Raw genomic sequence first — 123,495 nt, forward strand, 5'->3', positions numbered from 1 at the left:
GTGATGCCCAACAGTTGGCAGCACTTGCGCATGAATAAAAGGCTGAATATTCACAAACGTGTACCTCAGGTTACCATTATGGAAAGAAGTATTTCTGCTGCAAATAAGACACAGTAAAAGTTAATGTATACAGTTGTGTCCAGAGGGTCTGAAAGCTTTAAACTAGCCATTTGTGTTACAGGCTCCTTGAGAATTCGATGCTTTTCAGGCGACACGAAACCAACTTTTTCCACGGTTCTACGAACCTCTGAAACGTTCGTGTACAGTTCTCTTGCCGATACGACATGGCTCTGGAGTCCATTGTTGTGTTTTCAAATGTCAACAGTAGGAGACCTGCTTTCAAATTCACGTTTGAAAAAGTTATAAATTCAGTAAATGGTCCCCCTCGCCTGCTTTGATTTTAATCTCACTTAAACGTTTAGATATACATATTCACAACTATACTGCCACAAGAAAAAAAGGAAAAAAAAAATTGTTGAATGAATAATTCGGTTGTCACGAAGTACGGCAACAGTGCAGCATGTAGGAGCGAGGTTCTTGCTATCTAGTTGTAACTATACCCTAGCCGTTCGCTTCCGTAGCACAGCGGTAACGTTACCGTCTACCACGCAAGGAGGCACGGGTTCGATTCCCGGCGGGGGATTGGGTGTTGTGTGTCATTCATATTCACTTTTATCATCATTGAGACGCATGTCGCCGAAGTGGCATCAACTAAAAAGACTTTCAATACGGCGGTCGAACCCCGAAGGGGATATCCCGATCAATAAATGCCATACGATAATTTCATTCCTCTGCTAGCCGCTCGGAAAGAGAATGCATAATATTGGTGGCTAGTGGAGGGGATGCGCAGAACGGCTGAAAATTGGGCCACGTTCGTACACGACGCGAACACACAAGCAACACTGCGTGAAATAACTGCAGAAATCAGTGTGGGACGTACGATGGACGTATCTGTTAGGAGAGAGTGGCATACTTTGGTACTAATGGGCTATAGCAGCAGACGAGTGGACGGAGTCCCTGCACCGCCTCCCTACGCCCGTGACCACAACTGTTTGACCCTAGACGACTGGAAAACCGTGGCCTGGTCAGATGAATCCCGATTTCAGTTGGTCAGTGCTGATGGTAGGATTCGAGTGTGGCGCAGACCCCACGAAGCCACGGACCAAAGTTGTCAACAAGGCACCATAAAAGCTGGTGGTGGCTCAATATTTCGGCATGGGTTTCCAACGACTTATTAAGCCCATACGACGTCGAGTTGCTACACTATTCCGGGCAAAAGAAGGTCCGAAACGACATTAGGACGTATCGCATGACTTCTGTCAGCCTGGTGTAAATACTGACGTAGTGAGTTGAGGATTATGACAGACAACGGAAGGACAGCGATGGACAAAATAAAACGTTGTTTACATCGCTGCTCCTACTGAGTAGTCAAGTCTGTTTTAAGTGAATCCTACATTTTCTGTATCAGTCCACATCAAAGGACTGAAGTTTTAGGTATCTATTCAAGAATGTAGTATTTGTTTTTTGCAAGTAGAAACGAAAATGTGGCAAGTTATCAAGATAGTTGCATAAAACTTACAAAGTAGCATATAGTGAGATTGTTTTGTCACTGACTAATTTTCCCACCTTAAGTTCTTGTTTAACATTTCCTAGCATCTTCTGAGTCTATCTTAGTCTTTGAATTCCTGTTGTATGGCACAATTGTATCTACCTCTCTTTCCATAATATTATCGTAGTTTTCCTTGAACATCGTATGGACTTGAGTAACAGTAATTTCCAATATAACTTGAACTAAAAGTTTGATTTACCCATTTGTTCCTATGAATCTTATTTGCATCTATTTAGTCATTGTGCATGCAACGTTTTGTAAGGTATTCCACATCAGTTAGTATATGCAAACACAACGCTGCCCTACAAATGATAACATAAATATGGGGACGCTACACTAACGTCCGTGAGCGATTGTCATTTTAGTAAGTCTATGGGATCTGCCTTGAACCTTATGAGACGAAAGGCAAATTCTTATATATAAAATTCTCGTGTCGCAGTGTTAGTTGCCATACTCCTCCGAAACGGCTGGATCGATTCTGATGAAATTTTACATTTATATTCGGTAGGTCTGAGAATCGGTCGTAATCTATTTTTCATACCTCTCAAGTGATAAGGGTGGTCCACCCCCAAATTTTTTCTTATTTTTTGGACAGAACTTTTTCTAAATTTTTTTATGATGTGGCGTTACAAAATACAAGCAAACCTAAATTTTCACCCTTCTACTACCAACCGCTATTTTTTAAGAGCGATTTTAGTAATTTTATAATTTTCGTTCCCAGTCGATAACTGATCAATTATCACTTGATAAACGGCTCGATAGATTCTGATGAAATTTTCCATGTATATTCGGTACATCTCAGAATCGGTCGTAATCTATTTTTCATACCCCTAAGTGATAAGGGTGGTCCATCTCAAAAATATTTTTCTTATTTTTTGGACCGAAATTTTTATTTTAATTTTTTTTTCGATGTGGCATTACAAAATACACGCAACCCTAAATTTTCACCCTTCTAGCACCAACCCACATTTTTTAATAACTAATTTAGTAATTTAATAATTTTCAACTCCGGTCGATCATTTATCACTTGATCAGTAATGCCCACCAAGTGTCTACCGGTGATAGTCTTTCACTGTTCGATTGATAGGTAATTGAAGAAAACGCACCAAAAGCAACGACTCGAATATGCCTCTTTGAATCGACGTAACTAGACCGAGAACTTTAAGTAGGTAGCACGCGTCATTCGCCAAACCGACATGTACGCCTAGAACACACATCGATTTTTATCGTACGGAAATATATAGTACGACCAAATTCTTTTAGTGGAACAAAGAATTTCCTGTGCTCTCCTTTGTTCCTCTAAAAGAAGTTAATCGTACAATATTTTTACGTACGATAAAAATCGATGCGTGTGGACTTGGCCTTATTCATAGTGCTGGCGAACACGTCTCGACACGAAATTGCCGCTATGTTTGTATGCTCATGGACGAGCCATGTATCGGCTGCAAGTGTTAAATCCGCGCGACTACCGTAGAAACGCTAGAACTAATATTGGCCGGTACTACCGGACTTCCCCCTAAGCCTTTTCTCACTCCCTACAAAGTTTTCGGCCATTATTATTGCTTGTGTTACGAGCTCGCGCCAACAACGGCTATTGTGTTACACGTATACATTATTCTTATAGACTAGAGATAGCCAGCCAGTGTGGCCAAGCGGTTCTAGCCGCTACAGTCTGGAACCGCGAGACCTTTCTAACTTAGCCTATTTGCATAGCCTGTTAATTTCATTTCTAAGCGGGTTATACGAGTACTATTGCTAAGGTCGTTATATTTTCTTCTTTAAGCTCGAGAATGTACCGAGTTATTCATTATTTCTTCGCCTCTGCTTTCGCTATAGCTACAATGTCCTGTTCCGTCTTAATGAGTTACTTCCTTACAATTTATCGCTTCTACCGAACTACTCCCGATGTTGCTACTTAGGCCACTGGTTACTGTCACAGAGAATTGCCATTTCATTGTACAATCCATTTCCTTTACTGTTTTAAATTTCAGCTATCGTTTTATCAATACTACATTACTGTTCGAGTCAGTGCTAGTACCTGTGGCAGCTTTGCACTCCAAGAACCACTAAACCTTTTTCTCTCGTTGGTAGCCATATTAATATTGTTCAAATGGCTCTGTGCCCTATGGGACTTAACTTCTAAGGTCATCAGTCCCCTAGAACTTAGAACTACTTAAACCTAACTAACCTAAGGACATCACACGCATCCATGCCCAAGGCAGGGTTCGAACCCGCGACCGTAGCGATCGCGCGGTTCCAGCCTGTAGCGCCTAGACCCGCTCGGCCACCCCGGCCGGCAGCCATAATAATATTACTGCATGAAATAGCATCAGAAACCAATATGGTATCCGTTATGAAGCCGGCCGGTGTGGCCGTGCGGTTCTAGGCGCTTCAGTCTGGAACCGCGTGACCGCTACGATCGCAGGTCAGGTTCCAGACTGAAGCGCCTAGAACCGCTCGGCCACCCCGGCCGGCAGCCATAATAATATTACTGCATGAAATAGCATCAGAAACCAATATGGTATCCGTTATGAAGCCGGCCGGTGTGGCCGTGCGGTTCTAGGCGCTTCAGTCTGGAACCGCGTGACCTCTACGATGGCAGGTTCGAATCCTGCCTCGGGCATGGATGTGTGTGATGTCCTTAGGTTAGTTAGGTTTAAGTAGTTCTAAGTTCTAGGGGACTGATGACCACAGCAGTTAAGTCCCATAGTGCTCAGAGCCATTTGAACTAGAGATAATTTATATGGTAAAACATCTTTTGCCGGGTCAGCTATAACATACAATGATTTTCAGAGGCGGAACGAGGTTTGGTGGGTATAGCTAGTTGAAATATATAAGAACACGTGTTACAGTGTCCGTGGAGTCTTCTGAATGAAATTCTACTTGTACAACAACAAACACGTTTATGCAAAATGGTTTGATAATACACTCCTGGAAATTGAAATAAGAACACCGTGAATTCATTGTCCAGGAAGGGGAAACTTTATTGACACATTCCTGGGGTCAGATACATCACATGATCACACTGACAGAACCACAGGCACATAGACACAGGCAACAGAGCATGCACAATGTCGGCACTAGTACAGTGTATATCCACCTTTCGCAGCAATGCAGGCTGCTATTCTCCCATGGAGACGATCGTAGAGATGCTGGATGTAGTCCTGTGGAACGGCTTGCCATGTCATTTCCACCTGGCGCCTCAGTTGAACCAGCGTTCGTGCTGGACGTGCAGACCGCGCGAGACGACGCTTCATCCAGTCCCAAACATGCTCAATGGGGGACAGATCCGGAGATCTTGCTGGCCAGGGTAGTTGACTTACACCTTCTAGAGCACGTTGGGTGGCACGGGATACATGCGGACGTGCATTGTCCTGTTGGAACAGCAAGTTCCCTTGCCGGTCTAGGAATGGTAGAACGATGGGTTCGATGACGGTTTGGATGTACCGTGCACTATTCAGTGTCCCCTCGACGATCACCAGTGGTGTACGGCCAGTGTAGGAGATCGCTCCCCACACCATGATGCCGGGTGTTGGCCCTGTGTGCCTCGGTCGTATGCAGTCCTGATTGTGGCGCTCACCTGCACGGCGCCAAACACGCATACGACCATCATTGGCACCAAGGCAGAAGCGACTCTCATCGCTGAAGACGACACGTCTCCATTCGTCCCTCCATTCACGCCTGTCGCGACACCACTGGAGGCGGGCTGCACGATGTTGGGGCGTGAGCGGAAGACGGCCTAACGGTGTGCGGGGCCGTAGCCCAGCTTCATGGAGACGGTTGCGAATGGTCCTCGCCGATACCCCAGGAGCAACAGTGTCCCTAATTTGCTGGGAAGTGGCGGTGCGGTCCCCTACGGCACTGCGTAGGATCCTACGGTCTTGGCGTGCATCCGTGCGTCGCTGCGGTCCGGTCCCAGGTCGTCGGGCACGTGCACCTTCCGCCGACCACTGGCGACAACATCGATGTACTGTGGAGACCTCACGCCCCACGTGTTGAGCAATTCGGCGGTACGTCCACCCGGCCTCCCGCATGCCCACTATACGCCCTCGCTCAAAGTCCGTCAACTGCACATACGGTTCACGTCCACGCTGTCGCGGCATGCTACCAGTGTTAAAGACTGCGATGGAGCTCCGTATGCCACGGCAAACTGGCTGACACTGACGGCGGCGGTGCACAAATGCTGCGCAGCTAGCGCCATTCGACGGCCAACACCGCGGTTCCTGGTGTGTCCGCTGTGCCGTGCGTGTGATCATTGCTTGTACAGCCCTCTCGCAGTGTCCGGAGCAAGTATGGTGGGTCTGACACACCGGTGTCAATGTGTTCTTTTTTCCATTTCCAGGAGTGTATTTCTCTATGTCCTGAAGTTCTCACTCAGAGTGATAAAATCTCAGATATGCCACTATTGAACAACGCCTCTTCATATTCGAGCATTAGATGGAGAGCTGAAACTCAGCAACGGGTACTGCAACCTGGCTAACGTGTTCCTGAAGATATGCTAGTGATACAGGAACGTCGGATATTAGCAGCAAACAGGAGAGCTGCACTGAGCCCAAATAACTTGGTCCGTACCTTCACAGACGGCGTGCAGTTCAGGAGACAAGGTCCTGGTGCTGACTCCGCTGTTAACGGCCACCACGCATTAGGACGTGGAGTTCGACAGCGAAGTCAGTGCTCAACAAATTCCTCACATAACTATAACTAGCAAGTGTGCACGCTACAGCATCAGCAGGCTATGTCAAGACGATCAATAATTCGATGAATATAGACGTTCAAAGTCAATAGTTCCACATCAGGTTAGCCAAAAAGAAGGAGTCGCATAAATAAAGTGTCAATTAGAACGAGTCCGACCACGTGATACCACAAGGAAATCTCATAAAACAAAGTACGTGTAAAAATGTAGTGTCCTGGACAACAATGCTTATTATAGTACGGACAGTGTAAAATGAAGAACACCAGCCACATGGAAATATTGTGTCAGTCCTTTGACTATCCGTTCGTCAATATTGAAAGGTGAAGATACTAGGAGAAATACTTATGAAATTTGTATATATCGCGAGAAATGTCAGTTTGTTTCGTGTTCGCATCTAACAATATCCACGTGTTGGTATACAGATTGAATTATCGGTCATGTATTCAACACTGTAACTAGCTTTCAGCTAAAGAAAGTATTTCATTTAGAAAGCCAAAGAGTGAAACCTATGCAATTTAAAGATTGTATGCAGAAGTAAATTTTATGGTGTCTGATAGTGCTAAGGACTTTACAGTTTATGTTAGTACGATTTACTTCACTGTCATTAAAAGGATTCAATATGATTTCAGAATACTTTCGTAATCAGTTGTAAATGTTTCATGAAGTTTATCCCACCGCTGCTAAGTGAAAGATAGATTTGGTAAAACAAAAACTGTCTTGCCCTGGATTATTGCATGGACTATGAACCAAATCTTCAGAAAATAAAACACAATTTTAATTTTCTAATTCAGCCTGCAAAAATACGTAAGATAAGAAGTCACCCTGCCTTGCAGTGATTTATTTAGTTTTGCAGTGCAGACAGAGCAGAGCCATTGCAAGGTAAAAATTTATTGTAGGGCGTAAAGGAACCTTTGTGAGAATATTAGAAACAGTTTCTCTTACCAGAATACCATAAAAACTCAGCAGATGCGATTTTATAACAGGGAACATATTTTGTTACGCCACTGTGTGTAACTCTGTAATGAGATAACTATTATGTGTATTACTGATAACCATTCTTTATTTTCCATTGCATGCTTTCTCACCGCTAGCGAGAGGTTTTGACACACACACACACACACACACACGCACACGCACGCACACACACACACACACACACACACACACACACACACACACCCTTTTCTCCTTTATTCTTTTTATTGTGCAACCGGAACATCTGTCTGTTACTGCAATTCTTTCCAGCATGATTCAGAAGGAGAGTTTTTCCTTCCTAGTTTGCCTCTTCCGACATGAATAATAGCATTGCACTGCATAAAACGACAATGCAGCATATGAAGCACGTGAAAAGGAATAGAGTCGCCTAAAATATGAAATTAATGTGCAAATTGGCTGAACAGAAATGGCTAGAGGACAAACGCAAGGTTGGCCGTGCGGTTTAACGCACGGCTTTTCGGGCGGGAAGGAGCGCCTGGTCCCCGGCACAAATCCACCCGGCGGATTTATGTCGAGGTCCGGTGAACCGGCCAGTCTGTGGATGGTTTTTAAGGCCGTTTTCCGTCTGCCTCGGCGAATGCGGGCTGGTTCCCCTTCTTCCGCATCAGTTACACTATGTCGGCGATTGCTGCGCAAACAAGTTCTCCACCATTACTCTACCACGCAAAATTAGGGGCTACACTCGTCTGGTGTGAGACGTTCCCTGGAGGGGTCCACCGGGGAACGAACCGCACAATAACCCTGGGTTCGATGTGGGGCACCGGAGGGGTGAAGTGGACTGCGGTATTCGTCGTGGGGTTGTGGACCACTGCGGCTGCGGCGGGGACGGAGCCTCTCCGTCGTTTCTAGATCCCCGGTTAACATACAGTACAATACAATACAATGGGAAACAGATACTGTGTATAGATAAATGAAATAGACCTTTGGAGAAAGAGAATCTGGTTTGGGAATGTCAAGAACTCAGACGGGAAGCCACTGTTGAATAAGGAAGGGAAAACTGTGAGGTGGTTGGGATATGTCGAGGTCCTGCATAAAGAAAACAAACTTGGGGACAATATAAAAAGAGATGAAGTAGGTTAAGACGAGAAGGGAGAATTGCACTCAGAGAAGAATTTGACAGAGCATCCAAAAGATTTAAGTGGGAACAAGATGCCTGGAGTGGACAACATTCCCTCAGATTTAGGGAGACTCTTGGGAGAGCCAGATATAAGAAAATAATTCTGTTTGGTGCGGAAGATATATGAGACAGAGTAAACTCCCAAAGACTTCAGGACGAATGCGGAAATCCATTTCCAAAGAATTAAAGCGCTGACAGGTGTGAACACTATCAAACCATCACTTTATTCAGTCATGGTTGCAAAACATTTGTACAAATTATTTACAAACGAATGGATAAACTCGACTAAAAGAGGGGAACGATTGATAGAACACATCAAGGAATTGTGAATTGTGAAAGGAAGCGTGAGAGGTAATATTTATAGAGTGAGACCAAGGTTTGAATATAGTAAACAAGTTCAAGTGAATGTAGAATGTAGTAGTTACGCTGAGATGAAGAGGCGTGCATAGGATGGAACAGCGTGGTGAGCTGTGTCAGACCAATCTACGAACTGAAGACATCAGCGACAATAGCGTAATAACGTATGCGCCGAGAAAGCCAAAAAGAAATTCTTAAGGGGTGACTGGCTGGGAGCTCTTCAAGATGGATGTTCAGGCGCCAGTCTGCAAGTTATTTCAGCAACGGGAAGTCACTAAAGCAATATGCGTGCCCTAACTTAGCCAAGCAATTCTAGCGTGGAAAGGTGAGCTGGAGTTTAACGAGAAACCCGAACTCGGGTCATCCCTGGCGTATTTTCGCATCACGGAGAGGTGGAGGTTACCGTAGAGGCAGATTGAAAAATTCAAGAGTTTAGAGGGTCTGCCCACTTATACGCTGTCTTAATAGATGTCAGCCAGTGTGAATGATTGTGAGTGAGTTTGGGAGAGAGAGCCTGTATCTCCGTAAGATTTACTCTTCCTTTCGTTCCTACCAATATTTGTAAGGGCGCTGGTAACCTCACCAATGAGCCCCTGTAAACAACAAACACAACTACGCACATACACGCACACACACACACACACACACACACACACACACACACACATGCACACGCACAAGAGCGCGAGCGCTCACGCAGAAATGCGCATGCACATACGCACTGATGGCAATTCGATACCGCGACCTTCTCCTGGCTGCGGTGCAATGGCATGTAGAAAAGAATGGCAAAGAGAAGACTCCAAATGCACAGGTTGACAGGTGAAAATAAAGTGAGTTGGCCGCCCAGTCGCAACATAGGGATGGACAAGCCCAGCGCTCAGGTTGTGAATGCGTTTCTGCTTTGGGACCAAGTTATTTTGTGGAAGCTGTACCGTCACTTCGGGCTCACTGTCTTAGGCCCGCCTGAGTTGTGGCTAGCTGCGCCAACTCCTTTTTTGCAATCCGCCGGACAAGGCTGCATGCATCGTGCTAAGTCACGTAGGTCAGAAGGCTACATTAGCCAAGTATTCGCTGTCAAAGAAGCTGCACCTCAGCAACAAGTTCTTGTTAATTATTTAAATTGCTGACAAAATAGAGAAATGCCGAAGTGACTGAAAGTGAGAACGATCTGGCCGGTTTCAAAACATACATCCATTCAAATAAGGTTCCTGAGTAGTTCTACTTGAGTGAGGAGACAACCTTCCCGGGATAGAAGGCAATTGTGGAGGTTACAGTTTTGGAAGATAGTGTAGGCGTACCGCATTCGTTCAATCTTGGTCGGGGCGAGGGACCTTTTCTTTGCGTCGGTGGTTGTCTTTGATCTGTTGCACGACTAGTGTGAGTTTCGGCATTGTTGCAACGCGGAACAACAATTTGGGTTTGGAGCGCGAGGCGTTTGGTTGCTTTGGATGAGAGGAGAGTCCGGTACGTGATTTCAGAGAGTTCGATTGATATGTAAGAGAGAAGTAAATTAAAGTTGAAAGTCTTTTCGTAATGATTAACTTTCCGAGGAGTACAGGTCTATTACAAATTGTGGAAACCATTTCGTAAATTCCTTGTATTTGCATTAATTGACATATTGTCACAAAAACTCAACACTCATATAGAAGAAACTCAAGTTTTCTATTGTTTATGCCGCACTGCCTATAACCCTGCGTGACGAGAAGTAACTTATGTAATCGAGACAGATTAGTGTAACCTAGGTACAGAGTAAGTTGAATACATGTGTCTACTCTTAGGAAGAAATTTTATAACTTGTGGGCGATCTTTGAACATACCATAAAGTGCTAAACACTTACAGAACCTATTGCTCCATCAACATATTTCAGTGTGCTAAGTATTTTGTACAGATAACTTCGGAATGTACTTCATATACATGTTCCATACACGTAACACACATAGTTGAATGCCTGTCATTTGTACTTGGGCAGATATGTCATCTCTTCCCTTTGTGCGATCCAGTTCACGTATCCTAGTGTGTTTGATGTCGACGATCTTGCCGCTGCTGTTGTAGTACTTCTGTGCCTCTGCCCATCAGAAATAACTTTATTCTCTACCTAACATTGTGGGATATATGGCTACTGTGAATTCTCCTGACGATATTCTCCATGATAAGTTTGTTTGCAAGCTCCTTCAGAAAAATCCTTTTGGTACCTTTCCACTGGCGTTAATCTTTTAAAAGATATTCGAGTTTAGTGTTCAGATGGTTCATATGGCTCTGAGCACCATGGGACTTAACTTCTGAGGTCATCCGTCCCCTAGAACTTAGAACTACTTAAACCTAACTAACCTAAGGACATCACACACACCCATGCCCGAGGCAGGATTCGAACCTGCGACCGTAGCAGTCCCGCGATTCCGGACTGCAGCGCCAGAACCGCTAGACCACCACGGCCGGCACTCTGCATCTATTTTGGCATCACTAGGCACTGATGATTTTAGCAAAACTGACTCAGATTTCCTGGGGACATAAGAAACCAATCACATTTCTTTCGTGAAACGAAACGAACTAGAACTCAAGATTCCTTTGCCTACTTACCAGGCACCAATCAGGATTTTCACCCTTATTTCTGCGTAATGGTCCCACTAAATTCAGCTTCATATCTAGTAATGTTGACATAAGTGGGACGTTAGTATACCAGTTACCAATAGTTATGTTCCTTCCTGAGTCTGTCATATGAGCAACAAGACGTTGAACATCTGAAGTATTCTCAGAGTTCCTGAATGGACCATCAGGCTGCGTTACTGCTTACACTTGAAACGTGTGAAAGTACAATGCTTTAGAATCTACTAAGGCAAACACTTTTATTCCGTATTTCTTAGCATTTTTAGGCAAATACTGCCTGAGTGAGCAACAGACTGAAAATGGAATGAGTTTCTCAATAACCGTCTAATATTCTGCTGTGGTGTAGGCTTTCATAGCGTTTTTCCTATTAGTACCAGAAATCCACGAATAGCAGCCCACTTGTCTGATTTCTTTCTCTCAACTCGATCACTGGTGTAATCAAATCGAACAGAGAGAAGCAGGAACAAAACTTTTCAGGTCCATCCTGTTCCCATACCTCTGAACTGGAGATAGAAAGCTCTGTAGTTTCCAGCAAATAGCAATAAATCAAGAAATGCCTTCATTTCGACTCGATCTGTAACTTGAGCTTCACGACTCCTCTTGGAATTTGCGGTGATTTTCACAGCGTGCGTGTTAATGCACATAATCAATCTGTCACTTACATTCCGGTCAAAACGGAGGAAGAAAACTTCTTCTGGTATCTTTATTTTTATTGCTTTGCCATGAGCTCAGGTAAAGGTGGGGCAAAGTGCTTTTTAGCACAACCCCTTTCACTAAATGGCTGTTTGTTCCAGTTGGTTTTAACATCTGTGCCCAGAAAAAATTTGTCATTTTTCACAGTCACTGTTCCATCAGCAGAAGCAGCAAAATGTCTGAATCAGTGTAGTGTTCACTTTTTTCAAGATCGACGTCTTCAGCATCATAGATTTTTCACGCAGATCCTTCGTCATCTTCGCCAAACAACTCCGCAATAATTTCATCAGCAGTCTATATTTTAGTCATTCTGAGTCACGAAAAAAGAAACAGCCATGTCGCTTTCGTTTCGACCAAAGGACGAAAATACAATATAAATAGAAAATTGGGAATAATTCGATTTACTTACGCTAAAAGAAGAAATACGTTTCTTGGAACTCTTGTAGCCTATGTATTTTATGCCCAAACATTCACAGACACAGTTGGGAGAACACCGGAACGAAAACATCGCGTCGGGTTAGACGGACGATAATGCCAGAACGTCAATAGTCGCGTCAGGCCAAACATTCAAAATGTCAGTATAATGCGAAACAGGGAAGACAACAATGATTCTGAATACGCTATCTGCAGCAGCTCAGCAGTAAAGGGAACTGCATGAACCTGGTATGTCTCATAAAGTGACGTACCAAAGAAATTAACCAACAGAAAAATCTCTCGAGTCATTTTGACCCGACGTGAGAATTTCTCTAAGCACGACTGACGTTATCTGAATGACATCATTCCAGGACGTTGAACTGGAAGACGAGGAGCAGAAGATGAATTTCACTGTCGGTGGCCTCCCATGTCTCCAGACGTTACATCTTGTGACTTTTATCTTTGGGGTTACGTAAAAGACCGGGTTTTTATCCCCGCTATCGGTAACACTCGTGAAAGTTTACGGCATCGCACTGTTGAAGCTTTGAATTCGATAACGAAGTACCTGCTACTTTGTGTGAAGCGGAAATGAGCCACCGTTTAGATACTTGTCGAGTACCATATGGTGCTCACATTGAATGCATAAAAATTAGAACTTTTCTCTTTCCAGGAACGTTGGAATTGTGTTTCTATCTTTTATAGTTTGGAAGCAATAAATGTTTGAAATCTCTTCCTTCTTTTTGAATAGCCCTGTAATTTGACAAGGTCCAACGTTAGGCGTTACCCTCAGTCCTCGTAACGGGTTACAACTGTTTTTTTTTTTTTTTTTTTGTAGTAACTAAACCAAAACTAGACTCCGTTCGAACAGGACTCGGAAGGCCCAATGGTATCAACCAATGCTGTGTCTTCCTCAGTCGATAGGTGTCACTGAATGCAGATACAGAGGGGCGTTGTCAGCTTTCTTGACCTCAGGCGCTACTTCTCAATCAAGTAGCTCCTCAACTGGCCTCACCTGGGCTGAGTGAATTCCATTTGCCAACAGTACTCGGCAGAGCCGGATGGTCACCCATCCCAATGTCAACCAAGCCCGATAGTGCTTAACATTGGTGATATGGCGGAACCGGTGTTACCACTCTATCAAGGGCGTTCGATTACTTTTTTTATAAAAGTTTATTGAAAATTATTTCCCGCTTAGGTGGTAGAACACTATATGATCAACAGTATGAGGACATCCCCCAAAACAAACGTTTTTCATGTTAGATGCATTGTGCTACCACCTGCTGCCAGGTACTCCTTATCAGCGACCTCAGTAGTCTTTAGACATCGTGAGAGAGCAGAATGGGGCACTCCGTGGAACTCACGGATGGTCAGGTGAATGGGTGTCACTTGTGTCATACGCCTGTACGCGAGATTTCCACGCTCCTAAACATCCCTAGGACCACTGTTCCCGATTTGATAATGAAGTGGAAACGTGAAGGGACACGTACAGCACAAAAGCGTGCAGGCCGACCTCGTCTGTTGACTGACAGAGGCCGCCGACGGTTGAAGAGGGTCGTAATGTGTAATAGGCAGACATCTATTTAGACCATCACACAGGAATTCCAAACTGCATCAGGATCCACTGAAAATAATATGACAGTTATCTGGGAGGTGAGAAAACTTGGATTTCATGGTCGAGCGCTTGCTCATCATGCCGGTAAATGCCAAACGACGCCTCGCTTGGTGTAAGGAGCGTAAGCATTGAACGATTGAACAGTGGAAAAAAACATTCTGTGGAGTGACGAATCACGGTTCACGATGTGGCGATCCGATGGCAGGGTGTGCGGATGGCGAATTCTCGGTGAACGTCATCTGCCAGCATGTGTAGTGCCAACAGTGAAATTCGCTGGTGTGATGGTGTGGTCGTGTTTTTCATGGAGGGGGCTTGCACCCCTTGTTGTATTGCGTGGCACTATCACAGTACAGACCCACATTGATGTTTTAAGCACCTTCTTGCTTCTCACTGTTGAAGAGCAATTCGAGGATGGCGACTGCATCTTTCAACACATCGAGTACTTGTTCATAATGCACGGCCTGTGGTGGAGTGGTTATACGACAATAACATCCCTGTAATGGACTGGCCTGCACAGAGTCCTGACCTGGGTCCTATAGAATACCTTTAGGACGTTTTGGAATGCCGCCTTCGTGTCAGGCCTCACCGACCGACATCGATATCTCTCCTCAGTGCACCGTGAAGAATGGGCTGCCATTCCCCAAGAAACCTTCCAGCACCTGATTGGACGTATGACTGTGAGAGTAGAAGCTGTCATCAAGGCTAAGGGTGGGACAAAACCACATTGAATTACCGATGGAGTGTGCCACGAAACGAACTTTTAAGACATTTTCAGCCAGATGTCCAGATACTTTTGATCACATAGTGTACATCTTGAAGTCGCAATTACACAGGGTCAGTGACCGGTAGACCTGTATCCTTGTGCAGCAGGATGGTTTTAGGATGGGGATGATCATTCCTTCCACAAAGGCGGGTAGAAGAGCCACATTGAGAAACATCAATTCGTGGTACATGTCAGTACGTCGTGGAGTCATGAGATCTTTCAATGTCCGGCCACTAGTTCAACGCTCCCTTATCGAGCGCTTCTGCTACGTCGTCATCTGTCTCCCTCCTTAACTCTCGCTCGGCCGTCCCGTTGAGGCACGCGGATAACGTTCGTGGGACATCATGGAAGGCTTCCTCGTCGTGTTCCGCTTCTTCGTATTGTTCGACAAAGGCTTTGGAAATGCCTTTTTGCGTTGTCATACGGCGACCATCCGGCAGTAAGACCGTCTGTAGTAGGGTTCTGCGGCTACGTTGTTTTTCTCTGATAACGTGACACATCGACGGCGATTCTCCATGGACTCATTCAAAGGCCCTTGTGCAGGCTGCGACCCCCTCCAGGCGGCATCGCGTTATGGAAATTATTTGAGCCTGAGCTCGTTTTATAGCAGAACTCCCAACCTGTGAAGGCGCTTGTACAGAAAGTTCGCGGAACATCATGTTATAAAATTCCTTCGTGTGGTGCCTGCACATCATCTGCTCGGCGCAATGCAGGCTTAACACATTCGAGCCACGATTGCAGTGTGGTCGGATATGTCGGAAGGCGTCATTCACATATGTACCAAGTGCCTTTGATTAAGCGTCTGCACGCAGGTTCACTGTAGTCAGTTTTCAGAATCTTTAACTTTGCGGTGTGCTGGTGATACAGTGAAAGCCGTTGTAGGTATGGAGAGTTTTAATAGCAGAGATGTGCGCATTTCAAGAGGACGAAGTGTACAACCGGGACATGGGTCAGTCGTATTTTACGTGTACGATGGCCTTTATTGTCAGACCAGGAATCAAACTTCCTGGCAGATTAAAACTGTGTGCCCGACCGAGACTCGAACTCGGGACCTTTGCCTTTGCCTTTACCGAAAGGCAAAGGTCCCGAGTTCGAGTCTCGGTCGGGCACACAGTTTTAATCTGCCAGGAAGTTTCATATCAGCGCACACTCCGCTGCAGAGTGAAAATCTCATTCTGGAAACATTCCCCAGGCTGTGGCTAAGCCATGTCTCCGCTGTATCCTTTCTTTCAGGAGTGCTAGTTCTGCAAGGTTCGCAGGAGAGCTTCTGTAAAGTTTGGAAGGTAGGAGACGAGATACTGGCAGAAGTAAAGCTGTGAGTACCGGGCGTGAGTCGTGCTTCGGTAGCTCAGATGGTAGAGCACTTGCCCGCGAAAGGCAAAGGTCCCGAGTTCGAGTCTCGGTCGGGCACACAGTTTTAATCTGCCAGGAAGTTTCATATCAGCGCACACTCCGCTGCAGAGTGAAATCTCATTCTGGAAACATTCCCCAGGCTGTGGCTAAGCCATGCCTCCGCTGTATCCTTTCTTTCAGGAGTGCTAGTTCTGCAAGGTTCGCAGGAGAGCTTCTGTAAAGTTTGGAAGGTAGGAGACGAGATACTGGCAGAAGTAAAGCTGTGAGTACCGGGCGTGAGTCGTGCTTCGGTAGCTCAGATGGTAGAGCACTTGCCCGCGAAAGGCAAAGGTCCCGAGTTCGAGTCTCGGTCGGGCACACAGTTTTAATCTGCCAGGAAGTTTCATATCAGCGCACACTCCGCTGCAGAGTGAAAATCTCATTCTGGAGACCAGGAATCATTGTAAAGTAAATGAGACAGAGTCCGCTTATGTATGATTTAAAGGAGATGGATTTTGTAAAAAAAGCTATAGTTTCTGAAATCCGGAACGTATAGCAGAAAAGCGTCTACATACGTTCGTGTAAGCGGCGTTGGCGTGGACGTATGCACGGTTTCGCCTGTTAGAACTTGCACAGTCCTCCGCTGCACGCATTCTGAACGGAGGAGGCCTTCTTTCCCACATCCAGTGTATGTTTTGGGTTGTAACGGTCGCCCGCAAATTACCTCTAGGGAGCGCAACAATGAAGGAGTTGGTGAGCTCATTAGTGAAGACAGGTTTGTTACAGTGAATGAAACCGCTGCTAAAATTGGAGGAGACGGCGCACTGCAATAAATGATTTCTAGCTTATGTTATAGAAAAGTTTGTGCCTGTTGGGTCCCATGTTTATTGACGGAAGAGCACAAACTTATGAGAGAAAATTTTGGATGAGAAATTCTTCCACATTCTCCCCACCTTCCACATTCTCCCTCCAGCTATCATCTTTTTCCCTGTAAAGGAACATGTGAGGAGCCAACTCTACGAGACGGTAGAGGGTATCCAGAAAGCTGTGCGTCAGTGTCTCTGTGCAGCTGGTACGGAGTTCTGTCGTAAGGGTTTTCTGAAACTTACAGAACGATAGAAAATGTGTATGCAAGGAAATGGAGACCATTTTGAAAAGCGATAGAAAAGGCTGTAACTTACGCTGTTTTGCTTGGCTTCTCTAAAAAATAAATATTAAAGGTTTTAAAAATTGTTGCTGTCTACTTTCGGTATGACCCTTGTTAGTAAAGATCAGCAGCGTCAGCGTAAAACCGCAGGCTCTGTTTTTCTTCTCTTTCGTCAGAGAGTTAACCACGTTTGTCCAGTAGCAAGGTCAGATTTTGGACGCGGCCCTGTCTTGAGCACTTTCTACCGGAGAGGAATGTATTGTATAGGCTGTGTCCGAGATCTACGGCGACAGGCGTGGTCCCCTGCAGGCGCGGCGCACGGAAGGACGTGCGCCCTTTCACGCCGTGGTCCCAGCTATATATGGCTGCCCGCTGTCGCATTCTGCACAGTTCACAGCTGGTACAGCCCCGAACAGCCCACCGTACAGCCATGAAGGTCCTGGTGAGTATCACGTCCTCAGAGCGATCCAGTACAGTAGCGATCGTAGACCTGCAATTTTCAACAGCTCTACATGAACTACTGTTGTGTCATTACTGAACATTAACTCCTCGTTCAAGAACGAACAGCACACAAATGTCATCAACAGGCATTTTCATTCTTTGTTTCCCTCTACAACTAAATAAATTCAGATGAAAAATATTTAGAGGATCGCTTCAAATGTTTGCAAAAACCGTCTTAAGGGCATATAAAATCAGGTCTCCACCAGTGCAATGTAACCAAAACGTAGATTGTGCAATGCTTGTGAATCCTAGTAGTGCTATGGAAAAACGTAGGGGAGCAGGATATTTACGCACGCGGAGGAGAACAGGGAATGGATAATCCCAAACCACTCAGTTGGTACAAATAACATGTTAAGTAAAAATATTTATCCATAATATTTAAACTACAAATAGACGAACCTTTGGTCCATTAGTTGTGAGATACTATTCATTAGGGTTCAAAAGTCTCACAAATAATTTTACACCTAGAGAAATGCGCTTCAGGCAACGACTATGATGCGGAATGAAGGGTACTAGCATTGGGCAACAAGTGCATCTTATTGTACGTACATTTTTTTACAAATCTGATATCACATGAATAGGAAACTGTTTTACATCTAAGATCATCTCCGTTAATACTTGCGACACCGAAACACACGTTAAAGGCAACTTACTTTAACTTACGTTGAGTGAATTTTCGCATCGGGAATGGTTTGGAATACAGTTATACCGATGCGTGCTATCGAGTTGGTGTTGAGCCAATTGGACACAGTAATGTGCAAAGCGAATTCTTACGAGACTGATACGAGCTCAGATCTGGGATCAATTCTCATGTGCTCTAACATCCTGTGTCATGCTTTTACGCAGTATTTCGAAATCACTTTGTTCAATACAGAAATATTTCTGAAGTTTCACCTTAAACTCGTTGCGAGGAAACAATTACTGTACAGAAGTACGAACAATAATAAGTTTACAGTTTGGTACGTCATTTTGCTCCCTCGGAAGACGCCATGGAGACGATAGGACAAAATACTATTCAGCTCAAATCTCTGGTTTTTGTTCAGAAACACTAGTATTTGTACTACATAATCATATGACTTTGCAATGGGAGTTATTTTTAAATGCATTGTGGAGAAAGGCAATTGCATGAGGATTATAGCAGAAGATATTCAGTGCATGTCGTCTTCCAATAAACTTCATAATGGTGTCTTAATCACAGCCGATTTCGAGCAACTCGGACACACTACTCCATAAGCTGTGTAATAGAGTGATTAACAAATGGATTGACAAGAAAGAATACAGACTACATTAAGCACTCAGTGTGTTTATCCAAGAGAGCTTAATCCCTCCTGCTGACTAGGGCATTTGAGCAGCCACCGGTAATAAAGCGGCAAACTGTGGCGAAACGAAACGATAGATGTATGACAGTGACTGAATTGATGTTAAGTACTGGCTGGATTGGTACAGGGTTCCCGTCAACGGCTCACCAAAGCTTAGAAAGGACTATAAGAATGACGTTCAGGTCTAGTTCACGGTCACAGTTTTTCAATAAATGCCGAAAGCACTTATCAGTCGGTATAATCACAACCAGAGTCATGCGTGCGACTCTTATCGGTGATTACAAAAATGGATTGAAAACAGTAGCTGCCGTTGGTGGGGTCAAAACACCTGCTCCGTTCACCGACACCGCCTACCATCATCGTATAAATGGTCTGAAGATGGTCACGTCCCCACGAAAACCGATAATAATTGTAAATAAATGTTTCGCTGCGGTCAAGATTGTTTTTGCCAGACGGCTGTTTCTCCACCCCGGCCGGTGTGGCCGAGCGGTTGTAGGCGCTTCAGTCTGGAACCTCGCGAACGCTACGGTCGCAGGTTCGAATCCTGCATCGGGCATGGATGTGTGTGATGTCCTTGGGTTAGTTAAGTTTAAGTAGTTCTAAGTTCTAGGGGACTGATGACCTCAGACGTTAAGTCCGATAGTGCTCAGAGCCATTTCTCCACGAGAAGTGTTCCCAGAAATTTCTTAGCAGTGATTCCAAGTAGAGTTGAATGCAGCGGTAATGGTGGAAGGAAGGCAGTAACGAGTTTTTAAAAACTTGTCGATTACGAAATCACTAGAGACGGGGAACAAGCCAGGGGAGAAAACCATTCGTGCCTAGTCTCAAACTTATCGTACCAGATTATGGCTTACGGAACTGAAGGAAATCTTGATGGCTGGTAACACAACTATCACCTACTATTAACGAAGGGGGGTCCACGTCAGTAGAAGGTGTCAGTTTGTGCTAATTTCATCCTCTGAATTTCGTAAGCAAAGTTCGTGCAAGTACTTATGTTTCGCCATCCTCTATGTGTTTACGCAGGAATATAATATTTTGGAAAAACATCGGTGTAAACTTTTATTTGGTTTTTGACATGACTTCATTATAATGTTTTCTCATCTGGTTTTCAAATTATCGAGTTTGACATCTGCCTCCTTCACCAGGTCGTGATGAGCGCCATTCTGGCAGCGGCCGTCGCCGCCCCCAAGCCCGGCTACCTGGGCGCCGCCCACGGCGTCATCGCCGCCGCCCCCGCCGCCCACGGCGTGCACCCCGGCTACGCCGCGTACGGCCCCGCCCCAGTGGCTGTGGGACCCGGCGGCTACCTGGCCGACACCCACGACGTGGCCGCCGCCAGGGCCGCCCACCTGACCGCCGTCGCCCAGACGCAGGCCCGCGACGCCCACATCAACGGCGCCGCCGCCCACGCCGCCCTCGCCGCCCCCGCTCTGCTCGGAGCGCACGGACTGGCGTACGGACACGGCCTGGCTTACGGTCACGGTCTGGCTCATGGACACGCTTATCATGGTTGATGGGTTGCAAGGACACCAGCTGTTACGTTTTCACTTTGTACTATTTATAAATAAAACTGATGCCTGAGTATCTGTTTGTCATTTCATTCCACTGTGTCCAGTTATAAAATGGTTCTGATCATTCAATCAGAGCTGTTCTGAAATTTCCTAGCAGATTAATACTACGTACCTGAATGGGACTGAGAACCATAACCTTTTATTACGTGAGTGTTTTTTTTACTGACGCAGCTATCCAGGACGATTCAGAACGCGCCCTACACTCCAACTTCATGTTCTGGGAACAATTCTCAGCACTGTACCCAAGCGACTTCTGCACTGTCTCTTTTCTTCCATGAGTGCTAGTACCACTTGATATGCAGAATAACTTCTATGAAGTTTTAATGTGTCAGAAAATTCCATGAAACGATTACTTTGCTACTACATTTTCTTGTGAATATTCGACACTGAGTGATAATGCGATATCTGTATTGAGGATACTGATGATGTGACATACTGTCGACAACTAGATCTGATGGAGCACTAACTCGGCAGAGCAAGAGTAGCAAAAGTCATTGGCTTTAAATGCGAAAATGAAATGAAACAACAAGTGTACTATATTCAGTCATCGTTTATTTAGCTCCACGACGTGTTTCAAAGGTTGAAACCTCCATCATCAGGTGGATTTACATTTGTTAGTAAAAAAATGTCATACTAACAAATGAAAATCCACCTGATGATGGAGGTTTGAACATGCTGAAACTGCTCATTAATATTCATGGAATATTCCGTCGGTACTTGGAGAAACACTGAAATACATTGTATTAATGTTCCAGAATAATATTTATTGGATAATTCGTTGTGATCCGGCTAAAATATCGCTTGTGAATCTCAAAAGACGCAAATTATACATAATGGCGGCTAACAACGACTGTTTCATCGAATACACTTCCTACACGTCCTCTCGTCATGGTGTCTCGTAAGAAAGTCCTCTTACATTCCAATTTTGTTACTTTTCTTCGCTCGCCATGGAGCAAACGCTAAGTCATGGAATAAACATTTCGCTCGCGCAGGCGAAACGCACCACCTCGCGCTATATTTTCCCTCTAAACCCACAGCAAGGAAAGTCACTCTACTAGGATCGGTACTATCTCCCATTCTTCCTTAATATCTGCATTAATGATATGCCTGTCTTTCGCAAGTGCCCGTTGCACAATATGCTGACGACACAGCACTATACACCACTGGCCGCATTTCTGGCGCCGTCGTCGCCTGCCTCCAGCGACAGGTGGACGCCACCATCACCTGGTACAGGACAAACAAAATAGCTCTCAATGCCGTCAAAACTACGGCAGGCTATTTTACGAAACGGCGCCCGGTCCTCCACCGCAATATTTCGATTGCAGGCGTGCAGGTGCCCTGGTTCCCGACAACCACCCATCTCGGGGTCCAGATGGACCACAAGTTGCTCTTCCACTGTCATGCGGAGTACGTCGCCAACAAGGGGCAAAAGCTAACCAGGGCTTTGTACCCACTCTTCCGCAGTAGGGAACTTAACCTGCATACCAAGCTCCGCATTTACCGAACAGTTATCCTGTCTGCCCTCACGTATGGATCTGCTGCATGGGCCACGATTAGTGCCACCAGGATGCGGACGTTGCAGCGCCTGCAGAACAAGGTGCTCAGGTGGGGCCTGCACGCCCCGCCACTCACCAGAATTGTGACTCTCCACGAGGAAGCGGATATCGTCCCCCTAAAGACGACCATACGCAACAACGCGCGGCGGCTCTATGGGAAAGTGGATGCCTTGCGGGACTCTGTCCATGGGTTACGCCACGTTGGGACCACACTTCCACGCCGCTGGCATCGACATCCGGTTCCCCTAACCATCCTAGAGAAATCGGATTCCGACCATGGCTAACGATAGGCCTGTCACGCCCACCACGGACGCATCCTTTGGCAGGACTAGCCCCCATTCTACGTCCAATACTTTCCCACCCTACCTGCCCACGTTAGGCTCGGTGTTGCTGTATTGTAACATATCAGAAGAAAAAAACCAGCAGGAAAAGGGTAGTTGAACCGATAAGTCACCTTTGCCTAGCAGAAGGGCGATAGTCCAAGTTGAATGTCGAGAAACAGCATCATCACATACGCACGAAAACTGGATGAGATTTAGGTGATGAATCACCGTCTCGCATCCACATCTACGCTATTACTCTGCCATTAACGCCGACCGCGGTGGCCGAGCGGCTCCAGATGCCTCAGTCCGTAACCGCGCGACCGCCACGGTCGCAGGTTCGAATCCTGCCTCGGGCGTGGATGTGCGTGATGCCCTTAGATTACATAGCTTTAAATAGCCCCAAATCTAGGGGACTGATGACCCCAGATGTTAAGTCCCAAGTGCTCAGAGCCATCTGAACCATCCTGCCATTCACAATAAAGTGTCTAACGGAGGGCTCAATAAACCACCATCGACGGGGAAAAAGAGCACTTACCCTTCCCTGTGGGAGCCCTGATTTCTCTTATTTTATCGTGATGATCATTTCTCCCTATGCAGGTGGGTGTTTTCGCGATCAGAGGAGAAAACTGGTGATTGAAATTTCACGAGAAGCTCGCGTCGCAACGAAAACGCCTTTGTTTCAATGATCGCCACTCCAATTCACGTATCACCTCTGTCGCACTATCTCCCCTATTTCGCGATAATACAAAATGAGCTGCCCTTCATTGTACTTTTTCGATGTCAACCATCAGTCCAACCTGATGCGGATCCCACACCGCACTGCAATACTCCAGAATAGGGCGGACAAGCGTGGTGTAAGCGGTCCCTTTAGTAGAACTGTTGCACCTTGTAAGTGTTCTGCCAATGAATCGCAGTCTTTGGTTTGCTCTATCCACAACATTATCTATGTGATCGCTCTAATTTAGGGTATTTGTAATTCTAATGCCTAAGTATTTAGTTGAATTTACAGCCTTCAGATTTGTGTGACTTATCGCGTAATCGAAATTTAGTGGCTTTCTTTTAGTACTCTTGTGAATAATTCACACTATTCTTTATTCAGAGTCAACTGTCACTTGTCGCACTATACAGATATCTTACCTAAATCATTTTGCAATTCCTTTTGGACATATGATCACTTTACAAGACGATAAATGACAGCATCATCTGCATTCAATCTAAGACGGCTACTAAGATTGTCTCCTATGTCGTTAATACAGATCAGGAACAATAGAGGGCCTATAACACTCCCTTGGGAAACTCCGAATATTACTTCTGCTTTACTCGATGGTTTTCCGTCTATTACTACGAACTGTGACCTTTCTGACAGAAAATCACGAATCCAGTCGCACAACTGAGGCGACATTCAACAGGTACGCAGTTTGGTTAGAAGACGCTTGTGAGTAACGGTGTCGAAAGCCTGGAAATCTAAAAATATGGAATCAATGTGACATCCTGTGTCGATAGGACTCATTACTTCATGAGTGTAAAGAGATAGTTGCGTTTCACAAGAACGATATTTTCTGAAACCGTGCTATGTGTTAATAAATCGTTTTATTCGAGGTAATCAAAATGTTCGAACACAGTACATGTTCCAAAACCCTACTCCTATTTTCCTTTTTGGGTATTGATGTGACTGGAGCACTTTTCCAGCCTTTAGGTACGGATCTTTCTGTGAGCCATCTATGGTATGTAGCTGCTAAATATGGAGCTATTGTCTCAGCATACTCCAAAAGGAACCTTTCTGCTAACAATCTGGACCGGAGGCCATGCCTTTATTGAGTGATTTAAGCTGCTTTGCTGTACCGAGGATATCTACCTTTCTCATTTTGGCAGTTGTTCTTGATTGGAATTCAGGAATATTTACTTCGTCTTCTTTGGTGATGGAGTTTCGGAAAACCGTCTTTAATAACTCCGCTTTAGTGGCAGTCATCAGTGACTTCACCGTTGTTATCGCGCAGTGAAAGTATTGACTGCTTCTTGCCACTTGTGTGCTTTATGTATGACCAGAATCTTTTTAGGTTTTCTGGCAGATTCCGAGGTAGAGTTTCGTTGTCGAAATTATTAAAAGCATCTTGCATTGAGGTACGCGCTATATTTCGAACTTCTGGGAAACTTTGCCAGTCTTGGGGATTTTGCGTTATTTTAAATCTGGCATTCTTTTTTCGTTGCTTCTGCAACAGAGACCTGACCTGTTTTGTGTGACGTGGGGGATCAGTACCATCACTTATTAATTTATGTGGTATATACCTCTCAATTGCCGTCGATACTATTTCTTTGATTTCATTTTACATCTTTTTTTTTTTTTTGCTTACATGATTACATCGTAAGGAGTGAAGGCCGTCTCTTAAAAAGGGCGTTAAGAGCATTTTTATCAGCTTTTTTAAATAGATATACTATGCGTATCTTTTTGATGGTTGTAGGTGCCTACCAGCAACTTCCTTGTGGTTGTTAATCCCTGTATTCGTCACGATACTCACTATTGGACCATGACTGTGTGTTACTAAGAGGTCAAGTACGATTTCGGAAATTTTTACGCTTCGAATGGACTCATGAACTAATTGTCCAAAATAATTTTCCTAGAAAGCATTCACTATAATTTCGGATGACTTTTTATGCCTGCCGTCGACTTTAAACGCATTTTTCCAGCATATCGAGGGTAAATTGAAGTCACGACCGACTACAATTGTATAAGTGGGGTACCTATTTGAAATGATACTCAAGTTTTCCTTGAATTGTTCAGCAACTAAATACTCCACCACCAACTGTATTTAATCTATCCTTTCTGAACACTGTTAGGTCGTTTGAAAAAATTTCAGCTTAAGTTATTTTCGGCTTTAGCCAGCTTTGCATACCTACAACTATTTGAGCTTCAGTGCTTTTTATTAGGGCTTGGAGCTCTTGTTCTTTTCCAACACAGCTACGACAATTTACTGCTACAACTGCATTATTGTGGTTTACCTGCCCCCTTTTAGACAGACGACATTTATATGGTTTCCTGAGACCTTCTAACCTAAAAAACCAGCCAGTCCCTTCCACACAGCCCCCACTAGCAGTGTAGCTCTTTCCTGTGTGTACAGTAAACAGTTTTGCTCAAATATTAAATACTCTTCTTCCGCACACTCGCAAGATACTGCTGATGCTACTGCTAAGGTGAAATTGTTCTTCACTGCGGCAGAAAATAAAAATCCAAACCCAAACTGTGGTAATCTATATCCAGATAATAGCCCAGGAGGCAAAGAAAGTCTTGCAAAGGAAGCCTACAAAAGAAAAATATTTCTTCAAACTTCAGTTTGTTTCTATAAAATTTATATTCTGTTGCGTACAATCATTTCAGCGGCAACATTGTTCTAAAGATATTCTGTTACACTTGAAGAAGGATTGTAATGATTTCTTACTTGAAGTTAACAAACAAAGACTCACAGAGGTTGACAGGTGTGAATAATTTCCATTAGTAAGTGTATCTGCTTTTCTGATTTCATTTGCATTGCTCATTTCACTGAATATTCTCCCTGTCGCTCAGAAAAAATTGTGGGTGTGAATTATTCCGTTTATAATTTGTTCTTCGCGACAACTCCTCACAAGTCGTGTAATTTATGAAACATCAAAGTACTATCCTTTAGGCTTTCATAAGACAAAAACCAACATTTTATGTGAAAACAAAGTCTTTTGTACTAATAGCACTGTGTCCGATCACATTAATGTGACGACCTTCAAAAGTCTGAATAACAATCTTTTGCAGTGCGCACCACTGCAAGACGTGCAGTAAGAGAGTCAATGAGGTGATGGAAGGTAGCGACAGGGATGTGGAGCCACGCTGATTCCAAAGCCGCGGCCAGTGGCGCTAGGTTTCTCGATTGAGGATCAATGGCGCGAACAGTGAGTCTCGATTGGGCTTAAATCCGAGAGGTTTGATGGCCACAGGAGTACGACAAACCTATCCTGGTGATTTTTGAACCACGCACATATAGTGCGAAATGTCTGACACGTTACATTGTCCTGAATGAAATTTTCACTCTGCAGCGGAGTGTACGCTGGTTTTGAAACTTCCTGGGAGGTTAAAACTGTGTGCCGGACCGAGACTCTAACTCATTCTGGAAACACACCCCAGGCTGTGGCTAAGCCGTTTCTCCGCAATATCCTTTCTTCCAGCAGTGCTAGTCCTGCAAGTTTCGCAGGAGAACTTCTGTGAAGTTTGGAAGGTAGGAGACGAGGTACTGACGGAAGGAAAATTGTGAGGACGGGTCGTGAGTCGTGCTTAGGTAGCTCAGGTGGTAGAGTACTTGCCCGCGAAAGGCAAAGGTCCCCAGTTCGAGTGTCGGTCCGACACACAGTTTTAATCAGCCAGGAAGTTTCGTTACATTCTCCTGCTGGTAGATACCACCATGCTGAGGAAAAAGAAAGTAAATGTAGGGGTGGTCATCGTCTACAGGGTAGATGCATACTTGTGTTAATCCATTGTGCCTTCCAGCAGAATGACGAGATCTGCCAGGTGTAGCGGGACGCGAAATTGAAGCGTCACCCATCCACCAGTGTCAGCCCAGTTTGCAGGTGAATATAAGTTTAATTTAGTGTTTTGTTTATGTATTTTGTAATATTTGTAATGTTTGTGAATTATCTTAAGTTTTGCATTTATTTTTATGTTTCATGTACGGAGAGGGCGGCGCAACGAACGGAGACAGCATCTTCACTGCCGGGACCAGAGAGAAAATTGCTGGTCACTATACGTCGCGGGTCGACAGCCAAAGAGCAACAGAAGATCCTGAAACCGAGTTGTTGCGTCGTGCTTCTAAAAACTGAAAAATAAGAATTTGTAATATTTCTACAACAATGACGTCATAGAAAGTTTAATCATGTTGTAAATGTTCAGTCCTATCTTGTCAAGGCTCAGGTTCACGTCTATATGTAGTACATATGAAGATAATAAAGTAGTGTATACTACAAAAGTTTAAATACGTGTTCCGAGAATTTATTTATGAAGAATTGTATTCAGGAAGAAGTATTACTGATTTATTTGACAAGATTATTAATTTTTGACAACATTGATCGCGAGTTTGAGTCTTAAAAGTTTATTCAATGTGGTTTTAATTTTTATTAAAGCAGATAACTTGCATTAATATAATTTCTGAGAAAAACAAACAACATCTACATTGAAAAAAAGTTTGCGCAAACCAATTGGACTGAGTGACGTAATTCTGCGCATACGACTCAAATGATGATGTTTTACTTACAGTTTCGTTCAAGAACCATTCAGAGACAACATTAAAAAGAGGTTAAATAAGTTTGAAGTGTTTTGTAACTGACGTTGGTGACGAAGTCTACACATGGTCATATGGCAAAAGAAAATCATTTATACAAAACTTACGTCGTTACACTACACAGGGAATGCCACGAAAACACTCCGCAGACAATAATGCTGCCTGTTCCGTTCTGGGCCCTTCCGACGAATGTTATAGGGCAATTGCTTTCAGATGTTTGACGCCGTAGACCACAACGGCCATCTGTCTCATGGAGCATAAAACGTGATTCACCTGAGACGACCACCTGTCACCTCTCACTGGATGTCCTGCTGCTGTACTGGCGTCCAGTTTCCAGCCTTAGTCGTCGATGAACAACAGCCAGCTTGAGTGCATGAACCAGGTGCCTGCAGGGGATTGCCACACGCAGCAACGTTCGCTAAATGGTCGTTGAGGATGCATTGTTGGAAGACCCTTGGTTTATCTGGGCTGTCAGTTGCTCAGTAGTTGTAAAAATGGTGAAATGGTTCTAAGCACTATAGGACTTAACATCTGAGGTCTTCAGTCCCCTAGACTTAGAACTACGACCTAACTAACATAAGGACATCACACACATCCATACCCGAGGCAGGATTCGAACCTGCGACCGTAGCAGCAGCGCGGTTCCGGACTAAAGCGCCTAGAACCGGTCGGCCACAGCAGCCGGCTTCAATAGTTGTACATCTGCTCACCCGTAACATCTTCGCAGCCGCCGTTCACACATGTCATCTACGGCCCATGGTGCATTGCAGTTGCCTGGTTTTCGATGGCGCCATTTTGCCATGTACAGTACAGTTCAACCACGGCGGAACACGAATAGTTAACAAATTTAGTCATTTCGGTAATTCTTCTACGCTTGGCCCGAAAGCCAATGATCGTGTCCTTTCAAACAAACACCGTCCGAACAGGTCTTTAAGTCCCAACGTTACCGACGGGCCGCCATGTCATCCTCACTCTAAGGTGTCACCGCATGCGGATACGGAGGGGCATGTAGTCAGAACACCGCCCTCCTGGCCATTGTCTGTTTTCAGTGTCGACACTTCTCAGTCCAATAGAGCCTCAATTGGCCTCACAAGGGTAGAGTGCACCTTGCTTGCCAACAGCACTCGGCAGAACGGGATGGTGACCCATCCTAGTGCTAGTCAAGCCGGACAGTGCTTAACTTCTTATTTAACGAAGAAATTCACCAAAAATCTGTGCAAATTGAGAACTTATTTCATTTTTACTACCAGTTGTGGTAATTGAATAAGCCATCTTCAGGCCCTATATACACCTCTAAAATAATATCGATATAGGCATACTGGGGCTCTCTGTTTCTGGATGTCGTGAATTCTCAAGTGCTTTCTTCGACGACTTGAGTTGCAGATAACATGTTCTTTGAGATTGTATTCCATGTTGAAGTTTCGACTAAAGAGGAACATTCTCAGGTACTATAAGAGGTGCCAGCTGCTAGAGATGAGGTCAGAGCTGTACGCAACTTGGTCAGACTAGCTCCAGAGAGAGATCTGTAAGAGTATGTCAAATTAAACACATTTTAGCCTCAATTTTCAACCTTATTTTGTTAGGCAACCAGCTTCATCGTTTTACTACGCCATCTTCAGGTTCCTGACCGACCACACGCTTCGATCACAGCGAGGTAGATCTCTCACACACACCCATGCCCGAGGGAGGACACGAACCTCCGACGCGGGGAGCCGCGCGGGCCGTGACAAGGCGCCCTAGACCGCGCGGCTACCCCGCGTTGCGTAGATTATTCCTATCGGTCGGGCAGTGGCCTCAAGATTACGCAGCAAAACGCTGAAACTGGTTGCCTAACAAAATAATGTTGAAAATTGACGACTGAAAGGTGTTTAATTTGACGTGCTCTTACAGAGCTCTTTCTGGAGCTATCTTCCACTGAATCATTCATCGCATTTTCCCCGTAAATCTTGCAAATTTGACCATGTATGTCGACTACTTTAGTGTTCTTCACATTCACAAAACGTATTTCAGATCTAATCTCACAAGCTGCTTGATTTTCAATCATCTTCGCAGTTCCAAACAAGCACTTTACAGCGTAAACAACACACAGAGAACTCAAAGTGGTGTAATTAGTTCCTCTGTGACTCAAAGCGATTACCGCACGTGAGTCGAATTGAGTTTGTAGCGTTTACCCTCTGGACATATCACATATTAACCTGTTTAGGATATATTTTGGTTTGCATGCCTTAGCTGCCTACAGAAAATAATATTGGTATTACCTGACTTGTAGCGAAAACTATGTGTTTTTTAACGATTAACTCCGAGTGTTACATTTTAGTTTTTATTATTAGCATGGAGGTGAATTTGGTTTTCGAGGGTAAACAAACAGTTTAAGTTACGTACATGTTTTCTTCCACACAAGAAGAAGAAGAAGAAAAAGAAGAAGAAGAAGAACAACAACAACATAAAAAAATGGTGCAAATGGCTCTGAGCGCTATGGGACTTCTGAGGTCATCAGTCCCCTAGAACTTAGAACTACTTAAATCTAACTAACCTAAGGACATCACACACATTCATGCCCGAGGCAGGATTCGAACCTGCGACCGTAGCGGTCGCGCGGTTCCAGACTGAAGCGCCCAGAACCGCTCGGCCACACCGGCCGGCAACAACAACGTACATAATGTTTAATATTTATTTTATGAAAATTCTGAGAATGCAGAGTTTTGTTGCTCTTGAAGCCACTTTTCCACCTCCTGTTTGAACTCGCATATCTACATGAAGCGTTGACCACGAACCGCCTTGTTCAAAGGGTCAAAGATGTGGTAAATCTACGACACAGATCAGGGGTTGCAAGGGGAATCCACTTGAACCCACCTAGAATACCTCGGTCCTTGCTGTATATATATTGGAATTAACGTTTAAGTCGAGGGAAATCAAAATCTGTTTAACGAACTTCAGGTTTAACTTTATCTACCAATCTTATACAACTTTTGGCACCATTCACTGGCCGCGCGGTTTGAAGCGGATTGCGCGGCCCCTCCCACCGGAGGTTCGAGTCCTCCCTCGGGCATGGGTGTGTGTGTTGTTCTTAGCTTAAGTTAGTTGACATAATGTGTAAGTCTACGGACCGAAGACCTCAGCAGTTTGGTCCCTTTCACTACATATGCGGAACTGCACGGGGCTCAGTTTCCCTACATCCCAAAATGACATCTTTGCAATTTTCCTAGATCCTGGCTGTTACATGAGCTTTTTTTCATTACAGGGTTGGCAGACATTGACATTTACTCTGTGGTTGTAAGTGTGAATCCGTGTTTCGCCTCCTGCCAGTAATTGTCCGACAGTAATCAGCATCACGTTGTTCGTGAAACCGCGTAGTCAGTAAACAGCGCCACTGTTCGTGTACTTTGAAGAAATAGTATTGTAATCCGATATGTAGATTAAGTCACTTGCCTTTGTGTGGTTCTTCTATAGTCCCTGACAACCGCTTCCAGCTTCTACTATTTAAGAAGTCTTTGAGCCACATACCACATGGGAACTTATTCCATATGCTCGTACCGTGTCAAATGCTTTCCGGAAATCTAGAAATATGGGATCTTCCTGTTGCTCTTCATCCATAGTTCTCAGTATATCACGTGAGAAAAGAGCAAGACGAGTTCCGCACGAGCGATGCTTTCTAAAACAATGCTGATTCGTGGTCATCAGTTTCATAGCCTCAAGAAAGTTTATTACATTCGAACTGGGTATATGTTCCATGATTCTGTAGCAAATGGAAGTCTGGGAGATTGGCCTGTAATTTTTCGGGTACGTTCTTTTACCTTTGGTATATACTGAAGTCACTTGCGATTTTTTCCAGTCGCTTGAAACTATGTGCTGGGCGTGAGAATTGCGATAAATGCAAGCTAGGTAACGGACTGCAGTAGAGTACACTTTGTAAAATCGAAATGGGGATCCATCCGGACCTGGTGATTTATTTGTTTTCAAATCTTTCAGTTGTTTCTGTACACAAGGTATGCTTATTACTAGGTCGTCCATAAGGGAGTCTGTCCGATGGTCAAATGACCATATGTTTGTACGAGTCTCCTGTGTGAACGATTTCTTGAAAGTGAAATTTAAAATTTTGGCTTTCATTTTGCTGTCTTCAACTGCCACACCAAACTGGTCAACGAAGGGCCGAATGGAAGCCTTACATAGGATCAAAATTTTCTCGGGTTTTCTGCCTGATCTTTTGCTGAGGTGTGGTGGTGGTAGTTGTAAGATCGCGCATACATATTTTTACAGACGCACGAATCTCTCCTAACCTTCGCTTCGACCTTTGTGCGTCCCTTTTGAACAAAGAATGCAACAGCCTCTGCTTGCTCAGGATCTACGAGTTTAGTTTTTAAACCATGGGGGGCGGGGGAGCCTTCTCCATCCTTCATCCACTTCCTAGGCACGCAACTCTCCAGACCACGATATCAACCTGCGTAAACTTTGCCCGTCATTCCTCTACATCCATCTTACTGGTACTAAGTGGTGCCAGTTCACAGTCTAAGTAAGATGTTAATAACTGTTTATCTGCTCTATGTAGAACAAACACTCTGCGTTTTCTATGGAAAAAAATCTAAAAAAAATGATGACCATAACAGCATATTATAAACTACAGTAAATGTTTTTTGTGATAACCAATCTCAATCATCTATTTACCTTCATTAGAACATCGGCAATAAAGGGAAGCAGTTGGGAGATTAGGCAAAAAGTATCCAACGAAGACAAATACAACAGGATATAGATTTCACATTTACAATGCCCATACTTCCGAGTGAGAGCTGTTATATCGCGGTCAAACGAAATAACAACTTCCAAAATTATGATGATGTGCTGCAATGATATCGCCTTCATCTGTGATATTGAAAACATTTAGAGAGAGTAAAAATTGAATTGATGCTAACTTGAAATTTAAGATAGTTCTCGTTTATTTTTCCGTTTCAGTTGCACATTTTTAATTAGATTATATGTTTTGATCACTTTGGATCATCTTCATATCTAAATAGTTGCCTCAGAAACCCTTTTTGTCTACTCAGAACCATATATAAGTGTGCTGTGTTCTAAGAAGACAAGATGGGTTGCTGACGGAACTACTTAGGGCTGAAAGTGATTCAGAGTGATTCACACATGTAATCTAATTAAAAATGTGCAATTGGGATGGAATAATAAATGGGAATTAGCTTAAACATTTATACAGTTGCTGAATCTCCCACACTATTATGTCGACTATAATTAACTTGAAATAGTTGTCCGCAAACAACATGTGACAGTCAGTGAACGTTCAGTAATAAGTCTGGAATCATTGAAGTCCTGAAGAATCCTAAAAACAAAGCGTAAGATTCTGTCATAGGGCAACAAATACTGTGAAAACGGTAATCTCCGTGCATATCAGTGGCGCTGCAATGACTTTGCTGATGTGTATCGTCGAGTGACATATGTAGCACCGATTCTTCCACATCGGTTACGAGGTTAGACTTTGTTATTGACGTACTTGACCATTCTCTATTGACTGCAGCCACCGACAGGGCGTGTCCTTTGAAGGACGACACGCGCGGAAGGACGTGGTCCTTTCACACTCTCCCCCGGCAGTATATATAGCGGTCTGACGCGAGTTTCGGCACAGTTCACAGCTGGTAGAGCTCCGAACAGCCCATCTCGCAGCCATGAAGGTCCTGGTACGTATCGATTAAACGTGCGTCCTCTGGGGGTAGAAATCCTTATACTACATTCTGTGCTTTATGTCTTCAGAGTTCTTTGGACTGCTTTTATATCTTACGATACAAAAGTGTCATGTTAGTTTGATGACCGCGAGAAATATCCTCTAGCATTCAAGTTAGAGATACCCATGTCACAATATCCACTGAGAACGAGAGTATTGTGTAACGACTGCTCAGAAAGAACTACTCTTTAAAGTCACTGAACTGGCCTAGCGCGAGTTATTCTCGAAGTGCAAAATAGTTTGAGAAGGTCATCTCTTATTAATTTCTGAGCGGAATTAAGCTACGGAAGTCTGCGACGATCATCACGGACTTGTAACTACAGTCTGTAATCGCTGCAGCAGATAGGTCGATTTTATTTCTATTTTTAGTTGAAGTGCACAGATGTGAAAATTAGTTCGTTCTACCTTGTAAGACAAAAGGGAAGCTGTTCCTCTGAAACAGTAAAAGTTGTGTCACACGCTAGTATATGAGCCATGTCTGGAACTGCATCAATCAGTGTATGTGTATTTCGCTTCCCTACCTCAATTTGTGTAAACATGCGCATGTTATACACACCATTCATTACATTATTGATGAGATATGTGTGCAGGAAAGAGTTTCTACTTTCGTCCATATATTTGGAGAGCTACTACTAACATCTTTATCAATAATTCTAGGATCCTAAATGCAGTTCCTTGGTGATGTGGAATTCATTTCATTGATATAAGAAAACATGAGTTCCACGAGGTAAATATCCTTCCATTAGTAGTACCCGCCATTCATATGTGGATTGCATCGGATCAGACTGAAGCCACTCCTTGCTTATTAACAAAATTCGATACTGACGATGGTCAAGAATTTGAATGAAACGAACCAATAAATATTTCGCGCTTCGAATTTCTGACGAAATGTCAGTCGAATTAAGGAGACTTCAACGGGAAAATTAACTGAAGAGTAACGGAAGCTGAATATTACGTGAATATTGCAAGATATTTCCAGAAAGTAAATGACGTAGGAACTAAGTACGTCGCTAAGTTATCATTTCGCGAATTTAAACATTACTTTGAAAAGTATTTTCACTTCAGAACACGTTACCACTTTTGAACAATGTTGGAACTTAAAGGAAGTGATTTTAAGGCTCGTGGAACAAACAATACGTGTAGTAGGTTGTAGTAAGTCCTACAATTGTAGCAAAATAATAAGATATTTATTAATTAAATTTGTAACGAAACGAATTACATGAAGAGAAAGAGAGAGCGTTTAAACAAAGAACATCTGTTTGTAGCGAGAAGGTTTTTTTGTAGCCAAAATATTCACTTCAAATCGCTGAGTTGGTGTAGCCAGCGTGGCGTTGTCCTATGTCAGCTAACTGCATCTCGTAATCCTATGGCGATATCCGTGGCCGATGTGCAAACGTAGCTGTACTCTCCGAAATTTGACATGTCAGGACGTGGTAAAAAAAATTATTTGTAACTTCTGCTAAGTTACATTCGTCGCTCTTTATAACAAGGAACTTATTAGGTTGGTGCGAATGACGAACTGTTTCCAAAGATTAGTTTTCACCATTAAACACTTTTTCTCCTCTACTCCCAGAACTCATTGTCTAAGTACCACATCAAAAGGAAGGTAATTCGTTTATTCTGGAGTGACGTACTAAAAGCCACTACAACTACAGGCGGCGAGAGTTGAAGTGCACACAAAACACTTTGAAGTATCTGATCCACAGTTCGTTAACTACCAAAAATATTTTTCTTCACAATGTCGTTTGGTTCACAGCGTGAATGTGACATTCTGCGTATTAATTCAGCAGCGAGCAATAATGGCAACCACTGTACGGGGTTTGCGTAATAGTAGCGAGAGGACTAAACACACGCTATATTCCTCAATCACTGTTCACGGACCGTGGATAGTAGGTTATTTAAAACTTCTTGCATACTGTACTCGTACGTGGCGCTCTATATTTCAGTTAAGCGGGAACTTGTAAAACACCAACCAGAGCACAAGTGAGTACACAGGTCGTCGCACCGTGGAGAAATGGCTACTTAAAAACGTGCCTTGGTCTTAGTGTGTTCATAGGACTTCCCTTAATACATCAAACAAGATTTGCGTATGACAACAACGCATAAACCTACTTAATTGTCCACATGTCATTCTGTACTTTACATTTAAATAAAAACGAAAATTCGCTGTTTCACGGACCATAACTCAGTCACTCATAACGAATTTCCTCACCATTACACACAACTTTGCTAGCTATCCACATAGCGAACTATCGACGTATTCCAAAGCTCGTTTCTTTCAGAAAATATTACATAAATTACAATTCTTCAAACTTTTCATATTAACATAGTTTTGTGCGCGTAGAAATACTTTATCCAAAAGTAACTTGTATGAAGTAAAATGAATGCGTAAGCACCCAACAGCACAAAATAAACTAAAAATAGCCGGCCGTGGTGGCCGTGCGGTTCTAGGCGCTTCAGTCCGGAACCGCGTGACTGCTGCTGTCGCAGGGTCGAATCCTGCCTCGGGCATTGATGTGTGTGATGTGCTTAGGTTAGTTAGGTTTAAGTAGTTCTAAGTTCTAGGGGACTGATGACCTCAGCTGTTAAGTCCCATAGTGCTCAGAGCCATTTGAACCATTTTGAAACTAAAAATAGAAATAATAATAATAATTCCATAGATGGCCTTACGGAACTTGTTTGGAAGGAATAATAAAACCAACAGTTTTGCAATTCTGTCTGTATTGTCAAAGGGCAGGAAAAGAGAAAAAAATTCACAAATAACCCAATGTACAGATTCGCCATCGGATTTTTCTGTTACATTTGCGTGTTACAAAGGGACATCTATGCGGGCCTAGCTAAGACGTCTCAAGCGACTCTGTTCTGCGAGACAACCCTCATTCTATTTATTTCTCGAAATTTCAGGAATGACAATTAGACTCTAACACGGAGAGAACACTCCTCAAGGTCGTCCATGACCTTGCATCGTGACACTATTTGAAACAAATCTGCCATTTTGTACGAGGGTGCGCGAGTTACCTACAAACTAAGACCAAGTGACGACACACGTGAACTAATGTGAAATTTCTGTTGACATCATTCGCAGACTTCACCTAGAATTTCCGGGCTGATAGGTCGTGTTCGATGCATAAGATTTCCCCCATAAAGTTTAATCTCCGACGGCGGGAGACATGTTGAGAGGTAAAACAACAAACTTACCTCTGAAGACGTCTCCTAAAGTCGGAGATGAAACCTTAGGGGAAAGTTTTATGCGTCGACCACTGCCTCTCAGGCCGGAAGTTTTAAGTGAAGACAGTACCGGCCATGAAAACCTATATTGTATGATCTACATTCACATTGTCTGCGTAATGCGTAGTATATTGTAGCACTTGAAATGAATGAAAATCACAACTTCCAAGCACATCATCCCACATTAGTAAACTCGACTACCACGCTTTTCACTCATAACATACTGTCTGCTAATCTCAAACTGTTGAACTGTTGTTCAGTAAAAGAAAGGATACGTAGGAAATGTTAGTGTACCGTCTTTGAAATAGGCAAAGAAGTTCTAAAGTTATGGAAAAGAATATTTCAAGAACTACGGTGTTTTGGATAAATGTAAAAACTAAAACGGATATATTACTTACTTTACTGTCGTCATCTATTGGCGAAATCCCACTACTAAAAGTGAGAAGCTGGGAAGATCAACCTACTTCGGCAACGTTCTAGTTCCATGATGAGAACTGAAGAACTGTTGATGGGATGAATGTACCTGTTCCAAGCTGCACTAATGTTTCGCATTTTCTTCTTTGTCTCAGTTTCGGAATTAATGCTCATTGAGGTATGTGTATACAGAAGTGAACAATTAATTTTTCCGTATGAGTGAAGAAAATTGCACACTAGCTCTTTCTCTTTAAACAATTGTAATTGTTTTCATTCCGTTCTCTCCAGATCGTGTTGAGCGCCGTCCTGGCCGCTGCCGTCGCCGCCCCCAAGCCCGGCTACCTGGGCGCCGCCCACGGGCTCGTCGCCGCCCACGGCGTCGTCGCCGCCGCCCCGGCAGTGATCGCCGCCCACGGCGTGCACCCCGGCTACGCCGCGTACGGCCCCGCCCCAGTGGCTGTGGGACCCGCCGGCTACCTGGCCGACACACACGACGTGGCCGCCGCCAGGGCCGCCCACCTGTCCGCCGTCGCCCAGACGCAGGCCCGCGACGCCCACATCAACGGCGCCGCCGCCCACGCCGCCCTCGCCGCCCCCGCTCTGCTCGGAGCGCACGGACTGGCGTACGGACACGGCCTGGCTTACGGTCACAGTCTGGCTTATGGACACGCTTATCATGGTTGATGGGTTGCAAGGACACCAGCTGTTACGTTTTTAATTTGAATTATTTATAAATAAAAAGTAGCAAGCAACAAAAAACTCGTTTTTATTTCACCCATTTTATATAAGTATTTCCGTTTTGACATTGTGTGCATATACGGTCCGTCTCAAAGCACAGGTGACTTATTTTGTTACTTTTGAATACATTATGGGTGTGACAGTGATCAAAGTGTTACAAATATTTACTATTAAAAACAGTCTTGATCACCATTTATTTATTAAGGTGACCGGTTTTGACCACTACTGTGGTCATCTTCAGACCATTGAGTAGGAACCTCTTGCTGCTGGAGAATCACTACGTAGTGAGGTTCCTACTTAATGGTCTGAAGATGACGAGAGTAGTGGTCGAAACCGGTGACCTTAATAAATAAATCGTGATCAACACTGTTTTTAATAGTAAAGACTTATTTTGCATTTGTGTAAGTACTGGTGCAACCTGTGAGCGGATGCATGTGGTATTTCCATTACCATCCGTTTTAAATTTGGCAGCTTCGCAGGATGCTCGTAATAACTGAATCTTAAACACTAGCTTTGAACTTCGTTCGGGAAAGCAGAAATGGAGAAACTTGCGAATATTAAGTTTTGTTTTAAACTGCGTAAAAGTGTTATAGACACATTTTAAATGATACAGACTCTTTACAGTAGTGATTTGTACAACGGTTTCAAGTGGTATGAGCCGGCCATTGTGACCGAGCGGTACTAGGCGCTTTAGTCCGGAACCGCATTGTTGCTACGGTCGTAGGTTCGAATCCTGCCTCGGGCATGGATGTGTGTGATGTCCTTAGTGTAGTTAGGTTTAAGTAGTTCTAAGTCTAGGAGACTGATGACCTCAGATATTAAGTCCCAAAGTGCTCATGGCCATTTGAACCATCAAGTGGTATGCAGGGTTTCGTGATGGTAGAGAGAGTACTGAAGATGATCCACGTCCTGGAGTATTAGGACAGTTCGAGTCGAAGAAAGTATTCAAAAACTGTCAGAAAATCTTCGAAATGATTATTGTGCATCCACCAGCAGAAATTTGGGCAAAAGGAGATCTGTAGTCGTTTTGCGCCGACTCACACACTGACGATCAAAAAGATTTCAGAATGGAACACTACACGATGGACCTAAACTTCATGTCTTGCATCGTAACAGGTGTTAAATATGGTATTTTCAGTACGAGTCACCTAAAGAGCGCCGAAGCTCAAGTGGAAAGGCCCACAATCTCAGCGACTGAAAAAAGAGCGAATACAGAAGAACCGTGTAAATACGCTCCCTTGATTCAAACGAAGGATTGGCTCCAGAAAGTCAAATGGTGAATGCAGATTTCTACCTGGATGTTTTAAATAGACCAGAATCAAGGACTTATTGCTGCACGACAGTGCAAAGGTTGAGTCTCGTAATTGTTTCGAACAAGTTTGCCAATTCTTCCAGTTGTATACTGACTTTCAAGGAGGCGATGTTATAATGTCCTGTACACTTTAAAATAAACCAAATGTTTTTTGCTTTATTTCACATCAGTTACCATTCCTGTGGGACGGATCGTGGATATGCACTCCTGGAAATGGAAAAAAGAACACATTGACACCGGTGTGTCAGACCCACCATACTTGCCTCGGACACTGCGAGAGGGCTGTACAAGCAATGATCACACGCACGGCACAGCGGACACACCAGGACCCGCGGTGTTGGCCGTCGAATGGCGCTAGCTGCGCAGCATTTGTGCACCGCCGCCGTCAGTGTCAGCCAGTTTGCCGTGGCATACGGAGCTCCATCGCAGTCTTTAACACTGGTAGCATGCCGCGACAGCGTGGACGTGAACCGTATGTGCAGTTGACGGACTTTGAGCGAGGGCGTATAGTGGGCATGCGGGAGGCCGGGTGGACGTACCGCCGAATTGCTCAACACGTGGGGCGTGAGGTCTCCACAGTACATCGATGTTGTCGCCAGTGGTCGGCGGAAGGTGCACGTGCCCGTCGACCTGGGACCGGACCGCAGCGACGCACGGATGCACGCCAAGACCGTAGGATCCTACGCAGTGCCGTAGGGGACCGCACCGCCACTTCCCAGCAAATTAGGGACACTGTTGCTCCTGGGGTATCGGCGAGGACCATTCGCAACCGTCTCCATGAAGCTGGGCTACGGTCCCGCACACCGTTAGGCCGTCTTCTGCTCACGCCCCAACATCGTGCAGCCCGCCTCCAGTGGTGTCGCGACAGGTGTGAATGGAGGGACGAATGGAGACGTGTCGTCTTCAGCGATGAGAGTCGCTTCTGCCTTGGTGCCAATGATGGTCGTATGCGTGTTTGGCGCCGTGCAGGTGAGCGCCACAATCAGGACTGCATACGACCGAGGCACACAGGGCCAACACCCGGCATCATGGTGTGGGGAGCGATCTCCTACATTGGCCGTACACCACTGGTGATCGTCGAGGGGACACTGAATAGTGCACGGTACATCCAAACCGTCATCGATGAACTACCCTGGCCAGCAAGATCTCCGGATCTGTCCCCCATTGAGCATGTTTGGGACTGGATGAAGCGTCTCTCACGCGGTCTGCACGTCAAGGACGAACGCTGGTCCAACTGAGGCGCCAGGTGGAAATGGCATGGCAAGCCGTTCCACAGGACTACATCCAGCATCTCTACGATCGTCTCCATGGGAGAATAGCAGCCTGCATTGCTGCGAAAGGTGGATATACACTGTACTAGTGCCGACATTGTGCATGCTCTGTTGCCGGTGTCTATGTGCCTGTGGTTCTGTCAGTGTGATCATGTGATGTATCCGACCCCAAGAATGTGTCAATAAAGTTTCCCCTTCCTGGGACAATGAATTCACGGTGTTCTTATTTCAATTTCCAGGAGTGTAAAACAACACTGATCAAAAGAGTGTTGCAAATAAATGATGAAGACGTGACTTATCTCTAGGTGGCGAAGTGTTACGATACAGAACTCATCTTAGGCACGGCGTCACGTCAAATTCCCATCAGGAGGTCAAGATTTATGGTTCCCGTGGTTTCCCCGTAAATCGCTTGATGTACAGGGTGGATGAAATTAAATTTTCCCTTCTTCAGCCAGTATTGATGGAAAACTATTTATCGTGTGGGTATCCAACTTTATAACAATGATGTTCAGACTGTGCGGTTCTGGATCTGCCTTGTTAGTAGTGGTAGTGCTGTGATTGCCGATAGGCACAACTGCTGGTACGGCGACAAACATCAGTGTGCGCTATTATTGCAGTCAACATTGGTCTGGACAAGGTGAACAGGGCTTTACTCGTGAAGCTGTTTTCTCAAAATAAAAGCAAGTGCGAAGCTGCTCTTTCCGAGTACTGACGTACTGAAGTAATTCAGAGAGGTCCTCGCTCCTCACCGTCGTTGAAGAACATAATTGGGAAGTACGAATTATATGGCGATTTGGGACTTCCTTCTGCGTGAGTCCGACGACAAATTGTGCCAAAAATTGGCTAAGAAGTTTCTGTAGGCATGGGTGAGGCACGGGACACTAACACTGGTTGGATGTAAAAGATGAACATTGTACATTGTGAGTGAGACAGCCAACATCGCATCTGAGATGTTTCGAGCAGTAGTAGACCAAGCTCCTAAGTGGTTCAAGGCTGTCATGGATACAGATGGTAGTCACACTGAACAATGTTTGTAACCTGGAACGTAAAGATGGTACGAAACTAACAAATGTTACCCTCTCATGTTGAAATTAAAATGTGTTTCTTTTAATGGTTTATTCGTGGTTTCACGTTCGCCTGTATTTAGAGAACGGGTTAGAACACTGTTGCAGAATCAACGAAACACACATGCCAAATTTAAACAGACGCTAAATGCCCAAGATTGGCAATCTTTTACAGAAGCTCGAAATTTAGCGCAGACTTCAATGCGAGATGCCTATAACAGTTTCCACAACGAAACTTTGTCTCGAAACCTGGCAGAAAATCCAAAGAGATTCTGGTCTTATGTGAAGTATGTTAGAGGCAAGAAACAATCAATGCCTTCTCTGCACGATAGCAATGGAGATACTATCGAAAACAGTGCTGCCAAACCAGAGTTACTAAACACAGCCTTCCGAAATGCCTTCACAGAAGAAGACGAAGGCAATATTCCAGAATTCGAATCGAGAACAGCTGCCAACATGAGTAACGTAGAAGTTGTAACAACAACAACGCTGTACTATTGTACATATAAGTAAATTTTTTTTTCCATCTGATTTTTAGTTAAACTTGAGTAATTGATGTTCTGATTTCATTTGTTTTCTTGTTTCATGCCATTGTGTTAAGAAAACTGTAAACAATTTTCAATGTGAATATTATTGTTTATGTCAAATATCAAGCAATATTGTAATAGAATTGAAGTGTAACAAATGTTGAGACTGTTGTAAGATGTTAAAATTGTAATTGTGCGTCTGGTCCATACGTAGGCAATGTGTTAGAATATGTACAATGCAAAACCTCGGGTGAATACCCTGTCTGTAAGGGAGCGGTAAAAGGTGGATGGCAGGCGAGCGCGGGAAAATGCGCACGGGCGCTGCACGGCACAACGGGCTCAGCAGTAGTAGTCGGAGTTGGGCATTGGTCTGAGCAACACGTTCTGGATCGAGGAGGCTCTCCTGGAAGACGTAGTTTCATTGAGCCTCGGGTATGCCGTTCCGACGCCCATACAGCATGGCAAAATTCCATAGGCACTAAACGGAAAAGTATTGCGACGCTATGAAGAAATAAAGTGCCGGTACGTCAAGAGCCACAGCTGTGGTTCTATGTGTGCTCTGTGCCTGCCAACCGCCGCATCGATACAAACAGGTTGAAACTTTTAGTACTGTATTCGTGTGGACCAATGTTACTTTTGTTCCATGCTGTTCAATAACAACTTAATAACAACTTAAATTTTACCAGAACTTTCCTATCATTTAATTATCCTCACAACTAACCTAGACAGGGTCCTTTCCAAATGTTGTGCAATCCGAGTGTCCCGAAATGAAAAATTAAATTTTGTGTTGATAATAATTACTTGCAGACATAACTATGTAAGAATGGTGTTTAAAGAACTGTTTTGTTAATGAACCAGTAAATGAATAACGAAGGTCTAACGAAGTTGAAAGATAACTTTAATATTGATATAGTAATGATGTTTAATTATTTCGAGACAGATATAAAGGTATTTAAATAAGCAGGAAATAAGATAAAAAGAGTAGTAACTCATATACTGGAAATCTTGAGCGTATAATGATTTCAGTATTTAATTTTTTTAATACAGTGATCATAACAGTTTCAAGGTCCCCCCCCCCTCCTTTTTTTTTTTATTCATTTGAATTCTGAAGTGTTCTAGATTGATTTGACCAGCAAAAGTTAAAGTCAATATAAAAGCCAAAATTTATCAGTGTTTTATCTTTATTAAAATTGACATTTTGTGTGTGGCTCAGAAGTGCTATTTCTAGGGTAACCTATGCCCGATTTTAATCAGATCAATAGACAGTACGAAGTTTGGTAGTATACATTATAGTGTAGTGTTATGTATTCATGGTTTTTCCATATCAGTACAGAAAGTGAAACTATCAGTTCAATAGATTATATGGTTCTAAAATTTACTATATTATGCAGTGTTACTACGTGTTGTTTTGCATGAATGTACATCAACTTATACAGGGAAGAAACTCAGTTAATGGCTAATTAGGCTGGCGACCGTATTATTAACAAATTGGTAGCATCTGCTGTGCTTTCTTTTGTCCGTCCTGACGTGTAGTTGCATTTCGAACTTGCTTGACGCACCATTGTTATTACCGAGTGGGTGTAAGTCTGATTTGCCTCCATTCAGGTACACGCGGTCAATATCTATACAAAAATCCTGTCTCGTAAGGTAAACCCCACTCACTCACCATAGTACAGGCTTTAATGAGTATTGTGTGCCCCACGCGCACGTTACAAAGTAAATATCCTCGGAGTAGTGAAACAACTTAAATCACTTAACAAGGGAAGTCTTCTGGTCCAGACTGTATGCCAATTAGGTTACTTTCGCAGTATGCTGATGTATTAGCTCCATACTTAACAATCATATACAACCGTTCGCTCGACGGAAGATCCGTATCCAAACACTGGAAAGTTGCACATGTCACACCAATATTCAAGGAAGGGTATTGTGCTCGAACATAATGAATTACTTCGAAGAAAACAGTCTTTTGACACACAGTCAACATGGGTTTAGAAAACATCGTTCTTGTGAAACACAACTAGCTCTTTATTCACATGAAGTGCTGAGTGCTACTGACAGGGGACTTCAGATGGATTCCATATTTCTAGATTTCTAGATGGCTTTTGGCACTGTACCATACAAGCGGTTTATAGTGAAATTGCGTGCTTATGGAATATCGTCTCAGTTATGCGACTTGATTTGCGACTTCCTGTCAGAGAGGTCACAGTTCGGAGTAATTGACGGAAAGTCCTCGAGTAAAACAGAAGTGATTTCTGGCGTTCCCCAAGGTAGTGTTATAGGCCCTTTACTGTTTCTTATGTATATAAACGATTTGGGAGACAATATGAGCAGCCGTCTTCGGTTGTTTGCACATGGCAATGTCGTGTATCGACTAATAAAGTCATCAGAAGATCAAAACAAATTGCAAAACGATTTATAAGAAATATCGGAATGGTGTGAGAAGTGGAAGTTCACCTTAAATAACGAAAAGTGTGAGTGGTAAAAGGAATTCGTTAAACTTCGGTTACATGATAAATCAGTCTAATATAAAAGCTGTAAATTCAACTAAATACCTAGGTATTACAATTACGAACAACTTAAATTGGAAGGAAAACATAGAAAGAGTTGTGGGGAAGGCTAACCAAAGACTGTGTTTTATTGGCAGGACACCTAGAAAATGTAACAAACCTACTAAGGAGACTGCCTACACTAAGCTTGTCCGTCCTCTTTTAGAATATTGCTGCGCGGTGTGGGATCCTTATCAGATAGAATTGACGGAGTACATCGAAAAAGTTCAAAGAAAGGCAGCACGTTTTGTATTATCGCTAAATATGGGAGAGAGTGTCACAGAAATGATACAGAATTTGGGATGGACGTAATTAAAAGAAGGCGTTTTTCGTTGCGACGGAATCTTCTCATGAAATTCAATCACCAACTTTCTCCTCCGAATGCGAAAATATTTTATTGACGCCGACTTACATAGGGAGGAACGATCACCAAGGTAAAATAATGGAAATCAGAGCTCGTACGGAGAGATACAGGTGTTCCGTCTTCTCGCGCGCTATACGAGAGTGGAATAACATTGTGAAGGTGGTTCAATGAACCCTCTGCCAGGCACTTAAATGTGATTTCCAGAGTATTCATGTGGATGTAGATGTAGAAAAGTTTCCACAACGTTTCATTTTCCTACGACCATTCCTGTTTCATGTGGACCCTCTCACGTAGCGAAAGCTTACTCAAACCCACCATTTACAAGTAGGATATCATATTATGAAGCGAACACAGCCGTTTTTGTACCACTTCCTTACCAAGCCCAGCATCACCGAGCTAGGTGGCACAGTGGTAAGACAAAACTCAAATTCTGGAGGACGGAGGTTCAACTCTTGGTGAGGAAATCCAAGTTCAGGCAAATTTTGTGGTGGTTTACCTGAAACGAGTTCGATCTTTTGTACTGTGTCCTCCGCGTTATCTTAAACTCCGACCTGCCTTTCTACTAAGGCAAATTTACAGTTTGAGTCTTCTGTGTTCACTTGTAAGTGTATTTAAAAACTGTTTCAACAATTGATATGTTACCTACTTGTACACCTGCATCTATGCTCCAGGAGCAGCCTTATGGCGTGAGGCGGAGGGTAGTTCTGGTACCACTATACCTTTTCCTCTTCTCTCTTTCATTCGCGAATGGTGCAGGGGGAAGAACGACAGTCACTTCTGTATGAGGTCTGATTTCTCTGATTTTCTCGATGTTGTTATTCCACAACACTTGAGAGGAAGTAATCTGTTGCCTGTCCCTTATTGGAACGTACTCTCTCGGGATTTCAAAAGTAACCTCTCCGTGATAGACAACCCCTCTCTTGCGTCAAGTACCACAGGAGTATGTCCAACATCTCCGTTATGTCCTCTTAGCTGCTAAATGATCTCTTCACGACATTAACCATTGTTCATTACATCTTCTCTATTTCGTCTATTAATCAAATTTGCTATAGGTTCCAGACTGATAAGTGGTACTCAGAAATCGATCGAACACATGCTTTTTAAGCCACTTCTTTCGTGGTTGAATGATATTTCCTCGAAAATATTACAGTGAATTTCTTTCTGGCTTCTGCTTTTAACATCATTAGCTTCATGTGGCCATTCGTTTTAAAGTCGGCTCAGACCGTTACTCCTACCTATTTAACGGTTTTTACTGTTTGCAGCGATTTTCACCTCTAACATCGAGCATCAATGGATGTTCAGAATGAATGTTTCACTGTTTTCACGGAATGTACTCCAATATGAGACTTCCTGGCAGGTTAAAACTATGTGCCTGACTGGGACTAAGCCGAGGGCCTTTCCTTTGCCTTGGTAGGGCACATGCCTACGACAGGCAAACGTCCCGGGTTCTGATCCGACACATGGTTTTAATGCGCCAAGAAGTTTCAGTAACGGATATCTTCGACTCTTACCGCGCAATACGTTATGTTTATTTTTCGTTCAGGGTCAGCTACCAGACCCTGAAGCAATCACCGATAGATTTGTAATTAATCAATTTATATCACTTATAGTGAAATCAAAATCAACATGAATAATTTACTGGAAGCTGAAAGTATTTTACCACGTCACATTGTTCCTGTTTTCACATCTTTCGGACTTGCAGCTCTTGCATTTGCCGTGTTTGCAGCAACCCTTACTAGATTTTATGTCCGCTTGTTATGATAACGAGCTACATGTACAGGACAATGCACAAATGGTCCTGCAAAATCCTGTGAAATCAAGGTAATAACAAAAACAATCAAAAACTATCTTTACGTCTCATTTTCTAAGATTAATTATTGCTTAAAAATTTCTTCACGTTCTACCGTCTTGAGTAACGAAAACCCACCGGTGATGGCTCAGAGATGCGGAAACATGTGTGGGTAGCACGGAAAAACAGTGTCTTCCATAACAGGCAGACCTTATATCCACTAAGCCTGTTTTCAGACTTTACATTCCTTGTGCTAAAGTACAAGGCATTCCGTCTGACAACTGCACCCTTCCTTTTACACAAGCCGAATCGAGTGGGGAGTGGCGCAAAGGGTTTCTGGTTAGGAATATATGAGAGGAGATTCAAAGACCGGCGTTCGGATACAGACAAGGGGAATTTCCTGAAAACATTTGGTCAGAAACGTGGAATTGGGAATACTTTAGTTTCTGTTGCAACGCGTCTCGTGTAAAATTATGTAGGCTTAGTCTGTGCTTTCCATTTCTGTTAGTGTGTAAGACTGAAGGCTGATCATTAACGTATTTTTGTTTTATTGTTATATTTGATAAAGACAAAATTTCATTTACAGCATTTTGAAATTTATTAAAGTTTTTCGGCAGTGTCAGCTAGAATACATTCTGCAATTATCAGGTTTCAAATACAGAAAGCAAACGATTACCTAAAACATTCTCTAAAAACCAATTTCTGTAATAACAATTGAAAAGACATAAAAGGAAAGCAGTAGGCCTATTGAAGATATGAAACTGGATTTCAGTCTATCCCCCATTTAATTAGATTTGTACATGGAACAAACAGTATAGGAAATTAAGAGAAATTTAGCAAAGCAATTAATGTTCAGACGAAAGAGCTAACAACTTTCACGTTTGCTGTCGACATTGCAGTTTTGTCAGATTCGGCAAAGAGCAAGCGAAAACTCAAGTATCAGTTAAGCGTGATAGATAGCATCTTGAAAAGTGAGGGTAAGAGTAAAATCAAAGAAGGTAAAACAAGGATATGGAGTGGAGTTCAACTAAATCAGATGATGATGGCATTAGATTAGGAAAGAAACAATAAAGACATGTTAGGAATTTTTTTTCTGAAAGTACTTCCCTGGAGCGTAGCGATGCAGGGAAGTGAAATGTGGACGATTAGCAGTACAGGCAAGATGAGTGAAGATTAGATACATCGGATAACCAATGAAGAGGTACTGATTCTAGTTGTGGGAAAAAAAAGTCTTTCATATTATACTTGACTGATAGAAGGGATAGATTGACAGGTCACATCATGACTCATGAAGGAATAGTTAAGGTGTAAGAAAGTGTAAAGAGTAATAACTGTACAATGACATTTATGTTTGACTTCAATAAACAGCTTCAAATGAATATCCATTCTGATAGCTATACAGAGACTTGAAACCAGAAAAGCATGTGGTGTAAAGAAAACAACAACATATGAAAAACAGTGAGGAAGAAAATAAATCTTGACATAATTGGAGTTTTGAAGAAATATACAGAATTCTAGTTACAAAGAAAACGAAAATTAAATTTTGAAGAATCACACATTTTCATAAAAATGAAGTAACACGCGTTTAAAAATGTTCTGTCACTGAATTACTATTTAAAAGTCAATATGCATTAAAGTACACATGTGCATGGTTGACATCTCCTTTTATCGTCGAGAACGAAAAACCTAGATAGACGTTTGATGAGGCCACTCGAATGTGGTGTGTGACTCGATTCATTGTGAGAAGAAAAAACGTACAAAAACTTAACTCCGTTACAAATCTCAAAAAATGGCTAACAAGGTATGCACAACAATATGTACACAAAAGAAACAACAAGTTGAAAATAGCTTTACTGCTGATTAAATGCGTTCAAGCAGGAAACAGCTGACGATGAACCAACTTTGTGGCCTCTTTCAAAAAGCCTGACGACAGACATCAAATAATTGCGACAGAAGCTGTCACTGGCTCTGGGTGAAACCATAAGATGTGTGACACAGAACTTACAAAAACACATGCAGGTTGCTGCGTGTTTCATTGGTACCTAAGAATGAGGTCCAACTCCTTTGCAAACCATTAGCGCAAAGCATTAGACCTTGAGCTGCCAGGTCAATCTGAAGTCCGAATCAGTTGCTTCAGAAGTCCATCAAAAAAATTATCTTTCTCGGAAACAACGACGTTTGGCAGCTGATTCTAAAATATTCTAAAATTAAATAGATATAACGTGGTGCCCGTAAGTAGATGAAAATATCTGATATAGCTTGACCGGGCTATCGACAATTAGCCTCTGGAATTAGTTGCATGCAACTCATTTCTGTCCGGAGTGGTTTTGTATTGAGGAGCGCATATTTACAACTTCCGCTACTTGAGTTGGCCCCCATGAGAAACGAGAGGTCGTACGACAACGAAACTTTGTGGAACCACTTGTAAGGACCTCCGGAAAAGAAACAATGAATAAACCATTGAAAGAAACACATTTTAATTTCCGCTTGAGAGGTTCAAATGGCTCTAAGCACTATGTGACTTAACATCTGAGGTCATCAGTCCCCTCGACTTCGAACTACTTAAACCTAACTAAACTAAGGACATCACACACATCCATGCCCGAGACAAGATTCGAACCTGCGACTGTAGCAGCAGCGCGGTTCGGGACTGAAGTGCCTAGAACCGCTCGGCCACAGGGGCCGGCTCCGCTTGAGAGGGTGCAAGATATCCTGTTCCAGTTCGGTGGTTGATCCTTCAACTCAGTTTTTTATTACAGACGCCAACCGGCTCTCTGACCGAACACACTGAGCTACCGTGCCGGCTAAACATCTCAGCGGCCCGGTCTGTAACGAATCGTGGGTTGCGGGTTGCCCACCCGTGCTCTGCAGGGTCATACAGCCACGACATGTAACTTTAGCCAGGAAATGGTCTTGTTTGCAGAAACACAGGTGTAAGCACGGACAATGCGAAGACGACTGGAACAGTCACGGACTGTCTGAACGGCAACCGCTGTTCCGTCTTCCCGAAGCGTGGCAACATAGGCAGGCACCGACAGTGCTCCGGCTAACGACAGCACTGCACACAGTAATGTCAGCACGTCGTCTTTTCAGACTCGTTCCAGTTCTGCGTGCAACATCACGATGAAAGTTTCCACATATGGGGTCTCCGAGAAGAAGGAACGTTTTCACGTTGCTTTCGTCATCGTCACAGGGGACCAGCATCTGGCGTGATGGTGTGGGTGCCAGTTGGTACACAACCCGATCCCGTCTAGTTCTCTTAACCAGCGATATGGACAACATCCGTTGCATTTATGACGTGCGAAGGACATCGGCTCAGCCGTGCCTTTCAGATCTCCATGAAAGTCTTAACGAGATGATGGAAACCATCAGCTTCTTTGCTGCGCTGACCAACCCTGATACAGTGATCAACAGGTACCCTGGTCAGCACGTTCGCCAGATCTCTCACCCGCTGGAAAATGTGGACATGAAGTACCGATATACGAGTACGCCGCCACCCACTATGACTGCTGAACTCTGGCACAAAGTTGAAGCAGAGTGCAGTGACGTTACGGTATCTGTATTCGCAGTACAGACTCAGTTCGACTCGCTGCTTTGGTGGGTTATAGCACCTGCTTCTGTTAGACAAAGCAGCTCTGTATACCTAATTTCACACCATGTACACTATGTGATCAAAAGCATCCGGACACACCCCAAAAATATACGTTTTTCATATTAGGCGCATTGTACTGCCGCCTACTACCAGGTACTCCATATCAGCGACCTCCGTAATCATCGCGAGAGAGCAGAATGGGGCGCTCAGCGGAACTCCTAAACATTCCTAGGTTCACTGTTTCCGATGTGATAGCGAAGTGGAAACGTGAAGGGACACGTACAGCACAAAATCGCACAGGTCGACCTTCTCTGGTGACTGACAGAAACCGCCGACAGTTGAAGAGGGTCGTAACGCGTAATAGGCAGACGCCTATCCAGACCATCGTACAGGATTTCCAAACTGCATCGGGATCCACTGTAAGTACTATGACAGTTAGGTGGGAGGTGAGAAAACTTGGATTTCATGGTCGAGCGGCTGCTCATAAGCCACAGATCACGCCGCTAAATGCCAAACGACGCCTCGCTTGGTGTAAGGAGCGCAAACATTGGACGACTGAACACTGGAAAAACGTTTTATAGAGTGACGAATCATGGTACACGGTAACCTCCCCATATTAAACTAATATGAATAATATTCACATTTAGCGTAACTACCCAACAGTTAAAATATGTATAGCATTGACATTTAGTGTAACCTCCCAACAGATAAATTATATAATAACCTCCCAATAGTAAAAAATGTAATTATATAATTCACATTCAGTGTAACTGCCCAACAGATGCACTCCGTAACCTACCAATAATACAATGTGACTAACCTCTCGATAAAAATTGTCGCTCACTTATAACCTTTCAATAATGACTGTGAAATTAAACTGGTAAATTTTGAACGTCAGCAGCGCTACGTCATGGTCCTGAAAGATCATTCTGAATAAATTGAAAATTCTTACCTCAATAAGATCGCCGGATAACGCGTATATATCTGCTCCTATAAGAAATTTTTCTGGCACAGCTCAGTGCAATGCTGGCCGATAGATTTGTCTTGTATAAAAAGAAACAAATGGTTTTTCTTTGCAATAATCAGGACGAACATGGATTGGAGAAATTAGTGAAATCTTTAAATTTAGTTGAATGATTGTCAAAAGTTAATTTTTATAAGAATGGCTCTGAGCACTATGGGACTCAACTTGTGCGGTCATTAGTCCCCTTGAACTTAGAACTAGTTAAACCTAACTAACCTAAGGACATCACACACATCCATGCTCTAGGCAGGATTCGAACCTGCGACCGTAGCGGTCTCGCGGTTCCAGACTGCAGCGCCCAGAACCGCACGGCCACTTCGGCCGGCAATTTTTATAAGAAAGATTATTATTATTAAGAGATTTCTTTTTAAAAGCATTTACATGGGACCTGATATAACACTACTACATATGCGTGAGGCTTCTTTTACCTTATGCTACAACGCTCAGGCACCGCCATCGCTCCACACGACCGGCGGAGCCAACACGATACACCAGGCTGCTAGCTACTACTTACTCCTACTACCACACAGTTCCTATTGCATACAACACTGCTCTCTGGTCCGAGATTCTCTTACAGCTTACATATCGCAGGCAGCACGAGCAATCCATTGAAATTACATCTGCTCGAGTGCACTAGCAACAAATTCCTTAATCATGGACCTCTTACAACACAATGTGGCGATCCTATGACAGGGTGTGGGTATGGTGAATGCCTGGTGAACGTCATCGGCCAGCGTGTGTAGTGCCAACAGTAAAATCCGGGGCGGTGGTGTTACAGTGTGGTCGCGTTTCTCACGGAGGGGGCTTGCACCCCTTGTTGTTTTGCGTGGCACTATCATAGCACAGGCCTACACTGATGTTTTAAGCACTTTCTTGCTTCCCACTGATGAAGAGCAATTCGGAGATGCTGATTGCATCTTTGAACACGTTCGGATACCTGTTCGTAATGCACGGCCTGTGGCGGCGTGGTTACAAGTCAATAACATCCCTGTAATGGACTGTACTGCACAGAGTCCTGACCTGAATTTATAGAACATCATTGGGATGTTTTGGAACGCCGGCGTCGTGCCAGGCCTCACCGACCAACATCGATACCTCTCCTCAGTGCAGCACTCCGTGAAGAATGGGCTGCCATTCCCCAAGAAACCTTCCAACATCTGACTGAACGTATGCCTGCGAGAGTGGAAACTGTGATCAAACACCATACTGAATTCCAGCGATACCGATGGAGAGCGCCTCGAACTTGTATAATTTTCAGCCAGGTGTCCGGATACTTCTGATCACATAGTGTATGTCCCCAAATATCCTACACATTGAACCACGTACTCTTGCTAAAGTTCTGTGTGAGCACAATAATTAAACTTTCATTACTTGCTATTCTCTCAAGTGTTACAGAATGGTCAGAAAAGCAGCGTATTTAACACACTAGGCGCATCTTGTTCTGTAACGTTATTACTGTAAGGGGCTATAAAAACGTTTCCTTTTGAGGATGCTGTTACATCGTGTGTGCAACCCGGCACGACGGCGTTGTGGGTTTATAAGAACCTACATTTAGAGAAGTGGTTAGTGTGGCCTTCAGAGGAAAACGTTTCTAGTTTTCAGCTATCTTCAGTTGATGCAGTAGTGTTCATCATTATGTCTGCACTGACTGCACTTTTAATGGTACAGCTGGATTTTAGTCTATGTCCAGCAGCTCCTTGTTGTACCTACTTTTGAGCCCAAGAAATCGAGCACAATTTTAAGAAGGGGTAAATAGACTGAGGGCATAAATTGAAGTTTATATTAGGGAGGCCTTTAGACTAGAGTAGTCCGTGCATATACGGTACCTACACTGCTACAGTGGTGTAATGACTGCCTCATCTGCGCACTAACGGAAAGCAGTCCACGTCCACTTTCTCGAATCTGACGTTCAGTCAGCGTGGTATATCACAGTGAATGGCAAACACGTTAACCGATATCGACTGCATCGCATCCACCTAGCCGAAAAATTCAAATGCCTCTGAGCACTATGGGACTTAACTTCTGAGGTCGTCAGGCCCCTAGAACTTAGAACTACTTAAACCTAACTAACCTAACGACATCACACACATCCATGCCCGAGGCAGGATTCGAACCTGTGACCGTAGCGGCAGCGCGGTTCCAGACTGTAGCGCCTAGAACCGGCCGGCAAACACCCACTTAGATCGACATCCACACCCCCTTATTCCCGGAGGAACTGGATCTGTGGCCGCATGATCCGTTATCTTTTCAATTCTGGCCGTAAGTGATTGATAGGATATTGGAATTATCTCAACGAACGACACTGCTCCTAACATGCAACCCACACTATCAGTAATACTTCTCCAATTTCTTAGAGAGCACGTTTAATGATCCGCCTCGCAGCTGGAACGTCCAAGCCATGAGAAGCTGAAGACCGATCTGAACCTATCCGAAACGAACCTAAGCGATGAAGGAATCTACACCCTCTGAACGACAAGACACGTTTGGAAGTGCTAGCTGACGCAGAACCCGCAACTCAAGGCGCTCATATGTATCACCGAAACTAATTATGTTTAATTTTCATGGATCCCCTGCGGTTTCCTTCCCTTTATGCCTTCTCACCTTCTCCTAACTCTAGGTCAGTTATACTGGGAGTAGACTAGATAGGAGCCAACGCCTGTAGTGGGTTCTTTTTTTTTTTTTTTTTTACTTAGGCACAAAGTGGGGGGTGGCAATTTTTCTTCCTTTCTTTAAAACCTTTTCTACCCCCCAGAGGAAGATCAAAAAAGAAAAAGTAAGCAGGAGACCCAAGTTCAAGTCCTGGCTGGGGCACAAGTTTTACTTCATTTCTTAGCTTCTGTCGTTATGGCATACACACATATGTTTCCTCACTTATACTGCTGCAACACGCCATTCGCCATGTGGCCGACACATTTGAAATGACTGCTGTTACGCAGTCATCTTGTCTGTCCAAAGTTATACACACCTAAGTACGAGTTTTGCCGTCACAGTGTAGTGTGCTCATACACTTCCGTGTTCATGTCGACAGATGTTAAATCATTCAAGGTAATCAAATTTGTAGATGTAGGTCCCTTTTAAAAGACATTTGTTCCCTCTTCGTTAAACACTGTCATTATTTTCGGATCTTTACTATATGGATCATTAAATGTTTAACTTTATAAAACATCCAACTTCTTGAGTTGCCATTAGTCCAAATGGCTCTGAGCAGTATGGGACTTAACTTCTGAGGTCATCAGTCCCCTAGAACTTAGAACTACTTAAACGTAACTAACCTAAGGACCTCACTCACATCCATGCCCGAGGTAGGATTCGAACCTGCGACCGTAGCGGTCGCGTGGTTCCAGACTGTAGCGCCTACAACCGCTCGGCCACCCCGTCCGGCTGCCTTTAGTCGTAAAAATTTGTAATATGTCTAGTTTTTCCTGTAAGTGTGCTGTTGTTAGCTGTAGACTGCATCAGAAAATCAATTATGAGAAAACTAACGAGAATGGAAAAAATAAATCATCCTTGTTTTCAACGATGGTGACTTCAACGATTACAGAAATCACCGAGGGACAGTCGAAAAGTGGCTGAAATGACAATGTGGGTTCAAAATACGTATCAGTCATATGTGCCTTTAAAATCACCGTCATTCTATCATCGGATAAAATCAAAAAGGAAGAAAACTGAGGAACTCTAATAATTCTTAAGTTTCTTTCTGTAATTCAACTATTCTCATTCCGACACTGGACTGCTTTTCCTTTGGTGGCAACCATCCGTCATGCGTCGCCCACTCTAAAGATGATACCACATCCGAAGAGCACAGCCCCTCTGCCTTTCATTTTCACTTACACCCACTGACCCCCCCCCCCACACACATATATACATACACACACATATATACATACACAGAGGTACGGTGAGAATTAGGCTCGTATAACTAAACCTCAGCCTAAATAAAGTAAATACAGTACTATTTTATGTAAAAACCATTCTCTTAGATTGGACGCGTTTCCCTCGTTTCACAGCAAGGTCAAATTCCATTACGCGAATACTGGCCCATTCTTCACTGCCCGCCGTCGCTATCGGGGCGTGTCACTTGAAGGACGTCGCTGCTGGAAGGACGCTGGTGCTGTCCTTTCACACGCTCGCTTCTGGTATATATGGCTGACGGGCGCGTCGTTCTGGCGCAGTTGACAGTTGGTACCGTCCAAAGTCCACACTGCAGCCATGAAACTCCTGGTGAGTGTCACTTAGCTCTATGTAATGGATATATCACGACTGTCCACCTTTTGTGCCTTAGTTCCATTAAAACAATATTCATAATGTAGTAAACCTTCTGTAGTCTGTCTTACATTGTACTAAATCCGGCGGAGGTTCGAGTCCTCCCTTGGGCATGGGTGTGTGTGTTTGTTCTTAGGATAATTTAGTTTAAGTAGTGTGTAAGCTCAGGGACTGATGACATTAGCAGTTAAGTCCCATAAGATTTCACACACATTTGAACTACAGCTGGTATTACAGTTTACTTAGCGATTACTTTATAATGTCTGGAACTAAATAATGTCATTTCTCTGCAGTGGCATTGCCAGTCGGGCACAAACTTTGGTTATAATAAATCGGTAGTATATAGGCGATAGTATAGTAGTGAATACGGGAAGCACATGCAACATTCACGATATTCAACATGAAGTGAAGAGCAACATTGATTATTATTTAACTTTATATATCATACAAAGGAAGCGGACCTCGGGGAAGATCAGTTTGGATTCCGTAGAAATGTTGGAACACGTGAGGCAATACTAACCTTACGACTTATCTTAGAAGGAAGATTAAGAAAAGGCAAACCTACGTTTCTAGCATTTGTAGACTTAGAGAAAGCTTTTGACAACGTTAACTGGAATACTCTCTTTCAAATTCTGAAGGTGGCAGGGGTAAAATACAGGGAGCGAAAGGCTATTTACAATTTGTACAGAAACCAGATGCCAGTTATAAGAGTCGAGGGGCATGAAAGGGAAGCAGTGGTTGGGAAAGGAGTGAGACAGGGTTGTAGCCTCTCCCCGATGTTATTCAATCTGTATATTGAGCAAGCAGTAAAGGAAACAAAAGAAAAATTCGGAGTAGGTATTAAAATTCATGGAGAAGAAGTAAAAACTTTGAGGTTCGCCGATGACATTGTAATTCTGTCAGAGACAGCAAAAGATTTGGAAGAGCAGTTGAACGGAATGGACAGTGTCTTGAAAGGAGGATATAAGATGAACATCAACAAAAGCAAAACGAGGATAATGGAATGTAGTCGAATTAAGACGGGTGATGCTGAGGGGATTAGATTAGGAAATAAGACACTTAAAGTAGTAAAGGAGTTTTGCTATTTAGGGAGTAAAATAACTGATGATGGTCGAAGTAGAGAGGATATAAAATGTAGACTGGCAATGGCAAGGAAAGCGTTTCTGAAGAAGAGAAATTTGTTAACATCGAGTATAGATTTAAGTGTCAGGAAGTCGTTTCTGAAAGTATTTGTATGGAGTGTAGCCATGTATGGAAGTGAAACATGGACGATAACCAGTTTGGACAAGAAGAGAATAGAAGCTTTCGAAATGTGGTGCTACAGAAGAATGCTGAAGATAAGGTGGGTAGATCACGTAACAAATGAGGAGGTATTGAATAGGATTGGGGAGAAGAGAAGTTTGTGGCACAACTTGACTAGAAGAAGGGATCGTTTGGTAGGACATGTTTTGAGGCATCAAGGGATCACAAATTTAGCATTGGAGGGCAGCGTGGAGGGTAAAAATCGTAGAGGGAGACCAAGAGATGAATACACCAAGCAGATTCAGAGGGATGTAGGTTACAGTAGATACTGGGAGATGAAGAAGCTAGCACAGGATAGAGTAGCATGGAGAGCTGCATCAAACCAGTCTCAGGACTGAAGACCACAACAACAACAACATCATACAAAGATGCTAAACAATATGAATCTTGAACATAATTAAATTATGTACATGTCTGAGAGAAAGAGTCATTGCTTTCCCAAATGTTAGTCGTTTAGTGGATATCTTTAACCCCATCATTGTTATTTTCTGTTTCTGTGCTGAATTGTACTAAACAGTTCTTCAGATCGCACTTCATATCATACCACCGATTGTCGCCAGCAAACCATGATCCTCGCCGCGACACTGAGGCTTGCATGTTTAACCAATACAGACAACCGTTGCGTTAGTGCAGAATCATTGGAGAGATTAGTTTTGTGGCGGCGTTCGTAGCGACAAACAATTCGCTGTAGGAACGGCTTACGAAGTCAACGCCCACTTTTAATAGCGGGCCGACCGGTCCGCTGGAACAGTGAACAGAAAGATGAAAACCCAAACACTCTGATTAAATAAAAGTCGGTACTCATCTTTATTAACGAAGATACAGAAACACAGTAGTGAACTCCGTGTCTGCAGAGATCTGTCTAGTTCGAGTCGGAGCGGCTAGGTCAGCGTCGGCTGACGACAAACGACAACTCTGCTGCGATGAACACACAACTCACTAGCAAGTACACAATTAGGTGGCGAGTATACAACTGAGCGGCGAATACAGAACTGTCCTAGCGCTCGCGACTCCAGCGCTTAAGAAACCAGAAGCCAGCGGTGGCGCGCGCAGATTTGCGGCCATTTCCTGTCTCGCTGGCGCTGCTTATGCGGACGGCGTCCGGACTTTGATGCTGCCAACCTTTTGGCAGCGGGCTCGGGTGGCAGTACTGGCTAGGATACAACAATTAGAGTAAAATGTTGATCATGAAAAGCCTGCAGTACAGTGCATAGTATCCGGTGCAACAGTCTTGAGGACTGATCGTGTCTTGTAACATCAGCCTACATGGATTATATTAGGGCCGATCGAGAAGTATCCATTTAGGACTTCGCTGCAGCGTTTGCGCAACGTAGCACGAGTCCAGTGCGGGTATATAAGCACCAACATGTTGGCAAGCGGTTAGTGTGGCTTTCACCTTTACGAGCGCAAGTGGCAAATGTGGAAATGTGAGTTATGACGTCATTACCAAATGTATCCAAACGGGACCCACACGCTGTAGCTAGTTTTTTCTGCGATGCCAAACGACAAATACCAGCAGACATCCATCGGAGAACGATGAATGTGTGTGGGACAGAGCGTCCGTCGGAGACGATCGCCGTGGAATGGTGCGCCGTGGTGATGAAGGTTCGACGCGAGAGCTGGTCGATCCGAGAGGCCAGCCTGATCCATTACAGACAAGTGGAACACACTCAGGCACCCGCCCTGTAGTTCCGATCTCTTCCAAAGCGATTACCACGCCTTAGGTCTCTTAAGAAAGGTCTTGAAGTGTCGACGATTTCTGTGAGACCAGAATGTGCAGCTGGCAGTTGCGGTTTTTTTCAAGAAGCAAGACATAGTTTCTTACCAAACTTTTATCTTCAACCTCGTGTGTGGGTGAGATTGCGTAAATTCTCACCCTTATCTTGGTGATTATCATATCGATTCTGGACTGTACAGCCTTCGAATGGAAACTTTTTGATCACACCTCACGGTATATACTATGACGACACTGTCGCCGTGAAATTCCCCCATTACATTCACCACTGTCGCATGGTGTAATGATGATGGTATCGATGTGGATAAAATAATCTGAAGAACAATTTCCCCCATTCCCCTCCCCCGTCCTCCAGATCATAAGCAGTAACTACTCAGAACTGTGTCGTGAGAAGCAAAAATGTGTAAGACGTTCTGTGAGGCAGTGCGCGAAATATCCTTCCACCATCTTGGTGGGTTAGAAAATGGAGGAAGAGGAATGGATCATAAGGTTGATGAGAAATCATGAAGTATGGTGATACGAAGCTCGGAATTTCTGACCAAGGAAGTATGACATCATGAACAGAAGTCCTAAATATGGCTATTGGTGGAGCTGATTTGATAAGGAACAAGAAAATAGGAACACAGGTGAACTACAATCAAACGGATTACCACAGGTGATAATAGACACAAAGCTACAACCAACTACATTAGTACATGTACACATTCCTACTAAATCTACATATGGTGGAACTACTGAACGAATGTTTGATAGGATAAAATAAATTATTCAGAATGTTGGGAGTCACGGCAATTTAAATGTAACAGAAGCTTGGGATTCGATTTTACAAAAAGAAGAAGGGTGAAATATGTAGGAGAACATAGGCTGGGGGAAAGCAACGAAGAGGTAGAATTCTGCACAAAAAAAAACCGTCAGTTTAACAATCATGAAAGAAGTTTTTTTATGTCCATCCTTTTGACTGGAGGTCTTGGGGACCACAGCCGTTGACTGTTGTAAGAAAATGAAACTTCTACAACCGTCTTTACGATCTTATTTATTGTGTAGCTATCAGTTTCGGCGCTTCAGTGCGCCATCTGCAGGCCGTAATTAATACTGCAAGGGTAACACGATCCATATACACACCGCATCAGTGGCCAGCGTAACTGGTAACGCAGACCATCTGCAAACTTTGGTGACAGCACTCCAACCATCGACTCCCAATTGACTGGTGAAATAGTTGATGGCTGGAGTGCTGTCACCAAAGTTTACAGGTAGTCTAAGACAATTATCGTGGCTACTCATGCTGTGTGTATGTGAATCGTGTTAACCCCTTCAGCATCAACTACGGCATGCAGATGGCTCATCGAAGAGCCAAAACTGGTGGTTAGACAATAAATAAGATCATAAGAACAGCTGCAGGCGTTTTATTTCTTACAATCACGAAAAAAGTTTTACCCATGCATGAGACCAGTAGAAACCGGATGTTAATGTTATGTAATGTTACTTAGAGATTTAGGGTCTTGATTTTAAGCGGTGAATCGCTCCCAAGAGCTCTTGTTCCAAACGCAGTAAGCATAAGCACACGTGAATGACACAGACAACAACATGTACGAGGGGGGGGGGGTCGAAAAGATTTTAGCCTAACAAATAAAGAATGACAGTAATTTCATAATACCAATTTATTTTAGAGTATAATACCTGTGTAAACTAATACACTTATCGGCACGCTCTGACAACTTCTGCAAACCATTCAAATAAAAGGTCTTCGATCTCGAGTCCAACCGACCGTTCACAGCATCAATCACTGCATCATCATTGTCAAATCGTCGTCCTTTGAGGTCTTTTGTTAGGTTTAGGAAAAGATAAAAAGTCTGATCGAGCCAAATATGGAGAATGCGGCGGATGACGTCAATTCGAACCCGGAGTCACGCAGAACTTCCAGTGTTGCGAGGGCTTCGTGCGCTGGTGCATTGCCATGATGCAAAAGGTTTTTTTTTCCTATCTCTTCTCTCAAACGGCGCAGTATCGTACAGTATTATGATGAACTGATAGTTACGCACTTTTGCAAGTAATCCACCGTAATTACCCCTTCTGAATCCGAGATGCCTTCATCTTACCGGCTATTTGCAACCGGAATTTTATGGGGTAAAGAATGAAGGATGTTTTAATTGTTGTGACTGTTGTTTTGTCTCAGGATCAAAGAAGCGAACCTACATTTCGTCCATTGTCACATGCCTTCCAAGAAAGCCGTCTTCCTCCGCTTCAAATTGGCGGACGATTTCTTCACAACACTGCAAAAATGGTTCAAATGGCTCTGAGCGCTATGGGACTTAACATCTGAGGTCATAAGTGCCCTAGAACTTAGAACTACTTAAACCTAACTAACCAAAGGACATCACACACATCCATGCCCGAGGCCGGATTCGAACCTGCGACCGTAGCAGTCGCGCGCCTAGAACCGCTCGGCCACCGCGGCCGGCCACAACAACGCACACGCTCCCGTCTCGGATCTGCATTCAAGTCTTTCGGAACCCACAGAGATGAAACTTCGCGCATTTCCAAAATATCCACAACAATGTCATTAGCACGCCCATGGGAGATTCCAAATGTGATTACAATGTGCTGTAACGTTGTTCGACGATCCTGAAAAACGGTATCGTGAATTGCAGCCACTGTTTCATCAGTAGCTACGGTGACAGGCGCACTCGTTTTTCACGTTTGAAGTTGGACACTCGGTTATGCACTGTTGCGTAAGACGGAGCACTTTCCGTAAGTGTATTCCGCACGTCCTCTGCAATTCCCTCTGGCTTCATTCCATATAAATGAAGATGTTCAATCACAGCGCAGTTCTTCATTCACTCGATATTCGCAGTTTTCTTGTACTAATGTATATGCATCTTAGCGGCAAAACTATCGAAGCCGGAGCCGCGAAATTTGATTTCATAACCACAAATGGCCACCATAAAAGTAGGTGTTGTTGTTTGTGCGAGACATTACGGTAACCTTCCCGAATCAGAAACTTTAGGGCGGCCTCTCGTATAATACGCTACAATCCGTTGCATTTTGTTTGTGCTAATCATGGGATTCAAAGACGTGTTTCACGCTGTGTTCTGCAGATCGTGTTGAGCACCGTCCTGGCCGCTGCTGTAGCCGCCCCCAAGCCCGGCTACCTGGGCGCCGCCCACGGCGTCGTCGCCGCCGCCCCGGCTGTGCTCGCCGCCCCAGCAGTGATCGCCGCCCACGCCGTGCACCCTGGCTACGCCGCCTACGGCCCGGCCCACATTGCCGTCCGCTCTGACGGCTACCTGCTGGACACCCCTGACGTCGCTGCCACGAGGGCCGCCCACCTGACCGCCGTCGCCCAGACGCAGGTCCGCGACGCCCACATCAATGGCGCTGCCGCCCACGCCGCCCTCGCAGCCCCCGCTCTGCTCGGAGCGCACGGACTGGCGTATGGACACGGTCTTGCGTACGGACATGGATATCATGGTTGACATTATGGATGGAAAACACTAGCTGTTATGTGATATAATTTCTATATTTATATACAAAATAGCGTGCAAATGACAAGTTGTCTTTCTTTCACCCCAACTTCTCATTTCCTAATAATCTTTGAAATTATAAATCGTGTCAAGAACCTTGGATATTGTACAGCTGGGAAGAAAAACAAATAACGTATTTGTTAAACAGCTGTAAGAGACGAAACGGGATGTTTCGATTTGCGAATCATTTGGAGGTTGAAATCTGATGCAACGAATGATTTTAATTGATATCTAAAGACAGCAAAAAACAGTAAAGTCTATTTAAGTAATAGGCCATCGTATGATTTAGACAGGGTGGCATGCTCTTAGTGTTAGTAGATTTTTTGGATAACTACAAATGAACTAATAACATCTTTCAGAATAATATTTGGGACAGACTGCTGAGTTCAAGAACGATCAGAATTCGGCATAAAACGAAGGCCAAATATAGGAATTTAAATTCGAGGGTAACCTTGTGATACCTGTTGTCTATTTCGATCACAGCCACTACACGATTCACGATAAATAAAAATGTTTTAATTTCAATTGTTGACTTCGTAAGACCAAAAAAGGACTTAAAGAGATAAGGGCGACCATGAATTTATTGTTTATTACCTATTTGTGAATTTATGATACAATGATATATATGGTATATTTTCATATTTTTTACATGTGTTGTGTCTTTATTTACTCCGTATTCGTCATCAGATGGAAATTAAATTTGTTGTCCTGCATGTCTCATCTCACAAGTACTTCAAGTTACAATATCTGTAGACATAATTCTGTTTTCTCACGATCATTTAGTTATTTATTTGGTAGTAATACTATTGAACAACAGGTCACAGCTAAGTGGTACAAGTACCATGTTGGTGCGCACGCTGACCTTCGTTTGAATGTGACTGCACCAACTTCATTTTATGCTCAAGTACCAATGCATATTCGCAGTGTGTTTTGTCAAGCACCTTATTTGTTCTGGGGCACACTCAGTGAATGATAAAATATTGTGATTTTCCCTCTGCTCGAAAGAGCGTTCTGCTAGTGGGATGAGTCGCTGCCGTGGAAGACTTTTTCATGGAATCGGTACTCTTGCCGACTAAGAGTAAGCAATTGAGACGACATGGTAATAATCAGACTTTACTGTTCGAAGTTTTGGTAGAAATTTCTTTTGAGCAATTTCTTTGGAATCAAGGAAACAGCACTTTGACTTTTCCATTCTAGGGATTCAGCTTTCTTGGGCTTCCGCGTTGCATACTGTCACGATGTCAGAGGTTCACACTGAGAACTCTGTGTCTGATCCACATTCAGTTTATTCTGAAATATCGGTACTTGTTTGATCAACTGAGTGCAAATGTCTGTGCATTACTCCAATGTCACGACTTCTCAGGGCGTCGCTATGCATGCATTACATCAGCAATTTCATTGTTGCAAATCATAGGTAGAAATCATATCAGTTTTTGCTTTTTACAATTGCTCCTCAAAGAGGTGTCTAGAACAATAGCTACGTGATGTGCGTGTTTATGCCTCATATTACAACTTTCATGCGTTGCGACTTATACAATTGTACGAGGGCAGTTCAATAAGTAATGCAACACATTTTTTTCTGAAACAGGGGTTGTTTTATTCAGCATTGAAATACACCAGGTTATTCCCCAATCTTTTAGCTACACAACACTATTTTTCAACGTAATCTCCATTCAATGCTACGGCCTTACGCCACCTTGAAATGAGGGCCTGTATGCCTGCACGGTACCATTCCACTGGTCGATGTCGGAGCCAACGTCGTACTGCATCAATAACTTCTTCATCATCCGCGTAGTGCGTCCCACGGATTGCGTCCTTCATTGGGCCAAACATATGGAAATCCGACGGTGCGAGATCGGGGCTGTAGGGTGCATGAGGAAGAACAGTCCACTGAAGTTTTGTGAGCTCCTCTCGGATGCGAAGACTTGTGTGAGGTCTTGCGTTGTCATGAAGAAGGAGAAGTTCGTTCTGATTTTTGTGCCTACGAAGATTCCGAAGTCGTTTCTTCAATTTCTGAAGAGTAGCATAATACACTTCAGAGTTGATCGTTTGACCATGGGGAAGGACATCGAACAGAATAACCCCTTCAGCGTCCCAGAAGACTATAACCATGACTTTACCGGCTGAGGGTATGGCTTTAAACTTTTTCTTGGTAGGGGAGTGGGTGTGGCGCCACTCCATTGATTGCCGTTTTGTTTCAGGTTCGAAGTGATGAACCCATGTTTCATCGCCTGTAACAATCTTTGACAAGAAATTGTCACCCTCAGCCACATGACGAGCAAGCAATTCCGCACAGATGGTTCTCCTTTGCTCTTTATGGTGTTTGGTTAGACAACGAGGGACCCAGCGGGAACAAACCTTTGAATATCCCAACTGGTGAACAATTGTGACAGCACTACCAACTGAGTTGTTTGATGGTGATCCGTCGATCATCTCGAACGAGTGTGTTCGCACGCTCCGCCATTGCAGGAGTCACAGCTGTGCACGGCCGGCCCGCACGCAGGAGATCAGACAGTCTTGCTTGACCTTGCGGCGATGATGACACACGCTTTGCCCAACGACTCACCGTGCTTTTGTCCACTGCCAGATCACCGTAGACATTCTGCAAGCGCCTATGAATATCTGAGATGCCCTGGTTTTCCGCCAAAAGAAACTCGATCACTGCCCGTTGTTTGCAACGCACATCTGTTACAGACGCCATTTTAACAGCTCCATACAGCGCTGCCACCTGTCGGAAGTCAATGAAACTATACGAGACGAAGCGGGAATGTTTGAAAATATTCCACAAGAAATTTCCGGTTTTTTCAACCAAAATTGGCCGAGAAAAAAAAAAGTGTTGCATTACTTATTGAACTGCCCTCGTACAATTGTTACGTCTTCAACGTCATCCTTGCGGTCACTGAATTACCCCCGTCACTGCCTACTATTCACATATAAACTATCACACACACTTTTCACTATTTTGTCGGCTTCTTTGGAAGGCTTTCCAACTGCCATGGAAAGGTAGCTTAGTTTTCAAAGTGCCGTCGTCGTCATGGTTCTACGGAGACCTATTACAAGGTCGAATCGGACAATGCTGGGAGAGAAATTTATAAATGACATCTCTGCCAGAATACGTTGAGGAAACTGTGAAACCCTTAAATCTGGAAGGCTGAGTGGGTATTGAAACTCTACTTCTCTTCTATTACACTCTGTTGTCTTCAGCACATAGCATTTCGACTTCGTAGTTGCTGACAAGTGCCAGAATATTACATATAAGGTCTTGGACTTGACAGAGAGATGCAAGTACTTTCAAATTATAGTTGGTCAAAGGTGGAACTTCCATTCACGTAAGAAAATTACACAAAATTGTCGTACTTCCTACAGAAGCAGACATCAGCTTTTCTTTTATCGTTACATCTAGCTGAAGTAAAGTAAATCATTCTGAGGTCTTAAAACGTTATGTGACGTATTTACAATGCAGACAAATTGACGCCACTTCTGTAAGAACGACGTAGTTTCCGAATTTTAATATCATAAGCAACTGCTTGTCAAGGTTGAGTTACTCCGGTGCCACGCACAGTCTTTTAATATGAAGACACAGACCCATGAGTCATGAGTCACATACTACCTTCATCCGCTTAATTGGTCGCGCACCGAAACCGCTATAGTATCGCCGTCCAACATGCTTCACGATCACCATCAAATAATGATGATTTCTGCATCACTGACTATACGGCAAAATCAAAAATAAATTCCCGGCCCAGCCTGAAAATTCGCAACTGCTTTTAAGACTGAAACAATCTGGCCAAGCATCTATAGCCCATATTTTCTGAGAGATGTGGTATGCAGTCGATCATTTGAGCTTCAATGGTGATCGGCTATACCAAAGAAAACATAAAGTCAGTTTACCTAAAGCTACGCAGACGCTCACTGTTATCATGTTTACTCTTATCTTCTTCCTTAAACTGTCACAATGCTTCTACATGCCTCATTCCAATCGTACTGTCGGAAACATTGAATAACCTATATTTCTGGCCTCTGTGCAATGCCTGTCATTAAACCTTTTTTTACCACTGCAAGGTAACTGTATAAGCTGACTTTCATTTCTGACTTCGTGATACCGCTTGATTATCGCATATAAGTTGTGCAGACGGCTTTTTCGTGTCTGCTCGTTTGTAAACAGAATATTCAGGGTGCGAAAATACAGTTATTTTTTGTATGATGCAGCAGCCTCTCCATGCCCTTTTCAGCAGATAAAGTCTGCGAAGTGTGAATCAGGGAGCATGTGTGGTTAAATCGGCCATTTAGGGAAGCAGGTACAGATTTGTGTATTCTGGGCTGTGTAGCACCAGAGAGGTCTGACAACGTGCTTATTTTATTTGGCTCACTGCAAAGAGAGCTATTACCACTACCTTAGTATAATGAAGCACCAAAGAAACTGGTATAGTCATGCGTATTCAAATACGGTGATATGTAAACAGACAGAATACTGTGCTGCGGTCGGCAGAGCCTATATAAGACAAGTGTCTGGTGCAATTGTTAGATCGGTTCTACGCAGATCGGAGAGGCAAGGAGTAATTAGGAAACAGCGACAAAATAACTAAGTTCAAAAATGGTTCAAATGGGTCTGAGCACTATGCGACTTAACTTCTGAGGTCGTCAGTCGCCTAGAACTTACAACTAATTAAACCTAACTAACCTAAGGACATCACACACGCCCATGCCCGAGGCAGGATTCGAACCTGCGACCGGAGCGGTCGCTCGGCTCCAGTCTGTAGCGCCTAGAACCGCACGGCCACTCCAGCCGGCAACTAAGTTCCTCGGGTGTAAATGATAACACTGACGCAATGTTGTTGCTGGAGAATAAGTAGAGACGGGACTCTTCAAACGCAAAAAAATTTCGAGCTGTTTGAAACTGACATGTAACAGTCATCACTCGTAATTCGAATCGTGTCTTATAAACCGCAGTACAGAATTTTCATGCTGATTGCGAGTATGACACTGCTGAGACGAATGAACATGTATGGATGTGTTCTTGTTCCGGCTTTCCCCTGTAGCCTATCCGTTACCGTCGCTGTTACGAGTTACGCTGTACTCTGGTTCGTAGTCGCCGCAGAAATAACATGTTGCTAGCCTTATGCTAAAGGTGGCCTTCGTTGTAGGACTGTGGAAGAACTTGTAGAGACTTATGGGTTGTAGAGTTACGGAATGACAGCAACATTCTAAAGTAGTCTGCAGAAAATTCCGCGTCTCCCGTTAAAAAATGTGGGTGTGTCAGAGAACAGCTTTCACCGCACGACATTTACTCGATAAAGAACAGAAAATAGCTGACTGTGTGTCTCAAACATGACAAAAAGTTCGCAGGAACTATTTCTGATTATCTCGCATGTAGAAAGTCTGTATAATAGCGCTGTGTCACTGTTTTTATAAGAATTTTCTTTGTTGTCGGTGAGTTCGTTGCGAAATTATTTATTTCACACACTTCACAACTTTTCGTGTAGCTCACGTAAGTTGCTGTCACCAAGAACATTTTTTGAACTAAATTACTGGAAATTTGTTAATATATTGCTTATATTGTGACTGAATGATATTTTCAAACATAAATTTTGTCTCTTCTACCCGTCATTTAGAGACGAAAGAATGAGAAATCGACCAACTTATACCGATAAATCTCGAAAGTAGACAGACTGTATATTTCGATTCACTCATTTTCTGGCCTCAACAGAATAAATCTGCTTTGCCTGGGCATTATATTTCCATGGGATATGTCAGATATTGTAACATTCATAACCCTGGCACAGCGTCATCTTGCTTGGCTTCGGTTATCTTACTTTTTTCTTTCACTTCTCTCTTTCTTCGCCGACCTATGATTGCAGGAGGGGTTATAATTCAATCTAGTTCATCAGCACGTGGCGAGTGGGGCAAATGTGTTCCACTTCAGAATATTTCGGAGGTTATTTCCTATTACTACATTCTCCTTTTATCCTAAGGAAACCTCCCGAATACCTTGTCGGAATCAGGTGATTCCAAATAATATTTTTAATTTGCGACAATGTCGTGGCGGTCAAATACGAGAAGATATGCTAGGTTCTAGAGCAAGTGTTAGGTTTAAATATTTGAGCAATGTTGAAATGTTATTTACATCTGGACTCCTGTACTGAATAATTATCATGGTTTGGCTTTATTAATTTGGTGATTGTTTGGATTGTATGTAAATTTTAAGAAAGGTTGTTGTATAGAGCAGAAGTTATAAATTTGTCGAAACTGTGAGAATATTAATAAATATGCGATGTGTTACTGTAGCTGAGACACAATCAGTCGTTTCCACCTTTTCTTATCATATGACCGCTGCAAATGCTACAATGTTTATAACATATTAATTAGATCAGGCATGTTTCGGTATAGAAGACTAAAACACAAAAACTACAGTCAATGCAGAAGTCCAAAGCTAAAAATTTAACAAATGATTGCTTTTGATTAGTAGACTACAAATCTGGAATCAAACAGTACAAACTGTTTCGTAAGTTTTTGTCTGCGTTTAAATTAGTTAATATTAACTGCAACATTATCATTTAGATTACACAGGTTATGTTTATCCAAGCGTTTCGACCTCTTACATCGACTTTATGCCTGAAACTGTTTTTGTAAAGAAAACGCAAAAACAGGTTGACCAGCGCTCTTGGTTAGGACTTAGTATGTCACTGTGAATAAGAAGTCATTCGGACTTACAATAAACATTAATAAAGTTGAAGATAATTTCTCAACAGGGAACCAAATGAAAAACATGAATTACACGATGAGAGCTGATACAATAAGTTTCAATAAAATAATTGAAATGGAAAGACACGAATAATTTCCAGCAATTTTATGTCGTTACCAAAATTGTCTGTAATGTTGCAAAAGAACCAATTTTTGTTACGCCACAATTTCAGTTATCGATGATGAAATCCGCTGAAGTTCTAAAAATTATTTATTACTAAAGGAATGCACTACTCAGTTTCAGGTCATATATTTCATCTTCAAGTGCATCTGCAACATCTAAATGAATAATAATACCTATCCATATGGTTAAGATAATCAAAGCTAAACAGAACCAACAGAATTTCTTAGAAAAGAATCCCTTTACGTTCATTAAAATGTGCGGACTCATATTTTAATGTACATATTGGTTACACCTGAAGGTGACACACATGTCTTGAAACCGGGTAGTGTTTTCTTTTTTGATGATAAATAATTTTTACAGCTGTAGTGGATTTTGTCATTCACTAGCTCTTGATACTCATGAAGTAATGAGTGCTATCGACAGGGGATGTCAAATTGACTCCATATTCTAAGATTTTTAGAAGGCTTTCCAAACCGTTCCTCACAAGCGTCTTCTAACCAAACTGTGTGCCTATGGAATATCGCCTCATTTGTGCGACTGGATTTGTGATTTCCTGTCAGAAAGGTCACAGTTCGTAGCAATAGACGGAAGTCATACAGTAAAACAGAAGTAATATCCGGCGTTCCCCAAGGAAGTGTTATAGGTCCTCTATTGTTACTGATCTATATTAACGACATAGGAGACAATCTGCGTAGCCCTGTTAGACTATTTGCAGATGATGCTGTCATTTACCGTCTTGTAAAATCATCAGACGACCAAAACTAAATGCAAAATGATTTAGATAAAATGTCTGTGTGGTGCGAAAAGCGGCAATTGACCCTGAATAAAGAAAAGTGTGAAATTATTCACATGAGTACTAAAAGAAATTCGCTAAATTTCGATTACGCGGTAAGTCACACAAATCTGAACGCTGTAAATCAACTAATTACTTAGGGACTACAATTACAAATAACCTAAGTTGGAACGATCACACAGATAATGTTGTGGGTAGAGAAAACCATTGGAAGAACTCTTAGAAGATGCAACAGATCTACTAAGGAGACTGCTTAGACTACACTCGTCCGCCCTATTCGGAGTATTGCTTTGCGGTGTGGGATCCGTATCAGGTGGGACTGACGGATGATATTGAAAAAGTACAAAGAAGGGCAGCTCGTTTTGTACTATAGCGAATTAGGGGAGATTGTGCCACAGACATGATATGTGAATTGGTGTGGCAATCATTAAAACAAAGACGTTTTTCGTTGCGACGGTATCTTCTCATGACATTTCAATCACCAGTTTTCTCCTCTGATTGCGAAAACATTCTGTTGGCACCCACCTACATAGGGAGAAATGGTCATCAAGATAAAATAAGAGAGGTCAGGGCTCGCACAGAAAAATTTAATTGCTCATTTTTGCCGCGTACCGTGGAACTGTAGAGAGACAGCTTGAAGGTGGTTCATTGAACCCTGTGCCAGGCACTTATTTGTGAATAGCACAGTAATCACGTAGACAATAGTTGCGGATGCCCCGTCAACAGAAAAGTGTAAATTTGGGTTGTTATCTAAAGCAACGGATCAAATTTAGATGGAGAACTTCCTCTCGATAATAAACTGAGAAAAACACAGGGGAATTCAAAAGAATTTTGTGACAACATTACCAAACAATACTTAGCTGTGAATAGTTCTCGTCACCATGTGATAGCCTCGACCGTCTGACCTCACACGCAGTGAAATATCGTGGCATGACCATGGGTTTCTCCATCCCATCGTCAGATTTCCTTCGTCCATTTAATCCCTCACATGACGTAGGGAATGATTATTGTGTTTGTTGTGGCCACTGTGCTTAATTTTTTTAAGCCAATGTGAATAAGGGAACTAACAATTTTGAAGTAAGGCTTAGTACTTCGGTTTCATAAAATGCAGCAGCATGGAGTGTCGCTAAAGGTTGTAGATCATCCCTGTGGTGTCACCGCAAGGCACCACACTGGCTGGGTTCTAGGTTTCAAATCGGCCGCTGCCCGTCAGTACACATCGGACCCGCGAGTCGCCACTGTCGACGCTAGCAGACAGAGCGCCGCCACTCGGCTGGTCTTACGAGACAAGCTAGCGCACTGGCCAGTTCTACAGCCGACTTTAATAGGGCGGGTTCACTCGTTATAGCTTCAGAGATCTCATTTGCAGAGACGCTAGTTAGCATAGCCATCAGCTAAATCAGTAGCTACGACCTGGCCAGGCACCACATACAGTTTATGCATTGACAATTGATATATATGTGTGAAGCAATCAGAATTGTAAAGAAGTATTCGCAGTTCATTCTATAACTGCACTTGTAAAAATTATTGCACAAAGTCAAGATCGACGTTCACCGCTGATGCCGAATTACAGCTAAGTATTTAATTGTATTCCTGTCTACTAACTTCCTAATCACCTATGATGTTCCAGACATATCCCGTCAAGTATAGTTCATTGATCCTCACGTGAGCCTACGTGATCAACGCGTGCAATTAATGGCCAAACCTCGTGATCAGACTAAAAGTTCAAATGGCTCTATGGGACTTAACATCTCAGGTCATCAGTCCCCTAGAACAGGGCTTCACAACATATGTACTCGCGGAGCAAGCTGTGAGCAGCAAGGCGCGAGCACGGAGCAGCGCGAGCACGCTACCCTCACTACCGGACCAGAGCGGAGAGTGGGGAGAGTCACGTGGGGCTCACAAATGGCTGCCGCCAGTCGATGTAAATCCGCGGCCACCTGCAGGGATATCACTCACTAATTATTACTGCGACAAATGAAACAAATAAAGGAGAATGTACACGTGCCACATAATTTTACTACCTTAGTGTATGCCTCTACCATCTGTAGATACTGAAACAAAAGAATTCCACGACAATCCTATATATTCAACACTTTCTTCAACACTATTAAAATATCACCTCCGGTTGTAGTGTTCTTCATGGCTACTACATCGAGGAGCTCCTCCCTCACCTGAAGATCTCTATTAACACCTCTAATAAATATGGCAAGCTGCGCTGCTCCAGTGATATCAACACTTTCGTCCAGAGCTAGAGAATACGCCCTAAAATCTTTACAGATATTTGCAAGCTGGCTCTGGACGTCGTCTGCCATGTCCTGTATGCGACACATAATGGTCATGTTAGATAATGGCACAATCCGAAACTGTTCAACTTGAGATGGACACAAATGTTCCGCTGCAACTACCAAACATTCCTTTATTAAATCGCCATCAGTTAAGGGGCGCAGGGATTTTGCTAAAAGCAAAGCAATTTTGTAACCCACTCTGAGAGCTGCCTCAGTTGATTTTTCTTCGTCGTCCAGATCTTCTTCGGATAGCTTCCTTTTAAGTTTAATAACTTCCTGTGCACGATCTGGTCAATCACATTTTCCATGTCCGTAGTCTTTCGCATGGTACGACATATAATGTCGCTGCAAATTAAATTTCGGAAAAGAATTCAGCGTTTTGTGACATACTAAACATTTTACAACACCATCTTTTTCTGTAAACAGATACAATTCCCCCCAATGGGGTTTGAACTGCGAAAGCATGGTTGGGGTTACACAATGGCGACTTCACATGATTCTTAACCAGCGAAGTGACTGTTAAGCGCTGATCGTAGTACTTTAAACGTTACACAGTCGGCGCGAATTCAATAGGCACGCTGCGGCCCTATTCAAACGTGCGCCCGCATTTCCCCTCCCTCCCCTCCCTCCCTACTCCGCGACCTTGCAGGTGCTCGCGAGCACGTGCCTGAGCAGACGCGCGTACTCGCGCTCAAAACCGGCCAGTTGTTAAGCCCTGCCCTAGAACGTAGAACTACCTAAACCTAACTAACCTAAGGACATCACACACATCCATGCTCGAGGCAGGATTCGAACCTGCGACCGTAGCGATCGCGCGGTTCCAGACTGAAGCGCCTAGAACCGCTCGGCCACTAGCGGCCGGCAGACTAAAAGTAAAATTTCGTGATTCAGTCGGGTAATCCTTTACCCATGAGGCCCATAGTTCCGCCTCATACATAACAATCCCCACTCATTTTATTAAGTGTTTAGTACATCGTAAAAATTACCGTGATCAATCTTGAAATACCATTGTTCCATCGTGAACCTCGTCCGACGCATCGGCCAAAGACAGGGCTTTCGTGTTTATCAGGTGTGATAAACAACTTCTAATATCGGTATGTTACATTCCTGGAATGTCTCAATTGAAACACTTTAGTGCATCTTGATGTAATAGACGTACTTGTCGTACGAGACGCTACAAAGCAGCAGTCTCTTCATATTTCATATGGGAGACCTTACAGCAATTGTAAGAACAAGTTGCTGCTTGGCCACAAAGTGTAAATTTGCGCTTACTTATTCCTTGAGTCCGCAGTACGTAAACCTCGAAATTGCACACTGCGAAATTCAGTGTGCATGATGATATGTGACAGAGTATCTGGTACACTTACGTGGCTTAACGTCAAATATGTAGGTGCCTGAAGTAAACAGACACATACTTGCTCAATAGAAGCTGCACGACCGCGATGGTTATGTCATCCAAACTGGCGGCTGGAGTACGAAAAGTACATAACGATGACAGAGAACAAAAATTCTGCTAATAGAAAAATTTGACGTACAAGTGACTTCCATGGATTGTCTAAATGGAACCTCTCGTTAACTTCAGTTAACGACGTTCTCTAAGAATGGTGTTTCAATCGCTACCTGTAGCACCTACATGCACGCGCACATACAGGCCCCTACCATTGTCGTTTTACGCAGCTCGCAATGTTTTAGCTGGCCTTCATAAACAACGAGCGAGAATTTCATTTCCTCTTTCTCGCTACGCTGGAACTATTAGTCCGACAGTCTCGTTTGGCCAGATATAACATTGCATGTTGCATGAAACGACAGCGGTTGGGGTAGCTGGATCACCCTGAATACACCCTGTTACGAAATTCTCCTCATCCCAGGAAAAATGCCCGAAAAACTTGTTGGAATCTCGTGATTCCAAACAATATTTTTGATTTGTTGCTGGAACAATGTTGTGGCGGTGAAGTTCGTACTGTCAGCAAAACCACTACAACGAGAACAGTAAGTTACACAGAGCTCTTCAGATTTTATTTAAATCATAAATAAACATTCTAAATGGCTTGGCACAGCACTCACTTGTGAACGTCGAGTAGAAGTAATATTTGGAACGGTTCCTTCCGTCTATTCGTATCTTCCTTAGGTTTGAGGCGCTGCGCCATTATATCCAGTATTTAGATCAGCAGCATCCGAGTTCCTTCACATGTCAGACAGAATTCAATTACAATTAAATCAATACTATGAAATGAATGCCCTTGTCTGCATGCAGACGTTGATACACGTCAACGGGGACAGTTGAGAAAGTGTGCCCCGACCGGCTCTCGTACCCGGGATCTCGTGCTTACATGGCAGTTGCTGTGTCCATCTGAGCCACCGTGGGTACAGAGGATAGTGCGGTGGCTCAGATGGACAGAGCGTCTGCCATGTAAGCAGGAGAACCCGGGTTCGAGTGCCGGTCGGGGCACACTTTTTCAACTGTCCCCGTTGACGTATATCAACGCTTATATGCCGCTAAGGATATTCATTTAATAGTATTGATGTAATTGTAATTTCATTTTAACGCGCTGCACGGTCACCGATGGTATCTGTTCATTCAGAAATGTCTGAAAGAACAGATACCATCTTCATATATAGACAGAATCCAATATCTCACAGTGTAGCTGAAACAGATCATGGTTAAAAACAAGCACTGCAGTACTTGACTGATGCATCCGCCCTGCATATGCGTGCGATGGACAAAGAAATAGGCAAGCATGTGCTGTGGACGTTTTAATGAAGTATATAGAGTAATATATACACTAAGATGGCATCTGTTCTGTCGGAAATGTTGCATGGGGGCTTAATTATCGTAAATGAAAATAATTTTTATTTTTGTAGCTGTTTGTCCGATTACGAAGTCTCGTAAACGGTTGGCCCTGACTATTTTTTGTACGCAATCTGACTGCATAGAACAACAACAAAGAATGAAAGAAAATTTTCATTAACCCAAATAATTAATTAAGTCCCCAGCAACTATAAAACCTATGAAACCAAAACACAAGTGTCACTGTTCTGTGTGTGGAAGTATGACTCAACGTACACATCTGGCACGGTTCTTCTTCAATAACACAAAAAAATTTTAAATATCATTTATACTGAAGTAATTAAAGAAAATAGAAATAGTATAATTACACAAGAAAACCAGAATAACACTCTAATCCAAGAACACAAGCCAGATGCTTTGTTGACTGAACCTGTAATGACGCATTATTTAAGACACTGAAATAATAAAAAGAAAACATGGAATATTTTACCTTCATATATATTGACGAAAAGCACTCTGATCATTACAATATCTCCATTCGAATAACATCTGCTGTCTATCCATCAAACAACTGCATAAAACATGGAACAAACACTTTTCACTACGACATCTCAGCGAGCACTCTCCTCCGCTACCTCTCAATAACCACTGCCTACTACGAGTTCTGAACAAGCACTGCACTCCGCTACATCTCAATAATCACTGCCTACTACGAGTTCTCGACAAGCACTGCACTCCGCTACATCTCAATAATCACTGCCTACTACGAGTTCTGAACAAGCACTGACTACTACGAGTTCTCAATAATCACTGCCAGTGGAGGCGGCAAAACAAAACTCTCTGGCGCGATCTCTGGCGCTGTGGCTCAGTGTAGCCACCTTTCAATGTCTGAAAGAACAGATGCCATCTTCATAAACCTAGAACAACAGATCACGTGCCGCCATTCTAGGCTACAGTGCCGAACACGGCTCAACATGATTAGCATTGGCAATGTCTCAGAATTCCATTTCGATCCACTGAAAATGTTCATTTTAAACTGACCTAAGTGCCATTTGAAATGGTTCAAATGGCTCTGAGCACTATGGTACTTAACATCTGAGGTCATCTGTCCCCTAGAACTTAGAACTACTTAAACCTAACTAACCTAAGGACATCACACACATCCATGCCCGAGGCAGGATTTGAACCTGCGACCGTAGCGGTCGCGCAGTTCCAGACTGAAGCGCCTAGAACCGACCACTTGAAACTGCGCGTACTATAATTTGATTCAATATGTACTTTGTAAATACACTGATCAGCCAGAACATAATGACCTCTTACCTAATAGCCGGTATGTCCACCTTAGGCACGGATAACATCGCCGACGCGTCGTGGCATGGGAGCAGCGATGCCTTGGTAGGTCGCTGGAGGCAGCTGGCACCACAACCGCGCAACCAAGTCTCCTAATGCCAGCCTGGGAGGGAAGCGATAAGCTCTGACAGCATGTCCAATAACATCCGAGTTGTGTTCGACCGGATTCAGACCTGGTGAATTTGAGGCCATCAATTGGAACACGTCACTGTGTTCCTCGAACCACTCCATCACACCCTTGTGCTCGTGACATGGCGCCTTATCTTGCTAAGAAATGCCAGTGCCATCGGGAAACGTTATCGTCAAGAAGTGGGTGTGCGTGGGTGCGACCAGTGTACGATAATGCTTGGCCATCGTGGCGTCTTCCACGAACTCCACTGGACTCATGGAAGCCTACGTAAATGTTTCCCAGAACTTAATGGCGCCGCCACCAGCTTGTCTCCGTCCCGCTGTTCAGGTGTCAACGAGCTGTTCCCCTGGAAGACGACGCATTCGGGCCCTCCACGCGGCATAATGAAGAAGGAATCGGGATTCATCAGACTATGCAACGCTCTGCCACTGCACCAACGTCCAGTACCGATGGTGGTCATGTGCCCATTTCAGTCGTCGTTGCCGATATCGTGGCGCTAACATCGACACATGCATTTGTCGTCATCTGCGTTGGCCCATCGTTAGGGGTGTTCGGCGCACTGCGTATTATGACTCTGTCCATCATAAAGTCTGGCGTTAATTCCGTAACAGTTCACAGCCTGGACTGTTTTACCAGTCTAACCAGCCTACGACGTTCGACATCCGTAATGAGGGAGAGGGTGGGAGGGGGGAAGGTGGGCGCCCAACGCCACGACATCTAGACGTGGTTTCACCTTGGTTTCGCCACGTATAGATGAGACTCACCACAGCACTCTACGAACACCAGACAAGTCGTGCAGTTTCCTAAATGCTCGTGCCCAGACTGTGGGCCATCACAACCTGGCCTCGGTCAAACTCAGATAGATCGGCGCCTTGCCCTTGCTACACACGGACAGCACGATCACTGATAATACGTGCACTTTGCGTGTGTCCGACTAGCAGTAATTTCTCGTCATGTGATGCTGCTACACTGCTGGCCACCGTAAATGCAACACCAAGAAAGACAAGAGGTAGCACAACAATATTTATTTTGTAGATAACATGTTGACCAAGTATCAAATGATTACGTTTACAGACGTCTGTGACATGTGGTTCCAGCCAGAATCAATAGCCAGAGTAGCCGCCATTGTTGGAGATCACCGCTGCCACACGTCTCGGCATTGAGTCAAAGAGACGTTGGATGTGTTCCTGGGGTACAGCAGCCCAAGCAGCTTCCACACGTTGCCAAAGATCATCTGGTGTGGCAGCTGGGGATGTAATCTGGGTCACTCGTTGAGCAACCGTGGACCACATGTTTTCTATCGGCGAAAGATCCGGAGAGCGAGCCGGCCAGGGAAGCAATTCAATCTCGTTATTGACGAAGAACCTTTGGACAATGCGTGCCACGTATGGTCGCGCATTATCCTGTTGAAATATGGCTGTGGCTTGGAGATCACCGCTGCCACACGTCTCGGCATTGAGTCAAAGAGACGTTGGATGTGTTCCTGGGGTACAGCAGCCCAAGCAGCTTCCACACGTTGCCAAAGATCATCTGGTGTGGCAGCTGGGGATGTAATCTGGGTCACTCGTTGAGCAACCATGGACCACATGTTTTCTATCGGCGAAAGATCCGGAGAGCGAGCCGGCCAGGGAAGCAATTCAATCTCGTTATTGACGAAGAACCTTTGGACAATGCGTGCCACGTATGGTCGCGCATTATCCTGTTGAAATATGGCTGTGGCTTGGAGATCACCGCTGCCACACGTCTCGGCATTGAGTCAAAGAGACGTTGGATGTGTTCCTGGGGTACAGCAGCCCAAGCAGCTTCCACACGTTGCCAAAGATCATCTGGTGTGGCAGCTGGGCATGAAATCTGGGTCACTCGTTGAGCAACCGTGGACCACATGTTCTCTATCGGCGAAAGATCCGGAGAGCGAGCCGGCCAGGGAAGCGATTCAATCTGGTTATTGACGAAGAACCTTTGGACAATGCGTGCCACGTATGGTCGCGCATTATCCTGTTGAAATATGGCTGTGGCTTGGAGATCACCGCTGCCACACGTCTCGGCATTGAGTCAAAGAGACGTTGGATGTGTTCCTGGGGTACAGCAGCCCAAGCAGCTTCCACACGTTGTAACCTCCCCACAAAAAATTTTAAAAAGACTATATTTATTAGTAATGGAGCCACAGCTAAGTGTGACCTTCCCACAGAATATTAATGGCAAAGACAATTAAATGAAAGCTCGCTATCTGACTCAAGTACAAGTTCCCATAAAATAATGAACGCTGATCCCATGATAATGAAACTGTAATGATAACCTAAACTCAATTCAACCGAAAAGTCGGTGTTTGCCCTGTGCGAAACGAGAATAAATTTCTTACCTTAGTGAAACTGCATGTCAAAATTCTGCTCTTATTGTTCACTGGCGCTTGCATGAAAAGCATTGGAAGTACCTTTTAAAAATCTTTGTTAAAAGGAAATGGAAGGAAATTTGAATGATTGTCTCTAAAATTGCTTTTAAATCAAAATTATTATTGGGGGCGATTTTTGAAAGTTAAATTACAATGACTGTTCGTTACATTATCTGATGAGCGCAAAGCTGCATGATTATTTATTTAAATAAATTATACCTCGTCCTGAATCTCGACCATTGCGATGCCGACGCCCGCCGACTGCTCTCCGCTACTGCTAGCAACCGACTCCAAGCACTACTGAGGACTGACTACTGCAGACTGACTACTGCAGACCGACTACTGCAGACTGACTGACTGCTCGCTACTGCGAGTCGAGCGCAACTGCTCTGGTCAGAGATTCTACAATGTCTCAGCATCGCTGCCGCACAACATACGTGTTTCATAACCCTCCACTGGGGGGGCAAAAATTTGGCAGCGATGGTGAGTCCATTTGGACTTGCCATCGTAACAAATTTTTCTTTTAATTAATTAACATTTACAAAATATTTAGATGTATCACATGAATTAAATGTTGTGCGCATGCACCGATTACAAAACATTACAGACAAGACAAAATATAAGTACAAAACAAATCAGGAAAAATGTATATACAAATTATTTGACAGATAACAAAGTGTACACACACTGAAAAATTCTTTAGCAGTTTCATAACAGGCAAAAAAAAATCATGTTGACAAGTGTCATGAGTGCACATGCACTGCAGTGGAGAACATATCAGTAAAAGACGAAATGTATATACAAGAGTAACAAATGACATAAATCATAAAAGGTATACAGAATGAACACAAATCATATCGAAAATTGAGAAGAGTGCACAGGCACTGTAGTTCAGTTGAAAACATATTCACATAAGTGCACATGCACTGAAAACTTTTGAACATTTTTATAACAAATAAACGCAAGAGTAGAAAAAATCATCAAATCACAAAAAGTATATACAATATAGATGACAAGAGTGCACACATACTGCACTTCAAAACAAATCGAAAATGTCTTTAGTATTTTGACAACAAATGGCAAAAATCATGTCGACAAGTGACTCAAGTGTACTCGCACTAGAGTTCAACAAATCGAGAAAAAAATGTATAGGCCATGAACATAAATGGTGTTAGTAAAAAAATGATTTTCACTATTAGGATAGGAAAGGAAGGATTGCATCATGGTTGTAGCACTTTAGTTTGCACATAGCTGCACTGAAAGTCCATATCTTTCCACAGAATCACAACTAAGTGATACAATCTGCAGTTCCGTTCCCAGAAGTATTTATCAGCTTATCAAGACAGTGAAACGTCGTAGTAGTATTCCATACTATCATTTGGCAGTATACCAGGTACACCAAACAGTGGGACCAGAATAACGTCTTCATCGCTTACGGTGGTGGACAGCATGTCGTGTCAACACCACGCTCTTAAGAGGCGGCACACAGTGCTCCATAACAAAGTCTTGATTAGTGATTACATAAGTAGTTTCTTCGCCTACAGTGGTGGACAGCATGTCGTGTCAACACCACGCTTTTAAGAGGCGGCACACCAACGTAGAATTAGTGCAAAAACCAAATATAGTGCTCCATGATAATGAGGATGGACAAGACAAATGGATGTTACAATAATTTCAGGTAGTTAGGTCAGAAGGTGAAGGACATTAACTAACACACAAGTCTTGATTAGTGATTACATAAGTAGTTTGCGGTATCCATACTCTAGTCATTGAACATTTCTGTACCATGAATGTAGTATTACAGAAAAATGTTCATTAATTAATTTAAAGACAAGAGTGGTAATCAATCGTCATCAAGTATTGAGTATTACAAAACATTTTTCCTCATTCAAATGACATATTTACAAGTAACTATTAACACTCAGTGGCCTAGCAACTTTCGATTAGTACAAAATATTTATCATCATTCAGTATTAATATGGGAAGTCATCATTGCAAACACAAACAAAACGTTAAGTTACATTAATTATTGGCACTCAGTGGCCAGCAAGTATTGAATAGTATAAAACATTATTCATCATTCAGTATTCTTCATATCATTAAGAAATCATTATTAAAAATCAGTTAATTACAGTCATAGCCTTAATAATCATGGGCATAATAAGTAATTACATTAATTATGGGCACTCAGTGGCCAGCAAGTATTGAATAGTATAAAACATTATTCATCATTCAGTATTATTCATATCATTAAGAAATCATTATTAGAAAAATCAGTTAATTACAATCATAGCATTAATAAGCATGGGCATAATAAGTAATTACATTAATTATGGGCACTCAGTGGCCAGCAAGTATTGAATAGTATAAAACATTATTCATCATTCAGTATTATTCATATCATTAAGAAATCATTATTAGAAAAATCAGTTAATTACAGTCATAGCATTAATAAGCATGGGCATTATAAGTTACATTAATTATGGGCACTCAGTGGCCAGCAAGTATTGAATAGTACAAAACATTAGTAGCATTAATAAGCATGGGCATAATAAGTACTCTCATTACAATAGATAGTGGCAATTATGTTTTGGTATCATTAAGAAGTCATTATTCAAGTGACATACTATTCAGAGCTGATCAGTGTTATTCAGAATTATCATAAACTAGTGACATTATCTGGGACTGTTAATACATTTTGTTTTTTTCTGCTAGCAATGCATTGCTTTGGGTAATTATAAAGGAAAGCAAGAAGAAATAAGAGAAAAAATTGCTTCTAGGTTGTTCCTATAAATGAAAAGATTGTGTAACGTCATTCGTCATGAGTCAGCTGTAGCAAGGTTATCACATTTATAAATGATAGACACAAGTGGGTAAAAAAAATGCAAGTACTAGAACAGGTATAATAGGTAACAAGTTTAGTAAGTATCATAAAAAGCTTCTCCTGAAAGAAAAATACAAAATGGATTATTGAGCTGAAAGAAGAAACGCAGACTATGCTGAAAGGTAGTGAACTTCGAATTAACAGGTAGTGAAATGTGTATAAAAAATGTGTTCCATAGCTGTCCTTTCCAAAACCTTCAGTCATCCTACTACGCAATATAACACCTGCTGTCAAAGTAAACTGCAACAAATACTTAAATAACTACATAGCATAAATACATAACTTCAACATTATCCTCATCTGTAAAGAAAAACTTCATTATTCATATCATCATAACTCCATCATTATCATCACCTGTAAACAAAAACTTCATTATTCATAGTACCATATTCTTCATCATTGTTCATTATCAGCATTCATTATCATCTGCAAAAATCATTTCATTATTCATCACACAACTATTCCTAATCCCTAGCATATTTCATCACTTAAAACTAAAATGTGTAGTTCTGTCTGACAGCTTGCATCAATCGCTTTGTATTCTGAAAGAAAAAATTAGTTAAGACTGCTATTCTGCGATGTGTATAATATATTCTGGTTAATGCTTGTTAATTCTGATCCATTTACTCGTCCTCATTAGCTTATTGCATCTTCCTTCGTTTATTCCATAGGTGAAATTCCCACTTCTGTTTAATTCATTTCCTGTACGCATCATTTATTTCTGAAATTGATGAACAAAGATTAATGTCTTGCATTTAAATCATATACCCATTAAATAGTGACTGGTTAATGGTGACTCAATTAAGCATACAACATAACATGACAGAAAAACGTAATATGTCAAAAGCATAGATAGTGTTCAAAGGCAAAAAAAAAAAAAAAATGTACAGAGAATATCACAATGCAGCAGCAAAAAAAAAAAATGTAAAACAGTCACGATGTTGAGATATCACAAGGCAAAATGTCAAAGTCAAATGGTGTGTGTTATACCTTAACTAGTTCACAGTGCATACAAACAAAACATGAAAACAATCGTACATACATAAGAAAGACAAAATGTGACATTCGTTGTGTTCAGCTTATATGTAGTGTAGTTAATAGATGCGATAATTAAAGACTTCAATGGAGAGAGAATTTGATAAAATTAATGCGTCATTATAGAGAATTGCATAATTATTCATAAAATGCGTAAGTTCATCTGAAAAAATGCACGGTCTAGTGTGTAACGACAAGAAGAGCGACCTGCTAACCTTACCTTGCCGGGCACTTGCCAAGAAAAAATACGATAATCATCAATAGGTAGTCACATAAATGTAATTGCATAAGTGGTCACAAAATGTGTAAACGGCCTCATAGCATGTTACATCGTAAAGTGGTTTCATTCGATAAAGGGTTTAATGTTTGACACATGATGGTTGCCTTTCGATTTTCTGGTTCTCAGAGTTTCGACGTGTACAACATTGGGGTGAGGAATGCTCCGAATCCGATATGGACCTGCGTATAGAAGTTCAAATTTACTGCACTTACCTTTTAATTTGCTGGATAAATAGTGTGTACGTACTAATATCTTCTGTCCAACGTGAAAGTCTCGGTGTCTACAAACCTGTTTTTGCTGTCTTCTCCGGCGCTCTGCGGCACGTTTGATGTTGTTCAGCGCAATGTCAATTATTTCGTGGTGTCGTAATCGACGAGATGTAGGAAAATTTACTAACTCTTTGATTTTGTTGGGTGGTTCAACGTTTTTCAGTATAACAGACGGAGGTAGCATAGTGGATTCATTTGGAATGGAATTAATTACATCTTGGAATGAGTGTATGTGTGTGTCCCAATTAACATGTCTTTTGTGGCAGTATATTCTACACAGTTTACCAATTTCTTTCATTAGTCGTTCACAAGGGTTCGAAGAGGCGTGGTACTTGGATATATAAATCGGAGAAACGTTTCTAGCTCGTAACATGCGTGTCCATATGATAGAACGAAATTGTGATCCATTGTCAGAAATTACTTTCTTCACATGCCCTACATGAAATAAGAAATGCTTTACAAATGCTTTCGAAACAGTTTTGGCAGTAGCTTTGCGTAACGGAGTGAAGGTAACAAATTTTGAAGTGAGTTCAACAGCGACAAAGATGTAGCAAAAACCTCTGTTAGTTCTCGGAATTGGACCAAAAATGTCTACTGCGGCCATATGTCTTAATTTAACAGGTACAATGGGATATAATGGAGGAATGTGTGAAGTGGTGTCAGACTTAGCTTTCTGGCAAATTTTACATGACGCTAAAACTCGTCGTATACGTTTTTCCATGTTTGAAAAATAACAGTTCTGTCTCAGTATAAGAAAACATTTTCTGGCTCCGTAATGTGCATAACTTAAATGAGTGTACCAGATTAATTTGTTAACAAGTTCGTCCGGAATGCATAATAACCAATTGCTGCTGTCTGGATGAGTGCGGCGAAACAGAATGTCATTGCGTACAGTGTAGTGGTTCCTAATCGTAACATTATTCTTATCTTGCCAAAGGTGTTTAATTTCTTTCCACACATTGTCTTTGCTTTGCTCTCGTGCTATGTCCTGTAATGACGATGAAATAAAGTTTTCGAATGCAACTTGCTGAATGTACATGACGCTGAAATTTGCTTTGCAGAAGTTGGTTGCTACGTCTTGCTGATTGTTGCTGAGAGAACGAGAAAGTGCGTCTGCTATAACATTTTGTGTACCGGGAATGTGAACAATCGTAAAATTAAATTCCTGTAAATACAGTTTCCATCTGCTTAATCTGTCGTGAGTAAATTTAGCTGAAAGTAAAAATTGTATAGCTCTGTGATCCGTGTAAACGGTGGTATGTCTGCCATAAAGAAAGTGCCGAAATCTCGTAAAAGCCCATACAACACATAATGTTTCTAGTTCAGTAACGGAATAATTTCGTTCAGCAGGTGACAAAATGCGGCTTGCAAATGCGATGTTTTTAATTACTATTGAGCCATGTTCTTCAATTTCCTGAAAAATGTGTACGCCTAAAGCTGTGTTGGAACTGTCGGTGGCAATAGAAAAATTTCGAGTAAGATCTGGGTGCGATAAAAGTGGTGCATTCAACAAAACATATTTCAAATAACATTCTCGTGAACAAAATTCTGCGTGTCAATAAGTATTGCTTACGTTACTGGAATAGGCTACCTGTACTGTGTCTCGTCAAATTCTGTCATACGTGCTGTTATTTACGGGACGATGCTGTGGTATTTTGACCATTTGAACTGTACTATTATTTCTTCCTGACATCTTACGCTATGGATGACACCTATTGTCTGTTTCATTCGTTATAATATGTTGTTGCTGATGTTCTTGCTGCTGAAAGGATCGACTGTTATTAAATGTACGCTGAAAATTGAGCTCATTATTTTTACGTCTGTCATGACAGTCACTTCTATACGGTGCATTTGCGATAGGAATTGAAATAGTGTGTTTCTATACGTAGTTGTTTCTTTGCTGCCGTGCGTTACTATTTGTTGTACCAGGGACTATACATGTACGCGACGAAACATTAAAGTTTGGTTGACCTTGTAGACTGCATTGTTGGTTAGGTATGCTAAGCGGCTAACTTTCATGCTGTTACAGTGAAAAACATCTATTGTTACCAAAATGTGGTTCCTGTTGCCAAAAATTTTACACACATTGATGATTACGATTTTATCTGTTATCAAAATTACGCTGGTGGTTCTGAAGTGCCTACTGAAAATTGTCACATTCGGTAAAATTTGTCTTATCGGGTTCTCATTACTCATTTTTCTCAATTCTAGGAAGAGCAATAGTTAAAGAGCTGTTTTGATAGATATAAAGGATAGTAGGAGAGAAGGCAGCAATGCAGAAAACTAAAGATGAAACAGCACTACTACAGCTCGGGGCCCTATGCTCGCTACGGCACATATTCATTAAAGCGTAATGAATCCCCTGAGGTCAATTACGCACTGCAAATAAATTTTAGCTTTTGCGTTCCAGGCAATGTCGGTAAAATTCCAAACACAAACTGCTGTATTCTTGCTAATTCCAATTTCTGCATTATAGGTAATACTGATGAAAGTACAATAGCAAATTGTCGTAACAGGTTCAAAGCTCGTTTCTGCATTACAGGTAATAATGGTGAAAGTACAAAAATAAGTTGTCCTATACGGTGCAAATCGTGTATCTGTGCTCTGTCGCTTTTAAACACCCTAAACCCTCTCACTGACAGGAAATGTTTGTAATCGAAATTACCATCCCTGTGTGACGGAACAGGATCAGTATTGCAAGAAAATCTGTTGAACTGTGGTTGTCCGGAATCTAAGTCCCGTACTCTCTGTAGATTACCCAAATTGTACGCGTTGCGCGAGTCTGGCAAATGTTCGAAAAGTGGTGTCTGCTGTGCTGTGTTATTAACTGAAGTGTTTTTCATCTCTGTTACTTCTTGCTGTAAACAAGACAATTTTCTACGTAAAGTGTTGTTAGATGAATCGATCTCATTAATCGTCTGCTGTAAATTTTGAAATTCAGGTGTTTGATTAAATGAAACCGGTGTAGTATCGTCTGATTTATTGTCGTTAGCACTTTCGATAGCGTCAATACGACTGGCCAATTCTTCACATTTTTCAGTCAGTATTTTAACCTGATCTTCGGTTTTAGTGTCAGTGGCCTTAATCTGTTTTTGCAATTTACGTGTAGCTTCGTTCAGTTTTGTAACATCGGAATCCTGTGTTAATTCTAATTCTTCAAATCTGTCTGTCACTGTCTGAATATCTGCTGTGTGTGTATCTGTTTTTGATTTAAGATCAGAAATTTCATCACGTAATTCCGCGTTCAACTGTTTAATGGAATTAATTTCGTCGGACACTGTAGCAATATTGTTGTCTACGTATGTTTTTGCCTTTGCAAACATTTTACGTTTGTCTTCCTGTCTCTGAGCAGTGATTGTTTCCATTACTTGGCGTTTTACTTTATTTTGATCCTCAATAAATTTGCGGAAACGCGTATCACTGTTTTGTATATGAACACTAAGACGTTCGTTAATTTGAGTGTTCTGTTGTTCGAATTTCGCGTCAATCTTTTCATCCATTGTGCGCGAAAGTTCTGCTGTCATTGCTTTAAACTCGTCGCGTAATTGTGTAGCTTTTTCGGAGCATTGTTTAGCGACTGTACTGATTTCCGCTCTAAGTGTTTCTGTTGTGGCTGTTTGCATTTCCTTTAATTCTTGAGCAACAGATCTAATCTCTTCGCTACTTTTCTTTGAACAAGCCTCTATTTCCTCGCGTAACTGTTCCTTAGTGTCATGACACTGCGCGGCAACGGCTCTAATTTGTTCACTAAGCTGCCTGGAATTGTTGTCTAATTTCTCATTTAACTGTCTGTTTTGTTCACTAAGTTGTTTGTTATCTTCTTTAAAGTGTTGTATAAGATTTTCACTCTGTTGTTTGGACTCTTCCTTATTTTTTAGCAATATTGCCATAATTTGACCCAATGTAACATTATCTACTCCATTCACTGTGTTGTTTAATAGTGGATCTGGAATTGTCGCATTTTGTGTGACCATTTGGTCATTCTGTAATTTACAAAAACGTTTATCAATCGGATGTGCACTGTCAGACACTATTTCGGAACTAAATAAATCCGTCGTACTTTCAGTATCCTGTCCATTTTCATTAGAGAAACTTGTCTGTACTTTATTTGAATTTTCCAAACCGGGTGTGTTACGCTGAGCAGCGCTCATTACAATAGAGCGTCCCGCGTCATTGATTGTCGTCAAATCAACATAGGACATAACCGAGTTCGTTTGTTCATCATTAAGACAAAAGTCATCATTAGTGATTGGAACGCATTGATTGTCGGTGAACGCAGGATTGTCATCATTACACTGCGTGTCACTAGTACTATCGGTCACGTTGTTTAAGTCGGTAAATTCGTTCACTACACCTCGCGACGTACTATTAATAGTCTTTCGCGGCATTTTTACAATAGTCACAATAAATCACAAAACAAATAAGTACAATACAAAAGCAACACACAAATACAACAGAGCAACGAATTGCCGTTGACCTGTAGTAAGAAAGTCACAAGATTAGTAAAAGCGTTGCGCCAAATTTTAATTATATCTAAGAAATAAGAGCAGATATCTGACTGTTTTTCAAAAGATTCTCACGAAATACGATCCTGGACCGGGTGTCGCCAAGTGTAACCTCCCCACAAAAAATTTTAAAAAGACTATATTTATTAGTAATGGAGCCACAGCTAAGTGTGACCTTCCCACAGAATATTAATGGCAAAGACAATTAAATGAAAGCTCGCTATCTGACTCAAGTACAAGTTCCCATAAAATAATGAACGCTGATCCCATGATAATGAAACTGTAATGATAACCTAAACTCAATTCAACCGAAAAGTCGGTGTTTGCCCTGTGCGAAACGAGAATAAATTTCTTACCTTAGTGAAACTGCATGTCAAAATTCTGCTCTTATTGTTCACTGGCGCTTGCATGAAAAGCATTGGAAGTACCTTTTAAAAATCTTTGTTAAAAGGAAATGGAAGGAAATTTGAATGATTGTCTCTAAAATTGCTTTTAAATCAAAATTATTATTGGGGGCGATTTTTGAAAGTTAAATTACAATGACTGTTCGTTACATTATCTGATGAGCGCAAAGCTGCATGATTATTTATTTAAATAAATTATACCTCGTCCTGAATCTCGACCATTGCGATGCCGACGCCCGCCGACTGCTCTCCGCTACTGCTAGCAACCGACTCCAAGCACTACTGAGGACTGACTACTGCAGACTGACTACTGCAGACCGACTACTGCAGACTGACTGACTGCTCGCTACTGCGAGTCGAGCGCAACTGCTCTGGTCAGAGATTCTACAATGTCTCAGCATCGCTGCCGCACAACATACGTGTTTCAACGTTGCCAAAGATCATCTGGTGTGGCAGCTGGGCATGAAATCTGGGTCACTCGTTGAGCAACCGTGGACCACATGTTCTCTATCGGCGAAAGATCCGGAGAGCGAGCCGGCCAGGGAAGCGATTCAATCTGGTTATTGACGAAGAACCTTTGGACAATGCGTGCCACGTATGGTCGCGCATTATCCTGTTGAAATATGGCTGTGGCCGAGCCCTGAAGGTAAGGAAGGACAACTGGCTCCAGCACCTCGGATATGTAGCGCCGGCTATTTAAAGTACCGGCAATGCGTACTAGAGGCATGCGAGAGTAATATCCAATACCGCCCCATACCATAATACCCGGTGCAAGACCAGTATGGCGGTGCATAATGCAGCTGTCCAGCATCCTCTCTCCACGGTGTCTCCACACTCGAATCCGACCATCGTGGTGCTGCAGACAGAAGCGTGCCTCGTCAGTAAAGACAACGTCATTCCATTCGGCCGTCCACATCCATCTGTCGTCACACCATTGGCGATGGAGACGTCTGTGGTTCTGCGTCAATGGTAGACGAAGCAATGGACGTCTTGCGGACAGACCACTCTGCTGTAAACGGCGTCGAATGGTACGCGCAGACACTGGATGATGCGTTACAGACGCAATGTGCTGTGCTATGGTTCGGGATGTCACTGAGCGATCCGTCACTGCCATGCGCACAATTTGCCTATCAGCACGTGCAGTGGTGCACCGAGGTGAATGCGATCGACCACGTCGGTCCGTCGTACCCTCCTGCATCCAACGGTCACATATCCGCATTACAGTCTTTTGGTTTCGTCCAACACGACTAGCGATTTCTCTGTATGATAATCCACAATCTCGGTAAGCCACTATCCTTCCTCTGTCGAACTCGGATACTTGATCAAAAGATGTTCGCTGTTGTCTACGAGGCATAACTGATCGTCTTGTGAAACAACCACAAGGTAAACACACGTGCCGAACGTACACTCGTCGAAATCACCAAGCCTTAAATGGCGCTATGAGGTGGCGCCACAGGCGCGCGTGATGTGCGTCTGCGCTGAAATTCTAATCAGTTGCATACCTCATCGCTGCAAACCCATGGTGTAAATTTCACTTAATTCGGATGCTTCCTTCAGGGTGTTGCATTTACGGTGGCCAGCAGTGTAGCTCCTGGACGGGTTTACACCGATAGCAGGTCGCTGGTCGTATTGTTCTGCCTGATCAGTGTATGGTGTTGCGCTAGACCGACATCACGAATGACAGCACAAACCTCCATTCTAAAAGCAGCTGCCTAGAGCGAAAGTGGCAGTTTTTGAACGCGTTTCGGTAGTTATTACCGGAGTAACGAGATCTGATGGTGATCTGGATTGACAGTTGCGGACGACACACAAAGTACTGGCTTGTGAGTAAAACTGTGATGTCAACAATAATGAGAGCCATACTGATGACGAGCAATAAACTTTTTTGTGCTAAATAGTAAAAAGAAACATCCCGAAAAGAATTTTTTTGTTATTCAGTCATTTCAAATGACTTTAGATATATGAAGCAACTGCGACCCTGGAAAAATCGACTGCAAATAGACTATATCCAGCAGAGTCTTGGATTTGTGTACCTACTGAAGACGGCTCGAGTTTTATGCAAATAAAACGAAACAGAACTAGTCTCAGTGTCTAATATACCCAACAGTGCGCTCTGAAGTGAAGCGTGAACTTACATCAAGAAAACGAACAGCATGAATTTATTATCAAAGGTGTAAAATAATTCTGTAACATTAAATTCGGATGAAAATATCAGAGGTCGCATGGCAAACAGAATATTTCTAGGAATTAATATTGACAGTCCCCAGAAGTTGAAAGAACACCTAAATACACTAACAAAGAAAACGAGCTATGGCCGTAAGGTCCTGTCGTCAGTCTGCAACACATAATGCCTTGTAGTTACATATTACTCCTATACGTTCTCCATCTTTAGCTATTGAATAAATTTTTGGGCCCTACACACAAAAATGAAGACAGTTTTCACACTAGAAGAAAGTGAAATTAGAATAATAACGTAACATAGTAATCAAGCTTCCGATGGAGATCTGTTAGAACAGCTGGGAATCTAGCTGCACCATGTGAGTACATCTAACGACCTGGTACGCACATCAAGAAGAAAAATTTGGAAATTTATGGTAACGTCTTATGGGACCAAACTGCTGAGGTCATTGGTCCCTAAGCTTCCGCACCACTTAATCTAACTTAAACTAACTTACGCAAAGTGCAACACACACCTATGCCCGAGAGGGGACTCGAACCTCCTTCGGGCCGAGCCGCGCAGGCCGTGGCAAGACGCCTCAGACGGCACGGCTACCCTGCGCGGCAACAAGAAGAACATTACCAGTTATTTCACAAACAAAACCATCCGTGACCTTGAAATATGAGCCAACTAAACTCTCGTCGTTTTCTACAAGTGATTAATATTGCACATTAGACTTAGGAGACAAAAGAAATGAGATTCCTCCTAATAGCATGTTGGACGTCCATTTGCACAGTGTCATACAGAGCTCGGCGTAGTAAGGACTCAACAAGTTGTTGGAAGTCCCTGCAGAAATACTGAACCGTGCTGCCTCTATAGTCGTCCATAATTGCGAAAACTATGAAGGTGCAGGATATTGTGCATGAACTGGCCTCTCGACTATGTGCCATAAATGTTCTATGCGATTCATGTCGAGCGGCCTGGGGGGCCAAATCATTCTCTCGAGCTGTCCTGAATGTTCTTCCAACCAGTCGCGGACAATTGTGGCCCAGTAACGTGGTGCATTGTCTTCTGCAAAAATTCCATCTTAATTGGGAACACGAAGTCCATGAATGGCTGTAGATTGTCTCCAGGGAGCCGAACATAGCCATTTCCAGTCAATAACCGGTTCATTTGGACCAAAAGACTCAGTAAATTCCATGTAAACATAGCTCATACGATTACTGACCCACCATTAGTTTGCACAGTGCCTTGTTTACAATCTGGGTTGGTTCAAATGGTTCAAATGGCTCTGAGCACTATGGGACTCAACTGCTGAGGTCATTAGTCCCCTAGAACTTAGAACTAGTTAAACCTAACTAACCTAAGGACATCACACACATCGATGCCCGAGGCAGGATTCGAAACTGCGACCGTAGCGGTCTTGCGGTTCCAGACTGCAGCGCCTTTAACCGCACGGCCACTTCGGCCGGCTACAATCTGGGTCCATGGCTTCGTGGGGCCTACGTCACATTCGAACCCTACCAACAGCTCTTACCAATTGAAATCGGGATTCGTCTGACCAGGCCACGGTCTTCCAGTTGTCTAGGGTCATGAGCTCAGGAGAGGCGCTGCACGTCATGTCGTGCCCTTAGCAAAGACACTCGCGTCAGTCGTCTGCCGCCATAATCTATTAACGCCCAAATTTCGCCGCACTGACGTAACGGATACATTCGTTGTACGTCCCACATTAATTTCCGTGGTTACTTCACGCAGAGTTGCTTGTCTATCAGCACTGACAACTCTATGCAAACGCTGCCGCTCTTGGTCGTTAAGTGAAGGCCCTTAACACCGTGGATTTCGGAGTATTGAATTCCCTAACGTTTCCGTAATGGAATGTCCCATACGTCTAGCGGCAACTGCCAATTCCATGTTCGAAGTCTGTTAACCTTGTGTACGTAATACTACCGCCGTTTGTATATCTACATATGGCTATCCCATGACTTTTGTCACTTGAGTGTAAATTGTCCGACGAGAGTAAAAAGACAACTAACTTCTAAAAATCTGGGAAGTTCAAGCAATATTCATAAGTAAATCTTAGCAATTTATTAGATACATAAATTGGTGAAAGGTTAACAATTGTCATTAAGAGTAAGCAGCAGTCGTTCTACAGTAAACTGCCATATTTTGATGTTGTTACTGGAAAATCTTATGCCCGGGATCTGTGATGAGCTCAACATCTCGTTTATTGTGGTGAGGTGCTGGTTCGGATTTTTCAGACTGATCAAGGTGTATCTAAGCTGTTTGTAAGGACACATGTACGTAATGTGCAACTGTTCGTGGAAACAAAGAACTGAATCGGAAGGCCATTTCTTACTGAAGAATATAGTTAGTTACTAGCTGATCGCTACCGGATGGGTGTTTCTTACTACCAACAGGGATTGAAATGTAAAAAGAAAATCGGTAATAAATTAAAAATATGACTGTAGTGAGTCGTAATTTTGTACACTGTAATTTAGTTTAAATGAACTTATATTGCATAGTGAGGTTGTCGCCAGCACCAAAACGAGCAATAATTTAAATTTAGTAAATGACTGTAATGACTTTGAAATGACATGAACATCGTGAGGTAAAGGCAAAACAGAAGCTTGACAAAACACATAGGCACTAGCTTACATGTACAAGACACGTGTACTGTGAACACAAAAGATGGTAATTTGTAATTCAGTGATGTTACTTACCATAATGATGTACAATAATAATAAATGATTAGCAACACTCTATGGAAACTGTAATATGTTACTTAACTCACTATAATGGTGTCTGTCTGAGAACATTCTTAATCATGATAAAAACTGTTTATCATTTTTTACTTATTACTTTGAAACTACCTGTGCCTCAGATTAATGCAGTACAAACTGTCACTAATTGCAACAACTTGGAAAGCTTGGTTGATAAAGTAAGAGATCCTGGGAGGGGACGCCAAATGAAAAGCTGCTACTTATGTATCTAATATAGACTGTAATAAAAAATAATGGGAAAGAACTGCTAATTAGAAATCAGGGAGAAGTTGAGATCTAAATCACAATAGATTTATTCATTATGAACATTACAAGATAACAAAAATGACGAAAGAAATCTTACACAAACGTTTTCTGTTTAACAAACGCTTTCACTAACATGGGGACTATGGTGTTAGAAGTGATCACCTGGGGATCGACACACGACACTAACCAGAACACTAATCACTTTATCTGACTTCATACACGTGAATCCGGGTTATGGCACAAAACTACGCCACCACCAAGCATCTGTACTCTACTATTCAGAAAAGAAAAATATGGTTCGAAACAACAGGGTGCTGAGAAACATATGTTAGAGCCCTACGCGGCAGCAGCGAATAATTTACCCTCCTACTGATCAAGGCGGCACACCATGAAGCGGAGATGCATATGGCGACTGAAGTCGTGGATGGTGGCAATCTGTTATTAACGGCGCGTTCCCAAAAAATGTAAGTTGAGGTGTCACGTCCTGTTAATTTGGAATGCAGGAACTTTCCTATGATCCTCGGAAACCCCGGTGGGTTCCATTGTGCAGGTGGACCCATTTGCTGGTCTGTCAAACCAATTTGACTCCATGCCACGACTGTGCGTGACGGAATTTGTCAAATGTTTAGACGGCCGACTCAAGACAACTAAGTACACCCACGCTTCGCTCATTGTGAGCGTGATGATGTAAGTAGTACCTCTGACAGTTCATAAGGTGACTGGCACAGCCTCTAAGTGGCACTCTAGCAATGGACACAAGTCTCACCATTTAGGTAGAGACCTGCAGTTCTTTACTAGCGAAGCAGCAGTACAAGAGTGACTTCTTCCTTTCTGCTCGCTTCCTCCTCAGCTCAGTACCAGAAGCACATTTTACATTATAAACTCTCCCAACTTTTCCACAAGCCAATCACGAGCTGCGAGACCGGCCTTTGCTCTGCAAACACTGATTTGACCAATCAGAGACTTTAAAGTTAATTTCGAGAAAAAGGAAAAGAGATTGAGCTTCGCAGCCTCTTTCCCACGAATTTGCCGTGTCTTTTGCTAACAAAATGCTCAGGACGGAAGCACAGTCCTCCATAAACAGTTTGTTATCTCCCCTGTTCTGTCCATTTCAAAGTTTCCGAGGAACGGCCATAAACTCGCTAAAAGCCTCGTGCTTTCACAAATATGTTTTGAAACAGAGTCTGGACGTCTGGACGCCAGTTGCCCTGTCCCACGGAAATTCGCAGAATGTTCACAGTTCCTTTGTCGGCTTCCTCCATAACAATGTGGGTTCCTACAGGACCAAATTGCTGAGATAATCGGTTCCTAGGCTTACAAATTACTTAATCTAAGAATGAGATTTTCACTCTGTAACGGAGTGCGCTGATATGAAACTTCCTGGCAGATTAAAACTGTGTGCCGGACCGAAACACGAACTCGGGACCTTTGCCTTTCACGAGCAAGTGCTCTACCATCTGAGCTACCCAACGACGACTCACACCCCGTCATCACAGCTTTACTTCTGCCAGTACCTCGTCTCCAACCTTCCAAACTTTACAGAAGCTCTCCTGCGAAACTTGCAGAACTAGCACTCCTGAAAGAAAGGATATTGCGGAGACATGGCTTAGCCACAGCCTGGGGGATGTTTCCAGAATGAGATTTTCACTCTGCAACGGAGAGTGCGCTGATATGAAACTTCCTGGCAGATTAAAACTGTGTGCCGGACCGAGACTCGAACTTGAGATCTTTGCCTTTCGCAGGCAAGTGCTCTACCATCTGAGCTGGAAGGTACTGGCAGAAGTAAAGCTGTGAAGACGGGGCGTGAGTCGTGCTTGGGTAGCTCAGATGGTAGAGCACTTGCCTACTTAATCTAACTTAAACTAACTTACGCTAAGGACAACAAACACACCCATGCCCGAGGGAGGACTCGATCGTCCGACAGGTGGAGCCGCGCGAACCGTGGCAAGGCGCCCAAGACCGTGAGGGTACCACTCATGGTTACCCCGCGCGGCTGGGAGTTTATTAATTTACTCTGCTGTAATCTAGTTGTGCATGGTAGTTCATTTGTGGTAAGAGAATGAAGCCCTCTTACTGCTTGCTCCTCTAGTGTGAATTTTGGTTCCAAGAAACCTACTTACCTATGAAAGGTAGATCGAACTTTCACAAGTGAGCGTGGTTGTTCCAACCGTGTAAGAGTCTCACTGATCCACCTACCTCGTGCTACAGTCTGGAACCGCGCGACCGCTACGGTCGCAGGTTCGAATCCTGCATCGGGCATGGATGTGTGTTATGTCCTTAGGTTAGTTAGGTTTAAGTAGTTCTAAGTTCTAGGGGACTGATGACACAGTAGTTAAGTCCCATATTGCTCAGAGCCATTTTGTTGGTATCCCAACTGTTGTTTCCCTTTTAATAGTTGCTGAACTCAGAAACAATTTCTCTGAGCATATATAAAGTGTTTTTTAATGATAATAAAGTTAGGCAAATGGTGAATGATGTGTACTTAAAACCAAGGCTCATTCCTTTCACGTGTTTCATTTTCGTTAAGCCGCACTCTGAAAAGTGTGGCTGGCGCTGAGCACTATGGGACTCAACATCTGTGGTCATAAGTCCCCTAGAACTTAGAACTACTTAAACCTAACTAACCTAAGGACATCACACACATCCATGCCCGAGGCAGGAATCGAACCTGCGACCGTAGCGGTCGCGCGATTCCGGACTGAGCGCCTAGAACCGCTAGACCACCGCTCTGAAAAGTGTAACATAGATTAAAGCAGTATCATTTACAATATGCAACATAACATTCAAAAACGTAGTTTGGCTACGTGAAAGCCATCATGCTTTTGGCAAAGAATGTGAATTTCACATTAAACCACTCTTGATTAGAACTTACTTTCTCTAGTAGTAGTGCAGTACTATATGAGCAATTATAATTAGTACTGCCCTTTATTAAAATAGTCAGTCGATTGAAAACGAACTGTAAATTTTGTTATATTTGTCTGTTTTGACTATTTCTTTCACTTGTGACTTTCTCGGAATTTATAATGGAAGGATAGGACCCTGCTGATGGTTAACGAGTGGGGATAGCCATGTTTGTTCTTTGACGTTATAATGTCCAAAAAGTTGCTACGACCTTCGCATGACAATTACACAGCTGTAAAGTACTGACTGGATACCACTTTGCGGTGATTTGCTTGTGGTGCGAAGTAGTACTTATTGTGAGATTCATTATTAACAAGCTCTATTTGATTAGCAAGCAGCTTGAATATCTTTGCACCGCCCAATATTCTTCATTAATTCCAAATTCCTCTTGCGACTGTATACTACGCCCATATACTTGTTCAGCCACTTATAATTGCCTAGCCACATATTACATTTTCGACGCAAAATACTCTGGCACTTGCGCATTATGTCAGTTCGACACCCCAGATGCTTTACAAATACTTCTCTGGCTTCACTTCCACGACTGTGCGCACTCGAGCAAACGACTAAAGTGTCGCGCGGAGGATATTGTCTCTGCTTTATACATAAAACTTCATTGACCTGGTCAGCATGTTCAAATGGTTCAAATGGCTCTGAGCACTATGGGACTCAACTGCTGTGGTCATCAGTCCCATAGAACTTAGAACTACTTAAACCTAACTAACCTAAGGACATCACACACATCCATGCCCGAGGCAGGATTCGAACCTGCGACCGTAGCAGTCGCACGGTTCCGGACTGCGCGCCTAGAACCGCGAGACCACCGCGGCCGGCGGTCAGCATGTCTACTATAATAATGCGACATACAGAATTCTTACATGTGCTATCAACATACATTTTCCTAAACACCAATTGCTAACAAACTTCCTCTATACATATGTTTCTACGGTCGGAGGCTCGAATCCTGCCTCGGGCATGGATGTGTGTGATGTCCTTAGGTTTGTTAGGTTTAAGTAGTTCCAAGTTATAGGGAACTGATGACCTCAGAAGTTAAGTCCCGTAGTGCTCAAAGCCATTTGCACCATATACCGGGTGATCAAGAAGTCAGTATAAATTTAAAAACTTAATAAACCACGGAATAATGTAGATAGAGAGGTAAAAATTGACACACATGCTTGGAATGACATGGGGTTTTATTAGAACCAGGCGCTCCACCCAATACTGATAGGCGCGTGAAAGATCTCTTGCGCACGTCGTTTGGTGATGATAGTGTGCTCAGCCGCCACTTTCGTCATGCTTGGCCTCCCAGGTCCCCAGACCTCAGTCCGTGCGATTATTGGCTTTGGGGTTACCTGAAGTCGCAAGTATATCGTGATCGACCGACATCTCTAGGGATGCTGAAAGACAACATCCGACGCCAATGCCTCACTATAACTCCGGACATGCATTATAGTGCTGTTCACAACATTATTCCTCGACTACAGCTATTGTTGAGGAATGATGGTGGACATATTGAATTTATCCTATAAAGAACACCATCTTTGCTTTGTCTTACTTTGCTACGCTAATTATTGCTATTCTGATCAGATGAAGCGCCATCTGTCGGCCATTTTTTGAACTTTTGTATTTTTTTGGTTCTAATAAAACCCCATGTCATTCCAAGCATGTGTGTCAATTTGTACCTCTCTACCTACATTATTCCGTGATTACTCAGTTTTCAAATTTATACTGACTTTTTGATAATAAGATAATGGTGGCAGATTCGCGAAATCATGTAGCTGAAAAATACGTGAGGCACTGAGATGTGGTGTTACAAAGGGGACAGCGCGAAGAATTCAGCAGAATGGCGGAAGTATCCTCATGGTCCTGATGCCAACCGAATCTCTCTCTCTCTCTCTCTCTCTCTCTCTCTCTCTCTCTCTCTGTGTGTGTGTGTGTGTGTGTGTGTGTGTGTGGATGGGTTGGTTGGTGTGCTGCACAGAGCAGTGCAGTGCAGTGTGTGTCTGTGTGTAGTGTGGCCAGTGATGAGTGATTGCATACATGTAAATACACTCCTGGAAATTGAAATAAGAACACCGTGAATTCATTGTCCCAGGAAGGGGAAACTTTATTGACACATTCCTGGGGTCAGATACATCACATGATCACACTGACAGAACCACAGGCACATAGACACAGGCAACAGAGCATGCACAATGTCGGCACTAGTACAGTGTATATCCACCTTTCGCAGCAATGCAGGCTGCTATTCTCCCATGGAGACGATCGTAGAGATGCTGGATGTAGTCCTGTGGAACGGCTTGCCATGCCATTTCCACCTGGCGCCTCAGTTGGACCAGCGTTCGTGCTGGACGTGCAGACCGCGTGAGACGACGCTTCATCCAGTCCCAAACATGCTCAATGGGGGACAGATCCGGAGATCTTGCTGGCCAGGGTAGTTGACTTACAGCTTCTAGAGCACGTTGGGTGGCACGGGATACATGCGGACGTGCATTGTCCTGTTGGAACAGCAAGTTCCCTTGCCGGTCTAGGAATGGTAGAACGATGGGTTCGATGACGGTTTGGATGTACCGTGCACTATTCAGTGTCCCCTCGACGATCACCAGTGGTGTACGGCCAGTGTAGGAGATCGCTCCCCACACCATGACGCCGGGTGTTGGCCCTGTGTGCCTCGGTCGTATGCAGTCCTGATTGTGGCGCTCACCTGCACGGCGCCAAACACGCATACGACCATCATTGGCACCAAGGCAGCAGCGACTCTCATCGCTGAAGACGACACGTCTCCATTCGTCCCTCCATTCACGCCTGTCGCGACACCACTGGAGGCGGGCTGCACGATGTTGGGGCGTGAGCGGAAGACGGCCTAACGGTGTGCGGGACCGTAGCCCAGCTTCATGGAGACGGTTGCGAATGGTCCTCGCCGATACCCCAGGAGCAACAGTGTCCCTAATTTGCTGGGAAGTGGCGGTGCGGTCCCCTACGGCACTGCGTAGGATCCTACGGTCTTGGCGTGCATCCGTGCGTCGCTGCGGTCCGGTCCCAGGTCGACGGGCACGTGCACCTTCCGCCGACCACTGGCGACAACATCGATGTACTGTGGAGACCTCACGCCCCACGTGTTGAGCAATTCGGCGGTACGTCCACCCGGCCTCCCGCATGCCCACTATACGCCCTCGCTCAAAGTCCGTCAACTGCACATACGGTTCACGTCCACGCTGTCGCGGCATGCTACCAGTGTTAAAGACTGCGATGGAGCTCCGTATGCCACGGCAAACTGGCTGACACTGACGGCGGCGGTGCACAAATGCTGCGCAGCTAGCGCCATTCGACGGGCAACACTGCGGTTCCTGGTGTGTTCGCTGTGCCGTGCGTGTGATCATTGCTTGTACAGCCCTCTAGCAGTGTCCGGAGCAAGTATGGTGGGTCTGACACACCGGTGTCAATGTGTTCTTTTTTCCATTTCCAGGAGTGTAGTACTGAAATACTTTTGATAAGGTAGTATGCGGTATCCATTATTTATTAATTTTTTTAAAAGTAATTGTTCTTTCTCAAACTAAGTTGACATATCTGATATCGTTATGTAGATAATTTATGGATGAATAAACAAGTAACTATCTCAGTACGTGTGTGCGTCCAAATCCCGTGGATTTCCACATGCTCCTCAGTGAAGGCCGCGGTCACAGCCGACTATTGTCCAGTGGTAGGAAAGTGCAGCCTGCGCCTCCAGGCGTGGCCTGCGATATGCAGGAAGGACGCTGGGCCTTTCACCGCCGCCCGCCGTATATATGGGGGTGGACACGGCGCCCGAGCACAGTCCTCAGCTAGTCAGCTCGCGACAGTCCACCAGCCCACCGTACAGCCATGAAGGTCCTGGTGAGTAAGGCGGGGCTGCTGTGTTGTGGGCGTGGCCTAGTGCTGTGCCAGTTCATAGGCTCGTAAAAGTGGGAGTACTTTCGTTCACTTCATATTAATAATCAGCATCATGATGTTACATAATTTACCCTTTGTCTTCCAACAGTTGCCTAATCTTGAACCGCACAGTCAGAGCGTTTCGTATTTTTAAAACTGCCATGCAAGACCTACTTTACGTTTTGTGGGCTTCCAACCGGCGTTATTTTATGAGTACAAAATTAATGATTAGTCTTTGGAAGCGGTAACATCAGTCAAGTATCTGGGTCTGACTATTCGAAGTGATCTCAAATGGAATGATCAGATTACGCAAATAACGGGTAAGGCGAACTCTAGATTGCGGTTTATTGGTAGAATCCTGAAGCGATGCAGTCCTTCAACAAAGGAAATAGCTTACAATACGTTAGTTCGTTCAGTCTTGGAGTATTGTTCGTCTGTATGGGACCCTTACCAGTTGGGTCTGATACAAGAGGTTGGTAAGGTCCAAAGAAGAGCGGCAAGATTCGTGACTGGTACATTTAGCCATCTCGAGAGCGTTACAAATCTCATAGGAAGTTTGAAGTGGGACACGCTTACACATAGACGACGCGCTAATCAGAAGCGGCTGCTCACTAAATTCCGAAATCCAATTTTCACCGAGGATGTAGAGCATATATTATTACCGCCAACTTTCAAATAGCGCAATGATCATCATTCAAAGATAAGGGAAATAAGAGGTCGTACTGAGGCGTTCAGACAGTCGTTTTTCCCTCGCGCGATCCGTGAGTGAAACAGTGGGGGGGGGGATGTAGATTCCAGGAAGTTTTGGGGTTGTAGCCGGATGGTTAAAATGGCTCTAACCACTATGAGACTTAATATATGAGGTCATCAGTCCCCTAGAACTTAGAACTACTTAAACCTAACTAACCTAAGGACATCACACACATCCATGCCCGTGGCAGGATTCGAACCTGCGACCGAAGAAGCAGCGCGATTCCGGAGTGAAGCGCCCAGAACCGCTTGGGCATAGTGGCCGTAGCCGGATGAGTTCGGAATTTAGCCACTGTGTTTCGAATGAGAACAGTTCAGCTGGCTTCAGGTGACTTTTACGCCGGAGGTGGCACATCCTTAGGTTTATACGGAAAAATCGGCGCGATGGCGCATGTGCTTGGGTTACCGCTTCGTGACCGCCCTCTAACGAGTTTAGCTACCTCTGTCGAACATTGCTCCACTTCAGACACGGAGGCACATGAATAACGCTGGTGTTACACGCACGCCCTTTGTCGAATTACTGGCCCCACGGAACCAATAATTCGCAGACGGGTAATGTTCCGTCTATCTGAAAAAATTAAAGAACTAATTTGGTTCCATGCCTCATTCAGTTGATAGCCGCCATCATGCTTCATAAGATATTCTACTAAACGCGTTTCCATAAAGCCCTTGATAGTTGAATTTCACAAGGATTTGGTCGCGACCAAGATTTTCGTGCCCACAGGAGCTACAAAACTCAGCATTGGCTGACTTACTGAGCTGCCAAGGGCGAATGTTGCAATCACGCTCCACGTATCTTTCCCGTACTGTGTTTGAGGTCTGAGTAGTGTACGCTTTGTCACATTGGCTCGGTAGTTTGTTGATTCCAGGCTTACGCAAACCCAACTAATCCTTTACAGTGCAGAGACGAGCACAGTTGTTTGTAAGTGGACGAAAGTTTACTTTAACGTTGTCTTTCTTTAGGATTCTGTCTAGTTTAGGCTCACAATATCCCACATATGGGAGGAGCGTTCTGGACTTGAACTCCTCCTTCGCCTCATTGTCTTGTGGGTGGTTATTCACTTGAAAATGGCTGAATAGTTGTCAGCCGAGAAATTGTTGCCATGTCACTACTTCATGCGACTGAATTCCCGAACCGTGAAATACTGATTACGCTGGGAAAACTTCAACAGTCACATTATCGAGATGAGTCGCAATCTTCAATTTATTCACATCTGTGTAACAATAGTTATATATGTATCACGGATATTTCCATATTATTTGCTTTTAAACATCTCAAACTGCTAGTGGTATACACTTAAAATATCGAAACCAACGCGTTACATGTGTGAACAATGTAATTCGGGACGGAGGCCTGCTGTTCAGACGAAACCCGACATAAAATATAAAAATTTCATTCAGAAAGATCAATATATATACTTGAAAAGCGTGATACATGACTGCTGTTCTTATCAGTATATGGCGTGACAAGGTTGAAGATAAATAGAAAATGAATCTATAGTAAGTATATAGGAAAAAGGAAAGTGATTTCGTAGGAGTCCACTGACAAAACTATAAGAAATACAAATAGTGACAATTAGTTGCGTATAGAGTAAAGTGAGACAAACGATGTTGACTTGGTGGATGTGTTCAGAAATAAGAATCGTTGTCGCATCATTTCGACGGTTTATGTGAGGAATAAATAAAGGTATGTCCTTCTCAGGTAGCTATACCTGAGTGCAGGGCCGTGAGATATTCATCAGATGATGACTGGCTCATGGCATAGTCTGAAGAAATGCACAACATCGCATTCTGAACGACACATAGTGCTTCATTTCTAAAACTGGCGCAAAGGCTACACTTTCAACCGCTTGGGGGACACATCTGCTTTGTATCCGGCCACATGATGTGTGTGCAGCGACCGGTCTTGGAAATATTAGTAACCTGATTACCATGTAATCCTGTGACAACAAAATAGCAATGAGATGCAGAACTGTCGAGATAAGCGTCGAAAGGCCTTGCATCCATGAAACATGTCAAACTGTCAAGTTACTACCTGAAAGACTGATGTGTCCACTAATCTAGCTGTGGCCTTCGCTAGATCGCTGGTGGCACAAAACTGACATCAAGAAGACTCCCATAGGCGACACACCCGCATGATAACGTGACTAATACCTCGACTTTGGGAACTGCTGTAAAGTAACTAAGTTCTACGAAATCGTTCATCTGCTGTCTAGAAAACAATCGCCGGCCTTTTTCTACCCGTTAACGGAAATACCAGATACTTCTGCAAGACCTCTAAGTAAGAATATGTGTTATAAAATACGGCAAAGTGAAGATCTGTAGCCTGCCGCTGTGGCCAAGCGGTTGTAGGCCCTTCAGTACCGAAACACGCTGCTGCTACTGTCGCAGGTTCGAATCCTGCCTCGGGCATGGATGTGTGTGATGTCCTTAGGTCAGTTAGGTTTAAGTAGTTCTGAGTCTAGAGGACAGATGACCTCAGATGTTACGTCCCATAGTGTTTAGAGCCATCTGAACCATTTGAAGATTTGTAGCGTCATGACAGTTGATGAATTGGTAAGTGCATCAAAGGACTGAGCCCTAGGAAGAAAGAACCTCACGCCAGCACACATGTGAAAGAAATTTTCCAAATCGGCAAAACGTTACAGCAAAGTAGATGAAAAGTCATGTTTGAAGAAGTAGATAACCAGATGTGTAATGATAATACTACAGAACAAATGAAAATGGAAATAACTCCGCAGTAAATTTTATATAACAATTCTGTAGGAAGAATGTAAGGGCAACGACTGAGGTAAATATGGTGAAATCACTATAGGTTTGGTCTATCCGGTTAAAACAGCTTCATTGATTAATGGTGTGCTTCTGAGTGTTTTATCGAGTTGTTTCCGATGCATGCAAAGCATTTTGACGAACGACCCCCTCGTGCTCTTCAGGTGCTGCGTGCTGTGCTGTTATGTGTACTCGCTACCTGAACTCCAACCAGACTGGCAGTGAGAACAGTTAACAGCAAAACTCGCAGAACCTGAAGAGAATGGCTGGGTCGGTCATACAAATATTTTGCATGACACGGAAAGAACAATTCGGCAGAGCACCCATAAGGACACGAGTAACACAATAAGTCATCCCAGATTTAAACTTCGAAGGATGGAGAACAACAACAACAAAAATTTAAATAAATAGGACGAGTACTATTTATTTCAATTTTTGTTGTTGTTGTTCTCCATATATATATATATATATATAACAAATTTGTAGAGATATTCGAAATGAAGTAGTGACTGTGAGATTTTGTGAATACGAGCGTGAATAATTGTTAGTGTAGTATGAGGTATGATCAAAAAGTAACGTTACTTTTGTTTTTAAAGAATCTTTATTTAGTCATCAAATTTGTCTCCGAAGTAACTCTCTTAATATATCATACACTCGTGCCAGCGCTTTTTCCAATTTTGGAAGAATTTCTGTAACTTAGTTTCCCCCCATGAACCATGGACCTTGCCGTTGGTGGGGAGGCTTGCGTGCCTCAGTGATACAGATGGCCGTACCGTAGGTGCAACCACAGCGGAGGGGTATCTGTTGAGAGGCCAGACAAACATGTGGTTCCTGAAGAGGGGCAGCAGCCTTTTCAGTAGTTGCAGGGGCAACAGTCTGGACGATTGACTGATCTGGCCTTGTAACATTAACCAAAACGGTCTTGCTGTGCTGGTACTGCGAACGGCTGAAAGCAAGGGGAAACTACAGCCGTAAATTTTCCCGAGGACATGCAGCTTTACTGTATGATTAAAGGATGATGGCGTCCTCTTGGGTAAAATATTCCGGAGGTAAAATAGTCCCCCATTCGGATCTCCGGGCGGGGACTAATCAAGAGGACGTCGTTATCAGGAGAAAGAAAACTGGCGTTCTACGGATCGGAGCGTGGAATGTCAGATCCCTTAATCGGGCAGGTAGGTTAGAAAATTTAAAAAGGGAAATGGATAGGTTAAAGTTAGATATAGTGGGAATTAGTGAAGTTCGGTGGCAGGAGGAACAAGAATTTTGGTCAGGTGATTACAGGGTTATAAATACAAAATCAAATAGGGGTAATGCAGGAGTAGGTTTAATAATGAATAAAAAATAGGAGTGCCGGTTAGCTACTACAAACAGCATAGTGAACGCATTATTGTGGCCAAGATAGACACGAAGCCCACGCCTACTACAGTAGTACAAGTTTATATATCAATTAGCTCTGCAGATGATGAAGAAATTGATGAAATGTATGACGAGATAAAAGAAATTATTCAGGTAGTGAAGGGAGACGAAAATTTAATAGTCATGGGTGACTGGAATTCGTCAGTAGGAAAAGGGAGAGAAGGAAACATAGTAGGTGAATATGGATTGGGGGGAAGAAATGAAAGAGGAAGCCGCTTTGTAGAATTTTGCACAGAGCATAACTTAATCATAGCTAACACTTGCTTCAAGAATCATAAAAGAAGGTTGTATACCTGGAAGAATCCTGGAGATACTAATAGGTAGCAGATAGATTATATAATGGTAAGACAGAGACTTAGGAACCAGGTTTTAAATTGTAAGACATTTCCAGGGGCAGATGTGGATTCTGACCACAATCTATTGGTTATGAACTGCAGATTGAAACTGAAGAAACTGAAAAAAGGTGGGAATTTAAGGAGATGGGACCTGGATAAACTGAAAGAACCAGAGGTTGTAGAGAGTTTCAGGAAGAGCATAAGGGAACAATTGACAGGAATGGGGGAAAGAAATACGGTAGATGAAGAATGGGTAGCTCTGAGGGATGAAGTAGTGAAGGCAGCAGGGGATCAAGTAGGTAAAAAGACGAGGGCTAATAGAAATCCTTGGGTAACAGAAGAAATATTGAATTTAATTGATGAAAGGAGAAAATATAAAAACGCAGTAAATGAAGCAGGCAAAAAGGAATACAAACGTCTCAATAATGAGATCGACAGGATGTGCAAAATGGCTAAGCAGGGATGGCTAGAGGACAAACGTAAGGATGTAGAAGCTTGTCTCACTAGGGGTAAGATAGATACTGCCTACAGGTAAATTAAAGAGACCTTTGGAGAAAAGAGAACCACTTGTATGAATATCAAGAGCTCAGATGGCAACCCAGTTCTAAGCAAAGAAGGGAAGGCAGAAAGATGGAAGGAGTATATAGAGGGTTTATACAAGGGCGATGTACTTGAGGACAATATTATGGAAATGGATGAGGATGTAGATGAAGATGAAATGGGAGATAAGATACTGCGTGAAGAGTTTGACAGAGCACTGAAAGACCTGAGTCGAAACAAGGCACCGGGAGTAGACAACATTCCATTAGAACTACTGATGGCCTTGGGAGAACCAGTCATGACAAAACTCTACCATCCGGAGAGCAAGTTGTATGAGACAGGCGAAATACCCACAGACTTCAAGAAGAATATAATAATGCCAATCCCAAAGAAAGCAGGTGTTGACAGATGTGAAAATTACCGAACTATCAGTTTAATAAGTCACAGCTGCAAAATACTAACGCGAATTCTTTACAGACGAATGGAAAAACTGGTAGAAGCGGACCTCGGGGAAGATCAGTTTGGATTCCGTAGAAATGTTGGAACACGTGAGGCAATACTAACCTTACGACTTATCTTAGAAGAAAGATTAAGAAAAGGCAAACCCACGTTTCTAGCATTTGTAGACTTAGAGAAAGCTTTTGACAATGTTGACTGGAATACTCTCTTTCAAATTCTAAAGGTGGCAGGGGTAAAATACAGGGAGCGAAAGGCTATTTACAATTTGTACAGAAACCAGATGGCAGTTATAAGAGTCGAGGGACATGAAAGGGAAGCAGTTGTTGGGAAGGGAGTGAGACAGGGTTGTAGTCTCTCCCCGATGTTATTCAATCTGTGTATTGAGCAAGCAGTGAAGGAAACAAAAGAAAAATTCGGAGTAGGTATTAAAATTCATGGAGAAGAAATAAAAACTTTGAGGTTCGCCGATGACATTGTAATTCTGTCAGAGACAGCAAAGGACTTGGAAGAGCAGTTGAACGAAATGGACAGTGTCTTGAAAGGAGGATATAAGATTAACATCAACAAAAGCAAAACGAGGATAATGGAATGTAGTCAAATTAAATTGGGTCATGCTGAGGGGATTAGATTAGGAAATGAGACACTTAAAGTAGTAAAGGCGTTTTGCTATTTAGGGAGTAAAATAACTGATGATGGTCGAAGTAGAGAGGATATAAAATGTAGACTGGCAATGGCAAGGAAATCGTTTCTGAAGAAGAGAAATTTGTTAACATCGAGTATAGATTTAAGTGTCAGGAAGTCGTTTCTGAAAGTATTTGTTTGGAGTGTAGCCATGTATGGAAGTGAAACATGGACGATAACCAGTTTGGACAAGAAGAGAATAGAAGCTTTCGAAATGTGGTGCTGCAGAAGAATGCTGAAGATAAGGTGGGTAGATCACGTAACTAATGAAGAGGTATTGAATAGGATTGGGGAGAAGAGAAGTTTGTGGCACAACTTGACTAGAAGAAGGGATCGGTTGGTAGGACATGTTTTGAGGCATCAAGGGATTACAAATTTAGCATAGGAGGGCAGCGTGGAGGGTAAAAATCGTAGAAGGAGACCAAGAGATGAATACACTAAGCAGATTCAGAAGGATGTAGGTTGCAGTGGGTACTCGGAGATGAAGAAGCTTGCACAGGATAGAGTAGCATGGAGAGCTGCATCAAACCAGTCTCAGGACTGAAGACCACAACAACAACAACAGTTTTCGTTATGGTGTTCAGCTTCTTCAGCGGTACTGTTCTTATCAATGGTGGCAAAACGACGTCCTTCCGTGGTTCTCTTCAGCCTGGGGAATAGATGATGGTGGTTTGTCGGGCGCTGAACACCGTCTCTCGCCACTACCAGAATGATCATGAGATGATGAGGACAACACAAACAGCCAGTCCCCGGGCAGAGAAAATCCCCGAGCCGGTAAGGAGTCGAACCCGGGGCGCCGTGGTCCAGAGGCAGCATCACTAGCCACTAGACCGCCAGCTGCGGACGCCTCGTGAATAGAAAGAAGTCGCAGGGGGGGGGGGGGGGGTGGTGAATAAGGTGGCTGAGGCAACGCAGCGGTTCTGGTTTTTGCCGCAAAATCACGAACAAGCAGTGAGGTGTGAACAGGAGCATTATCGTGATGCAATTTGCACGGGTGGTTTTGCCACAGTTCGGGTCGTTTTCTTCGGATCGCATCACGTAAGCAGCGTATAGCTTCCACGTAGTATTCCTTCTCGACCGTACAAGCGTAAGGCAGGAACTCATCATGCACTACTATCCCACTATAATCGGATAAAACGTTGTGAAGAATCATCATATGCGATCGAACTTGTCTAATATATTCTGGTTTTGGCTCTTCTTGTGGTTTCCATTTGGACAAATGGGCCTGTTATAACCGCCTTTATAAGTTATGGATCGTAGTCGACTTCATCCAGCAATTCCAGAGCGATTACTACGCGACGTCGATTTTCGTCGAAATTCAACAATTTCGGAAGAAACTTTGCAGCTACAAGTTTCGTTCCCAATACATCGGAAAAAATGGCTTGGCGTGAGACAACGATATGCCGACATCATCAGCAACCTCTGTGATCGTGATTCGGTGATTTACGGAGAACCATTTTTATTATTTCTTCCACAATGTTGACAGTAATTGGTGTGCGAGGGAGTCCAGAACGGTCGTCCAGTGTCGTCTCGACCCTCATTGAGACGTCCATGCCGGCTTCTGTGGCCGAGCGGTTCTAGGCACTTGAGTCCGGAACCACGCTGCTGCTACGGTCGTAGGCTTGAATCCTGCCTCTGGCATGGCTGTGTGTGATGTTGTTACGTTAGTTGGGTTTAAGTAATTCTAAGTCTAAGGGACTGATGACCTCAGTTGTTAAGTCCCATAGTGGTTAGAGCCATTAGAACTATTTTGAGAAGTTCACACCAGTCGTACAGTCTTGTTTTACTCTTAGCAGAATCACCAAAAGCCACAGTCAACATTTCGGATGCGGTGCTGCTCTTCATTTCATTTCTCAAACAAAATTTAGGGCAAATTTATTGACCCATCATTTTGACAAAGTAAAGATTCGCCGAACACTCGAAAACACGTACCACCTTTTCGATTGTCTACAATAAACTAAATATCCGAAACAGCTGGAAATCGAACATGTGTAGCCAATAAGATGTAAAGAATTTTGAAACTCAGGTGTAAAAAGCCCTAGAAACTAAAACAGAAATGCTAGTTATTTTTTGATCACATCTCGTATGGTTCTTGTAGAAATTCTAGGAATATGTATTTCCGTGTAATGACGGCACTGTCGTCCACTCAGGTCATTGTGAGCGCCATTCTGGCCGCCGCCGCCGCCGCCCCGACGCCCGGCTACCTGGGCGCCGCCCACGGGCTGCTCGGCGCCGCCCCCGCAGTGGTTGCCGCCCCCGCGGTGGTCGCCGCCCCCGCCGTCCACGCCGGCTACGCCGCGTACGGCCCCGCCCCAGTGGCTGTGGGACCCGGCGGCTACCTTGCCGACACACACGACGTGGCCGCCGCCAGAGCCGCCCACCTGACCGCCGTCGCCCAGACGCAGGCCCGCGACGCCATCGTCAACGGCGCCGCCGCCCATGCCGCGCTCGCCGCCCCCGCTCTGCTCGGAGCGCACGGACTGGCGTACGGACACGGCCTGGCTTACGGTCATGGCTACCACGGCTGAACTGCGCTCGCAGGCTAGCTGTGCTGCACTGTTAGGTTGTTTTCTGTAAATAAAAGCACTACCGCCGACAAGAGTTCTTTCCTTTGTACCTTACGAGGTGCATTCAAGTTCTAAGGCCTCCGATTTTTTTTCTAATTAACTACTCACCCGAAATCGATGAAACTGGCGTTACTTCTCGGCGTAATCGCCCTGCAGACGTACACATTTTTCACAACGCTGACGCCATGATTCCATGGCAGCGGCGAAGGCTTCTTTAGGAGTCTGTTTTGACCACTGGAAAATCGCTGAGCCAATAGCAGCACGGCTGGAGAATGTGCGGCCACGGAGAGTGTCTTTCATTGTTGGAAAAAGCCAAAAGTCACTAGGAGCCAGGTAAGGTGAGTAGAGAGCATGAGGAATCACTTCAAAGTTGTTATCACGAAGAAACTGTTGCGTAACGTTAGCTCGATGTGCGGGTGCGTTGTCTTGGTGAAACAGCACATGCGCAGCCCTTCCCGGACGCTTTTGTTGCAGTGCAGGAAGGAATTTGTTCTTCAAAACATTTTCGTAGGATGCACCTGTTACCGTAGTGCCCTTTGGAACGCAATGGGTAATGATTACGCCCTCGCTGTCCCAGAACATGGACACCATCATTTTTTCAGCACTGGCGGTTACCCGAAATTTTTTTGGTGGCGGTGAATCTGTGTGCTTCCATTGAGCTGACTGGCGATTTGTTTCTTGATTGAAAAATGGCATCCACGTCTCACCCATTGTCACAACCGACGAAAAGAAAGTCTCATTCATGCTGTCGTTGCGCGTCAACATTGCTTGGCAACATGCCACACGGGCAGCCATGTGGTTGTCCGTCAGCATTCGTGGCACCCACCTGGATGACACTTTTCGCATTTTCAGGTCGTCATGCAGGATTGTGTGCACAGAACCCACAGAAATGCCAACTTGGGAGGCGATCTGTTCAACAGTCATTTGGCGATCCCCCAAAACAATTCTCTCCACTTTCTCGATCATGTCGTCAGACCGGCTTGTGCGAGCCCGAGGTTGTTTCGGTTTGTTGTCACACGATGTTCTGCCTTCATTAAACTGTCGCATCCACGAACGCACTTTCGACACATCCATAACTCCATCACCTCATGTCTCCTTCTACTGTCGATGAATTTCAATTGGTTTCACACCACGCAAATTCAGAAAACGAATGATTGCACGCTGTTCAAGTAAGGAAAACGTCGCCATTTTAAGTATTTAAAACAGTTCTCATTCTCGCCGCTGGCGGTAAAATTGCATTTGCCGTACGGTGCTGCCATCTCTGGGACGTATTGACAATGAACACGGCCTCATTTTAAAACAATGTGCATGTTTCTATCTCTTTCCAGTCCGAAGAAAAAAAATCGGAGGCCTTAGAACTTGAATGCACCTCGTACATCTGAATGCATCAACTATCGCTGAAATGAAAATCTGGAAAACATACGCCAATAACAAAAATACGAATAGTAAGGTTTTCATTGTGTGCTGTTCCAGAATAGCAAGAAGACAGCTAAACTGAAGGAATGCCCATGTAGCTATCATGGATTTTGATGCTCGTTGACTATTTGGTAGCTAAAATACATCTGTAAATTAATGGCAATCCTCGCATCAACTCTGTGAATCATGTCGTGCGCAAGTACTAATAATTTAGAATATACATTGGACCGTTCCCAATACTGAGGGAAAATCAGAAAAACAGTTTCAAATATTCAGAACATATAGCCATTCTCAAGAAGGTAAAAGCACGTTGCTAGCACCGTAGTAAGAGAGATAACTCATTTGTAATGGAGAAAATACTGACTGCGGGAAAGCACACAGTACAAATAATGAATAGTGGTCTCCAACGAATGCCCTGTGGACATCTACGGATTTTAAGGAGGGGTGCCCAATCTCTTACCTTACTTGTACCACATGGGAATAAGACGAGTACTTGGCATACTTACAAGCCGGCGAGGGCAAAGAAGGGGAGGGAGAGAGAGAGAGAGGGAAGGGAAAAGAGGGAGAGGGAGAGAGAGAGAGAGAGAGTAGTATCGTCCGGTGGGAGCTTCAGATTGAAAATATTCAATTTATCGTAACTTTACATAAACAGTTTTCTTTATCGGTCGTGTTATAGATTCTCTCTTCTTGGGCTGCATCAGTACTTGCTTTGCGACGAATGTGGCCTATGGGCCGCGGGTTGGACACCCCTGATTTAAAGTGTTTAGCATTGTGATTATTCTTATCAATTCTCTCTTGGAATTGTACGAAATTCAGGTCAGAAAGAATAATGAAGATTATAATCAAAACATCAAGAAAAGTGACACAATCACTCTTCATTATAATGTCGCAAGCTTTTAAATGAACGGCCTGGAGCCGGAAATATTAAACCACACATGTCTTTTTCTTTTTCTCTTGCTTTGTATATATCCGATACTTTTGTCGGAAGCGAGATTTTGAACTGCTGTTTAGAACATCTGAATTCAGACTACCTGAATATTCTCTTCACGATGGTGACGAAGAAGGGTGAAATCTTGTTTCGCAGGTTAGACCGGATCAAGTTATGATGGTGGAGGGGGCCGTAATCAGTTACTGTCAGTTGCACAAAACACACTAACTTTTATTTTAATAAGAACCACTTAATAACACATTGCTTTAAAAGGATCAAAATAAAACATTACGGCTGAAGGCCTAGTCAAGGAAACTTGAGATACCTCCTGGACTAAGGCCCAAAGCACACCAAAAACAAGAATGGCTGAAGGCCTGAACACAAGTTATAAAAAATTGCTCTAAAGAATACACAGGGCTGAAGGCCTTACTTAAAAAAAATATTTCACGTTAATACTCGGCTGAAGGCCACGCACAATACATTGAACAACTCAGAGCTTAGGGCATGGATAACAAGAATTTCGGATAGAGCAAATTAAAAAAAAGTCGTTTTAAACAAATAAATCTTAAAATTGTAATTTAAGACGGCTGAAGGCCTTGTCTTAAAAATGTCAATTCCCTTCCGCCCGACCAACAGCACGACAACGGAAAGTATCAGCCAAGGACGATGATACCAGCAGCACTACGTGTTCAAAATTGGCGTCTAAAAACAACCAAGGCACAATAACCCCTCTAAGAAAAAAATATGAAAAAACAACTAAAAGACTGTCGAACTACATGCCGTGCAGGACAGAATCAACACGGCGAGGAAAAACACACTGCCGGAAAACTATACTAACGACCAGAGCAGGTAAATGGGGCGTTAGCAGCCACGAGGCAGAAAATACCGTTGGTGCACTTCACTGATAAGTAACAAGCAATTCAATAGTTAAAGACCATACAGGAAGACGGCTGCAAAATTTCGCTGACTCCAACACACCATACGTTGCTGCTAGCCAGAATGGCCCAGGAAGCAACAATCGTCAATGAACAAAGAGATGTCACAGCAGTTGAGGTTTCATAACAGGTTAACTGATCACTCAACTTCAGTGTCGAGGTTCGGTGGGCAACGAAAGTTGTAGCTCTCGCAGCTAGCGCCTCACAATCCTGCCACGCATGCATGCCCCCAGCAGTCTCACAAGGGGAGGCCGCCAATTGTGAAATTCAGATTCGATTCATACTGCGCAAAATAAAAGCTCATGGCCAGAGATGTAACGTGGCAAAGCACCAAGATGCACTTCTCAGCCGTTGTCGAGGAAATCGACAGTTAAAAGAAACCGTTGCGGTGAAATACTCTCTACGATTGGTAATTTTCTACAGCGTCGTGGTGCAGCGGTAAACGCTCGGGTTCGTAATCCGAAGGTCGCCGGATCGAATCTCGCGCCATTCAACCTTTTTTTTTAGTATTTGTTTTTTGTATTTCAAATATATTCCCGGCAATCAGTTGCAACAATTATGCCTATAATAAGTTGTTGAAAGTCGTTTGTCGTGGAAAAACTGGCGACTTCGAACATCATTATGTTTTCCGCAAACAAAGTTGTATTTCACAAATGTTGTTAATTGTCTTCATAATGTTAACCACGTATAGTTAACGGAAGACGTAGAAACGATATTTCGAAACGAATACGTATAGCGTAAGTCAAACGTTCGAATTAGAATAGAGACCCCACGAACACAAACTTGCTGTGGCAGGTATGAAATATAAACTCCGTTACTCGCTCGTTACACTTGAAGGATAGATGTTGAATGGGCCGAAACGAGCCGCCGCATAACAGCGTAGTTGCGTGCTAACTTCGAAAGAAGGTAGATGCAGTCCCTAGCGCAACTTATAACATCGTCGAAAATCAGTGCGGACGGGAGAGCTTTGGTACACCCTGTTAAACAAACGGAAAAATGGAGGTGATATATATATATATATATATATATATATATATATATATATATATATATATATATTTGAATTACAAAAAAATAATAATAAAAAAATTGCATGGCGCGAGATTCGATCCAGCGACCTTCGGATTACGAACTCCAGCGCTTACCGCTGCGCCACGACGCTGTAGAAAAATCATTAATCGTAGAGAGTATTTCACCGCAACGGTTTCTTTTAAGTGTCGATTTTCTCGACAACGGTTGAGAAGTGCATCTTGGTGCTTTGCCACATTACACCTCTGGCCATGAGCTTTTATTATGCGCAGTATGAATCGAATCTGAATTTCACAATTGGCGGCCTCCCCTTGTCAGCCTGACTGCACGCCATGGAGACTTTCTCGCTGCTCTGTCCCACCCGACCGACTGCCCCACACACACACACGACACGGAAATATAGCGGCCACACCAAAGATGATACAGCAGTACTAGTATCGATAAACGCTGCTGCTGCCACTAGTGCAGGCAAGTCAGCAACTCGTTATGGTAGTAACTCAGGGAGAAATAAGAAACCACTCGATTGCGACAAACGGCATCAACGCGAGCGTGCCACGGTTCAAAGGGTGGCTGCATCTCTTCCTTGGTGTCTTGCTCAGCGGGAAGGTTAGAAGCATATTGGGAAATAATGTTTATAGGAAGCCATCTCTACCAACCGCGAGACGATGGAGTGATGCAAATAACGAAATGGCATCTAAGTCTACGGCTTTTTTGCCCTTCACAAGAAGCATTTACTAGGAGATTGGCTGTATTCTGCGGAAGTGTGCTTTTTCGCCACCATCCAACTGTAAAGGATGATTCTGATTTACGCAAGGCAGGTTTCTACAGTACTGATTGAATCTGTGGAATGTCATACACTTGTCACGCCATCAGGGCCGTGGAGGACCGGTGTATGGGTCACACACGCTTACAACTGCCGGGCGAATCTGCTATTGCTGAACACTGCCTGGGCGCCGCGCCGGGCATCTTACGGAATATAAAAACATAGCACACTGTCCCACTAGTAGCCAGTGGAAGTATAGAATTAACGACCTGCTGTCAATAGAGCGGCAACTTAAAGTAGCAGAGAACCACTTGTAAAGTTCATGCGATGGTTGTCAGTTTAGGACGCTCGTACAACACCACACAGCTCAGTAATCTGACGTTTGTTAAATACAACTACATAGTACCTCACGCGGAATTTTTTTTTTTGTTTTGCCGACCGGCAAAAAAAAAAAAAATCTCAAAATTTCTGGAAACATTGTTTACACCAGATTTAATCATTTTCGAACCACTCAACTCCTCTGGAAGGCAAATTACGTTTCTGCAAACTTATTAGGACACCAAACAATTTGTTAAATCGCTACCAAAGCTGAAGCTTGAGACGAAAGCGCACAAATCTCCTTCGCTTCCACAACGCGGGATAGGTCCCCTCTCCGAGTGGCTAGGATGTATAAAGTAGCCAGTCAACTCCCTGCCTTCCTCAGTTCCGATTTTAAGTCAATCATTTACCAAACTTTGTATTTCCCAAAAAGAAAACTATGTTTTTTTGCCTTAAGGACAAAAGTAAATCATTTACTTTTACAATCCTAAAAGTAGCTAGTTTTCATTAAGTATGTGGTACCATGTACGTGAATAACTGCACGATTACACGGTGCCATTCGGACTCTCATTCATCTCGAGTTATTAACAAACTAAAATACTGATACGTCACATACATGCTGCATTCACACAGACAGCATGTCAAATGAAAAACATAAAGTCAAACAATTAAAAATAATATTTATTGTTTGAAACTGAAGTCTTACGACATCCTAATCGTCAATGAATATCGATACGCCGAACCATGCAGACGGTTTGTCCATCGTACGCGCATTCTCGGATTGGACTGTCTCCATTAGTTCTGCGCGCCCTTGGATGCTAAGATGTATCATACTGCAACCACCACGCAGTGCTTTGCCACACTTCGGTGTGCTCAAGAGTAACCAAAAAGTTTTCAGTGATTGGTGTGGTGCTGGGCAACAACTGTATAGATGAACATATATCAGTTCTCATTGGTATTTATATAACATCCTCGCCACTAATTCATTATCTAGTAGGAAGCATTATAAAATTGTAAATGTTGTTGTTGTTGCAGTCTTCAGTCTGAAGACCGATTTGGTGGAGCTCTCCATGCTTTTCTAACATGGGTGAGCCTCTTTATCTCCGAATAACTAGTGCACCCTAGTTCCTTCTGAATCTGCTTATTGTCTTAATCTCTTGTTCTCCCTCTACGATATTTACTCCCCACACTTCCCTCCAACACTAAGCTGGTGAATCCTTGATGTCGCAGAATATCTCCTAACAACCGATCCCTTCTTCTACTAATATTGCCCCAAAATTTCTTTTCTCCCCAATCCTGTCCAATACCTCCTCATTAGATAGTTCATCTCATCATGTAATCTTCAACGTTATGTTCTAACACCACATTTCGAAAGCTTCTATTCTCTTTTTGTCTAAACTGTTTATCGTCCATGTCTCATTTCCATACGTGGAAATACTCCAGACTAGTATCGTCAGAAGAGACGTCCTAACACTTAAACCTATATTTGATGTTAACAAATTTCTCTGCTTTAGAAATGCTTTTCTTGCCTTTGCAGTCTATATTGTATATCCTTTCTACTTTGGCCATCATCAGTTATTTTGCTGCCCAAATAGCAAACCTCAACTACTACTTTACGTGTCTTATTTCCTAATCTAAGGCCGGCCGGTGTGGGGGTTCGAATCCTGCCTCGGGCATGGATGTGTGTGATGTCCTTAGGTTAGTTAGGTTTAGGTAGTTCTACGTTCTAGGGGACTGATGACCTTGGACGTTAAGTACCATAGTGCTCAGAGCCATTTGAACCATTTGAACCTAATCTAATTCCCTTAGCATCGCCTCACTTAATTCAACTACATTTCCTTATAAATGTTTCTTTTTTCATCTTCTATCCTGCCTTTAAGACACTGTCCATTCCGTTCAACTGGTGTTCCAGGTCCTTGACTTTCTCTTACAGAATTACAATGTCAGAGGCAAACCTCAAAATTTTTATTTTTTCTTTCTGTATGTTAATTCCTCCTCCAAATTTTTCTTTACTTTCCTTTACTGCTTGATCAACTTGCAGACTGAATGACGTCACTCTCTCACTCCATTTCCGGCCACTGCTTCCGTTTCATGCTCCTCGGCTCTTATAGCTGCCTTCTGGTTTGTGAACAAATTGTATATAGCCTTTCATTGCCTGAATTTCACTCCCGCTACTATCAGAATTTCAAATAGTGTAATCCAGTTAACAATGTCAAAGGCTTTCTCTAAGTCTAAAAATGCTGCAAATGTAGTTTGCTTTTCCTTGTCTTATCTTGTAAGATATGTCATAGGGTCAGTACTGGCCCATGTGTTCCTACGTTTCTCCGGAATTGAAACTGATTTTCCTCTAGACCGGCTTCTACCAGTTTTTCCATTTTCTGAGAAAAATTCGTGTTAGTATTTTGCAACCACGATTCGTAAGTGCACTCTTTATTTGCTTCCATTTAAATTGTTTCACTGATTTTGTGATTTTATATGTATAACTATGATGTCAACGAATACTGTTATTTGATGGGAAATTTCATTTCTTGCATATGTATATTGCTTTAGTAATTCTGTAAGGTTCGGCCCATTAAGGATAATTACATCTACGAAAAAATTTTCACGAACATTCTAATAGACAATTAACTAGCGTAGCAGTTCTAATCTGGAATGAGCCGTGTAAAGACGGTCGAGTGTGGGGTGAAGAATTACCGCGGGAAAATGCGGTTTAATTTTGCAGGAAGATGTGTTCTTCCTATTTCAGTTTTATGGTTTTGATTCAATTTGCAAAACAGACGTCTCCATCTCAATGGGATCCTGCAGGTTGCCAGAGACAATATCATGGCATCGACACCAGAGAGCAACCACTATACGTCATCTCGAGATAGGAGGAACTATAACACATTGAACAGATGCTAGCCGCCATCTCATAGCTGTGTCGCACAGAAACAAAATTCGGACAGCAGATTACATCAAACCGAAACTAGTAAATGATATCAAAGACGATATAAATTTTCTTGACCTTGCGAATTTACAGTCTGCGGTAAAACAATAACAGTACATTAGATTCAGCTGACAGATAATTTAAATTGAGCCCCTAAAGAGAAGTGTTATTATAAAAAATTTGCATTCAAGGACTAATCAAAATTAAAAAAGCATTTAACTCCAACTATAGTTCAAGTTGTTACATGCTTCTGTTACATACATTATTTACGATGGATCTACACTTGTACCACATGGAAATGTCAACACACACCAGTGATGGTATTCTGTTTCCTTACTCTGTGCATCATATTTACATAAAGATTCTGAGTTATCCACCTAGACATTTACGATCTGTAGCTAACAGTTTACTGAGAGCAATCATCAATACATAAGTACCTGCAGTCATGGTGTCTTTTACCTATTTATGCATTTCATCGTGTATATTGTTTATACAATGATTGTGGACGTGTTTGCTTATTGCATTGACCAATGGCTGTCAGGGGATTTCATACTTGCCTTTCGTTCAGTTTTGGAATCTGATCGGACTCGATGGACACGACGCATCACGATTATTTAGTTAGCTAGTGGTTGTTGTGTTATGTTTCGGTACTGAGGTACTAGGTAGTCTCAAGACAGTGTAGTGCACTCTGGCAATCAGAAGTTTGAATGAGGACGGTATTGGTTTTCCATTATCTGTTACCTACAATCGAATATACTGTGGAGCACAAAAATATTTACAGGCTCCGCAAAATGATAAAACTTTCTTAATCGCTGTAGGTACACTAGTAGGCATTACAGTCTGCAGGTGAAGTAGTTAGGACCGCTTTAGTATTACACGTACATCGGTGACAGCAAGAGATTATCATCAGTACTCTACTTGAAACATTTGGATATGTGGCTGAGGGTGCTTTTTGCACCACTGTTACTTCTTACTCTCCTGTTGCAATCACGAGTGGTGAGGTGGAAGAACTATTGTTTTTTAGCTTTCTTGTGAGTTGAAATTCTCCAGTTTTACCTTTACGTTCTGTTCGCGATTTGTAAATAGGAGGAAGAAATATATTGGTTTGTTCTTCTAGGACAGTATGCCCACGGAATTTTAACAATAAACCTCTCCACCATGGTTCACATCGGCTCCCTTGTATTGCAACGTCTACCACTACAGTTAACTTAGCATTTACATGACGCTTTCGCACTTGATAAAAGCAACTGTGACGAAACACGCTGCCCTTGTTTCGATCAGTGCTACTTCCTCTGTCAGCCTGATGGGTCTCAGATTGACTAGCAGTATTCAGGTATTGGCCGAACCAAAGTTTTGTAAGGTACCTCTTTCGTGGGTTGACCACACTTTCGATTCTCCCAACAAACCTTTGTCAGCCTTGTGCCTTAGGTGTTATTTGTTTTATATGGTCATTCCACATTGAATCGCTCTAAGATATTTCATGGTTGCGATTGATTTCACTGATTGTTCGACTACTGTATAATCAAACAATAACGGCTCTTTCCGTTTAATTGTGAGCAATAAGTTACTTTGATGTTGAGGGTCAGCTGCCAATATCTGTCCTAAGCGTAGAGCCTTTGAAGGTCTTCCAGCCTTTCAGTACAGTTTTTATTGTGTTTTGTAGGTGTGTGTTACCACCAAGCTGCTGATAATGACATATCAGCGTTCGTGTTCCTATAAGTTACCGCCTTAGAGAGGTTTTCAATGAACTTTTCTCCACAGCAGTTTCTGTTTAACTTAACATACACAACTAAATTAGCAAAGCATGTTTAGTAAAATCTTGTATGCCATTTCGCCATGATGGCTGCTATCAGTCACCATAGCACACACTCCTTAAGAAATTGCCAGCTCTAGAATGTCATTCTGAACCTTCACCATTAAACAGCTGCGAAAAGGATGCAGAGTTTGGTTTGAGCAGAATGCAGAAAGCTCGCAATTCCCTCGAGGAAATTCAGATGTCCTCAGCGAAACGGGGTCCAGCAGCATCCACTGCCAGGCAGGTTTTTTTACATACCAGTACTTTCTGCCGAATCACTAAACAGAACGTATGAAAAAAAAAAAAAAAAAAAAAATCCGTGGGGTGCTAAGAACCTACACGTGTAAAAGTACACTATCTGCTGCTTAAGATATTCCGATAAGTTTCTATCGGAATCCGCCATGCACTGTGCGGTGGATTGAGGAGAAATTAGAGCCCAACTTTCGTAATTCGTAAGAGTCCACAAATAAGCGAAAATATGTCAATGTCATGTAATGGCTTATGTGAATCGTTTTATACTACTACATGTGTAAGGGCATATAAGTTGATCTGAGCAGCATACGAACGATGGAGTTAGTGTTATTCATGTTTGCACGCTCAAAGTGAAGTTACAAATATGCATTCTCGTAATACATTTCTACGAGGTTCATCCAATAATTAAAGAGACAAATTGGTCTGGGAAAAAAATAATAGTAGGACAAGTTTTGTACTTTTATGGTTTTCAGTTGGCATCACTGGGATGAGCCCTGACCAGCTGATGTATCAACATTGTTTCGTTTGTAACCTCAAAAATGCATTTCAAGATGGCGAGGCCGCTTGAAACGTCGACATTATTTGAACAACGTTCTGTTATTTCTTTTTTACTTGCTGAAGGCGAGAAACCAGCGAACATATACTGTAGAATGTCCTAAGTTCATGGTGAAGGTTGTGTGAATCGTGTAAATTTGTATAAGTGGGTAGAGCAGTTCAAAAATGGTCGCGACTCAATGACTGACGAACACCGTTCTGGCCGATCAGTTGCAGTTTCAACTCCCTCACTTGAAAGTCGAGTTGATGACATTATTCGTGCCGACCGCCGTGTGACTGTGGCAATGATATTCGATAATGTTGAAGTTAGTACCGGTACAGTTCATTACATTATTGTAACAAGCTGAAGCACTGCAAAACATGGGTTCCAAAGGAGCTGACGCGGCTACACAGGGAAACGAGTTTGACAGTATGCACAGAGCTAAAGGAACGTTATGAAAGAGAGGGTGAGCACTTCCTCAACAAAATGTTAACTTGTGATGAAATTTGGGTTCACTGTTATGAGCCAGAATTAAAAAGACGAAGCATGGAGTGGAAGCACACCAACACACCAGTCAAGATAAAATTCAAAATCCAAGCATCAGCAGGAAAAGCTGAAACGCCTGAATAAGGCCGCAGGACAGAACAGGTAGTTGAATTGTGGGAAGGGGCCAAAATGAGCGGCTGTCACGTACACTCGAACATATATAACTTTATTTAGTTGCCCCAACATTACAGTGCAAATTTCCGAGCTTAACTATCGACTGAATATGTCACTCAATCTTATGGCTTAAGGGCACAACCTCTTTAATTTTTAAAACGGCTGAGGCCCATGATATAAAAAACAACTACAATAAATTTTGAGAAGGCAGAGCCGGCCGGTGTGGCTGTGCGGTCCTAGGCGCTTCAGTCTGGAACCGCGTGACCGCTACGGTCGCAGGTTCGAATCCTGCCTCGGGCATGGATGTGTGTGACGTCCGTAGGTTAGTTAGGTTTAAGTAGTTCTGAGTTCTAGGGGACTGATGACCACAGATGTTAAGTCCCATAGTGCTCTGAGCCATTTGAACCATCTTTTTGAAAAGGCAGAAGGCCTAAAGCTTTATCCTTAAATAATTAAAAAAAAAAGGAGTCTGAAGGCCCAAACAATCTAAAACATAACAATAAGGAATTTTACTTTTATAACGGCTGATGGCCCAAGACTTTATCCTTAAATAATTTTTTTTTAAATGAGGCTGGAGTCCCAAACAATGTAAGATTTAATAAGTAAGGAATTTAATGACAGCTGAAGGCCCATGATTGAAAAACTCAACTACAATAAATTTTCAAGAGGCAGAAGGCCCAAAGCTTTATCCAAAAAAATATTTTAAATGAGGCTGAAGGCCCAAACAATGCAAGACTTCACAAGTAAGGAACTTTCAATTTTAAAATGGGTGAAGGCGCATTATTTAAAACCCATCTAAATAATACAAATTCAAACCATCGGCTATGAACCATTAAAATACACAATCAAACACCAATAAGAAAGGCAGTACAGGCAGCGGCGCTCATAAGTTTCCGAGGATCGGCCTGCACTTGAAATACTAACGTTCACTTAGGGGAGACAGGTAGTCGGCCCAACTATATCCGATCCGCCGGCAACCCAACCAAGAGGCAGTCAACGGGGGAACTCCAACGCCAAAACGTAAAAGGCGTAGCCGCCCACAACCAAGTACGCATAAGCTTTCAAAACAACACATACGTGTTGGACAGCGACGACACGGTGAGGAAAGGACACTGCCTGAATTTTACGTCAGCGGCCAGGCAGGTAACCGGAACGCTAACGGCCACAAGGCAGAAACTTCCGCTGGTGCACTTGGACTTCAAATAACCAAAATACCGTTAAACTGTAACGGATGGTGGCCAAACTTTCGCCAACTCCAACACTCGCTGTTGCTGACGGGAATACCCCCAACAGCCAACCATGAAAACCAACGGCACAATGTGAACAGACTGGCTTCGGTAATTAGATCAGCACTCAACTTTGATGTCCTGGGTCGGTGAGCCACGAACCCCGTAGCAATCGGAACAGCTCTCACACACTCCAACACTGCGTATAGACCGCCAGCGGGTCCGGCCCACTGCGCCGCACGGAGATTTCCTGGATGATCCACCCCAAACGACTGACTCCTCAGAAGCAGTACGACGCCAACATTTAAAATAACTTGTCAGCCAAGATCACACAAACTACACACAGTTTCACGAACACTTGCACGAAGAACTAGACAATGCTAACGGCAGTGACTGTACAATAACAGGGACGAATCGCGAGTCGGCACACACAGTCAACCCATAAGCGATCGCCGGCCGAATACACGTCGTCCGGCAAGACGATCGACCGACGACCAACCAAAGTCGTCCTCACTCCAATCATGTGTGTCGACAACTGTCGGGCGAGTCATGGCGGTCCGGATCTCACTGCTGCCGCGACCCAGCTGAACTTGTGCCGCGTGTCAACTCAAACACTGTCAGGTTCCGAACTAACTTCTGGCACGTTCCAACTGACTCACGACAGACGACGACCGGGAAGTAATAGCAGTCGCGAAGATAATACGGCGGGGCTTATATCGATAAGCGCTGCTGCTGCCGCTCACGGGCAGGCAAAGCAGCAACTCAGAGACTCAAGTAATTGAAACTGACATAACGAGGTGGCAGTACGGCAAAAACTGGATGTTAAATAATAGATGGCACGAACACGAGCCACGCACGGCTCAGAAGTCATGTTGACTGTGTGTTGGATGCTGAAGGTCCAGTTTTT

The 123,495-nt window shown here is 43.2% G+C and overlaps 2 protein-coding genes across 4 annotated transcripts; both read left to right on the plus strand.

Moving 5' to 3' along the window:
- Window positions 1-17,624: 17,624 nt before the first annotated feature.
- LOC126253598 (cuticle protein 65-like) lies at window positions 17,625-20,742 on the plus strand. The gene is made up of 2 exons (XM_049955044.1): window positions 17,625-17,780; window positions 20,304-20,742. Exons 1-2 carry the CDS (start codon window positions 17,700-17,702, stop codon window positions 20,670-20,672), a joined length of 450 nt encoding a protein of 149 aa, XP_049811001.1. The 5' UTR covers window positions 17,625-17,699; the 3' UTR covers window positions 20,673-20,742.
- A 12,794-nt stretch (window positions 20,743-33,536) lies between these two features.
- On the plus strand, window positions 33,537-109,837 carry LOC126253605 (cuticle protein 65-like). Of its 3 annotated transcripts, none has more exons than XM_049955056.1 (3): window positions 33,537-33,580; window positions 37,555-37,785; window positions 109,620-109,837. In XM_049955056.1, exons 1-3 carry the CDS (start codon window positions 33,569-33,571, stop codon window positions 109,764-109,766), a joined length of 390 nt encoding a protein of 129 aa, XP_049811013.1. In that variant the 5' UTR covers window positions 33,537-33,568; the 3' UTR covers window positions 109,767-109,837. The 3 variants fall into 3 exon arrangements, with proteins under 3 accessions (XP_049811013.1, XP_049811014.1, XP_049811012.1); XM_049955057.1 differs by lacking the exon at window positions 109,620-109,837 and adding an exon at window positions 62,120-62,342; XM_049955055.1 differs by lacking the exons at window positions 33,537-33,580; window positions 37,555-37,785; window positions 109,620-109,837 and adding exons at window positions 55,591-55,714; window positions 61,889-62,342.
- Window positions 109,838-123,495: the final 13,658 nt, after the last annotated feature.

The sequence above is a fragment of the Schistocerca nitens genome, chromosome 4 (assembly GCF_023898315.1).
Source record: "Schistocerca nitens isolate TAMUIC-IGC-003100 chromosome 4, iqSchNite1.1, whole genome shotgun sequence".
In the NCBI taxonomy this organism is placed as follows: Eukaryota; Metazoa; Arthropoda; class Insecta; order Orthoptera; family Acrididae; genus Schistocerca; species Schistocerca nitens.

What these genes read in the sequence shown, in the direction of transcription:
- LOC126253598 (XM_049955044.1), top strand. Translation starts at nt 17,700, where the DNA reads ATGGCTGCCCGCTGTCGCATTCTGCACAGTTCACAGCTGGTACAGCCC. An exon ending in GTACAGCCATGAAGGTCCTG is followed by an intron (nt 17,781 to 20,303) that starts GTGAGTATCACG and finishes CTCCTTCACCAG; the next exon opens with GTCGTGATGAGCGCCATTCT.
- LOC126253605 (XM_049955056.1), top strand. An exon ending in CCGCCGCCAGGGCCGCCCAC is followed by an intron (nt 37,786 to 109,619) that starts CTGTCCGCCGTC and finishes AGAGCCGCCCAC; the next exon opens with CTGACCGCCGTCGCCCAGAC.